This window comes from Apostichopus japonicus, chromosome 12 (assembly GCF_037975245.1).
Source record: "Apostichopus japonicus isolate 1M-3 chromosome 12, ASM3797524v1, whole genome shotgun sequence".
Taxonomy (NCBI): Eukaryota; Metazoa; Echinodermata; class Holothuroidea; order Aspidochirotida; family Stichopodidae; genus Apostichopus; species Apostichopus japonicus.
Genome location: NC_092572.1, coordinates 17,596,859 through 17,718,653, shown reverse-complemented (window position 1 = coordinate 17,718,653; position 121,795 = coordinate 17,596,859). Strand labels below are relative to the sequence as shown.

Sequence of the window (121,795 nt, the reverse complement as noted above, 5' to 3'; positions counted from 1 at the left end):
GCCATTTTGGTTCTTGGCACAACCGTGTGCACATTTGGTGGCTGCCAACAAACAGAAAACCAAACCTTATATCAAATATTACTCATTTTCACTCAAATCAAGTATTCCCTAAAAAATTGAGCAAAATCCAAAAACTATGCACTTTTTTGGCACACGGAAGACGGCCTACTAAAAGGGGCTGGGTTTTCTTTCATACGCCCCAACAATATGACACGATAGACCACGTCCGGTAACTCCACCAACCAACCATGCAGCTAAGATCAATCTGAGTCCCTGCGGTTACCTATGGTTTTGCCAGACTCTGGACATCGGCGGTAGCTGGACCAGCCACTCTAAGGCTGTGCGAAAAACGCCTATCCCAGGTTAAAAGCCTGAAATTAAACTATAACAACTCTGATTTCTGTCGTAGAAAAATCTTTCGTCGGTTTGGATTACTTTTTCATTTACATGAACGTAACTTAACATTGTTCAAATTGCATACTACTTTAAGTTGTTTTACTCTAGCATGTACATGAAAATAACATGAAACGGCTCAAATACGCAGCACATTACTTTTAGTCACTTCACTTTTGTGATTGGAAAACATGACGTAACATTTTTTCAGATTGCATCCTACTTTTCATCATTTTATTATTGGAATTGGTACACTCCTGACCAACAGATATATTGGATATGAATGCAAAAACAATATCCCCAACTTAGTCACACAGGTGCTGTGGCCGAGTGGATAAAAGTGGCGGCATTTGAAGCAATGAGGCTTAGCAATCGGGAGGTTCCGCGTTCGATATCCGGCCGGGTCTTAGTAAAGTGGGTTTTGCATCCAAGAGCAATCATATGGTTTTCCCATCTGAAATGACTTTCTAAAGTGACAAAAAAAAAAAAAAAATCCATAATTTGAGTAAAAATATTGAATTGGAAGCCACACGACCTGTAAAGTTGTAATCCATAAGCCCTTGCGGTATCCCCCCACCTTGTGTCCAGCGTCTCCCATCAGCACAGTGAAGCAGCTCCTCCTATAAATTTGCTTACTTACTTTGATAAATCGACACATGCACTTTCTCGATTTTAACAATAACATTTTTTTGAGTCAGCTTTCTAGCCTGTCTGATAAAAAATGTTGTTGCCCGACGCTCCTTCAAGAGTCTGAACTTCCCCCAGCCATGATAACTACTTTATACATGAGTGTGTCCAGACTCTCTCTTGAAATATCCACTGAAGGTGTAAGAGATTTAACCAATTTAAGTTTCCACCACTATGCATTGCTCCCTGGAATTATGTGACATTACTTAAGACACCATAACTAGAGGTTAATCCGTGGAATCACTCTCCTACAACACACTAATATAAATAGCACAGGGGATTAAACTAGACATCCTGGGTGGCGGGTTTCCTCTGCTGATCTACGAGGATATAATCAAAATCAACATTTGAGAATAATGATGTAATCACGGAAGTTCCTTCTTACCATCAGGTAGTCTATATTGTTTATTTACCTGTTTAACTTCCTAATCAGATTATATATATATATATATATATATATATATATATATATATATATATATATATATATATATATATATATATATATATATATATACACACACATATATATATATTTATATATATGTATATATATAAATATATATATATATATATATATTAATAGACAAACAAGAACAATAAAATAAGGATACAACTCGTCTTTTCAGCTTTTAGTATATATATATATATATATATATATAAGAGATAATTGAAACATGAATTTTTCAGCATGAGAACTTACTTTGTTTGAACAATTGTATCACACATTAAACGGAGAAAGAATTGATCATGAAAGGAGTCAATTATCATTTACTGATAAGTTACACAGCCATTTATGCTTGTTAATTAAATGAGCTTTATTTTATCAATGACACATATTAATGACTGCTGAATATTAGTCTGTTTAATTATAGTAATACACAATAACTGAATTGTATCATTCAGTAATCATTGTTAGCAATCACAATACTCATTTACACTTTTATCATGTTTCGATTTCTGTAAATAGATCTGAAACTAAAAGATCACAGACTGCAGTTTAAGTCTTTAAGTACTCTTTTATCTTATGATCCTTTAATATATATTGAAAGGAATCAGAGAAGTATTCGACTAACCTTTGATAAACTAAGAAGAGTACAACACGGTTACATCAATTGAATGATGTAAGCGTATGAGGATTCATCTGACTTTAATCGTTTCCATTTCAAAGATTTGACGTATTTTGACAACAAATTCAACCAAAACTACCCCCAAAGTGCATCATGAACACTCGCCGGCAATGTTCCCAGTGGATGACAATACTAGAGGTTTGGATTTTCATGGTAACAGGTAAGAATGATTGCAACAATTAAGCCAAATTAATTTAATATTGCTAAATATGGTAGAAACGTTGTAAAAACGATAATTTCAAGTTTAACTTGATGGAAATATGTAGTTTGTCAGTTATTTCATGCTATTTTTTCTCTTTCTCAAACGTCCGAGTCCAATGTCAGGGAGAACCACTACTAGTGGTTCTCGAGGAAGACGTAGAAATTAATTGCTACTTCGAGTCCGCCGATTCTGACTTCCTTATCATTTGGAAAGGAGGAAATCTTGAGCCATTGACTCACCGTTTCGATGAATCGGTGATAAAGAAAGATGACAGGCGAATCTCCACCATAGGAACCAATGGAAGAACTACTCGTTTACAAATCACGAATACTACATTCAAAGATGGGGGAAGCTATACTTGCCATAAGTTGTATCTTGTCTCGGGGGAGCCGGAAACGTGTCAATGGTTAATAAATGTGCAAGGTATGTTCATATATTATCAGATGTGTATTTAAAAATTGTCATCCTCGGAGAAAGGTTTACTTGAATTGATAACTATTCACTAGATTTAAAATATTTTCATTAAAGATGTCCCGCAAATCGTTGATGTCTCAACTGTATGGGAAGACGAGATCGCATCAGCGGAGTGCTGTAGTAAATCGACAGATACAATGCACACTGCATCATTCCTTTGGACAATTGGCAGCAAACTTCTTTGGGAGAAAACAAGAAGTACAAATAACGTGATTTCCGAACAAATATCGTCATCATGTAGCAACGTTTCTTTTGTAGCCAAACGAAGACATCATGATCAAACCCTGAAGTGCCTAGTGAAGAATGAACTTAATGCGTTCGACACCGTACAGATGAAAGTCCTGTGTAAGTCTGTTGTAAGTTTGCACATCGCAAATATAGGCACTAGTGATATATACATTTAACAAAGAACAGCAATGTTTTCGTAGTATCTTGCTTCCTAGTAAACAAACTATTTCTCATAACGCACACTTCGTCTAAATTATCAACATGTCATATTGTGTGTTCATTACTCTTACCCATGTTTCGTCGATCAACGACGATACAAACTTAATAGTCCACTGTAATGTCCAACAGAAGGGCATAAGTTCGCCCGCAATAATAGGTAAACATTTTTTAAATAAATGACACGATAATTTGGTACTTTTTAAGATAGATTTTACCAAATCTCAAAGAACAATGATACATTTAGGTCGGTTCTCCTCTATGTCTACAGATCCAGCTACCGTAAGATGGGTACCACAACACCCATCACTCGATATATTGGTTGCAGACAGTAACGGCAACGTTAACATCACTTGTACATCCGACGGAAACCCTTTCCCTGATGTTCTCATACAACGTCTTAATATTGAAGAAAACAACCAATGGGTAAACTTACCTACGAACGGTACAATACTAAAGGAAGACAATATGATCCAAACCTGCTTGTTTCCGTTTAACCTTGGTAACCAACGAAATGCTACACTGAGATGCTTTGCTTCTAGATGTATACGACCTTGTACCCAGGACGAGAGCTTTCTGATACGATCAGATTGTAAGTAAAATGATATATCATTACTAAAATTCTAATGCCTGAATATTAATATATTCAAAGAACTCTGACTTCTACGTCTTGTTACCGAAGAATTCTTCCTAATCCTTCCAAGCCAAAATTAAGTTAGTTATGCGTAATAGTACCGGAACACACGGCTACAAAGTTCATAGAATTAACGCCAAAGTACCCGTTTTAAGAACATTCTTTACCATACACAAGGTACACATACTTTATAAATTGATAGTGGATGCACAAAATAATGGGCAACACCTTCGATCCCTGAGAAAACATCCCGTCAAGATATTTGTTGTCAAATATTTACCCACATTACCCTTGACACTATGGTTAAAATCCCCAGTGATGTCGATTATGATATAAGAGCTCCTTTCCCTCTCGAGTGATTCTAGTTATTCGATTAACAATTCTGCTGTTTTCTTTCGTATTATTTAAATATATATATATACCTCCAATTATTTTTGTATTTCACTCGAGATCCAGCCTTTCTCTACATGCAGCATAGTCGTTTAACATCTTATTCCGTTATTTTCTATGCACACACACTCAAATATATATATATATATATATATATATATATATATATATATATATATATATATATATATATATATATATATATATTATATATATATATATATATATATTGATATTTAGGTTATATTATATTATATATTTATTTATTTTTTATTTTATTTTCCTATCTTTTTGTTATATTATTATTATTATTATTATTATATATATATATATATATATATATATATATATATATATATATATATATATATATATATATATATATATAACAGAAATCGAAACATGTTTAAATTTAAATGATTATTGTGTTTACTCACGATAGTTAATGAATGGTAAGATTTAGTTATTGTATGTTACAGTCTACAGTATGACAGTCTTCTGTTCATCAGTGATTATTATTATTTTTTTTATATGACTTAACTAGAAGCTCATTTAACAAACAATACATGAAGGGCTGTGTATCAGTGAATGGTAAGTGACTCCTTTCACGATCAATACTTTCTCCGTTTAGTATGACATGATCGTTTTCCTATGTAGCCGATGCATGAGCGATTTGCTATAGACACCTGAAATGAAAATATTTGAAACCTAGTGATTTTTGTTATTAATTCAAATAAACCTTTCTCCGACGATGGCATTTAAGATTTCGTTTTATTTCCAAATGATACGGAAGTTAGAATCTGGACACTCAAAGGAGCAATTAATTTTTGCATCTTCTCTATATAGTGGTTCTCATTGACATTGGATTATCACGTTTGAGAAAGATGAAAACGAGTATGAAGTAACTGACAGACTACATATTTACTTCAAGTTTAACTTGAATTCGTTTTGCAACCATTTCTACCATATTTACTGTAAAAATGCAAGGCTTGGGTTGCCTCTAAAAGTGTTAAGTCTTTATACATTGTCAGATTATCAGTCGATTGTCAGATAGTCAGATAGTTACAGCCCTTCATACGCATTAACATCAGTAGAATCACTGTGTCTGTTTTGGTATGGCTTTAGGCCTGTGACAAGAAGGTCCGGGGATTGATTCCCACCTTCGCCTATAATAGCCTGACATACTTTGGCATGGGATCACATGTATCAGGAAGTAAACATTCGAAAACCACCGACCGGGGTTGCGGTCACCGGATTTTTGGAGCCGGGAGCTCAGAACTCTTATATGGATTTCTTGTAATGTAGAAACAACGTATACAAGGAAGCAACATGATTGCTATGTCAATAAATGCCGCATTTCGTCACCCACCGGTACAAACACACAAAGATACCACAGCAAGTTTACGTACAGTATTTTAAACATGAGTAAGGTACAGAGGTGACAGTGTAAACCCACTTTTTAAACTTTTGAGGCAAAGTTAGTAGCATGTTACCCATCGGTTTGTCGGCTATAGGGATGCACTTCACTGTAGAAAACACATATAGCGCGCTAGCTTATAGAAAGAATAATGAACTACGCTATAGCTTAAGTTGAATACTACGTTATGAAACTGAATATTTCAAACATTTGAGTATTTTTGAATTCCAATTAAGTAAGACAGAGATCACGTAAATTTAAGTGATGTGCATTCGTTGACAGAATGAGTTATGGGAATTGCCAAAAAGAAAAAAAATGCACAACGTTGCTTAGAATGTGATCCCACATGCTACAAAAAGTAACTGTGGTTGTGATCATAATCATATACAAGGTAATCCCTGCGTTGTGCATATAAACGGAGGGGTTACTGTCGTTGTGGCAACATTGAGATAAACGGTTGTAACTGTTTACTTTATTGTTGAAGCTTATATATAGTGTACAAAGCGTCTATCGCATGCTTCCCCTATTTTTTCCGTTTGACAATAAATGGGCAACATCATGTAGGCATATGACTGCACAAAGTCTATCACCGAGTCGTGGCTTTGCATAAAGTGTTAGTTCCTAGTAACACATAAACCAAGACGATACTTAATATGACGATGTAAATTCATTCTTTATTTCCAGAACAAAAACCGTAGAGATAGTTTCAGTCACAGCTGTCACATATGTGAGTATTCAAATACGCACATTTTCCTTTGTTTTCAATTGAAATAATATAACACCGGGTTCTTATCAGCAATGGGGAAACCTATAACAGAAACTCTTTTAGCAGAATTGTTTGATTGTCTTAGATTAGCACTTTATATCAGGTTGAAAAAAAAAAACGTTATGCCAATAAGTTCAAATTGCACGGGGTACATTTGCAAGTAGGGGACTCAGAAAGTGTCCTGTATGTGTTGATGATGTATAGTGCGGATTGGCACATGTGTGATGGAAAGTAACGTTGACATAAAAATAATAAAAGAAATCCGCAAGGGCTTATGGATTACAATTTTACACGTTGGGTGGCTTCCAATGCAACATTTTAACTCTAAGTTTGAATATTTCCAATTTAGTTAGTCATTTCAGATGGGTAAACCGTAGATTGCTCTTGGATGCAAAACAAACTTTACTATGACCCGGTCGGATATCGAACCCGGAACCTCCCGATTGGTAAGCCTCACTGCGTCAAATGCCACCGCCTTTATCCACTCGGCCACAGCACCGGTAAACATGCCACGCTGTAGATCACAAGAGAAAAAATGGCGGACGATGGTTGCACACATCCAGCTCAATCCGTCGGGAAAATGATTGGGATCTAATTGTTGGGTATAAATCCATAGCATGAACAAATAAAGATGAATCTATGATGCCCAGAAAAAAAGTGGGGGCACGCACATTTCGGATTATCAAAAGTCAGGTCCAAAATTTAGCCGTCAAGTTTGCCCAGTTTTGTATGGTGTCTGGGGCTGGGGAAAGTGGCGTATAGTAGTGGTGCAGCAATATCATGGCCCCTAGAGGAAAGTCCATATTAACCCATGACCAGATCAACGCACGGATACGGTAGTCTCAGGCGTTTTCTGTTGAGTACATGATTTCTTTTAAATTCACATTTTGGCCGTGCATCGAAAGACAACTTCGTCTTCATTTAGTATGTCGGCCGCAGTGGATTTTTTATTTTTGGTAGTAGTCACGCCGCTCTCAGGGCCCATTTTCCAGATTTTAGATCAGTAATAGACCTCATATTGACCATTGGTCATTTAGTCGATTGCCAGCTGATTTTGCCGGAATGAGATGTACATTAATTCGGTTAGCTTTGTTGAGACCAACTGCATTGATTAGCCGAGCAACGTTTCAAAATTTGCATCAACGAAATGCAATTTGTTTTATATGTAAAGCTGACATTGTATACACCAACGCGTAACAGGTATAGTTTCCGATTGTGCATTTTAAAATGCATTTGAAAGGGAGCATTGACATTTCTCCAGAATTTAATATGGACTGAGGATTTTAAAGCACAAACATACATTTCTAAGAACATTTCAATTATCATGGAATGTTTTTGGTGGCCCCGTGAGTAAGGGTGTGGTAAGGGTTTGGAGTGAAACCTCCTGAAGCTGTAGTATGTTGAGATATGCTAGATATTTAAGTATCAGTAGTAAAAATATAATGGTTAATTATAACATGTGACGATAATGATGATTTACATTGGCTTTGAAAGACCTAACTTAACATATTATGGACGAAAGGAGAGATGTAAAATTAAAACACACTGCTTTCAGTTCTCTCATTGAACCTTGAAGAAAAAAAACTTTTAAAAAATATCATTACTTTCGTATTTACTATTGCACACTCAATAATAAGTATAAAATGCGGCATTTAAAATGTCTAGGAAAAAATGCCCTTTAACTTTCACAAACAAAAAGAGAGATTTAACTGGGTAAAGGTGGATCTGACAGCCAAATATTCAAGTTGATTTGCCACATTTCCCCACAATACCTATACCTTATGAATCTGTATTTGGTATCATCTGGATTCAGTCCTTTTACATTGATCAGTTATGGTTGGAGTGTACACATGTGTGTTCTAGCCCAAATTTTACACCAAACATAGACCACTTGAAATCCATTGTATTTCATTGAATACTATTTGTAAGCCCAATGGATGGGTGCTCAACATTTAAAACATACCAACCATTGAGACGAGCATCAACTGCACCAATCACACTCTTCTGGAGCACAGCAATATTCTCCAAAATTATCTGTGATGGCGTTAACATATACCTAAAACAACAAGGACGTATGGTTGGTTCCCTTATCCTTTATTTTCCAATGCCTGAATGTAATGTGGCAAGTGTGTTCCAATCTGCAAGTGGGAGAAATGAACATGATACTGTGAGATGCTAAACCAGAAATGCAAATATGCATCAAAATGGTTTCAATGTCATTACATATTTTTGTCTTTTAAGCATAGTTGGCGTAGGTACGGTATACTAGTGTAATATATTCAAATATTTCGTACAGGCAAATCAAGACCCATGTTTTTCAACTGCTATCAGTCCTTTTCATTGATCAGTTATGGTTTGAGTGTACACAACATGTGTGTTCTAGCCCAAATTTTACACTGAACATAGACCACGTTAAAATCCATTGTATTTCATAGAATACTATTTATAAGACCATATACGATCTCACAATTTCACATCCAATATAACATGTTGAGTTTTGCTAAAGTTATACCTTACTTCGCTGTCTTTCTTTTCGTATGCTATAGCCATTGTAGCCCGTAAACCCATGATATTATTTTCTTTCATATGAAACCTGTAATAATAGTGTGTGCTCATTAAAAGAAAGTATATTTGTTATTGATCAACGTATAAATCACTATGAAAAAGATATGCGTGCAAACAATAGAACTTTGAAAACTGAGGAGTGCTAGGCAGTCCGTCTTAAATTTTAATCAACACGTCAAAAAATCAATCTTATCATATTCGAATTTCACCGTTATTGTATACGTGTTTGAGCTTTTCGAACCGGGAAATTGTAAAAGCATAATAAGTTTGGTTTCCGTGGAGACATGCATAACAATATCATTCACATCTTACAATTTGTACTCTTATATATATATATGTAAGGAAATAAATTCGAGGGCAAACCTGTGGACTGCTTACTAGAAAACAAGACTGTAAGATGGATTTTAAACGGAGTTTACAAATGATCTTGCTGAGAATATTTTACGGTTTGTGCTTTTCCTTATTTCAGCGTAATATATATATATATATATATATATATATATATATATATATATATATATACATATATATATATATATATATATATATATATATATATATATATATATATATATATATATATATATATATATATATATATATAATAAGCCAACGGCTGGGTCACATTTATAAAGAAGAAATGCCTTTTTTTGTAGTCAATGTCCTATAATTTTGTTTGTGCTTCAATAAGTAATAGAACAATAGACACTGTGATAATAAATTATTTCAACAAATTATCATACATGTTAATTTCGTACTTAAAAATGATTTCGGTAACAGGAAATATTTTAGTTCTTAATAATTTTATTATTTTACAATCTCCTGTGAAGTCGAGAGCTATGTCGGTTCTCGGAAGCAATAACTTTCCCTGGCCTTACATTGTCTTTATTTCTTAGAAAAGAACACAGTCGGTCGAAAAATGCGGAGAATGTCCTTTTTCTTCAACTCGAAATCACTTTATTTGCTAAAATTTGTACAGATGATTTGTTTGTGATTGGTGATTTGAAGAGCAACATAACGGGTTACAATACACAGTATTAGTTACTCATCTAATGCTATCAATATAACATCTACAAGGACGAGCAATAGCTCATGAGCAAGAATGACAATGGCCTGGGGTACATATAAATAACATAAAATCTTCAATAACAAATAAAGTTACACCATAGTAATATATTATGATATGATTTACCTTCGCAACGCTTCGTTTCACTCAGTTAAAATTATTACTGATTTCTGTATGGTCGGTTAAAGCTGTGAATGCAGGCATATTCGTGAATTGCTTCCTATGAGCCATAAGTACATATGAGTTAAACATACCAAGCTGTACAGAGAGAAACAACTCTACATCTTAAGACGCGAATATAAGACAGCAACGTATTTTCAACTATAACAAGCATATAGTCATCATAGTAGACCAGTATTGACCAATCTGACGCCAGCAAGGACATTGAAATATATGGTAATGGTGTCATATTAATGACACTTAACACATTTTAACTTAATTATTCATGATTTCATTACAAGTCGACTATATTTTTTGCAGTTTTAGTCCAAACATCTCATTCGGTTTTCATACCAATAAGGAGTAATACGGAGATGGAAAGAACATTATAGATATCTGGGATGTTCACCTCTCTTGTAACAAGTTGAATTTATTCAAACGTCATCACGAAAGGGGAAAATCCCACGCATTTTCATTCCTTTCTTCACTTAAATGGAACAGAGGATATAGACGTATTTGTTTAATCCAAACATTTTTCATAGAGTTACTGTGAATTTATGAGCAGGAAGCGTTCAATAGATGAAGACATCGATAGGAAACAGATAGGAGAGTGAATAACTACAGCTAGAGAGCCAAATATCGCTTCTGCTTCATTTATAGTAATCATACACTGCAGTGTATAGCAAGTGTAAGTAAGTAGGTATAAGTCCTTCATAGAAGGCTGTAGCACCATTCATATGTTACAGGACACAAACACTGTTCTCGCACTCATATTGTTAATTCTGCCACTCCACCTCACCCCACCTCACCCCACCTCCCCCACCTCCCCCACCCCACCACACACCAGTATAGTGTATAATGTTTATAATATATCTTTCCATCATAAGAGTTAAGGAAATGCTGTGGGTTTGTGTCTCCTTTAATATTAATGTACTGTAAACTTTTTTGTGTGTAATATTCTGTCCGCCAGCGGGGCTGATGCTCATTAATTTTAGTCTGCAAATTTTAGTCCAACTCCCACACCCTAATCCCAGGAATAAAAGATATATGATTATAAATAATATGATTTTGATAATATTGTCATCTTTTGTGTGTTAAAACAAACAGGAATATATCAAAGATCATGATATAACATTTGACTTTATGTTTCCTACAGTCTATTGTATCCAGTGTGAGGTATCATCAGTTGTAAAGGCAAGGGAAGTGAGAGGTTTCTTTAAATGTACCCAACCTATTAGGACATCAGAAACATCATTACCAACAACGGTTGACAACAGTAAGTGAGAATATTTGGTCAATGTAACCATAGTTAAACTGTATAAAGCTAATAAAATATAATTTATAGAAAACTTTGAAGTGCCAATTCGTTGGTAATGTTAATAAATAAATTGTCGCCGTAATTACGACCATGTGGTACAAGGTACACATGTGAATGTACAATTAAGACAGATGTTTTCCACAGACAATTTAACACTTTGAGAGGCAGCAGATTAATAATTAAGAGTGAAGGATTTAGGTTGGGTTGGGTGGTAATAACCTTATATGGCACTTATACCTATACGGTTTGTGATTAAAAACAGTAAGCAAAGTACAATGGACAGGCGCCCTATTTCGGACAGTAATATTCGTGGCGACTTTTGTTTTTGTTTTGAGACTCAGCAAATGAGGTTAAAGACAAAGCAATGATATGACGGCATTGCGCATTTCTATTTACAGATTGTCCAAGGAATTTCGATACCTTTTTGAACGGTTCCTGCTATATGATAGTAAATGCGACCACACCAGCCAATCGCGGCGATGTTCGTGCTAGTTGTGAAGGAAACTATTCTCACCTTGTCATCATAGACAACCAACAGGAGAATGATTTCCTTCATAATGCCATAAACGGTAGTGACACTAGCTACTGGATAGGTGCATACGGGGTTCCACGTTCAGCGACATGGAGTAATCCTAATTTTGAAGGAGTAGACTTAAACCAGTCGTTGTATTGGGATGATGGTTCCATGATGAAATTCCACTCATTTCATTTTAATATAAAGGATACCTTCAATTCAAAGAGTGGGTGCTATGCTATGAACACAAAAGATGGCGTATTCATATGGAGGGACTTGCCGTGTTTCAAATCTGTTGGATACATCTGTGAATATGAAGGTTAGAATGCTTACAAATTAAGTTTATATAATCTTTTACAGTCAATGTTGGTATACGCCATACTTTCGATTCTTTTTACATTTTGTTATGTGAACATGCTTTGCTTATTTACTTTATAAAACTTTTGCGTCTACATCTATTGGTAAATCATAAAAATATACAGCCAGTACTTCTCCTTCTTCAGCGAGAATCATAATGTCAAGACCCAGATATATAGTATTTTTAATTTTCTAGCGTAAAAAACTACCCTTTATTAAACCTTTATGTAACTGCATTGGGATCGGTTAAGTCGGCACCAATCTTTTTCAAATGAAGCCCTTGAAGCGATCGAAGCCCCCATGACACTAGAAATGATGGATACTTTTGAGTATGGGTGGATTATTTTAGCAAAATAAATGGTTTTTAATGAATCCACCAGAGGAATGTTGTCACATTATTCAAATATCAGGTGCGTATCCAGGGGGGGCGTTGGGGGCGCGCGCCCCCCGGGTAAGGAAAAGAGGAGAAAAAAAGAGAAGAAAAAAGGGAAAAGGAGGGGGAAAAAAGAAAAGGAGGAGAGAAAGGAAGGGAAAAGAAAAAGAAAAAAGAGAGAAAAAGGAGAAAAGGAGGGAGAAGAAGAGAGCCAAGACCTCGGGAAGAGAAAGAGGAACAGTCATAGTTAAAGCGCTGATCCCTATTATATACACAGGGTAGCCAGCGACAGATCAAGGATTACGGAGCGGTGTGCGCCTCACCCTACCCCTTACACCGACAACTCCATTTTTGACGTTTCCATTTTTCCTCTCTCACTAATGTATCTATATAAATACTATATATGGTCTATCATAACGCGTGTGTGTATGGCCGCCTTAAACAATTGTACAATTGTGCTATATGGAACCAACTGTGGCTGGTCTTGAACTCGACCGAGTCGGGGAACATGACGCATTTCGGGAAGGGGGCGACCGCACTCCCCCCCCCGAACAAATTTTCTTTATAACATCGCTAGTAATTTCAAAATAGACAATGCTTAGATGCAACTTACAAGGCCTGGGAAGTGTCATTTCCAGCGATCTGGGAGGCATTTTCGGCCAAAATTTTTCTTGTACGCTTCGCGCCAACTCATGGTGGCGCTTCGCTTAGATTGTTTGCCTATAGGCTTCACCCCTCCCTTGGCAATTACTCGCTACACTCCTGTTCGAATTTGTAAAGCAAAGAGCAGATATAACATCATATCAGTGAGCATTGAAATGCATGGTCCACGATGAACAGCCTAAAAACTGTCTATGTGTGTAGTCAAAGGTAGCAGCCCAATTGGATTTGGGGGCTGTAATGACTCGCCCGAAAAAAAGCCAAAATTTTTTCGCGCGCTTCGCGCGCGTCCAACGTATCGATGCCAATATCACATAAGCGAGCATCGCTCATTACATTGCATGGCATCGTGTACCGCACGGTCCGTGAAAGTTCCACAGTATACCGCCGGATGCTAATGTAGACAACCAAATGTCTTATGTAGATGGAGAAAAACCATACAGATCCATTTATGTCAAAACTCTCTTTTACAAAGGTAATGTCGGCCAAGCTTACAACTTTATTTTAATTACCAAGGAGATCATTTTAAGCTATTCATTGCTATTTATTTTTCTTTCAGTAGGTGCCCGAAAAAATGGGAAAACAATTGGGGGGGGGGGGGCTGAAGCCCCCGCCTCCTACGGGACCTACGCCTATGAGTGAAGTGTTCGGTTTCGATATACATGATATCGGAAATATCTGCTATTTTTCTGTTCCTTCAACCAAGTTTTGTAAAAGCCATTATAAGAGGTTGCAATATTTGGACACCAATAAATTGACTGTGTCGGAATTTTAGAAAATTTCCTCACCAACATTCTTCATCATACTTTCCTTTACTCGTTCAATTTTGACCTGTCTGTTAGGGGTTCAAGGAGGTTCTTCTATATTGGTTGTCTATAGATTGAATTTTTTGCAACACTATGGGTATGTTTTCAAGTGATTTTATTCACGAGAAAAGTGAATTTTCAAATTCTCAACAAGTAATGGGCTTAAAACCTTGAAAAGTGAGGCTTTCGGATATTGTGGGCCGTGACGTAGAATAACCTACAAAAGCAATGATCCATAGGACATGCAATCAGGTCGAACATGATGTGTGACTGGTGACAATCTTCAAAAAGGTTATGGATGGAAACAACTTTTGGGAAATACTTGGTTCTCAGGCAAAAGTGTACATCTGGTTGCTCATTTTCAAGCCCGAGAAGTGCCATTTCCGGTCATCTGGGGGGTATCAAAACCAGAAATTTTCTTGTACGCTCCGCGCCAACCTATGGTGGCGCTCCGCTTAGATAGTAATTCGCGCCCCCCGGGTTAGAAAATCCTGGACACGCGCCTGAATATATAGACTTAATTTTTAGTTTAAATATGACTCAGAATTCACGATTGAATGTCTACACTTCTTTTGTTTACTGTGGGATAAGTCACAAACCCCTCTACATGGGAGTCAGATTCAACGACCATAGGGAGGCACCCATCCTTTATAAGATCCTTCAGTCCCATATTGATATCAGTCAGGGAAATTTTGAATTTAGCCCTCCACTTGTGACAAGATGGTATCTTGAGAGCACACACGACACACTTTCATTCTTGAATTGGCAAGAGTTCCAATACGATTCTAAAGGTGTTGTGGTACCTCGAACATATATGTTAGTATTGAAAATGTTATCACTTTGTTAATAAGTTGATCACCGTTTCAACAACTCTTTTTAAATTTTTTATTTCATCTCGTTTATCGAACGAATGACAAAACATAACAGCATTTGTTTTCATATTCTTCTATGAGTGTTACTTCAGTGGTTAACGTCGGTGCCTTTCAATCATAAGGTTCCTGGTTTGAATCATTCCAAGATTAATGTTTAGTTTAGTTTAGTGAAGAAAGGGATCAGGAGGGACACTCAAGTCCCCATCAAGGACCCTATAGAAGAGGGGGAAAATTGAAGACACAAACACTCAGACCCAAGACGCGATTCCTGCTTGCAAGAGGATCTTAAATACATACATACATACATACATACACCCTTACACACATACATACATATGTGGGTTACGTTTGTTTACGTTAAGTAATGGAACGGGCGAGAGACGAGAAGAGAGAAGGTTAAACGGAGTTAGTAAATCTGGAAACTTAATTTTGTTTATTGATTCAAAACTGTCTGAGTATCTCTTAACAACATTTTGTATTACCTTAGCAAAACAGCTTTTATTTACTGCTGATATACGCCTATGGAATATACCTATTTTGGAGTTCGTCTTCATAACTTTGGTGTAACTCGGGCTCGAATGCAAAGGAACTCCGGACCCGGGTGTGTGCTGCAGACTCTACTAAATCCTGTTATTTTTAGATATTTATTTAGAAACGTGTTTATATGCAGCTATTACTGGCTTATGTAAGTGTCATTTTCTCTGAGACCCACACTCAAATAGAGTTACACAAGGACAATCTGTTGGGCATATTGGGAACCATGAACGGGTAAGGTAAATGCATTTAGGGACACTTCTTAAAACAGTTTTCTTTTCGTGACCTTCTTTAAAGAAGCTTTTAGAATCGTACATACGAGAGGCTGCAGTTGTATTGGTTATTCAGTGCATCTCTGTGGGATAAAAACTGTGAAATATCCGACATATTAGCTACCAAGTGTGGGCCACTAAGTAATCGTGCAAATAATCTCACCCTATGATAAACTACTTCTCTTCTGGACTTCACTCAAAAAACTCAGTTACTTGTATCGCTATAATTAAAAGGACAGCTAAAAGATATAATTATTTCTAACTAATGAAAGGAGAACGTTTACTACAGCAATCTGGTGAAATTTGTATGTAATTCCTACATTGAGCACGGCTTGAAACTTCAAAGTTATGCTTTATAAGATCTATTCCTCGATGATAACGAACGAATACTATTATTCATCATGGTACCATTGCGATCTGCAGGCAGAGATTGGAACTGGTCAAGTAAGCGGAACGCGATGTGACCGACATAATAGCCAGGCTCTGTTTATTTTGGGCATGGGTGGTGAAATCCGTTGTAACAATGACTAGCTAACGTTGAAAAAGTTGAGAAAAATAAGGTCATTTTCTAATTACCTTTCTGTTAGCTATACACTGTTACAGTTAATACGTTTCGATCATATGGGTCATCAGTAAAGAGTGCAATTATTCATGACCAATGTTAAAATTTTTTCGTCATCTTGAATAAAAAGTTCTCCGGCAACAGAGTATGTCCCCTGTTATAGAAGTAAAAAGAAGGAAAGAAAGAAAAGAAGAACATGAAACGGCCAACAATCTAACATAGAACTTGAAATATGCAGGAACACGTTTGGTAAGAACGATTTTGACCAAATGACCTTATTGTTAATAGCACTGATCTCCCTAGCTCTTTCCACGATCCCTAATTAACTGTGAACTACTGGGGTATGTATATATCCAGTCAGACACCACACTGTCCCACGCAATTGTAAACCATGCAATGATCCCTATATAGCGGTGAACTACTGGGGTATATATATATTTTTTTATATTTATACTACAGCTTCAAATCTTTTATATAAATATACATAAATGTATATACACTTAGGAAGGGGGGGGGGGGTGGGGTGGTATGATGGCTAAATTTGCCTGGCCTACTATGCCTGTATGGCATCACCTAACACGTTATAGTTACAGATAAAATACATTTTACTTACCCTTGGAAGGTAAGTAAAGTTAAACAATTTCTCGAAGTGAATGTGATCTGTAAAGCGGGATAAATGGTCAATATTATTTTCAAGTATAGTGTCTAGTTATATTCAATATGTATGAGGACTACTATTCCCAGTATTGAAACTGTTGACCTTATTTCAGGGTCGTGCAACGTTATGGTTTTTAAATGCAAAACCGATTCACACTGATTTTTTTTACCACAGTAAATACTGGATCATGCTGATAAATATGATAAATCCGTAGCATGTGCTATTAGGTTTACAGTAAGAACCGAGGATATGTGTAATCCAAACAAATGCATCAAGCTAGAAGATTTGTTGGGGTTACACGTATCCTCAGTTCTTTCTGTAATCCTAATAGCACATGCAGCTGATTTATAACACGATCCAAATTTTACTCTTGTACAAAACTTAAATATTTACAGTAGTTAATGTGTTTTCTGTTTGTATCGTGTGAATAGCAGAAAAGGAAATTGTGCAGTTTCCTGCCAAGTTTTAACTTATCGTTGGATATATTGCGGCTGAGAACCTCCAAAATGTGTATTATGTAAGTTCAAGATTGGAATATTTTGTATTACATAATTTCATAAGAAATTCCTTCGTTTCTCTGCAGATGTTATCAACATTGCAACAACAAACTTGTTCACAACTTCTTTAAAAGTTACGTGACGTTAATTGGTCAGCGCAATATTTACCTCCTTTCTTGGCAGGGCACCAATCATTTCTCCTGGCCAAATCACATACTGTTCTGTCCACTTTGAAAGGTAGTTCACTGCCTTGCAATGATACCCGGATTGACCATACGTCCTTTGCTGCAAATTTACCCAAAACAGAAAGAGAAAAATATTGCCATATTTGAATGTTAGTAATAATAACTTATCGTATTTCCTGCCCGACTACCTGATACCACTGGTCGGATTAAACAAACTTGCCAATTTAAATAAATGGGAGAAATAATCAACTGATATAAAAATCGGCTAAAATTTGACCAACTACTGAGTCTGTGTTCGAGTAAAACTAATGCACCATGCAGTAAGTAGAATATCTGGAGAGTGTCGACGAATCGTACATCTCCAGTTCATTCTGGATTGTTGTGTATGGAGAGGTGGCGGGCGGGGAGGGAGATCATGATCAATTTCATGTATACTTACGGTACACCATATTGATAACGAGTTTGATGAGACTTCCTACTTTTGGCGGATTTGGTGTAAATGAAAAGTTGAAGTTTTCCATCCAAGGACCTAGGAAAAAGAAAGTATACAAATCAGAAAGTGCGGAGTCAGCCTTGGTTTATCATAAATATAACCTTTCGCCATCCAGACACTGCCCGAATTCTCAACTTGACCGTCGTGCCTTCGTTTGCGGAACGCGGTGAACACCGGTGGACTTACAACTGACCTCGGAACACTGATCGACGTATAAGAGCAATCACAACGACTGTTCCGCTGTTAACGAACGGAGCTCATTTAGGTCACATGTACATTTGTCAAACCACTGATGGGTTATATTTGTTGAAACTGGGCGGCTTTAAGTCCGTCGCAGACTGTACGACTGTACCCGACCCGATCCGACCCGACCCGACCCGACCCGATTTTTCGTGAAAAATGTATAACCGTTGTAACCAATGGCTATATTTGTAAAACGTGTATAGTTTTAGTTGTGAACCCGTACACACGGCACGGCTAGCAGTCTCGACGAAAACGCTATATAGGCTATTCAGTGTTCCAGACCGAAGCCGATACGACATAAAACTGACCAAAGTCATGATCAGTTATAGTCTTAAACACACATGCACAATGCACGACTATATATCCACGATTTTCCTCGTAACTACAGTCGAGTTGTGTTGGGTCGTCTTCAGTCCTGGAGTTTTGCAGCTGGATTTAGTTGGTGAACCGCCGCACACTCCCGGTGTGATGCGAATTTTGACCAAAAAGACAAAGAAATGCCATGGCCTAACAAATGTATAACCATCTACCGGAGAGTTGATAGCAACTTGAAACTTGAGCGTTTTATTTAGATATCGTACGCTATCGAATCAAATATGGTCTATTCGTACTCGCACGCAGAGCCTACTCTATAGTGTAGTTCATACTATACCTCATATGGCTTTTAACTATTTATGGTATAGCTCATAGTACTTATAGTATAGCTCATGTGTATAGCTCATAGTACTCATAGTACATCTCATAGGGCTTGTAACTACTCATCTAATAGTATATCTTATGTTGTCGCTCATAGGGCTTGTTGGTCTACTCATAGTATATCTTATAGTATTCATAATAGAGCTCGTAGTATAGCTCATGTATATCTCAGAGTAGTCATAGTATAGCTCATAATAATCATAGTATAGCTGATAGTATAGCTGATAGTAGAGCTCATATGGCTTGCTAGTCTACTCATAGTACATCTTATAGTTTTCAAAGTATATAGCTCATAGTATAGCTCATATATAGCTCATAGTATAGCTCATATATAGCTCATAGTATAGCTCATATATAGCTCATAGTATAGCTAATAGGGCTTGTTGGTCTACTCGTGGTATATCTTATAGTTTTACAGTAAAGCTCATTGTATAGCCCATGTATAGCTCAAAGTACTCATAATATAACTCACGATACTCATAGTGTAGCTCATCGGGCTTGTAACTATTCATAGTATAGCTCACAGAAATCATAATATAACTCGTAATACTCATAGTATAGCTCATCGGGCTTGTAACTGCTCATCATAATAGCTCATAATACTCATAGTGTAACTCATAGGGCTTGTAAATATTCATTAGTATAGTTCATAGTACTCATAATATAACTCATAATACTCATAGTATAGCTCATAGTACTCATAATATAATTCATAATACTTATAGTATAGCTCATAGTACTCATAATAAAACTCACGATACTCAAAGTACAGCTCAAAGGGCTGGTAACTGCTCATAATGTAGCTCATAGTACTCATAGTGTAGCTTATAGGGCTTGTAACTGCTCATAATGTAGCTCATAGTACTCATAATATAACTCATAATACTCATAGTATAGCTCATAAGGCTGGTAACTGCTCATAATGTAGCTCATAGTACTCATAGTGTAGCTCATATGGCTTGTAACTATTCATAGTATAGCTCTCATAATATAACTCATAATACTCACAGTATAGCTCATAGGGCTGGAAACTGTTCACACATAGCTCATTGTACTCATAGTGTAGCTCATATGGCTTGCAGCTATTCATAGTATAGCTCTTAGTACTCATAATATAACTCATAATACTCAGAGTATAGCTCATCGGGCTGGAAACTGTTCATACATAGCTCATAGTACTCATAGTGTAGCTCATATGGCTTGTAGCTATTCATAGTATAGCTCATAGTACTCATAATATAACTCATAATACAGATAGTATAGCTCATCGGGCTGGAAACTGCTCATAATGTAGCTCATAGTACTCATTGTGTAGCTCATAGGGCTGTAGCTATTCATAGTATACCTCTGTACTTATAATATAACTCATAATACTCATAGTATAGCTCATCGGGCTGGACACTGTTCATACATAGCTCATAGTACTCATAGTGTAGCTCATATGGCTTGTAACTAATCATAGTATAGCTCATAGTACTCATAATATAACTCATCATACTCACAGTGTAGCTCATATGGATTGTAGCTCTTCATAGTATAGCTCACAGAACTCATAATATAACTCATTATACTCATATTATAGATTATAGGGCTGGTAACTGCTCATAATGTAGCTCATATACTCATAGTATAGCTGATAGGGCTTGCAATTATGCATAGTATAGATCTTAGGGCTTTTAGGTCTTCTCATAGTATAGCTTATGATAGTAATTAACAAGATCTTCTATTTTGAAGAAGGTACCATTCTGCACTGATAATTAAAGGAACGACAATGAACGGTGAAGGTGTTTATGATTTTAAAAGTAGAGAGAGGAGGCGGTGTCAATTCAACCACTGATTTGGATAGCGGCATGAACCTTGATGGAAGGGCCATGCAGAAGCAAGTCAATGAATGTATAAAGAAGAACGTTCGGGCCTGATGTCGTTGACGGCGACCCCCATTAGGAAGACTAGGAGGGTGAGCGAGTGGTGGGTGGTAGGGTTTCTGAAATAGCGCGTTCTCGCGAGGCAGATTTGTGCTATAAATTTGATCGTTAATTATAAGTCTAAATCTCCCCCACCTCCCGCCCATTACGTACGTCATTGAGACGAGTTACCTGAAAATCATATTCTGTTTGACCAAAGTTACCGGTACCTCAAACTAAGTCGTAAACGATGCAACTTGGTAAAACTTAAAAAAAGTTGTACACGGGAAAATTAACCTTATTCTATATGCCTAATAATAAGAAGAGAGCGAAATTAGTTTACAACCCTATGCAAAATATAGCGTAAAGCTTATTAAACAGCAATCATTAAAGACTTACCAGAAATTTGGTACTCGCATGGCATTGGCTGATCTTTAATAGTCGAAGATGTCTCGTGACTGTGTACCCCGTAGAGATGACTAATTACCGGTGACGCAGGCAAACCATTTGTCATCGGAAAAGCCATCAGAAACAGCAAGAGAACGGACATCATTGCTACAATTATTACTGGTCGTAGTATCGAAACTTCAGCAACAATTTACTAATGAAGACGACAATTAATATGTTCGACTGGTAATAGCAATTACTCAAGGATGGTTGGTGAAACATGAATAACAATCTCAGGTGCTGACATCGAACACAGTTACTAGCAAAATAGAACTAGGAACTTCCGTATTTTATACAATATCATAATATATGCTGAATAATTGAAAAACCGTGGAATGCATGATTTGAGCTTGAATACTGTAATTGTTAATCCCATGGGTATATATTTAGCTACAGTAAAACGTAAGTTACCCTACAGTAGGCCTCAGTGCAGAACAATATCATCTTTGTTCATGGTGTAACTGCAGTAGGTTTTAACATCTGTGTACGTACTGTCGGCCTTTGTGTATTTGGCTAAAAGTATTCCTATATAGCTCCAAGTCTTTGCCTAGGCTAACCCAGTTTGCATTGAGTTAATTGCACGTTATTGACCTATCAGATTTCCACATTTATTATTACACCGAATCTTTTTGCAAGTAGTTGTACATAATTACCTTAAACATAATCATGATGAAAACCCTTGCTAGCTTGCTAGTATGATACTAGCGGGTAGTTTTTGGTTGGCTCAAGAGGACTTAATGGATAAAGATGACTGAGAAAATTCGTGTATATTTAACTAGTGTTTATTACAACGTGCTACGTAGTTAAGGCTTTAGCGGGAAGGGTGCACACAACAATACGAAAGTGATATGACATGAGAAACACTATACGAATAGAACACATACTTTATGATGTGATAACTAGCTTGGTAATTTTGGAACTATTTAATTATTCGCCAGCCTTATCAGGTGACTGCACGTGATGTTTCTTCACATGTCAATCATCACCGATATCGGGATTTGGAATATGTTAATGAGCTAAATTGATGTCGATTTAAATAGATATATGTCAATTTGAGTTACTAGAAACTGGTATAAGTCTAAGGAAATTGACTTCTACCGATTGGATTCGACATATCACCGATTTAAACTGTTAGATGTTGATTGAAATCGACATATGCCGATTTAATTTACATATTATCGATTTAAACTGGTATATGTCGATTTAAATCGGTAGAAGTCAATTTAAGCTGCTGGAAACTGGTATAAGTCGAAGGAAATTGATATATATCGATTTATATCGGTATAAGTCGATTCCCCACGATTTGAGACTAATAGCCCGCCCATAAGCAACCAGATCCAAATTGGAATGCTCCTAATTTGTCTGTGAATCCAGTAGATTCCCCAGAAGTTGTTGGTGCAGTACAAACGCACTATGAAGTAAGCAAACGGAAGGCTTTTAAACCGCTAAAGGTTATAAAGATCCAATGTCAGGGATAGTCACTTCGGATATCCTTAAGGAAAAACAACAAAGGGATTCTACTTTGGCAAAAGTGCGTGCAAAACTAGATGAAACTATTATTCATAAAACGGGAAGAACCTACTCTTATGTCATGAAGAACAATATAATCTCCTTCTAGATCTTTAACCTTTTCCCCTATTCAATAACGCCACTTGCTCAACGATATAGATTTGGAATCACTACGATAATAAGGTAGGTAGAAAACTACACACAGTCATGAAGTCTGTATGACAACTGCTGACAACCAAATATGGTTTGAGTCCTTTTCAATGAACACCAACAGTTATTCAGTAAAATTGATACCATGCCTCCCACATGTCTTTCCCAAACTTGAAAGCGTGAAAGTTCCTCTTTTATACCCCCCCCCCAAAAAAAACGGGGGCTTTATGTCGTGACAAACGCTCAAGAGAAAGATCATGAGTGATGGTTGGGTGTGTGATTCCTGTAACCTATCTGAATTATAACTTACATAAGTGTAGCGTTATGGGGAAAGACGTGTAAGTCTCGTTAATGTTGAGATATTTACTGAATTAATAATATACTATGTAGAAACACGTTTTCAGATATTGTAGTCTTTTAGTTTCCTAAATCACTTTTCTGTTTATGCATATAACTATAAATTATAACGGTATGATATCTATAATTGTTTCTTTTGAAATTAAAATCGGGCTCGAATCAAATGAAGTTAGTCGGATAGAGCCATGGTATTTACTAAAGTGGCGTGCACGGAAACGGGGGTGGCGGGGGGGGGGGGTGGGGAGAGTCGGCTAGGACATGATGTTGCCAAGCTCTCACCTACAATCATCAGTCGTGGGAGTTTTCTATATTTAGCCTATAGGGAGAATTAGAGTACTGCTACCGGTGTACAACCCCAGTTCTATTTTGCGGACTCACATAAGGTATTTATTAGGACGAAATTGTCTTTAGAATATATAGACCGACCTTGAAGTATAAATATGACTCAGAATGCACCATTGGTTGTTTCTGCACTTCTTTTGTTAACTGTGGGATAAGTCACAAACCCCTCTACGGCTTCAACGACCATAGGGAGGCATCCATCCTTTATAAGATCTTCTAGTCTCATATTTATATCTGTCAGAGGAATTTTGAGTTTGGCCTTCAACTTTCGACAAGTTAAGAGCACACACGACAGACTTTCATTTTTGGATTGTCAAGAGTTCCAATACGATTCTGAAGGTGTTTTGGTAGCTCGAACATATATGTAAGTATTGAAAATGTTATCACTTTGTTAATAAGTTGATCACAGGTTCAACAATTGTTGTTTTTTTTAAAATTTCATCTCGTTAATTGAATGAATGACAAAACATAACAGCATGAACCTCCTATTCTGCTAGGAGTGTTAGCTCAGTGGGTAACGCCGGTGCCTTTCAATCATAAGGTTCTCTGCATGGTTCGAGTCACTCCAAGATTAATGTATGTCGTCCAGTTACAGGAGTTGTTGACAATTGACAATTCATAATCATGGAAGTTAAATATGAATGTAAGAGACTGACTTCGGTCAGCTTGCGGCTTTGATAAGCAAATGAGGCTTCTTCGCGAGTTTCTACTTGCAGGAGGATCTCATATACATACATACATATTTGGGTTACGTTTGTTTACGTTAAGTAATGAAACGGGCGAGAGATGAGAAGAGAGAAGGTTAAACGGAGTTAATAAATCTGGAAACTTACTTTTGTATATTGAATCAAAACTGTCTGAGTATCTCTTAACTACATTGTGTATTACCCTAGCAAAATAGCTTATATTTACTGCTGATATACGCCTACGGGAATATACCTATCTCGGAGTCCGTCTTCATAATTTGGTGTAACTCGGGCTCAAATGCCAAGGAACTCCAGTCCCGGGTGTGCTTGGCCAGACTAAAATCCTTAACATATTTAGATACTTATTTAGAAATGTATTATTATGCAGCTAGTATCGGCTTATGTAAGTGTAATTTCTTTTGAATATCCACACTCTAATAGAGTTAAGTAAGAACAAACTGGTGAAGTATACTGGGTGCCATGAAAGAGTAGGGAAAATGCCTTGAGGGGCACTTCTTATAACACGTGACATTCCTGAATGAAGCTTTTAGAATCGTACATAAAAGAGTTTTCATTTGTATTGGTTTTCCATTGAATCTTTATGGGATAAAAGCTGTGGCTTATCCTACATATTAGCTATAGGAAGGGGGCCGCCATGCAACCGTAAAAATAATATCACAAACTATTGATAAACTACTTCTCGTCTGGACTTCACTCAAAAATATGTCGAACTCAGTTACTTGTCTCGCTATAACTGAAAGGACAGCTCATAGATATAATTATTTTTAACTAATGAAAGAAGAACGTTTACTACAGCATCCTGGTGAAATTTGTATGTAATTCCTACATTGAGCACGGCTTGAAACTTCAAAGTTATGCTTTATATGATCTCTTCCTCAATGATTACGAACGAATACTATTAGTCATCACGGTACCATTGCGATCTGCAGATAGACATTGGAACTGATCAAGCGTGGGTGGTGAAATCCGTTCTAACAATGACAAGTTAACGTTGGAAAAGTCGAGAAAAATAAGGTCATTTTCTAATTACCTTTCTGTTAGCTATAAACTGTTACAGTTAATACGTTTCGACCATATGGGTAATCAGTAAAAAGTGCAATTATTCGTGACCATTGTGATAATTTTTTCGTCATCTTGAATAAAAACTTCTGCGGCAATAGAGTATGTCCCCTGTTATACAAGTAAAAAGAAGGAAAGAAAGAAAAGAAGAACATGAAACGGCCAACAATCTAACATAGAACTTGAAATATGCAGGAACACGTTTGGTAAGAACGATTTTGACCAAATGACCTTATTGTTAATAGCACTGATCTCCCTAGCTCTTTCCACGATCCCCAATTAACTGTGAATTACTGGGGTATGTATATATCCATTAAGACACCACACTGTCCCACGCAACCATATACCATGCAATGATCCCTATATAGCGGTGAACTACTGGGGTTTATATATTTATTTATATTTATACTACAGTTTCAATTCTTTTATATAAATATACATAAATGCATATACCCCTGGGGTTGGGGTTGCGGGGGGGGGGGTGGTATGATGGCTAAATTTGGCCGGCCTAATTTGCCTATATGTCATCACCTAGCACGTTAGTTACAGATAAAATAAATTTTACGTACCCTTGGAAGGTAAGTTAAGTTAAACAATTTCTCGAAGTGAATATGATCTGTAAAGCGGAATAAATGGTCAATATTATTTTCAAGTATACTGTCTAGTTATATTCAATATGTATGAAGACTACTATTCCCAGTATTGAAACTGTTGACCTTATTTCAGGGTCGTGCAACGTTATGGTTTTTAAAAGCAAACAGATTCACACTGAGTTTTGTACCACAGTAAATACTGGATCATGCTGATAAATATGATAAATCCGTAGCATGCGCTATTAGGTTTACAGTAAGAACTGAGGATATGTGTAATCCAAACAAATGCATCAAACTAGAGGATTTGATGGGGTTACACGTATCCCCAGTTCTTTCTGTAATCATATGCAACTGATTTATAACACGATCCAAATTTTACTCTTGTACAAAACTTGAATATTAACAGTAGTTACTGTGTTTTCTGTTTGTATCGTGTGAATAGCAGAAAAGAAAATTGTGCAGTTTCCTGCCAAGTTTTAACTTATCGTTGGATATATTGCGGCTGAGAACCTCCAAAATGTGTATTATGTAAGTTCAAGATTGGAATATTTTCTATTACATAATTTCATAAGAAATTCCTTCGTTTCTCTGCAGATGTTATCAACATTGCAAAAACAAACTTGTTCACAATGTTCTGAACAGTTACGTGAAGTTAATTGGTCAGCGCAATATTTACCTCCTTTCTTAGCAGGGCACCAATCATGTCTCCTGGCCAAATCACATACTGTCCTGTCCAGTTTGAAAGTTAGTTCACTGCCTTGCAATGTAGCATTTGCAGATACCCGAATTGACCATACGTCCTTTGCTGCAAATGTACCCAAAACATTATTTGAATGTTAGTAATAATTACTTATCGTATTACCTGCCCGACTACTACTGGTCGGATTAAACAAACTTGCAAATTTAAATAAATGGGAGAAAGAATCAACTGATACAGATAATGATGAGATAATGATCAATTTTATGTATACTTACGGAGCACCACATTGATAACGATATTGATGAGACTTTCTACTTTTGGTGGATTTGGTGTAAATGATAAGTTGAAGTGGTCCATCCAAGGACCTAGGAAAAAGAGAGTAAACAAATCAGAAAGTGCGGAGTCAGCCTTGGTTTATCATAAATATAACCTTTCGACATCCATACACTGCCCGAATTCTCAACTAGACCGTCGTGCCTTAGTTTGCGGAACGCGGTGAACACCGGTGGACTTACAACTGACCTCGGAACACTGATCGACGTATAAGAGCAATCACAACGACTGTTCCGCTGTTAACGAACGGAGCTCATTTAGGTCACATGTTCATTTGTCAAACCACTAATGGGTTATATTTGTTGAAACTGGGCGGTTTTCAGTCGTCGCAGACTGTACGACTGTACCCGACCCGATCCGACCAGACCCGATTTTTCGTGAAAAATGTATAACCGTTGTAACCAATGGCTACATTTTTAAAACGTGTATAGTTTTAGTTGTGAACCCGTACACACGGCACGGCTACCAGTCTCGACGAAAACGCTATATAGGCTATTCAATGTTCCAGACCGAAGCCGATACGACATAAAACTGACCAAAGTCATGATCAGTTATAGTCTTAAACACACACGCACAATGCACGACTATATATCCACGATTTTCCTCGTAACTACAGTCGAGTTGTGTTGGGTCGTCTTCAGTCCTGTAGTTTTGCAGCTGGATTTAGTTGGTGAACCGCCGCACACTCCCGGCGTGATGCGAATTTCGACCAAAAAGACAAAGAAATGCCATGGCCTATAACAAATGTATAACCATCTACCGGAGAGTTGATAGCAACTTGAACTTGAGCGTTTTCTTTAGACCTCGTACGCTATTGAATCAAATATGGTGTATTCGTACTCGCACGCAGAGCCTACTCTATAGTGTAGTTCATACTATACCTCATATGGCTTGTAACTATTTATGGTATAGCTCATAGTACTCATAGTAAAGTTCATGTATATAGCTCATAGTACTCATAGTACATCTCGTAGGGCTTGTAAATACTCATCTAATAGTATATCTTATATTATCGCTCATAGGGATAGTTGGTCTACTCATAGTATATCTTATAGTATTGATAGTATAGCTCATAGTATAGCTCATATATAGCTCATCGTATAGCTGATAGGGCTTGTTGGTCTACTCTCGGAATATCTTATAGTTTTCATAGTAAAGCTCATTGTATAATTCATGTATAGCTCAAAGTACTCATAGTATAACTCATAATACTCATAGTAGAGCTCTTCGGGCTTGTAACTTCTCATAGTATAGCTCATAATACTCATAGTGTAGCTCATATGGCTTGAAACTGTTCATAGTAAAGCTCATAGGACTCATAATATAACTCATAATACTCATAGTATAGCTCACAGGGCTTGTAACTTCTCAAAGTATAGCTTATAATACTCATATTGTATAGCTCATATGGCTTGTAACAATTCATAGTATAACTCTTAGTACTCATAATATAACTCATAATACTCATAGTATAGCTCACAGGGCTGGTAACTGCTCATAATATAGCTCATAGTACTCATAGTGTAGCTCATAGGGCTTGTAACTATTCATAGTATAGCTCATAGTACTCATAATATAACTCATAATATTCATAGTACAGCTCATCGGGCTTGTAACTTCTCATAGTATAGCTCATAGGGCTAGTAGCTCCTCATAATATAACTCATAGTACTCATAGTGTAGCTCATAGGGCTTGTAGTTATTCATAGTATAGCTCTTAGGGCTTGTAGGTCTTCTCATAGTATAGCTTATGATAGTAATTAACAAGATCTTCTGCATCATTCTGCACTGATAATTAAAGGAACTTCGACAATGAACGGTAAAGGTGTTTATGATTTGAAAAGTAGAGAGAGGAGGCGGTGTCAATTCAACCACTGATTTGGATAGCGGCATGAACCTTTATGGAAGGGCCATGCAGAAGCAAGTCAATGAATGTATAAAGAAGAACGTTTGGGCCTGATGTCGTTGACGGAGACCCCCATTAGGAAGACTAGGAGGGCGAGCGAGGGTGGGTGGTAGGGTTTCTGAAATAGAGCGTTCTCGCAAGGCAGATTAGTGCTACAAATGTGGTCTTTAATTATAACTCTAATCTCTAACACCCCCACCTTCCGCCCCTTGTGTACGTCATTGAGACAAGTTACCTGGAAATCAAATTCTGTTTGACCAAAGTAACTGGTACCTCAAACTAAGTCGTAAACGATGCAACTTGGTTAAACTTACATGTTTGTTTGAATACATACTTTGTTCGTCCATATTAAACCATAGGGTTAAAGTACTGGACAATTAAAAGGAGTTGTGCACGGGAAAATTAACCTGACACTATATGGGCTAATATTATATAGATGGCCTAATAATAAGAAGAGAGTGAAATTAGCTTATAACCCTATGCAAAATATAGTGTTACACAACGTTAATCAATGACTTACTAGATATGTGGTACTCGCATGGCATTGGCTGATCTTTAATAGTCGAAGATGTCTCGTGACTGTGTACCCTGTAGAGATGACTAGTTACCGGTGACGCAGGCAAACCATTTGTTATCGGGAACGCCATCAGAAACAGCAAGAGAATGGACATCATTGCTACAATTATTATTGGTCGCAGTATCGAAACTTCAGCAACAATTTACTATTTATTCAAGGCTCGTTGCTAAAACATGAATAACAACTTTAGGTGCTGACATCGAATACAGGTATAGCAAAGTTGAACAAGGAACTTCCGTATTTTACACAGCAGCGTAAGTGTGAAAACAATGGACGAATGGATGAATGACAATGGGCGAATGCATAATGATGTCATCACGGAGGTTCCTTCTTGCAATCGGGTCGTCAATATTTGTTATTGACATAAAACTTGACAACTTTAAACTTCCTCTTCCCCCCCCCCTCAAAAAAATGGTGCCTTTACTTTGAAAGTTCCTCTTTTTTACCAAAATAACGCGGGCTTTATGGTGTGACAAACGCTGGGTTTTCCTGTCAAACGCTGCACTCTTTCTAGCAAACGCAATTGTTGTGGGAAATTGGTAACTTCCGAACCCGCTCGGCCAAAGTACATTTCTGCCGGTATCGCAACTCTGTCTCTCTTTCTGCTATATATTATTTCTTTCACTCTTCAAATTGCTGAAATTAAATTCAGCTTTTGCAAAACTCATTTCCACTACAGAAATTAAATATTGTAGTAATTAATAAAAGACAAAAACATATAAAAAGATGCACATGTGACTGAATTTATATTAAATCTCTCAGGTGGATAACATTTTACTTAGCTGTTATTGGAAGTTAAGATTCTTGACATTGATTTCTAACGCAAAGATCAAGAATAATGGTTGGGTGTGTTTTTCCTGTAACCTATCTGAATTATAACTTACATAAGTGTAGTATTATGGGGAAGAAGACGTGCAAGTCTCGTTAATGTTGAGATAGTTACTAAATTAATAATATGCTATGTAGAAACACGTTTTCAGATTTTGTTGTCTTTTAGTTTCCTTAATCACTTTTCTGTTTTATAACGGTATGATATCTATAATTGTTTCTTTTTGAAAATAAAATAGAGCTCGAAACGAATGAAAATAGTCGAATAGTGCCATGGTATTGAATTCAGTGGCTTGGACGGAAAGGGGGTTGGACGTAAGGGATGGGGTTGCCATGCTCTCATCTACAATCGTCAATCGTGGGAGATTTCTATTTTTAGACTAGGGAGAATGAGACCACTGCTTCCGGTGTACGACCCCAGGCCTACTTTTCGGACTCACACCAGGTATTAATTAGAACAAAATTGTGTTTATAATATATAGACTTAATTTGTAGTTTAAATATGACTCAGAATTCACGATTGAATGTCTACACTTCTTTTGTTTACTGTGGGATAAGTCACAAACCCCTCTACATGGGAGTCAGATTCAACGACCATAGAGAGGCACCCATCCTTTATAAGATCCTTCAGTCCCATATTTACATCAGTCAGGGGAAATTTTGAATTTAGCCCTCCACTTGTGACAAGATGGTATCTTGAGAGCACACACGACATACTTTCATTCTTGAATTGGCAAGAGTTCCAATACGATTCTAAAGGTGTTGTGGTACCTCGAACATATATGTTAGTATTGAAAATGTTATCACTTTGTTAATAAGTTGATCACCGTTTCAACAACTCTTTTTTAAAATTTTTATTTCATCTCGTTTATCGGACGAATGACAAAACATAACAGCATTTGTTTTCATATTCTTCTATGAGTGTTAGCTCAGTGGTTAACGTCGGTGACTTTCAATCATAAGGTCCCTGGTTTGAATCATTCCAAGATTAATGTTTAGTTTAGTTTAGTGAAGAAAGGGATCAGGAGGGACACTCAAGTCCCCATCAAGGACCCAATAGAAGAGGGGGAAAATTGAAGACACAAACACTCAGACCCAAGACGCGATTCCTGCTTGCAAGAGGATCTTAAATACATACATACATACACCCTTACACACATACATACATATTTGGGTTACGTTTGTTTACGTTAAGTAATGAAACGGGCGAGAGACGAGAAGAGAGAAGGTTAAACGGAGTTAGTAAATCTGGAAACTTAATTTTGTTTATTGATTCAAAACTGTCTGAGTATCTCTTAACAACATTTTGTATTACCTTAGCAAAACAGCTTTTATTTACTGCTGATATACGCCTATGGAATATACTTATTTTGGAGTTCGTCTTCATAACTTTGGTGTAACTCGGGCTCAAATGCAAAGGAACTCCGGACCCGGGTGTGTGCTGCAGACTCTACTAAATCCTGTTATATTTAGATATTTATTTAGAAACGTGTTTATATGCAGCTATTACTGGCTTATGTAAGTGTCATTTTCTCTGAGACCCACACTCAAATAGAGTTACACAAGGACAATCTGGTGGGCAACCATGAACGGGTAAGGAAAATGCATTGCGGGACACTTTTTAAAACATAGTTTTCTTTTCGTGACCTTCCTTAAAGATGCTTTTAGAATCGTACACACGAGAGGCTGCAGTTGTATTGGTTATTCAGTGCATCTCTGTGGGATAAAAACTGTGAAATATCCGACATATTAGCTACCAAGTGTGGGCCACTAAGTAATCGTGCAAAAAAATCACACCCTATGATAAACTACTTCTCTTCTGGACTTCACTCAAAAATATGTCGAACTCAGTTACTTGTCTCGCATTAACTAAAAGGACAGCTAATAGATATAATTATTTCTAACTAATGAAAGGAGAACGTTTACCACAGCAATCTGGTGAAATTTGTATGTAATTCCTACATTGAGCACGGCTTGAAACTTCGAAGTTATGCTTTATAAGATCTATTCCTCGATGATAACGAACGAATACTATGATTCATCATGGTACCATTGCGATCTGCAGGCAGAGATTGGAACTGGTCAAGTAAGCGGAACGCGATGTGACCGACATAATAGCCAGGCTCTGTTTATTTTGGGCATGGGTGGTGAAATCCGTTGTAACAATGACTAGCTAACGTTGAAAAAGTTGAGAAAAATAAGGTCATTTTCTAATTACCTTTCTGTTAGCTATACACTGTTACAGTTAATACGTTTCGATCATATGGGTAATCAGTAAAGAGTGCAATTATTCATGACCAATGTTAAAATTTTTTCGTCATCTTGAATAAAAAGTTCTCCGGCAACAGAGTATGTCCCCTGTTATATAAGTAAAAAGAAGGAAAGAAAGAAAAGAAGAACATGAAACGGCCAACAATCTAACATAGAACTTGAAATGTGCAGGAACACGTTTGGTAGGAACGATTTTGACCAAATGACCTTATTGTTAATAGCACTGATCTCCCTAGCTCTTTCCACGATCCCTAATTAACTGTGAACTACTGGGGTATGTATATATCCAGTCAGACACCACACTGTCCCACGCAATTGTAAACCATGCAATGATCCCTATATAGCGGTGAACTACTGGGGTATATATATATTTATTCATATTTATACTACAGTTTCAAATCTTTTATATAAATATACATAAATGTATATACACTTAGGAAGGGGGGGGGGGGTTGGTGGTATGGTGGCTAAATTTGCCTGGCCTACTATGCCTGTATGGCATCACCTAACACGTTATAGTTACAGATAAAATACATTTTACTTACCCTTGGAAGGTAAGTACAGTTAAACAATTTCTCGATGTGAATGTGATCTGTAAAGCGGAATAAATGGTCAATATTATTTTCAAGTATACTGTCTAGTTATATTCAATATGTATGAAGACTACTATTCCCAGTACTGAAACTGTTGACCTTATTTCAGGGTCGTGCAACGTTATGGTTTTTAAAAGCAAACAGATTCACACTGAGTTTTTTACCACAGTAAATACTGGATCATGCTGATAAATATGATAAATCCGTAGCATGCGCTATTAGGTTTACAGTAAGAACTGAGGATATGTGTAATCCAAACAAATGCATCAAACTAGAGGATTTGATGGGGTTACACGTATCCCCAGTTCTTTCTGTAATCATATGCAACTGATTTATAACACGATCCAAATTTTACTCTTGTACAAAACTTGAATATTTACAGTAGTTACTGTGTTTTCTGTTTGTATCGTGTGAATAGCAGAAAAGAAAATTGTGCACTTTCCTGCCAAGTTTGAACTTATCGTTGGATATATTGCGGCTGAGAACCTCCAAAATGTGTATTATGTAAGTTCAAGATTGGAATATTTTCTATTACATAATTTCATAAGAAATTCCTTCGTTTCTCTGCAGATGTTATCAACATTGCAAAAACAAACTTGTTCACAATGTTCTGAACAGTTACGTGAAGTTAATTGGTCAGCGCAATATTTACCTCCTTTCTTAGCAGGGCACCAATCATGTCTCCTGGCCAAATCACATACTGTCCTGTCCAGTTTGAAAGTTAGTTCACTGCCTTGCAATGTAGCATTTAAAGATACCCGGGTTGACCATACGTCCTTTGCTGCAAATGTACCCAAGACATTATTTGAATGTTAGTAATAATTACTTATCGTATTACCTGCCCGACTACCACTGGTCGGATTAAACAAACTTGCAAATTTAAATAAATGGGAGAAAGAATCAACTGATACAGATAATGATGAGATAATGATCAATTTTATATATACTTACGGAGCACCAAATTGATAACGAGTTTGATGAGACTTTCTACTTTTGGTGGATTTGGTGTAAATGATAAGTTGAAGTGGTCCATCCAAGGACCTAGGGAAAAGAGAGTAAACAAATCAGAAAGTGCGGAGTCAGCCTTGGTTTATCATAAATATAACCTTTCGACATCCATACACTGCCCGAATTCTCAACTAGACCGTCGTGCCTTAGTTTGCGGAACGCGGTGAACACCGGTGGACTTACAACTGACCTCGGAACACTGATCGGAGCTCATTTAGGTCACATGTACATTTGTCAAACCAATGATGGGTTATATTTGTTGAAACTGGGCGGTTTTCAGTCCGTCGCAGACTGTACGACTGTACCCGACCCGATCCGACCAGACCAGATTTTTCGTGAAAAATGTATAACCGTTGTAACCAATGGCTATATTTGTAAAACGTGTATAGTTTTAGTTGTGAACCCGTACACACGGCGCAGCTACCAGTCTCGACGAAAACGCTATATAGGCTATTCAGTGTTCCAGACTGAAGCCGATACGAAATAAAACTGACCAAAGTCATGATCAGTTATAGTCTTAAACACACACGCACAATGCACGACTATATATCCACGATTTTCCTCGTAACTACAGTCGAGTTGTGTTGGGTCGTCTTCAGTCCTGTAGTTTTGCAGCTGGATTTAGTTGGTGAACCAAAGCACACTGCCGTCGTGATGCGAATTACGACCAGAAAGACAAAGAAATGCCATGGCCTAACAAATGTATAACCATCTACCGGAGAGTTGATAGCAACTTGAACTTGAGCGTTTTATTTTAGACCTCGTACGCTATCGAATCAAATATGGTGTATTCCTACTCACACGCAGACCCTACTCTATAGTGTAGTTTATACTATACCTCATATGGCTTGTAACTATTCATGGTATAGCTCATAGTACTCATAGTAAAGTTCATGTATATAGCTCATAGTACTCATAGTACATCTCGTAGGGCTTGTAAATACTCATCTAATAGTATATCTTATATTATCGCTCATAGGGATAGTTGGTCTACTCATAGTATATCTTATAGTATTGATAGTATAGCTCATAGTATAGCTCATAGTATAACTGATAGGGCTTATTGGTCTACTCTCGGAATATCTTATAGTATTCATAGTGAAGCTCCTTGTAGAGCACATGTATAGCTCAAAGTACTAATAATATAACTCACGATACTCATAGTACAGCTCATAGGGCTGGTAACTGCTCCTAATATAGCTCAGAGTACTCAAAGTGTTGCTCATATGTCTTGTAACTAATCATAGTATAGCTCATAGTACTCATAATATAACTCATAATACTCATAGTATAGCTCACAGGGCTTGTAACTGCTCATAATATAGCTCATAGTACTCATAGTGTAGATGATAGGGCTTGTAGCTTTTCATAGTATAGCTCTTAGTACTCATAATATAACCCATAATACACTTAGCGTAGCTCATAGGACTTGTAGCTCTTCATACTATAGCTCAAAGAAATCATAATATAACTCGTAATACTCATAGTACAGCTCATCGGGCTTGTAACTGCTCATAATATAACTCATAGTACTCATAGTGTAGCTCATATGGTTTGCAACTAATCATAGTACAGCTCATAGTACTCATAATATAACTCATAATACTCATAGTGTAGCTTACAGGGCTTGTAACTGCTCATAATATAGCTCATAGTACTCATATTGTAGCTCATAGGGCTTGTAACTATTCATAGTATAGCTCATAGAACTCATAATATAACTCATCATACTCATAGTATAGCTCATCGGGCTTGTAACTTCTCATAGTATAGCTCAAAATACTCATAGTATAGCTCATAGGGCTAGTAGCTCCTCGTAATATAACTCATAGTACTCATAGTGTAGCTCATAGAGCTTGTAGTTATTCATAGTATAGCTCTAAGGGATTGTAGGTCTTCTCGTAGTATAGCTTATGATAGTAATTAACAAGATATTCTATTTCGAAGAAGGTACCATTCTGCACTGATAATTAAAGAAACGACAATGAACGGTGAAGGTGTTTATGATTTTAAAAGTAGAGAGAGGAGGCGGTGTCAATGCAACCACTGATTTGGAAAGCGGCATGAACCTTTATGGAAGGGCCATGCAGAATCAAGTCAATGAATGTAAAGAAGAACGTTAGGGCCTGATGTCGTTGACGGCGACCCCCATTAGGAAGACTAGGAGGGTGAGCGAGGGGTGGGTGGTAGGGTCTCTGAAATAGTGCGTTCTCGCGAGGCATATTAGTGCTACAAATGTGGTCTTTAATTATAAGTCTAATCTCTATCACCCCCACCTTTCGCCCCTTATGTACGTCGTTGAGACGAGTTACCTGAAAATCAAATTCTGTTTGACCAAAGTTACTGGTACCCCAAACTAAGTCGTAAACGATGCAACTTGGTGATACTTACATGTTTGTTTGAATACATACTTTGTTCGTCCATATTAAACCATACGGTTAAGTACTGGACATTTAAAAGGAGTTGTACCCACGGGAAAATTAACCTGATACTAGATGCCTAATAATAAGAAGAGAACGAAATTATTTTACAACCCTATGCAAAATATAGCGTAAAGCTTGTTTAACAGCGTGCATTAAAGACTTACCAGAAATGTGGTACTCGCATGGCATTGGCTGATCTTTAATAGTCGAAGATGTCTCGTGACTGTGTACCCCGTAGACATGACTAATTACCGGTGACGCAGGCAAACCATTTGTTATCGGAAACGCCATCAGAAACAGCAAGAGAATGGACATCATTGCTACAATTGTTATTGGTCGCAGTATCGAAACTTCAGCAACAATTTACTAATGAAGACGACAGTAAATATGTTCGACTGGTAATAGCAATTATTCAAGGCTCGTTGGTAAAACATGAATAACAATCTTAGGTGGTGACATCGAACACAGTTACTAGCAAAATAGAACTAGGAACTTCCGTATTTTACACAATATCATATATGCTGAATAACCGTGGAATGCATGATTTGAGCTTGAATACTGTAATTGTTAATGCCATGGGTATATATATATATATATAGCTGCAGTAAAACACAACCCTACAGTAGACCTCAATGCAGAACAATATAATCTTTGTTCATGGTTTAACTGGAGTACATCTGTGTATACGTACTGTAGGCCTATGTGTATTTGGCTAAAGTATTCATATATAGCTCCAAGTCTTTTGACTAGACAAGCCCAGTTTGCATTGAGTTAATTGCACGTCATTGAAATACCAGTTTTAGCTTTAGTATTAAACCGAATCTTTTTTAAGTAGTTGTCCATAATTACCATTGACGTAATCATGATGAACACCATTGCTAGCTTGGTAAATTTGGAGCTATTTAAATTATTTCACCTCCTTGTCAGGTGATGTATCTTCACATGTCAATCATCACCGAAATTTGGAATATGTTAATGAGCTAAATCGATGAAATGTCGATTTAAATAGGTATATATCAATTTGTGTTGCTTGAAACTGGTGTAAGTCCAAGGAAATTGACTTTTACCGATTTAATTCGACATATCATCGATATAAACTGGTAGATGTTGTATGAAATTGACATATACCGATTTATTTTACATATCATCGATTTAAATTGGTATATGTCCATTTAAAATGACATAGGGCTCTATACAGATTCAATTTGACAAATCATCGATTTAAACTGGTATAAATCGACAAGTCATCACTAAAGTGGACATTGTAAGTGACCACAGAATGGTCAGGGCCAATATACATCTCAACAACAAACCGGCCAGACTTAAGTTCATTAAAAAAGAGAAAAAGGATTAACATCTTACGACTGAGAGAGAAAAGCTGTTGTGTCGGTCCCGGGACAACCTAACAAAACTTATATGAAAACTTCAGTGACAAAACACTATAACGCCATTGATCCGTCTAAACGGTGAACGTAATGTATTGTGAGTTATTAACAGAAACGTTTTCCAAGAAACCTTGGTAGACGTTACATAACACAAATCATACCATTCAAATTAAGGTATGCATAAATTAACATATATCAAACTATATCGTAAACAGATTATTTGGTGGCGGTAAGTAACTATCCAACAAGCCAGGATTTCCAGCTTGAACTCAGAAATCGCTTTGAATCTCTTGATATAGAAAACACTGGGCTAGATGAAAGCTATAAAATCATCTCTAATACAGTGGTGGGAGTTGCAGCAGAAATTGCTCCACATGAAAAGTAGAAGGAAACCACCAAGGAGGACAATGTGATTGAAGATCTGGACAGAAAGAGGAAAGAGTTCAGGGAAATATAGGACAAAACCAAGTTTCAGAAGATTGAATATGCCGAGCTCGTGAAAACAGTGCGAAAGAAGAGGAGACAAAGGAGTAGGAGGAAAAGGAAAGAAAAGATTGAGTCTATTCTTAGAAGTGGAAGAGGAGCACAACATATCAATAAACTGAATCGGAAAAAACCAGAATGTATCAGATGAAACAAAAAGATGGCACAATTACAAATGATAGACAAGAAATTCTAGATGTCTGTTCTGACTTCTATCCGGAACCCTAAAGTTCAAAGAGCACAGACACCAGGCCAAATATATTGTCAACAGACCAGTCAGCCCTACCAAAAATAACAGAGAGATTGGTAGAAGTAGCTGTTAAAGGAATGAAAGACAACAAAGCTCCGGGAACAGATGAAAACACTAGTGACATAAAAAAGACTGGTGGCAATGAAATTTTAATGGAGCTAACCAAACTTTACAATCAAATACTGGACAAAAGAAAGATTCCGGAGTGTTGGAAGGAGGCTAAAATTTAACTCCTATTAAGAAAAAGGTGATAAGTCAGACATAAAAAAACTACAGACCAATCAGCTTGTTTTCCCATATAAACAAGATCTTTACTATGATAATACAAAATAGGATCAAAGGCCTACTTGACGAAAACCAACCAAGAGAGCAGGCTGGCTTCAGAAGAAAGTATTCAACAGTAGATAATCTTCATGCCCTAAATCAAGTCATTGAGAAGGCAAATGAATACAACCTGAAGCTGTACGTGGGATATATTGATTACGAACAGGCGTTTGACTCAGTGGAACACAAAGACCTATTCGCAGCACTGCGCAAAGTTGGAATAAATGAGGGATATGTCCAACTGCTAGAGGATATATACACTTATGCCACAGCTAGGATACAGCTAGGATACATATTGAAAATGATATCTCAAACGTCATCAGGATTGAAAGAGGGGTGCGCCAGGGAGACACCTTATCACCCAAGGTTTTTACCACTGCCATGGAAGAAATCTTCAGGAAATTGAATCTACGGCAAAGAGGCCTCAATGTAGATGGGGAACGGCTAACCGACCTGCGATTTGCAGATGATGTAGCACTCATCACTACATCAGTGAAAGACATGAAAGTTCATCTGAACAACCTCAACATAGAAAGCAAAAAGATTGGTTTAAAGATCCATAAGGTAAACACAAAATACATCACCAACTACCAGTCAGACGAAACCGTAATGGTGGAAAAGGAGAAAATCGATAAGATGGACAGGTATAAATACCTTGATCAAACTATAATGCTAGGGGAACACACCAAAGAAGAAGTTCTGATCAGGATAAAGGCAGGGTAGAGTTGTTTCGGTAGATACAAGGATATTCTGTGCGACCCCAACTTACCAATGTGCATAAAAAGGAGAATTTACAACCAATGTGTCATTCCAACAATGGCCTATGGTGCTGAAACATGGACCACAACCAAGCAGCTTGAGCAGAAACTCTTAGTTCCCCAACGAGCGATGGAGAGTAGAATGCGCAACATAACAATAAGGGACAAAGTCAAGAACTCAAAAATCAGGAAACAAACACAAGTAAAAGACATCATTCTTAAGATTAAGGAAGCAAAACGGAGAAAGACAGGACATCTGATGAGAATTGCGGACTATAGATGGACCAAAAGATTGACAGAATGGCAACCCAGATACGTAAAGAGAGGTAGAGGCAGACAGAAACGTAGGTGGCGGGACGACATAACAACATACATCGGCAAACACATGGAATAGACTTGCTATGGACAGAGAAACTTGGAAAAATCATGAGGAGGGCTACATCCAAGAGTGGATGAACACAGCCTGGTGATAAATCGACATATACCGATTTAAATTGACATATCATCGATTTAAACTGGTATATGTCGATTTAAATTGGTATATTTCGATTTAAATCGATGATATGTCGAATTAAACTGGTATATGTCATTTTAATTCGGTAGAAGTCAATTTAAGCTGCTGGAAAATGGTATAAGTCGAAGGAAATTGGTATTTGTCGATTTAAATCGGTATAAGTCGATTCCACACGATTTGAGATTGATGGCCCGCCATAGGCAACTTGATCCAAATTGAAAAGCTCCTAATTTGTCTGCGAATCCAGTAGATTCCCCAGAAGTCGTTGGTGCAGTACAAACGCACTATGAAGTAAGCAAACGGAAGGCTTTTCAACCACTAAAGGTTATAAAGATCCAATGCCAGGGATAGTCACTTCGGATATCCTTAAGGAAAAACAACAAAGGGATTCTACTTTGGCAAAAGTGCGTGCAAAACTAGATGAAACTATTATTCATAAAACGGGAAGAACCTACTCTTATGTCATGAAGAACAATATAATCTCCTTCTAGATCTTTTAACCTTTTCCCCTATTCAATGACTCCACTTGCTCAACGATATAGCTTTGGAATCACTACGATAATAAGGAAGATAGAAAACTACACACAGTCATGAAGTCTGTATGACAACTGCTGACAACCAAATGTGGTTTGAATCCTTTTCAATGAACACCAAGTGAAAGTTTCTCTTTTATACCCCCCCCCCCCCTCAAAAAAAAACGGGGGCTTTATGTCGTGACAAACGCTCAAGAAAAAGATCATGAGTGATGGTTGGGTGTGTGTTTCCTGTAACTGAATTATAACTTACATAAGTGTAGCATTATGGGGAAAGAGACGTGTAAGTCTCGTTAATGTTGAGATATTTACTGAATTAATAATATACTATTTAGAAACACGTTTTCAGATATTGTAGTCTTTTAGTTCCCTAATCACTTTTCTGTTTTATAACGGTATGATATCTATTATTGTTTCTTTTGAAAATAAAATCGAGCTCGCATCGAATGAAATTAGTCGAAATAGTGCCATGGTATTGAATTCAGTGGCTTGGACGGAAAGGGGGTTGGACGTAAGGGATGGGGTTGCCATGCTCTCATCTACAATCGTCAATCATGGGAGATTTCTATTTTTAGACTAGGGAGAATGAGACCACTGCTTCCGGTGTACAACCCCAGTTCTATTTGTCGGACTCACATGAGGTATTTATTAGGACAACATTGTCTTTAGAATGTAAAGGCCAACCTTGAAGTATATATATGACTCAGAATGCACGATTGGTTGTTTCTACACGTCTTTTGTTTACTGTAGGATGAGTCACAAACCCCTCTACGGCTTCAACGACCGTAGGGGAGCACCCATCTTTTATAAGATCTTCCAGTCTCATATTTATATCAGTCAGGGGAATTTTGAATTTAGCCCCTCCACCTTTAAGTTGAGAGCACCCACGACAGACTTTCATTCTTGGATTGTCAAGAGTTCCAATACGATTCTAAAGATGTTTTGGTACCGCGAACATAGATGTAAGTATTGAAAATGTTATCACTTTGTTAATAAGTTGATCACCGGTTCAACAATTGTTTTTTTTTTATTTTTTATTTCATCTCGTTTATCGAATGAATGACAAAACATAACAGTATGAACCTCCTATTCTTCTAGGAGTGTTAGCGCAGTGGTTAACGCCGGTGCCTTTCAATCATTAAGTCCCCGGTTCGGGACACTCCAAGATTAATGTATGTCGTCCAGTTACAGAGTTGTTGACAATTGACAAATCATAATCATGGAAGTTAAATATGAATGTAAGAGACTGACTTCGGTCAGCTTGCGGCTTTGATAAGCCAATGACGGCTTCTTCGCGAGTTCCTGCTTGCAGGAGGATCTTAAATACATACATACATACACACATGTATACATACATATGTGGGTTACGTTAGTTTACGTTAAGTAATGAAACGGGTGAGAGATGAGAAGAGAGAAGGTTAAACGGAGTTAGTAAATCTGGAAATTTACTTTTGTTTATTAAATCAAACTGTCTGAGTATCTATTAATTACATTCTTTATTACCTTAGCAAAACAGCTTATATTTACTGCTGATATACGCCTATGGAATATACCTATCTCGGAGTTCGTCTTCATAATTTGGTGTAACTCGGGTTCGAATGACAAGGAACTCCTGACCCGGGTGTGCTTGGCCCGACTAAAATCCTTTACATATTTAGATACTTATTTAGAAACGTATTAATATGCAGCTAGTACTGGCTTATGTAAGTGTAATATCTTTTGGATATCCACACTCCAATAGAGTTAAGTAAGAACAAACTGGTGGGTATACTGGGTGCCATGAAGGAGTAGTGAAAATGCTTTGAGGGGCTCTTCTTATAAAACGTGACATTCCTGAATGAAGCTTTTAGAATCGTACATAGAAGAGCTTGCATTTGTATTGGTTATCCATTGAATCTTTATGGGATAAAAGCTGTGGCTTATCCTAGATTTTAGCTATAGGAATATGTGAACTCAGTTACTTGTCTCGCTATAACTAAAAGGACAGCTCATAGATATAATTATTTTTAAGTAATGAAAGAAGAACGTTTACTAGAGCATCCTGGTGAAATTTGTATTTAATTTCTACATTGAGCACGGCTTGAAATTTCAAAGTTATGCTTTATATGATCTCTTCCTCAATGATTACGAACGAATACTATTAGTCATCACGGTACCATTGCGATCTGCAGATAGACATTGGAACTGATCAAGCGTGGGTGGTGAAATCCGTTCTAACAATGACAAGTTAACGTTGGAAAAGTCGAGAAAAATAAGGTCATTTTCTAATTACCTTTCTGTTAGCTATAAACTGTTACAGTTAATACGTTTCGACCATATGGGTAATCAGTAAAAAGTGCAATTATTCGTGACCATTGTGATAATTTTTTCGTCATCTTGAATAAAAAATTCTGCGGCAATAGAGTATGTCCCCTGTTATACAAGTAAAAAGAAGGAAAGAAAGAAAAGAAGAACATGAAACATCCAACAATCTAACATAGAACTTGAAATATGCAGGAACACGTTTTGTAAGAACGATTTTCGACCTAATGACCTTATTGTTAATAGCCCTGATCTCCCCAGCTCTTACCACGATTATCAAATATTACTGTGAATCACTGGGGTATGTAAAATGTCCAGTCAGAGACCAAACAAAACAAACTTCTTGTTTAACCAAGAGAATGTGAAGTTAACAATAATACTAATAACAGCCGTGCATTCATATTGATATGAGTCCCAATTTTGAAGTAGAATAAGTATACTTTGGAGAAACACATAAAACAACCAGTTAGTGTGCTTTTATTACACCAGGGACCGAGGCAGGGAAAGAGAGACTACGTGTAGTGAAACGTTTAATGGTGCAATAGGCATGCAGAAGGTTTGCATAAACCACGTAGTCCAGCGTAATAACTACATATGTCATAACAGTATCATAGAAAAGATAATTGAAACCATCAAGATATAAATAACATACATATATATATATATATATATATATATATATATATATATATAAATAACATATATATATCTATATATATATTTATATATACATATTTATAAATATATATGTGTGTATATATATATATACATATATTTATTTACGATTTTCATATATATATATATATATATATATATATATATATATATATATATATATGAAAATCGTAAATACACACACACACACACATATATATATATATATATATATATAAATATTTATTTATATTTATACTACAGTTTCAATTCTACTATATTAATATACGTATATGTATATACAATTAGGAAAGGGGGGGGTGGCCTAATTTGCCTATATGGCATCACCTAGCACGTTAGTTACAGATAAAATACATTTTACTTACCCTTGGAAGGTAAGTACAGTTAAACAATTTCTCGAAGTGAATGTGATCTGTAAAGCGGAATAAATGGTCAATATTATTTTCAAGTATACTGTCTAGTTATATTCAATATGTATGAAGACTACTATTCCCAGTACTGAAACTGTTGACCTTATTTCAGGGTCGTGCAACGTTATGGTTTTTAAAAGCAAACAGATTCACACTGAGTTTTGTACCACAGTAAATACTGGATCATGCTGATAAATATGATAAATCCGTAGCATGCGCTATTAGGTTTACAGTAAGAACTGAGGATATGTGTAATCCAAACAAATGCATCAAACTAGAGGATTTGATGGGGTTACACGTATCCCCAGTTCTTTCTGTAATCATATGCAACTGATTAATAACACGATCCAAATTTTACTCTTGTACAAAACTTGAATATTTACAGTAGTTACTGTGTTTTCTGTTTGTATCGTGTGAATAGCAGAAAAGAAAATTGTGCACTTTCCTGCCAAGTTTGAACTTATCGTTGGATATATTGCGGCTGAGAACCTCCAAAATGTGTATTATGTAAGTTCAAGATTGGAATATTTTCTATTACATAATTTCATAAGAAATTCCTTCGTTTCTCTGCAGATGTTATCAATGATTGCAAAAACAAACTTGTTCACAATGTTCTGAACATTTACGTGAAGTTAATTGGTCAGCGCAATATTTACCTCCTTTCTTAGCAGGGCACCAATCATGTCTCCTGGCCAAATCACATACTGTCCTGTCCAGTTTGAAAGTTAGTTCACTGCCTTGCAATGTAGCATTTAAAGATACCCGGGTTGACCATACGTCCTTTGCTGCAAATGTACCCAAAACATTATTTGAATGTTTGTAATACTTACTTATCGTATTACCTACCCGACTACCACTGGTCGGATTAAACAAACTTGCAAATTTAAATAAATGGGAGAAAGAATCAACTGATACAGATAATGATGAGATAATGATCAATTTTATGTATACTTACGGAGCACCACATTGATAACGACTTTGATGAGACTTTCTACTTTTGGTGGATTTGGTGTAAATGATAAGTTGAAGTGGTCCATCCAAGGACCTAGGAAAAAGAGAGTAAACAAATCAGAATGTGCGGAGTCAGCCTTGGTTTATCATAAATATAACCTTTCGTTTCGACATCCATACACTGCCCGAATTCTCAACTAGACCGTCGTGCCTTAGTTTGCGGAACGCGGTGAACACCGGTGGACTTACAACTGACCTCGGAACACTGATCGACGTATAAGAGCAATCACAACGACTGTTCCGCTGTTAACGACCGGAGCTCATTTAGGTCACATGTACATTTGTCAAACCACTGATGGGTTATATTTGTTGAAACTGGGCGGTTTTCAGTCCGTCGCAGACTGTACGACTGTACCCGACCCAATCCGACCAGACCCGATTTTTCGTGAAAAATGTATAACCGTTGTAACCAATGGCTACATTTTTAAAACGTGTATAGTTTTAGTTGTGAACCCGTACACACGGCACGGCTACCAGTCTCGACAAAAACGCTATATAGGCTATTCAGTGTTCCAGACTGAAGCCGATACGAAATAAAACTGACCAAAGTCATGATCAGTTATAGTCTTAAACACACACGCACAATGCACGACTATATATCTACGATTTTCCTCGTAACTACAGTCGAGTTGTGTCGTGTCGTGTTCAGTCGTGTAGTTTTGCGGCTTGATTTAGTTGATGAACCAAAGCACACTGCCGTCGTGATGCGAATTTCGACCAAAAAGACAAAGAAATGCCATGGCCTAACAAATGTATAACCATCTACCGGAGAGTTGATAGCAACTTGAACTTGAGCGTTTTATTTAGACCTCGTACGCTATCGCATCAAATATGGTGTATTCGTACTCACACGCAGACCCTACTCTATAGTGTAGTTTATACTATACCTCATATGGCTTGTAACTATTTATGGTATAGCTCATAGTACTCATAGTAAATTTCATGTATATAGCTCATAGTACTCATAGTACATCTCGTAGGGCTTGTAACTACTCATCTCATAGTATATCTTATAGTATCGCTCATAGTGCTTGTTGGTCTACTCATAGTATATCTTATAGTATTGATAGTATAGCTCATAGTATAGCTCATATATAGCTCATCGTATAGCTGATAGGGCTTTTGGTCTACTCTCGGAATATCTTATAGTTTTCATAGTTAAGCTCATTGTATAATTCATGTATAGCTCAAAGTACTCATAGTATAACTCATAATACTCATAGTAGAGCTCTTCGGGCTTGTAACTTCTCATAGTATAGCTCATAATACTCATAGTGTAGCTCATATGGCTTGAAACTGTTCATAGTAAAGCTCATAGTACTCATAATATAACTCATAATACTCATAGTATAGCTCACAGGGCTTGTAACTTCTCATAGTATAGCTTATAATACTCATATTGTATAGCTCATATGGCTTGTAACAATTCATAGTATAACTCTTAGTACTCATAATATAACACATAATACTCATAGTATAGCTCACAGGGCTGGTAACTGCTCATAATATAGCTCATAGTACTCATAGTGTAGCTCATAGGGCTTGTAACTATTCATAGTATAGCTCATAGTACTCATAATATAACTCATAATATTCATAGTACAGCTCATCGGGCTTGTAACTTCTCATAGTATAGCTCATAGGGCTAGTAGCTCCTCATAATATAACTCATAGTACTCATAGTGTAGCTCATAGAGCTTGTAGTTATTCATAGTATAGCTCTAAGGGATTGTAGGTCTTCTCATAGTATAGCTTATGATAGTAATTAACAAGATCTTCTATTTTGAAGAAGGTACCATTCTGCACTGATAATTAAAGGAACGACAATGAACGGTAAAGGTGTTTATGATTTGAAAAGTAGAGAGAAGAGGCGGTGTCAATTCAACCACTGACTTGGATAGCGGCATGAACCTTTATGGAAGGGCCAAGGGCAAGTCAATGAATGTATAAAGAAGAACGTTCGGGCCTGATGTCGTTGACGGAGACCCCCATTAGGAAGACTAGGAGGGCGAGCGAGGGTGGGTGGTAGGGTCTCTGAAATAGAGCGTTCTCGCAATTCAGATTAGTGCTACAAATGTGGTCTTTAATTATAAGTCTAACCTCTAACACCCCCACCTTCCGCCCCTTATGTACGTCGTTGAGACAAGTTACCTGGAAATCAAATTCTGTTTGACCAAAGTAACTGGTACCCCAAACTAAGTCGTAAACGATGCAACTTGGTTAAACTTACATGTTTGTTTAAATACATACTTTGTTCGTCCATATTAAACCATACGGTTAAGTACTGGACATTTAAAAGGAGTTGTACACGGGAAAATTAACCTGATACTCTGTGCCTAATAATAAGAAGAGAGCAAAGTTGAACAAGGAACTTCCGTATTTTACACAGCAGCGTAAGTGTGAAAACAATGGACGAATGGATGAATAACAATGGACGAATGGATAATGATGTCATCACGGAGGTTCCTTCTTGCAATCGGGTCGTCTATATTCGTTATTGACATAAAACTTGACAACTTTAAAGTTCCTCTTCCCCCCCCCCCCTCCAAAAAAAAATGGTGCCTTTACTTTGAAAGTTCCTTTTTTTAACCAAAATTACGCGGGCTTTATGGTGTGACAAACGCTGGGTTTTCCTGTCAAACGCTGCACTCTTTCTAGCAAAGGCAATTGTTGTGGGAAATTGGTAACTTCCGAACCCGCTCGGCCAAAGTACATTTCTGCCCGTATCGCAACTCTGTCTCTCTTTCTGCTATATATTATTTCTTTCACTCTTCAAATTGCTGAAATTAAATTCAGCTTTTGCAAAACTCATTTCCACTACAGAAATTAAATATTGTAGTAATTAATAAAAGACAAAAACATATAAAAAGATGCACATGTGACTGAATTTATATTAAATCTCTCAGGTGGATAACATTTTACTTAGCTGTTATTGGAAGTTAAGATTCTTGACATTGATTTCTAACGCAAAGATCAAGAATAATGGTTGGGTGTGTTTTTCCTGTAACCTATCTGAATTATAACTTAAATAAGTGTAGTATTATGGGGAAGAAGACGTGCAAGTCTCGTTAATGTTGAGATAGTTCCTAAATTAATAATATGCTATGTAGAAACACGTTTTCAGATTTTGTTGTCTTTTAGTTTCCTTAATCACTTTTCTGTTTTATAACGGTATGATATCTATAATTGTTTCTTTTTGAATATAAAATAGAGCTCGAATCGAATGAAATTAGTCGAATAGTGCCATGGTATTAAATTCAGTGTCTTGCAAGGAAAGGGGGTTGGAGGTAAGGGATGGGGTTGCCATGCTCTCATCTACAATCGTCAATCGTGGGAGATTTCTATTTTTAGACTAGGGAGAATGAGACCACTGCTTCCGGTGTACGACCCCAGGCCTACTTTTCGGACTCACACCAGGTATTAATTAGAACAACATTGTGTTTATAATATATAGACTTAATTTGTAGTTTAAATATGACTCAGAATTCACGATTGGATGTCTACACTTCTTTTGTTTACTGTGGGATAAGTCACAAACCCCTCTACATGGGAGTCAGATTCAACGACCATAGAGAGGCACCCATCCTTTATAAGATCCTTCAGTCCCATATTGATATCAGTCAGGGGAAATTTTGAATTTAGCCCTCCACTTGTGACAAGATGGTATCTTGAGAGCACACGCGAGAGACTTTCATTCTTGAATTGGCAAGAGTTCCAATACGATTCTAAAGGTGTTGTGGTACCTCGAACATATATGCAAGTATTGAAAATGTTATCACTTTGTTAATAAGTTGATCACCGGTTCAACAATTCCTTTTAAATTTTTTATTTCATCTCGTTTATCGAACGAATGACAAAAACATAACAGCATTTGTCTTCATATTCTTCTAGGAGTGTTAGCTCAGTGGTTATCGCCGGTGCCTTCCAATCATAAAGGTCCTGGTTCGAGTCACTCCAAGATTAATGTTTAGTTTGGTTTAGTTTAGTTGGAAAAGGGATCATGAGGGACACTCAAGTCCCCATCAAGGACCCTATAGGAGAGAGAAAAAAACTGAAGACACAAACACTCAGACCCGATTACAATGCTGAAAGTGCTTCTCCAAAGCATTCTTAAACCCATTGACACTACTTGCAAGTACAGCTTTCTCATGCAAACCGTTCCACTCATTCACAAACCTATTAGAAAAAGTAATGCCGAATAATAATCCTACTTTGTGACTTTTGGAGTTTAAGACAGTGACCTCTGGTACAACTACTGTTAGCAAACATAAAAAAATCGGTAAAGGATAAATTGTCAAAACCATACAGAATCTTGAAAACCTGAATCAAGTCCCCAGGTAACCTCCTAAGCTCCAGTGTGGTGAGATTCAACAGTTGTAACCGCCTATAATAAGGAACACTGTTTAAGGAACTAATGTATGTCGTCCAGTTACAGAGTTGTTGACAATTGAGAATTCATCAGTCATAATCATGGACGTTAAATATGAATGTAAGAGACTGGCTTCGCTCAGCTTGCGGCTTCGATAAGCCAATGAGCAAGGGCGGCGGAAGCACTTTTAAACTAAGGGGGGGGGGGCACCGACATCAAAGGGCACTTTGCAGAAATTCGATTGGACTGATGCAGCCTTTTATTTAGTACCCTTTATAACTCTTATTGTATTATCTTATATGCGTATACACATCACTCCAACAACGCCCCACCCCCCCCCCCCCCCCTCAAGGAAAATATGCATACTAGCACTGCAATATTCAATGTGCAAATTGGGAAACAAGGAACAACTTTTCTTTTGAGACAAAATGAAGTGAAATCATGCTAGTTGCTAATGTAGGAATCTTCCGAATTAGAGTTTATTTCTTGTCAATATCTTACAAATTTTTTCCATTCGAAATAGCTTTGAGTTTGACCCACAGAAATTCATTAAAAGTCAGGGGCGTAGCCAGGATTTGCAAAGTTGTATGCACGACTATTTGAGCGGAGCGCAACCATCGGTTCGCGCGGAGCGTACAAGAAAATTTTTGGTTTTACAAACCCCTCAGATGGCTGGAAACGGCCCTTCCCGAGTGTTCATTCTGGTTCCCCGGCCTCTTGCTAACTTGAGACACCTCAATTTTTATGTAGAAAAAGGGCACATTTTTAACCTGAGAAAAAGTGGGGGGCATGTGCCCCCTGTGCCACCACAACGTTTCTATGTTATGTCATTTTCCAGTTAATTTTAGATATTCGTCAATATGCTAGAACTAAATTTTGAAGTTCATGTCACCAAGTGCGGCACTTTTATTCTGCGGGGGGGGGGGGGCGGCTCCAACGTCGAAGGCACTTTGCAGAAATTCGATTATGATATTTCGTAGAAAATGAGGTGAAACCATTATAAAGTGCAAGTACCTGTACACGTACGCGATCGATACATGCATGAAAGCAAATGAAATATGTGAAAATACGAAATAATGGGGTAGGTTATGGGATATTAAAACTACACTCATTATTGATAGTAGGCTATAAATGGCTTGTGCTTATTAGAAAGTCACAATGTAATATAGCAATGCATTTTTAGAAATGCATTATGATTTTGTTGGCATCAGAATTTTAGAAGCCTTGTGGTAGTAAACAAAGGCGTAGGAGGCGGGGGGGGGGGGGGGCTGCAGCCCCAACCGATTTTTTTTGTGAAAATTCGGGCAATCTGCTGAGAATTTTTCAGGCAACTACTGAAAGAAAAATAATTTGCTATGTGTTTTTCAATGGTTAAACTGATATTATTATGATAATTATTGATTGTAACGACTTCCCGAATAATTCTAACCAAAATGGAAGGGTAATAAGACGGCAAATGATTGTATATATGTTATTGGCATGCGATGTAATAACCGACGCATGCCCATACGATATGCACATTTAAGATGTTGAAGCGCGCGGAGCGCGAGAAAATTTTTGGTGATATTTTTCGGGCAAGTCATTACAGCCCCCCAAATCAAATTGGGCTCCTACGCCTATGGTAGTAAACATTTAAAACCTCCCGAAATATTTCATTCGACGTGGGTTTCGCTTTGTAAACTCTTTTTCTATTTAGAATTTTTTATGTAGAAAAAGGGCACATTTTTAACCTGAGGAAAAGTGGGGGGGGGACGTGCCCCCGGTGCCCCTCCGGTTCCGCCGCCCTTGCATTGGGCTTCTTCGCGAGTTCCTGCTTGCAGGAGGATCTTATATTCATACATACATACATACACGCATACTTACATACACGCACGCATACATACATACACACACACGCATACATACATACATATGTGGGTTACGTTTGTTTACGTTAAGTCATAAAACGGGCGAGAGATGAGAAGAGAGAAGGTTAAACGGAGTTAGTAAATCTGGAAACTTACTTTTGTTTATTGAATGAAAACTGTCTGAGTATCTCTTAATTACATTGTTTATAACCTTAGCAAAACAGCTTATATTTACTGCAGATATACGCCTACGGGAATATACCTATCTCGGAGTTCGTCTTCATAATTTGGTGTAACTCGGGTTCGAATGGCAAGGAACTCCAGACCCGGGTGTGCTTGGCCCGACTAAAATCCTTAACATATTTAGATACTTATTTGGAAACGTATTAATATGCAGCTAGTACTGGCTTATGTAGGTGTAATTTCTTTTGGATATCAACACTCCAATAGAGTTAAATAAGAACAAACTGGTGGGTATACTGGGTGCCATGAAAGAGTAAGGAAAATGCTTTGAGGGGCACTTCTTATAACATGTGACATTCCTGAATGAAGCTTTTAGAATCGTACATAGAAGAGTTTGCATTTGTATTGGTTATTCATTGCATCTTTGTGGGATAAAAGCTGTGGCTTATCCTACATATTAGCTATAGGAAGGGACCGCCATGCAACCGTAAAAATGATCACACGCTTTTGATAAACTACTTCCCTTCTGGACTTCACTCAACAATATGTCGAACTCAGTTACTTGTCTCGCAATAATTAAATGGACAGCTCATAGATATAATTATTTTAACTAATGAAAGAAGAACGTTAACTACAGCATCCTGGTGAAATTTGTATGTAATACATTGAGCACGGCTTGAAACTTCGAAGTTATGCTTGATAAGATTTCTTCCTCGATAATAACGAACGAATACTATTATTCATCACGGTACCATTGCGATCTGCATTCAGAGATTGGAACTGGTCAAGTAAGCGGAACGCGATGTGACCGACATAATAGCCAGGCTCTGTTTATTTTGGGCATGGGTGGTGAAATCCGTTGTAACAATGACTAGCTAACGTTGGAAAAGTTGAGAAAAATAAGGTCATTTTCTAATTACCTTTCTGTTAGCTATACACTGTTACAGTTAATACGTTTCGATCATATGGGTCATCAGTAAAGAGTGCAATTATTCATGACCAATGTTAAAATTTTTTCGTCATCTTGAATAAACATCTCTACGGCGACAGAGTATGTCCCCTGTTATACAAGAAAAAAGAAGGAAAGAAAGAAAAGAAGAACATGAAACGGCCAACAATCTAACATAGAACTTGAAATGTGCAGGAACACGTTTGGTAGGAACGATTTTGACCAAATGACCTTATTGTTAATAGCACTGATCTCCCTAGCTCTTTCCACGATCCCTAATTAACTGTGAACTACTGGGGTATGTATATATCCAGTCAGACACCACACTGTCCCACGCAATTGTAAACCATGCAATGATCCCTATATAGCGGTGAACTACTGGGGTATATATATATTTATTCATATTTATACTACAGTTTCAAATCTTTTATATAAATATACATCAATGTATATACACTTAGGAAGGGGGGGGGGGTGGGGTGGTATGATGGCTCAATTTGCCTGGCCTACTATGCCTGTATGGCATCACCTAACACGTTATAGTTACAGATAAAATACATTTTACTTACCCTTGGAAGGTAAGTACAGTTAAACAATTTCTCGAAGTGAATGTGATCTGTAAAGCGGAATAAATGGTCAATATTATTTTCAAGTATACTGTCTAGTTATATTCAATATGTATGAAGACTACTATTCCCAGTACTGAAACTGTTGACCTTATTTCAGGGTCGTGCAACGTTATGGTTTTTAAAAGCAAACAGATTCACACTGAGTTTTGTACCACAGTAAATACTGGATCATGCTGATAAATATGATAAATCCGTAGCATGCGCTATTAGGTTTACAGTAAGAACTGAGGATATGTGTAATCCAAACAAATGCATCAAACTAGAGGATTTGATGGGGTTACACGTATCCCCAGTTCTTTCTGTAATCATATGCAACTGATTTATAACACGATCCAAATTTTACTCTGGACAAAACTTGAATATTTACAGTAGTTACTGTGTTTTCTGTTTGTATCGTGTGAATAGCAGAAAAGAAAATTGTGCAGTTTCCTGCCAAGTTTTAACTTATCGTTGGTTATATTGCGGCTGAGAACCTCCAAAATGTGTATTATGTAAGTTCAAGTTTGGAATATTTTCTATTACATAATTTCATAAGAAATTCCTTCGTTTCTCTGCAGATGTTATCAACATTGCAAAAACAAACTTGTTCACAATGTTCTGAACAGTTACGTGAAGTTAATTGGTCAGCGCAATATTTACCTCCTTTCTTAGCAGGGCACCAATCATATCTCATGGCCAAATCACATACTGTCCTGTCCAGTTTGAAAGTTAGTTCACTGCCTTGCAATGTAGCATTTAAAGATACCCGGGTTGACCATACGTCCTTTGCTGCAAATGTACCCAAAACATTATTTGAATGTGAGTAATAATTACTTATCGTATTACCTGCCCGACTACCACTGGTCGGATTAAACAAACTTGCAAATTTAATTAAATGGGAGAAAGAATCAACTGATACAGATAATGATGAGATAATGATCAATTTTATGTATACTTACGGAGCACCACATTGATAACGACTTTGATGAGACTTTCTACTTTTGGTGGATTTGGTGTAAATGATAAGTTGAAGTGGTCCATCCAAGGACCTAGGAAAAAGAGAGTAAACAAATCAGAAAGTGCGGAGTCAGCCTTGGTTTATCATAAATATAACCTTTCGACATCCATACACTGCCCGAATTCTCAACTTGACCGTCGTGCCTTAGTTTGCGGAACGCGGTGAACACCGGTGGACTTACAACTGACCTCGGAACACTGATCGACGTATAAGAGCAATCACAACGACTGTTCCGCTGTTAACGAACGGAGCTCATTTAGGTCACATGTTCATTTGTTAAACCACTGATGGGTTATATTTGTTGAAACTGGGCGGTTTTCAGTCCGTCGCAGACTGTACGACTGTACCCGACCCGATCCGACCAGACCAGATTTTTCGTGAAAAATGTATAACCATTGTAACCAATGGCTATATTTGTAAAACGTGTATAGTTTTAGTTGTGAACCCGTACACACGGCACGGCTACCAGTCTCGACGAAAACGCTATATAGGCTATTCAGTGTTCCAGACTGAAGCCGATACGAAATAAAACTGACCAAAGTCATGATCAGTTATAGTCTTAAACACACACGCACAATGCACGACTATATATCCACGATTTTCCTCGTAACTACAGTCGAGTTGTGTCGTGTCGTCTTCAGTCCTGTAGTTTTGCAGCTGGATTTAGTTGGTGAACCGCCGCACACCGCCGTCGTGATGCGAATTACGACCAGAAAGACAAAGAAATGCCATGGCCTAACAAATGTATAACCATCTACCGGAGAGTTGATAGCAACTTGAACTTGAGCGTTTTATTTTAGACCTCGTACGCTATCGCATCAAATATGGTGTATTCCTACTCACACGCAGACCCTAATCTATAGTGTAGTTTATACTATACCTCATATGGCTTGTAACTATTCATAGTATAGCTCATAGTACTCATAGTAAAGTTCATGTATATAGCTCATGGTACTCATAGTACATCTCGTAGAGCTTGTAAATACTCATCTAATAGTATATCTTATATTATCGCTCATAGGGATAGTTGGTCTACTCATAGTATATCTTATAGTATTGATAGTATAGTTCATAGTATAGCTCATATATAGCTCATAGTATAACTGATAGGGCTTTTGGTCTACTCTCGGAATATCTTATAGTATTCATAGTGAAGCTCCTTGTAGAGCACATGTATAGCTCAAAGTACCAATAATATAACTCACGATACTCATAGTACAGCTCATAGGGCTGGTAACTGCTCCTAATATAGCTCAGAGTACTCAAAGTGTTGCTCATATGGCATAGTACTCATAATATAACTCATAATACTCATAGTATAGCTCACAGGGCTTGTAACTGCTCATAATATAGTTCATAGTACTCATAGTGTAGCTCATAGGACTTGTAGCTCTTCATACTATAGCTCAAAGAAATCATAATATAACTCGTAATACTCATAGTAGAGCTCATCGGGCTTGTAACTGCTCATAATATAACTCATAGTACTCATAGTGTAGCTCATATGGTTTGCAACTAATCATAGTACAGCTAATAGTACTCATAATATAACTCATAATACTCATAGTGTAGCTTACAGGGCTTGTAACTGCTCATAATATAGCTCATAATACTCATAGTGTAGCTCATAGGAATTGTAGCTATTCATAGTATAGCTCATAGTACTCATAATATAACTCATAATACTCATAGTATAGCTCATCGGGCTTGTAACCTCTCATAGTATAGCTCATAGTACTCATATTGTAGCTCATAGGGCTTGTAACTATTCATAGTATAGCTCATAGAACTCATAATATAACTCATCATACTCATAGTATAGCTCATCGGGCTTGTAACTTCTCATAGTATAGCTCAAAATACTCATAGTATAGCTCATAGGGCTAGTAGCTCCTCGTAATATAACTCATAGTACTCATAGTGTAGCTCATAGAGCTTGTAGTTATTCATAGTATAGCTCTAAGGGATTGTAGGTCTTCTCGTAGTATAGCTTATGATAGTAATTAACAAGATCTTCTATTTCGAAGAAGGTACCATTCTGCACTGATAATTAAAGGAACGACAATGAACGGTGAAGGTGTTTATGATTTTAAAAGTAGAGAGAGGAGGCGGTGTCAATGCAACCACTGATTTGGAAAGCGGCATGAACCTTAATGGAAGGGCCATGCAGAAGCAAGTCAATGAATGTATAAAGAAGAACGTTCGGGCCTGATGTCGTTGACGGCGACCCCCATTAGGAAGACTAGGAGGGTGAGCGAGGGGTGGGTGGTAGGGTCTCTGAATTAGCGCGTTCTCGCGAGGCATATTAGTGCTACAAATGTGGTCTTTAATTATAAGTCTAATCTCTATCACCCCCACCTTTCGCCCCTTATGTACGTCATTGAGACGAGTTACCTGAAAATCAAATTCTGTTTGACCAAAGTTACCGGTACCCCAAACTAAGTCGTAAACGATGCAACTTGGTGATACTTTCATGTTTGTTTGAAAACATACTTTGTTCGTCCATATTAAACTATACGGTTAAGTACTGGACATTTAAAAGGAGTTGTACACACGGGAAAATTAACCTGATACTAGATGCCTAATAATAAGAAGAGAACGAAATTATTTTACAACCCTATGCAAAATATAGCGTAAAGCTTGTTTAACAGCGTGCATTAAAGACTTACCAGAAATGTGGTACTCGCATGGCATTGGCTGATCTTTAATAGTCGAAGATGTCTCGTGACTGTGTACCCCGTAGACATGACTAATTACCGGTGACGCAGGCAAACCATTGGTTATCGGAAACGCCATCAGAAACAGCAAGAGAATGGACATCATTGCTACAATTGTTATAGGTCGCAGTATTGAAACTTCAGCAACAATTTACTAATGAAGACGACAGTAAATATGTTCGATTGCTAATAGCAGTTGTTCAAGGCTCGTTGGTAAAACATGAATAACAACTTTAGGTGCTGACATCGTATACAGTTACTAGCAAAATAGAACTAGGAACTTCCGTATTTTACACAATATCATATATGCTGAATAACCGTGGAATGCATGATTTGAGCTTGAATACTGTAATTGTTAATGCCATGTGTACATATATATATAGCTGCAGTAAAACACAACCCTACAGTAGGCCTCAATGCAGAACAATATAATCTTTGTTCATGGTTTAACTGGAGTACATCTGTGTATACGTACTGTAGGCCTATGTGTATTTGGCTAAAGTATTCATATATAGCTCCAAGTCTTTTGACTAGACAAGCCCAGTTTGCATTGAGTTAATTGCACGTCACTGACATATCAGTTTTTCAGCTTTAGTATTACACCGAATCTTTTTTAAGTAGTTGTCCATAATTACCATTGACGTAATCATGATGAACACCATTGCTAGCTTGGTAAATTTGGAACTATTTAAATTATTCCACCGCCTTGTCAGGTGATGTATCTTCACATGTCAATCATCACCGAAATTTGGAATATGTTAATGAGCTAAATCGATGAAATGTCGATTTAAATAGGTATATGTCAATTTGTGTTGCTAGGAACTGGTGTAAGTCCAAGGAAATTGACTTTTAGCGATTTAATTCGACATATCATCGATATAAACTGGTAGATGTTGTATGAAATTGAAATATACCGATTTATTTTACATGTCATCGATTTAAATTGGTATATGTCCATTTAAAATGACATAGGGCTCTATACAGATTCAGTTTGACAAATCATCGATTTAAACTGGTATAAATCGACAAGTTATCACAAAAGTGGACATTGTAAGTGACCACAGAATGGTCAGGGCCAATATACATCTCAACAACAAACTGGCCAGACCTAAGTTCATTAAAAAAGAGAAAAAGAGTCGGATTAACATCTTACGACTGAGAGAGAAAAGCTGTTTTGTCGGTCCCGGGACAACCTAACAAAACTTATATGAAAACTTCAGTGACAAAACACTATGACGCCATTGATCCGTCTAAACGGTTAACGTAATGTATTGTGAGTTATTAACAAGAACGTTTTCCAAGAAACCTTGGTAGACGTTACATAACACAAACCATACCATTCAAATTAAGGTATGCATAAATTAACATATATCAAACTATATCGTAAACAGATTATTTGGTGGCGGTAAGTAACTATCCAACAAGCCAGGATTTCCAGCTTGAACTCAGAAATCGCTTTGAATCTCTTGATATAGAAAACACTGGGCTAGATGAAAGCTATAAAATCATCTCTAATACAGTGATGGGAGTTGCAGCAGAAATTGCTCCACAGGAAAAGTAGAAGGAAACCACCAAGGAGGACAATGTGATTGAAGATCTGGACAGAAAGAGGAAAGAGTTCAGGGAAATATAGGACAAAACCAAGTTTCAGAAGATTGAATATGCCGAGCTCGTGAAAACAGTGCGAAAGAAGAGGAGACAAAGGAGTAGGAGGAAAAGGAAAGAAAAGATTGAGTCTATTCTTAGAAGTGGAAGAGGAGCACAACATATCAATAAACTGAATCGGAAGAAAACCAGAATGCATCAGATGAAACAAAAAGATGGCACAATTACAAATGATAGACAAGAAATTCTAGATGTCTGTTCTGACTTCTATCCGGAACCCTAAAGTTCAAAGAGCACAGACACCAGGCCAAATATATTGTCAACAGACCAGTCAGCCCTACCAAAAATAACAGAGAGATTGGTAGAAGTAGCTGTTAAAGGAATGAAAGACAACAAAGCTCCGGGAACAGATGACATCACTAGTGACATAATAAAGATTGGTGGCAATGAAATTTTAAGGGAGCTAACTAAACTTTACAATTAATACTGGACAAAAGAAAGATTCCAGAGTGTTGGAAGGAGGCTAAAATTGAACTCCTATTAAAAAAAGGTGATAATTCAGACAAAAAAAACTACAGACCAATCAGCTTGTTATCCCATGTATACAAGATATTTACTATAAAAATACAAATTAGGATCAAAGGCCTACTTGACGAAAGCCAACCAAGAGAGCAGGTTGGCTTCAGAAGAAAGCATTCAACAGTAGAAAAATCTTCATGCCCTAAATCAAGTCATCGAAAAGCCAAATGAATACAACTTGAAGTTGTGCGTGTGATATATTGATTACGAAAAGACGTTTGACTCAGTGAAACATATAGACCTATTCGCAGAACTGCGCAAAGTTGGAATAAATGAGGGATATGTCCATATGCTAAAGGATAAATACACTAATGCCACAGCTAGGATACATATTGAAAATGATATCTCGAACATCATCAGGATTGAAAGAGGAGTGCGCCAGGGAGACAACTTATCACCCAAAGTTTTTACCACTGCCATGGAAGAAATCTTCAGGAAATTGAATCTACAGGAAAGAGGCCTCAATGTAGATGGGGAACGGCTAACCGACCTGCGATTTGCAGATGATGTAGCACTCATCACTACATCAGTGAAAGACATGAAAGTTCATCTGAACAACCTCAACATAGAAAGCAAAAAGATTGGTTTAAAGATCCATAAGGTAAACACAAAATACATCACCAACTACCAGTCAGACGAAACCGTAATGGTGGAAAAGGAGAAAATCGATAAGATGGACAGGTATAAATACCTTGATCAAACTATAATGCTAGGGGAACACACCAAAGAAGAAGTTCTGATCAGGATAAAGGCAGGGTAGAGTTGTTTCGGTAGATACAAGGATATTCTGTGCGACCCCAACTTACCAATGTGCATAAAAAGGAGAATTTACAACCAATGTGTCATTCCAACAATGGCCTATGGTGCTGAAACATGGACCACAACCAAGCAGCTTGAGCAGAAACTCTTAGTTGCCCAACGAGCGATGGAGAGTAGAATGCTCAACATAACAATAAGGGACAAAGTCAAGAACTCAAAAATCAGGAAACAAACACAAGTAAAAGACATCATTCTTAAGATTAAGGAAGCAAAACGGAGAAAGGCAGGACATCTGATGAGAATTGCGGACTATAGATGGACCAAAAGATTGACAGAATGGCAACCCAGATACGTAAAGAGAGGTAGAGGCAGACAGAAACGTAGGTGGCGGGACGACATAACAACATACATCGGCAAACACATGGAATAGACTTGCAATGGACAGAGAAACTTGGAAAAATCATGAGGAGGGCTACATCCAACAGTGGATAAAATAGCCTGGTAATAAATCGACATATATCGATTTAAATTGACATATCATCGATTTAAACTGGTATATGTCGATTTAAATTGGTATATTTCGATTTAAATCGATGATATGTCGAATTAAACTGGTATATGTCATTTTAATTCGGTAGAAGTCAATTTAAGCTGCTGGAAAATGGTATAAGTCGAAGGAAATTGGTATATGTCGATTTAAATCGGTGTAAGTCGATTCCCCACGATTTGAGACCGATGGCCCGCCATAGGCAACTTGATCCAAAATGAAAAGCGTCTAATTTGTCTGTGAATCCAGTAGATTCCCCAGAAGTTGTTGGTGCAGTACAAACGCAATATCAAGTAAGCGAACGAAATGCTTTTAAACCATTAAAGGTTATAAAGATCCAATGCCAGGGATAGTCACTTCGGATATCCTTAAGGAAAAACAACAAAGGGATTCTACTTTGGCGAAAGTGCGTGCAAAACTAGATGAAACTATTATTCATAGAACGGGAAGAACCTACTCTTATGTCATAAATAACGATATAATCTCCTTCTAGATCTTTTAACCTTTTCCCCTATTCGATGACGCCACTTGCTCAACGAAATAGCTTTGGAATCACTACGATAATAAGGTAGATAGAAAACTACACACAGTCATGAAGTCTGTATCACAACTGCTGTCAACCAAATGTGGTTTGAGACCTTTTCAATGAACACCAACAGTTATTCACTAAAATTGATACAATGCCTCCCACATGTCTTTCCCAAACTTGAGAGCGTGAACGTTCCTCTTTTATACCCCAAAACGGGGGCTTTATATTGTGACAAACGCTCAAGAGAAAGGTCATGAATGATGGTTGGGTGTGTGTTTCCTGTAACCTATCTGAATTATAACTAACATAAGTGTAGCATTATGGGGAAAGAGACGTGTAAGTCTCGTTAATGATGAGATATTTACTGAATTAATAATATACTATTTATGTAGAAACACGTTTTCAGATATTGTAGTCTTTTAGTTTCCTAAATCACTTTTCTGTTTATGCATATAACTATAAATTATAACGGTATGATATCTATAATTGTTTCTTTTGAAATTAAAATCGGGCTCGAATCAAATGAAGTTAGTCGGATAGAGCCATGGTATTTACTAAAGTGGCGTGCACGGAAACGGGGGTGGCGGGGGGGGGGGGGGGGCGGGTGAGGAGAGTGGGCTAGGAGATGATGTTGCCAAGCTCTCACCTACAATCATCAGTCGTGGGAGTTGTCTATAATTAGTCTATAGGGAGAATTAGACTACTGCTACCGGTGTACAACCCCAGTTCTATTTTGCGGACTCACATAAGGTATTTATTAGGACAAAATTGTCTTTAGAATATATAGACCAACCTTGAAGTATAAATATGACTCAAAATGCACCATTGGTTGTTTCTGCACTTCTTTTGTTAACTGTGGGATAAGTCACAGACCCCTCTACGGCTTCAACGACCATAGGGAGGCATCCATCCTTTATAAGATCTTCCAGTCTCATATTTATATCTGTCAGAGGAATTTTGAATTTGGCCTTCAAATTTCGACAAGTTAAGAGCACACACGACACACTTTCATTTTTGGATTGTCAAGAGTTCCAATACGATTCTGAAAGTGTTTTGGTACCTCGAACATATATGTAAGTATTGAAAATGTTATCACTTTGTTAATAAGTTGATCACAGGTTCAACAATTGTTGCTTTTTTTAAAATTTCATCTCGTTTATCGAATGAATGACAAAACATAACAGCATGAACCTCCTATTCTGCTAGGAGTGTTAGCTCAGTGGTTAACACCGGTGCCTTTCAATCATAAGGTTCTCTGCATGGTTCGAGTCACTCCAAGATTAATGTATGTCGTCCAGTTACAGGAGTTGTTGACAATTGACAATTCATAATCATGGAAGTTAAATATGAATGTAAGAGACTGACTTCGGTCAGCTTGCGGCTTTGGTAAGCCAATGAGGCTTTTTCGCGAGTTTCTACTTGCAGGAAGATATCATATACATACATACATATGTGGGTTACGTTTGTTTACGTTAAGTAATGAAACGGGTGAGAGATGAGAAGAGAGAAGGTTAAACGGAGTTTGTAAATCTGGAAACTTACTTTTGTATATTGAATCAAAGCTGTCTGAGTATCTCTTAACTACATTGTGTATTACCTTAGCAAAATAGCTTATATTTACTGCTGATATACGCCTACGGGAATATACCTATCTCGGAGTCCGTCTTCATAATTTGGTGTAACTCGGGCTCGAATGGCAAGGAACTCCGGACCCAGATGTGCTTGGCCCGACTAAAATCCTTTACATATTTAGATACTTATTTAGAAACGTATTAATATGCAGCTAGTACTGGCTTATGTAGGTGTAATTTCTTTTGGATATCCACACTCCAATAGAGTTAAATAAGAACAAACTGGTGGGTATACTGGGTGCCATGAAAGAGTAGGGAAAATGCTTTTAGGGGCACTTCTTATAACACGTGACATTCCTGAATGAAGCTTTTAGAATCGTACATAGAAGAGTTTTGCATTTGTATTGGTTATCCATTGAATCTTTATGGGATAAAAGCTGTGACTTATCCTACATATTAGCTATAGGAAGGGGGCCGCCATGCAACCGTAAAAATAATCACAGACTATTTATAAACTACTTCCCGTCTGGACTTCACTCAAAAATATGTCGAACTCAGTTACTTGTCTCGCAATAATTAAAAGGACAGCTCATAGATATAATTATTTTTAACTAACGAAAGAAGAACGTTTACTACAGCATCCTGGTGAAATGTAATTCATACATTGAGCACGGCTTAAAACTTCGAAGTTATGCTTTATAAGATTTCTTCCTCGATAATTACGAACGAATACTATTATTCATCACGGTACCATTGCGATCTGCAGTCATATGGGTCACCAGTCAAGAGTGCAATTATTACTGACCAATGTTAAAATTTTTTCGTCATCTTGAATAAACATCTCTACGGCGACAGAGTATGTCCCCTGTTATACAAGTAAAAAGAAGGAAAGAAAGAAAAGAAGAACATGAAACAGCCAACAATCTAACATAGAACTTGAAATATGCAGGAACACGTTTGGTAAGAACGATTTTGACCAAATGACCTTATTGTTAATAGCACTGATCTCCCCAGCTCTTACCACGACCCTCAAATATAAATGTGAATTACTGTCTATGTATAATTTCTAGTCAGAGACCAAACAAAAAAAAACTTCTTGTTTAACCAAGAGAATGTGAAGTTAACAATGATACTAATAACAGCCGTGCATTCATATTGATATGAATCTAAATTTTGAAGTAGAATAATTATACTTTGGAGAAACACATAAAACAACCAGTTAGTGTGCTTTTATAACACCAGGGACCGAGGCAGGGAAAGAGAGAATACGTGTAGTGAAACGTTTAATGGTGCAATAGGCATGCAGAAGGTTTGCATAAACCACGTAGTCCAGCGTAATAACTACATATGTCATAACTGTAGAAAAGATAGTTGAAACCGTCAAAATATAAATAACATACATATATATATATATATATATATATATAAAGATAAATAAATACATATATACATATTTATATCTGTATATATATATTTATATATATATATATATATATATAAATATTTTTTATATTTATACTACAGTTTCAATTCTACTATATTAATATACGTATATGTATATACAATTAGGAAGGGGGGGGGGGGCTAGGATGGCTCAATTTGCCTGGCCTAATTTGCCTGTATGGCATCACCTAACACGTTAGTTACAGATAAAATAAATATCACTTACCTTTGGTAGGTAAGTTAAGTTGTACAATTTCTCGAAGTGAATATGATCTGTAAAGCGGGATAAATGGTCAATATTATTTTCAAGTATAGTGTCTAGTTATATTCAATATGTACGAAGACTACTATTCCCAGTATTGAAACTGTTGACCTTATTTCAGGGTCGTGCAACGTTATGGTTTCCAAAAGCACAACTGATTCACATTGAGTTTATAGTAACTACTATAAATCTTAAAGTTTTGTACCACAGTAAATACTGGATCATGCTGATAAATATGATATATCCGTAGCATGCGCTATTAGGTTTACAGTAAAAACCGAGGATATGTGTAATCCAAACAAATGCAGCATGGTAGAGGATTTGTTGGGGTTACATGTATCCTCAGTTCTTACTGTAATCCTAAAAGCATATGCTACTGATTTATAACACGATCTTAATTTTACTCAGGTACAAGACTTCAATATTTACAGTAGTTACTGTGTTTTCTGTGTATCGGGTGCAAAGAAAATTGTGCAGTTTCCTGCCAAGTTTGAACTTATCGTTGGTTATATTGCGGCTGGGAACCTCCAAAATGTGTATTCTGACATATACTTATATCCAAAGTGACGCAAGAGATATTGGTGATATCAAGCCAAACAATAAGCCGAATATATGTTGGTAAAAAGAAATATACAATTTATTCACTAGAGCCTGTTTCAGATGAACACACCAGTAGTACAAGATGTGAAGCCGTTGTTGCGGTCATCTCAACTTCAAGTTTGGAATAACTTCTATTACATTATTTCATAAGAAATTCCCTTCGTTTCTCTGCAAATGTTATCAATATTGCAGAAATTAAAATTGTTCACAACCTTCTTAATAGTTACGTGACGTTAATTGGTCAGTGCAATACTTACCTCCTTTCTTAGCAGGGCACCAATCGTGTCTACGTTCAAAATCACATACTGTCTTGTCCACTTTGAAAGTTAGTTCACTGCCTTGCATTGTAGCATTTAAAGATACCCGGATTGACAATACGTCCTTTCCTGCAAATGTACCCAAAACAGAAAGAGTAAAATTTTGTCTTATTTGATTGTTATTAATAATTACTTATCGTATTGCCCGTGCGACTATCTGATACCACTGGTCGGATTAAATAAACTTGAAAATTTAAATAAATGGGAGAAAGAATCAACTGATATAAAAATCGGCTTAATTTTGACCAAACTACTGAGTCTGTGTTCGAGTAGAACTAATGCACCATGCAGTAAAGTAGAATATCTGGAAAGTGTCGACGAATCGCACATCTCCAGTTCATTCTGGATTGTTGTGTATGGAGAGGTGGCGGGCGGGGAGGGGGTCATGATCAATTTTATGTATACTTACGGTACACTATATTGAAAACGAGTTTGATGAGACCTCCTAATTTTGGTGGATTTGGTGTCAATGAAATGTTGAAGTGGTCCATCCAAGGACCTAGGAAAAAGAGAGTTAACAAATCAGAAAGTGCGGAGTCAGCCTTGGTTTATCATAAATATAACCTTTTGCCATCAATACACTGCCCAACTCCCGACCTGAATTCCCGACCCGAATTCCTGACCCGAATTCCCGACCCGAATCCACAATCCGGTCCGACCCAACCGTTTATTCGTGCAAAATCTCTAACCGTGATAACTAACGGCTATATTTGTAAATGTTTATAGTTTTAGTTGTGAACCCGTACACACGGCACGGCTACCAGTCTCGACAAAAACGCTATATAGGCTATTCAGTGTTCCAGACTGAAGCCGATACGAAATAAAACTGACCAAAGTCATGATCAGTTATAGTCACACGCACAATGCCGGACTATATCAGTTGTGTTGGGTCGTGTTCAGTCGTGTGGTTTTGTGGCTGGATTTAGTTGGTGAACCAAAGCACACTGCCGGCTGCTATTCCGGAAAACGCCTCATATGGTCGGTTTTCTCAGCCGTCGACTCGAAGCCGACAATGTACGGGCTGCGAATCACGACAATGAACGGGAACGATGTTTATGACGTTAACAGGAGAGAGAGTTGGCGGTGGACAAATTGTTAATTTCAACCACTGATTTAGGTAGCGGCACGAAACTTTATGGAAGGGCCATGCAGAAGCAAGTCAATTCATGTATAAAGAAGAACGTGTGGGCCTGATATCGTTGACGAAGACCCCCATTAGGAAGACTAGGAGGGTGAGCATGGGGTGGGTGGTAGGATTTCTGAAATAGCGCGGTCTCGCGAGGCAGATAAGTGCTATAAATGTGGTCGTTAATTATAAGTCTAATCTCTAACACCCCCATTTTCCGCCCCTTACGTACGTCATTGAGACAAGTTACCTGAAAATCAAATTCTGTTTGACCAAAGTTACCGGTACCTCAAATTCAATCATAAACGATGCAACGTGGTTAAACTTACATGTTTGTTTGAATACATACTGTGTTCGTCCATATTAAACCATACGGTTAAGTACTGGACAATTGAAAGGTGCTGTACACGGGAAAATTAACCTGATACTAGATGGGCTACTATTATATAGATTAATAAGAAGAGAGCGAAATAAGCTTACAACCCTATGCAAAATATAGCGTAAAGCTTATTAAACAGCGTTCATTAAAGACTTACCAGAAATTTGGTACTCGCATAACATTGGCTGATCTTTGATAGTCGAAGATGTCTCGTGACTGTCTACCCTGTAGAGATGACTAGTTACCGGTGACGCAGGCAAACCATTGGTTATCGGAAACGCCATCAGAAACAGCAAGAGAATGGGCATCATTGCTACAATTATTATTGGTCGCAGTATCGAAATTTCAGCAACAATTTGCTAATGAAGACGACAATAAATATGCTCGACTGGTAATAGCAGTTGTTCAAGGCTCGTTGGTAAAACATGAATAACAACTTTAAGTGCTGACATCGAATACAGTTACTAGCAAAATAGAACTAGGAACTTCCGTATTTTACACAGCAGCGTAAGTGTGAAGACAATGGACGAATGACAATGGTAGAATGCATAATGATGTCATCACGGAGGTTCCTTCTTGCAATCGGGTCGTCAATATTCGTTATTGACATAAAACTTGACAACTTTAAACTTCCTCTTCCCCCCCCCCAAAATGGTGCCTTTATTTTGATAGTTCCCCTTTTTTACCAAACAACGCGGGCTTTATGGTGTGATAAACGCTGGGTTTTCCTGTCAAACTCTTTCTAGCAAACGCAATTGTTGTGGGAAATTGGTAACTTCCGAACCCGCTCGGCCAAAGTACATTTCTGCCCGTATCGCAACTCTCTCTTTCTCTGCTACATATTATTTCTTTCACTCTTCAAATTGCTGACAATAAATTCAGCTTTTGCAAAACTCATTTCCACTAAAAAGGGCAGATGTGACTGAATTTATGTTAAATATCTCAGGTGCATAACATTTGTCTCAGCTGCTATTGGAAGTTTAATTTATAACGCAAAGATCAAGAATGATGGTCGGGTGTGTGTTTCCTGTAACCTATCTGAATTATAAGTTACATAAGTGAATCATTATGGGGAAGAAGACGTGTAAGTCTCGTTAATGTTGAGATAGTCACTATATTAATAATATGCTATGTAGAAACACGTTTTCAGATTTTGTAGTCTTTCAGTTTCCTTAATCACTTTTCTGTTTTATAACGGTATGATATCTATAATTGTTTCTTTTTGAATATAAAATCGAGCTCGAATCGAATGAAATTAGTCGAATAGTGCCATGGTATTAAATTCAGTGGCTTACAAGGAAAGGGGGTTGGAGGTAAGGGATGGGGTTGCCATGCTCTCATCTACAATCGTCAATCGTGGGAGATTTCTATTTTTAGACTAGGGAGAATGAGACCACTGCTTCCGGTGTACAACCCCAGGCCTACTTTTCGGACTCACACCAGGTATTAATAAGAACAACATTGTGTTTATAATATAAAGACTTAATTTGTAGTTTAAATATGACTCAGAATTCACGATTGGATGTCTACACTTCTTTTGTTTACTGTGGGATAAGTCACAAACTCCTCTTCATGGGAGTCAGATTCAACGACCATAGGGAGGCACCCATCCTTTATAAGATCCTTCAGTCCCATATTGATATCAGTCAGGGGAAATTTTGAATTTAGCCCTCCACTTGTGACAAGATGGTATCTTGAGAGCACACACGACAGACTTTCATTCTTGAATTGGCAAGAGTTCCAATACGATTCTAAAGGTGTTGTGGTACCTCGAACATATATGTAAGTATTGAAAATGTTATCACTTTGTTAATAAGTTGATCACCGGTTCAACAATTCTTTTTAAATTTTTTATTTCATCTCGTTTATCGAACGAATGACAAAACATAACAGCATGTGTCTTCATATTCTTCTAGGAGTGTTAGCTCAGTGGTTAACGCCGGTGCCTTCCAATCAAAAGGTCCCTGGTTCGAGTCACTCCAAGATTAATGTTTAGTTTCGTTTAGTTTAGTTTAGTAGAAAAAGAGATCATGAGGGACACTCAAGTCCCCATCAAGGACCCTATAGGAGAGAGAAAAAAACTGAAGACACAAACACTCAGACCCGATTACAATGCTGAAAGTGCTTCTCCAAAGCATTCTTAAACCCATTGACACTACTTGCAAGTACAGCTTTCTCATGCAAACAGTTCCACTCATTCAAAAACCTATTACAAAAAAGTAATGCCGAATAATAATCCTACTTTGTGACTTTTGGAGTTTTAAGACAGTGACCTCTGGTACAACTACTGTTAGCAAACATAAAAAGTCGGTAAAGGATAAATTGTCAAAACCATACACAATCTTGAAAACCTGAATCAAGTCCCCAGGTAACCTCCTAAGCTCCAGTGTGGTGAGATTCAACAGTTGTAACCGCCTATAATAAGGAAAACTCTTTAAGGAACTAATGTATGTCGTCCAGTTACAGAGTTGTTGACAATTGAGGATTCATCAGTCATAATCATGGACGTTAAATATGAATGTAAGAGACTGACTTTGGTCAGCTTGCGGCTTTGATAAGCCAATGAGGCTTCTTCGCGAGTATCTGCTTGCAGGAGGATCATACACACATACACACACACGCATACATACATATGTGGGTCACGTTTGTTTACGTTAAGTAATGAAACGGGTGAGAGATGAGAAGAGAGAAGGTTAAACGGAGTTAGTAAATCTGGAAACTTACTTTTGTTTATTGAATCAAACTGTCTGAGTATCAATTAATTACATTGGTATTACCTTAGCAAAACAGCATATATTTACTGCTGATATACGCCTATGGAATATACCTATCTCGGAGTCCGTCTTCATAATTTGGTGTTACTCGGGCTCGAATTGCCAGGAAATCCAGTCCCGGGTGTGCTTGGCCAGACTAAAATCCTTAACATATTTAGATACTTATTTAGAAATGTATTATTATGCAGCTAGTATCGGCTTATGTAAGTGTAATATCTTTTGAATATCCACACTCCAATAGAGTTAAGTAAGAACAAACTGGTGAAGTATACTGGGTGCCATGAAAGAGTAGGGAAAATGCCTTGAGGGGCACTTCTTATAACACGTGACATTCCTGAATGAAGCTTTTAGAATCGTACATAAAAGAGTTTTCATTTGTATTGGTTATCCATTGAATCTTTATGGGATAAAAGCTGTGGCTTATCCTACATATTAGCTATAGGAAGGGGGCCGCCATGCAACCGTAAAAATAATATCACAAACTATTGATAAACTACTTCTCGTCTGGACTTCACTCAAAAATATGTCGAACTCAGTTACTTGTCTCGCTATAACTGAAAGGACAGCTCATAGATATAATTATTTTTAACTAATGAAAGAAGAACGTTTACTACAGCATCCTGGTGAAATTTGTATGTAATTCCTACATTGAGCACGGCTTGAAACTTCAAAGTTATGCTTTATATGATCTCTTCCTCAATGATTACGAACGAATACTATTAGTCATCACGGTACCATTGCGATCTGCAGATAGACATTGGAACTGATCAAGCGTGGGTGGTGAAATCCGTTCTAACAATGACAAGTTAACGTTGGAAAAGTCGAGAAAAATAAGGTCATTTTCTAATTACCTTTCTGTTAGCTATAAACTGTTACAGTTAATACGTTTCGACCATATGGGTAATCAGTAAAAAGTGCAATTATTCGTGACCATTGTGATAATTTTTTCGTCATCTTGAATAAAAAATTCTGCGGCAATAGAGTATGTCCCCTGTTATAGAAGTAAAAAGAAGGAAAGAAAGAAAAGAAGAACATGAAACGGCCAACAATCTAACATAGAACTTGAAATATGCAGGAACACGTTTTGTAAGAACGATTTTCGACCTAATGACCTTATTGTTAATAGCACTGATCTCCCCAGCTCTTACCACGATTATCAAATATTACTGTGAATCACTGGGGTATGTAAAATGTCCAGTCAGAGACCAAACAAAACAAACTTCTTGTTTAACCAAGAGAATGTGAAGTTAACAATGATACTAATAACAGCCGTGCATTCATATTGATATGAGTCCCAATTTTGAAGTAGAATAATTATACTTTGGAGAAACACATAAAACAACCAGTTAGTGTGCTTTTATTACACCAGGGACCGAGGCAGGGAAAGAGAGACTACGTGTAGTGAAACGTTTAATGGTGCAATAGGCATGCAGAAGGTTTGCATAAAACACGTAGTCCAGCGTAATAACTATATATGACATAACTGTATCATAGAAAAGATGGTTGAAACCTTCAAGATATAAATAACATACATATACATATATATATATATTTATATATATAAATATAAATAAATACATATATACATATTTATATCTGTATATATATATTTATATATATATATATATAAATATTTTTTATATTTATACTACAGTTTCAATTCTACTATATTAATATACGTATATGTATATACAATTAGGAAGGCGGGGGCGGGGGGGCTAGGATGGTTAAATTTGCCTGGCCTAATTTGCCTGTATGGCATCACCTAACACGTTAGTTACAGATAAAATAAATATCACTTACCTTTGGTAGGTAAGTTAAGTTGTACAATTTCTCGAAGTGAATATGATCTGTAAAGCGGGATAAATGGTCAATATTATTTTCAAGTATAGTGTCTAGTTATATTCAATATGTATGAAGACTACTATTCCCAGTATTGAAACTGTTGACCTTAATTCAGGGTCGTGCAACGTTATGGTTTCCAAAAGCACAACTGATTCACATTGAGTTTATAGTAACTACTATAAATCTTAAAGTTTTGTACCACAGTAAATACTGGATCATGCTGATAAATATGATATATCCGTAGCATGCGCTATTAGGTTTACAGCAAAAACCGAGGATATGTGTAATCCAAACAAATGCAGCATGGTAGAGGATTTGTTGGGGTTACATGTATCCTCAGTTCTTACTGTAATCCTAAAAGTATATGTAACTGATTTATAACACGATCTTAATTTTACTCAGGTACAAAACTTTAATATTTACAGTAGTTACTGTGTTTTCTGTGTATCGGGTGCAAAGAAAATTGTGCAGTTTCCTGCCAAGTTTGAACTTATCGTTGGTTATATTGCGGCTGGGAACCTCCAAAATGTGTATTCTGACAAATACTTATATCCAAAGTGACGCAAGAGATATTGGTGATATCAAGCCAAACAATAAGCCGAATATATGTTGGTAAAAATAAATATACAATTTATTCACTAGAGCCTGTTTCAGATGAACACACCAGTAGTACAAGATGTGAAGCCGTTGTTGCGGTCATCTCAACTTCAAGTTTGGAATAACTTCTATTACATTATTTCATAAGAAATTCCCTTCGTTTCTCTGCAGATGTTATCAATATTGCAGAAATAAACTTGTTCACAACGTTCTTAATAGTTACGTGACGTTAATTGGTCAGTGCAATACATACCTCCTTTCTTAGCAGGGCACCAATCGTGTCTACGTTCAAAATCACATACTGTCTTGTCCACTTTGAAAGTTAGTTCACTGCCTTGCAATGTAGCATTTAAAGATAACCGGATTGACAATACGTCCTTTGCTGCAGATGTACCCAAAACAGAAAGAGAAAATTCTTGTCTTACTTAAATGGTAGTAATAATTACTTATCGTATTGCCCGTGCGACTATCTGATACCACTGGTCGGATTAAACAAACTCGCAAATTTAAATAAATGGGAGAAAGAATCAACATATAAAAATCAGCTTAATTTTGACCAAACTACTGAGTCTGTGTTCGAGTAGAACTAATGCACAATGCAGTAAAGTAGAATATCTGGAAAGTGTCGACGAATCGTACATCTCCAGTTCATTCTGGATTGTTGGGTATGGAGAGGTGGCGGGCGGGGAGGGGGGTCATGATCAATTTTATGTATACTTACGGTACACTGTATTGAAGACGAGTTTGATGAGACTTCCTAATTTTGGTGGATTTGGTGTAAATGATAAGTTAGAATTTTCCATCCAAGGACCTAGGAAAAAGAGAGTAAACAAATCAGAAAGTGCCGAGTCAGCCTTTGTTTATCATAAATATAACCTTTCGCCATCAATACAATGCCCAAACTCCCAACCTGAATTCCCGACCCGAATTCCTGACCCGAACTCCCGACCCGAATTCCCGACCCGAATTCCCGACCCGAATTCCTGACCCGAATTCCCAATCCGATCCGACCCGACCCGACCGTTTATTCGTGCAAATTCTCTAACCGTGGTAACTAATGGCTATATTTGTAAATATTTATAGTTTCAGTTGTAAACCCGTAAACACGGCACGGCTACCAGTCTCGAAGAAAACGCTATATAGGCTATTAAGTGTTCCAGACTGAAGCCGATACGAAATAAAACTGACCAATGTCATGATCAGTTATAGTCTTAAACAAACACGCACAATGCCGGACTCATATCTACGATTCTCCACGTAACTATACAGTCGAGTTGTGTTGGGTCGTGTTCAGTCGTGTAGTTTTGTGGCTGGATTTAGTTGGTGAACCAAAGCACACTGCCGGCTGCCAATCCAAAAAATGCCTCATATGTTCGGTTTTCTCAGCCGTCGACTCGAAGCCGACAATGTACGGGCTGCGAATCACGACAATGAACGGGAACGGTGTTTATGATGTTAAACGGAGAGAGAGAGAGTTGGCGTTGGACAAATTGTTAATTTCAACCACTGATTTGGATAGCGGCATGAAACTTTATGGAAGGGCCATGCAGAAGCAAGTCAATTAATGTATAAAGAAGAGCGCGTCGCCGTGGGCCTGATATCGATGATGGCGACCCCCATTAGGAAGACTAGGAGGGTGAGCATGGGGTGGGTGGTAGGATTTCGGAAATAGCGCGGTCTCGCGAGGCAGATAAGTGCTATAAATGTGGTCGTTAATTATAAGTCTAATCTCTAACACCCCCACTTTCGCCTCTAGTCTTACGTACGTCATTGAGACGAGTTACCTGAAAATCAAATTCTGTTTGACCAAAGTTACTGGTACCTCAAATTAAATCGTAAACGATGCAACGTGGTTAAACTTACATGTTTGTTTGAAAACATACTTTGTTAGTCCATATTAAACCACACGGTTAAGTACTGGACAATTGAAAGGAGTTGTACACGGGAAAATTAACCTGATACTAGATGGGCTACTATTATATAGATTAATAAGAAGAGAGCGAAATTAGCTTATAACCCTATGCAAAATATAGCGTAAAGCTTATTAAACAGCGTTCATTAATGACTTACTAGAAATTTGGTACTCGCATAACATTGGCTGATCTTTGATAGTCGAAGATGTCTCGTGACTGTCTACCCTGTAGAGATGACTAGTTACCGGTGACGCAGGCAAACCATTGGTTATCGGAAACGCCATCAGAAACAGCAAGAGAATGGACATCATTGCTACAATTGTTATAGGTCGCAGTATTGAAACTTCAGCAACAATTTACTAATGAAGACGACAGTAAATATGTTCGATTGCTAATAGCAGTTGTTCAAGGCTCGTTGGTAAAACATGAATAACAACTTTAGGTGCTGACATCGAATACAGTTACTAGCAAAATAGAACAAGGAACTCCGCATTTTACACAGCAGCGTAAGTGTGAAACAATGGACGAATGACAATGGTAGAATGCATAATGATGTCATCACGGAGGTTCCTTCTTGCAATCGGGTCGTCAATATTCGTTATTAACATAAAACTTGACAACTTTAAACTTCCTCTTCCCCCCCCCCCAAAAAAAAATGGTGCCTCTATTTTGATAATTCCCCTTTTTTACCAAACAACGCTTGCTTTATGGTGTGACAAACGCTGGGTTTTTCTGTCAAACGCTGCACTCTTTCTAGCAAACGCAATTGTTATGGGAAATTGGTAACTTCCGAACCCCCTCGGCCAAAGTACATTTCTGCCCGTATCGCAACTCTGTCTCTCTCTCTGCTATATATTATTTCTTTCACTCTTCAAATTGCTGAAATTAAATTCAGCTTTTGCAAAACTCATTTCCACTACAGAAATTAAATATTGTAGTAATCAATAAAAGACAAAACATATAAAAAGAAGCACATGTGACTGAATTTATATTAAATATCTCAGGTGGATAACATTTGTCTCAGCTGCTATTGGAAGTTAAAAACTTGACATTAATTTCTAACGCAAAGATCAAGAATGATGGTCGGGTGTGTGTTTCCTGTAACCTATCTGAATTATTACTTACATAAGTGAATCATTATGGGGAAGAAGACGTGTAAGTCTCGTTAATGTTGAGATAGTTACTAAATTAATAATATGCTATGTAGAAACACGTTTTTAGATTTTGTAGTCTTTTAGTTTCCTTAATCACTTTTCTGTTTTATAACGGTATGATATTTATAATTGTTTCTTTTGAAAATAAAATCGAGCTCGAATCGAATCGAAAGAAATTAGTCGAATAGTGTCATGGTATTGAATTCAGTGGCTTACAAGGAAAGGGGGTTGGAGGTAAGGGATGGGGTTGCCATGCTCTCATCTACAATCGTCAATCGTGGGAGATTTCTATTTTTAGACTAGGGAGAATGAGACCACTGCTTCCGGTGTACAACCCCAGGCCTACTTTTCGGACTCACACCAGGTATTAATTAGAACAACATTGTGTTTATAATATAAAGACTTAATTTGTAGTTTAAATATGACTCAGAATTTACGATTGGATGTCTACACTTCTTTTGTTTACTGTGGGATAAGTCACAAACCCCTTCACATGGGAGTCAGATTCAACGACCATAGGGAGGCACCCATCCTTTATAAGATCCTTCAGTCCCATATTGATAAGGAGTGTTAGCTCAGTGGTTAACGCCGGTGCCTTTCAATCATAATGTCCCCGGTTCGAGTCACTCCCAGATTAATGTATGTCGTCCAGTTACAGAGTTGTTGACAATTAACAATTCATAATCATGGACGTTAAATATGAATGTAAGAGACTGACTTCGGTCAGCTTGCGGCTTTGATAAGCCAATGCGGCTTCTTCGCGAGTTCCTGCTTGCAGGAGGATCTAATATACATACATACATACATACATACACACATACATACATACATACATACATACATACATACATACATACATACATACATACATACATACATACATACATACATACATACATACATACATACATACATACATACATACATACATACATACATACATACATACATACATACATACATACATACATACATACATACATACATACATACATACATACATACATACATACATACATACATACATACATACATACATACATACATACATACATACATACATACATACATACATACATACATACATACATACATACATACATACATACATACATATCAGTCAGGGGAAATTTTGAATTTAGCCCTCCACTTCTGACAAGATGGTATCTTGAGAGCACACGCGAGAGACTTTCATTCTTGAATTGGCAAGAGTTCCAATACGATTCTAAAGGTGTTGTGGTACCTCGAACATATATGTAAGTATTGAAAATGTTATCACTTTGTAAATAAGTTGATCACCGGTTCAACAATTCTTTTTAAATTTTTTATTTCATCTCGTTTATCGAACGAATGACAAAAACATAACAGCATTTGTCTTCATATTTCTAGGAGTGTTAGCTCAGTGGTTATCGCCGGTGCCTTCCAATCATAAAGGTCCTGGTTCGAGTCACTCCAAGATTAATGTTTAGGTTGGTTTAGTTTAGTTGGAAAAGGGATCATGAGGGACACTCATGTCCCCATCAAGGACCCTATAGGAGAGGGAAAAAACTGAAGACACAAACACTCAGACCCGATTACAATGCTTAAAGTGCTTCTCCAAAGCATTCTTAAACCCATTGACATTACTTGCAAGTACAGCTTTCTCATGCAAACCGTTCCACTCATTCACAAACCTATTAGAAAAAAAGTAATGCCGAATAATAATCCTACTTTGTGACTTTTGGAGTTTAAGACAGTGACCTCTGGTACAACTACTGTTAGCAAACATAAAAAGTCGGTAAAGAATAAATTGTCAAAACCATACAGAATCTTGAAAACCTGAATCAAGTCCCCAGGTAACCTCCTAAGCTCCAGTGCGGTGAGATTCAACAGTTGTAACCGAATATAATAAGGAACACTGTTTAAGGAACGATTGTATGTCGTCCAGTGACAGAGTTGTTGACAATTGAGAATTCATCAGTCATAATCATGGACGTTAAATATGAATGTAAGAGACTGACTTCGGTCAGCTTGCGGCTTCGATACGCTAATGAGGCTTCTTCGAGAGTTCCTGCTTGCAGGAGGATCCTATATATACATACACACATACACACACATACATACATACATATGTGGGTTACGTTTGTTTTACGTTAAGTCATAAAACGGGCGAGAGATGAGAAGAGAGAAGGTTAAACGGAGTTAGTAAATCTGGAAACTTACTTTTGTTTATTGAATGAAAACTGTCTGAGTATCTCTTAAATACATTGTTTATAACCTTAGCAAAACAGCTTATATTTATTGCTGATATACGCCTACGGGAATATACCTATCTCGGAGTCCGTCTTCATAGATTGGTGTAACTCGGGTTCGATTGGCAAGGAACTCCAGACCCGGGTGTGCTTGGCCCGACTAAAATCCTTAACATATTTAGATACTTATTTGGAAACGTATTAATATGCAGCTAGTACTGGCTTATGTAGGAATATTTTCTTTTGGATATCAACACTCCAAAAGAGTTAAATAAGAACAAACTGGTGGGTATACTGGGTGCCATGAAAGAGTAGGGAAAATGCTTTGAGGGGCACTTCTTATAACATGTGACATTCCTGAATGAAGCTTTTAGAATCGTACATAGAAGAGTTTGCATTTGTATTGGTTATCCATTGCATCTTTATGGGATAAAAGCTGTGGCTTATCCTACATATTAGCTATAGGAAGGGGCCGCCATGCAACTTAAAAAATGATCACACGCTATTGATAAACTACTTTCCTTCTGGACTTCACTCAACAATATGTCGAACTCAGTTACTTGTCTCGCAATAATTAAATGGACAGCTCATAGATATAATTATTTTAACTAATGAAAGAAGAACGTTTACTACAGCATCCTGGTGAAATTTGTATGTAATTCCTAAATTGAGCACGGCTTAAAACTTCGAAGTTATGCTTGATAAGATTTCTTCCTCGATAATAACGAACGAATACTATTATTCATCACGGTACCATTGCGATCTGCAGTCAGAGATTGGAACTGGTCAAGTAAGCGGAACGCGATGTGACCGACATAATAGCCAGGCTCTGTTTATTTTGGGCATGGGTGGTGAAATCCGTTCTAACAATGACAAGCTAACGTTGGAAAGACTTAAAGTTGAATAAAATAAGGTCATTTTCTAATTATTTTTTTAGCTATACACTGTTACAGTAAGTACGTATCAAACATATGGGTAATCAGTTTAAAGTGCAATTATTCACAACCAATGTTAGAATTTTTTCGTCATCTTGAATAAACATCTCTGCGGCAATAGAGTATGTCCCCTGTTATAAAAGGAAAAAGAAGGGGAAAAAAGAAGGCAAGAACATGAAACGGCCAACAATCTAACACAGAACTTGTAATATGCAGGAACACGTTTGGTAGGAACGATATTCGACCTAATGACCTTATTGTTAATAGCCCTGATCTCCCCAGCTCTTACCACGATCCTCAAATATAACTGTGAATTACTGGGTTACGTATAATGTCAAGTCAGAGACCACACTACCCTATCTTATTATAAACCGTGAAATGATCCCTATATAGCTGTGAACTACTGGGGTATGTATATATCCAGTCAGAGCCCACACTGCCCCATGCAATTCAATACTGTGCAATGATCCATATGTTGCTGTGAACTATTGGGGTATGTTTATATCCAGTCAGAGCCCACACTGCCCCATACAATTACATATTGTGCAATGATCCTTATATAGCTGTGGAACTACTGGGGTAAGTTTAAATCCAGTCAGAGACCACATGCCTCATGCAATGGTATTTATTGCAACAATCAGGAATCACACCTAGAAATTATCCGATAAATGGAGTTGCATCGATGCTTTGCTCTCTTCTTAATTTCTTTTCTCATTAAAAAAAAAACCCAAAACAAATAATCCTAGTGAGTGTTCAATTTTTTTTTACCTCTAGCCTATATAGTATCAACTATAAAGTGTCAACGGGTAGCAGGAATATATATATATATATATATATATATATATATATATATATATATATATATTGCGGGTCATACTTTGCCTATATGGCATCACCTAACACGTTAGTAACAAATTAAATTATTTTTACTTACCTTTGGAAAGTAGTCAAATTTATAAGTTTTCTCGAAGTGAATATGTTCTGTAAAGCGGGATAAATGGTCAATATTATTTTCTATTAGTTTCTCGTTATATTCAATATGTATGAAACTAAGTAATGAAACCGTTGGCAGTAGTGTTTGGACGTGCAACTTTATGGTTTCTAATAGCAGAAACAAAATTGTGCAATTTCCTTGACAAGTTTGAACTAATCGTTGGCTATATTGCGGCTGAGAATCTCCAATTCTCCAATATGTGTATTCTGACATATACTATCCAAAAATGACGCAAGATATAGTTGGTGATATTAGCACAGTTTATAAAGAAAATGCTAAAGTAAAAAAAAAAAAAATAAGGAATCACTAAAGCCTGTTTTACATTAACACACCAGCATCACAAGAGCGAAGCCGTTGGTTTACCCCAGGCGAACTTGCATTTTGAATATGTGGAGATTACAACTCGGTAATCTCAAGTGATTGGGAATCTTTTCTATTACATTACTTCATTACAAATTCTATTCGTTTCTCTCCAGATTTTTTCAACATTGCAAAAAACAAACTTGTTCACAACATTCTTAAAAGTTACGTGACTTTAATTGGTCAGTGCAATATTTACCTCCTTTCTTAGCAGGGCACCAATAGTATGTGCTGCTAAAATCACAGAATGTTTTGTCATATCTGAAAGTCACTTCACTGCCATGCAATGTACCATTTCCACTTGCCCGGATTAACCATATGTCCTTTACTGCAAATGTACCCAAAACAGAAAGAGAAAAATCTTTTCTTTTTTGAATATTAGTAATGATTACTTATCGTATTGCCTTGCGCGACTTCGTGATACCAATGGTCGGATTATACAAACTTACAAATTTGAATAATTTAGATAAAACATTAATTGGTATATAAATTGGCCAAAGTTTTACAAAACTAGTGAGACTTTGTTGAGTAAAACTATAATCCACGATGCAGTATAGTCAAATATCTAAAAATTGTGGACGGATCGCACATCTCCATTTTATTCTGGATTTGTTTATGTGGAGGGAGGGGGGGGGCAGGGGGTGGTATAAATAAAAAAGTTCATGTATACATACAGGGCACCACATTGGCCACAAGTTTGACGAAACCACCTAATATTGGTGGATTTGGTGTAAATGAAAAGTTGAAGTGGCCCATCCAAGGACCTAGGAAAAAGAGAGTAAACAAATCAGAAAGTGCGGAGTCAGCCTTGGTTTATCATAATATAACCTTTCGCCATCAATACACTGCCCAAATTCCCGACCCGACCCGAACCGACCGTTTTTTCGTGAAAAATCTCTAACCGTGTTAACTAATGGCTACATAAAGTTTATAGTTTCAGTTGTAAACCCGTAAACACGGCACAGCTACCGGTCTCGAAGAAAACGCTATATATTCATTGTTCCAGACTGAAGCCGATACGACATAAAACTGACCAAAGTCATGATCAGTTATAGTCTTAAACACACACGCACAATGCCGGACTCATATCTACGATTCTCCACGTAACTATACAGTCCAGTTGTGTTGGGTCGTGTTCAATCGTGTAGTTTTGCTGCTGGATTTAGTTGGTGAACCACCGCACACTGCCGGCTGCCAATTCGGAAAACGCCACATGCTCGGTTTTCCGAGCCGTCGGACTCGTAGTCGGCAATGCACGGGCTGCGAATCACGACCAAAAAGACAAAGAAATGCCTGGGCGTAACAAATGTATAACAATCTACCGGAAAGTTAATCAAAACTTGAAATTCAGCGTTTTGTATAGATCACGTACGGTTATCGATCAAAAAATGGTGTACTCATACTCACACGCAGAGCCTACTCAGTAGTACTCAGTAATACTCATAGTGTATCTCGTAGTATAGATCATATGGCTTGTAACTACTAATAGTACTTATAGTATGGCTCATAGTATTCATAGTATAGCTCACATATACTTCGTTATTCTCATAGTGTAGCTCAGAGTACACTCATAGTATATTGTCTTGTAGGGCCTATACAAAAATTATAATACATACTATAAGGGGGGGGAAGTCTACTTTCAATCACGTTACTCGTCCTATTGTACTCCTACTACAATTCTAAGCACGCCATGTTCTTATCGCAAAATGGTCATCACGAAATTAACAAGATCTTCTATTTTGAAGAAGGTACCATACTGCACTGATAATTAAAGGAACGACAATAAACGGTAAAGGTGTTTATGATTTTAAAAGTAGAGAGATGAGGCGGTGTCAATTCAACCACTGATTTAGGTAGCAGCATGGACCTTTATGGAAGGGCCAGAAGCAAATTAATAAATGTATAAAGAAGAGATTGTGGGCCTGATTTCGTCAAAGTCGACCCCATTAGGAAGACTAGTTGGGTAGGCGTGGGGTGGGTGGTAGGATTTCTGAAATGGCGCATTCCAAGGCAGATTTGTGCTATAAAGTTGGTCTTTAATTCAAAGTCTAATCTCCCCCAAAGTTACCGTTAACGATGCAACTTGGTAAAACATATACATGTTTGTTTTAATACATAATTTGTTATTCCATTTTAAATCATACGGTTAAGTACTGGACAAATAAAAAAGGGTTGTATCCACGGGAAAATTAACCTAATACTAGATGGGCTAATATTATATGGCCTACTAATCAGAAGAGAGCGAAAATATAGCGTAAAGCTTGTTAACAGCGTGCATTAATGACTTACTAGAAATTATGAACTCGCATGTCATTGGCTGATCTTTGTTAGTCGAAGATGCATCTTGACTGTCTACCCTGTAGATATGAGTGATTCCCGGTGACGCAGGCAAACCATTGGTTATCGGAAACGCCATCAGAAACAGCAAAAGAATGGACATCATTGCTACAATTGTTATAGGTCGCAGTATTGAAACTTCAGCAACAATTTACTGTTGAAGACGCCAATAAATATGTTCGATTGCTAATAGCAGTTGTTCAAGGCTCGTTGGTAAAACATGAATAACAACTTTAGGTGCTGACATCGAATACAGTTACTAGCGAAATAGAACACGGAACTTCCTCTTTTACACAGCAGCGTAAGTGTGAAAACACTTGACCAAGCTATATGACACGATCAAGTTATGTGTGACAATGGTATAGAATACATAATAAAGTTCCTTCTTGCCATCATGTCGTCTTTATTGATTATTTACTTAAAACTTGACAATGGCAATTTGATATGGTAGAATGCATAATTGTCACAAGTACTTTTATGATTACTAATATGTTAAGCCTTCTTCGAAAACTGGGGTGTTTCACACAACCACAAAAGACACACATACGATTTACAGCTTTGCGATATATATATAGAAATGAAGTATGAACAAAGGTACATAGTAAGTGAATGCCTACTGAAAGTTGAACTTTTAACTTAGCTAACTTTCACTTTCACTTTTGATACTGTTGATACTATATTGTTTCTTAAACAGGTCGGTAGATTTTCTCAAAAAGTCTAATCAACGAGTAAAGGGCGCCCTCTATTTGGTTTTCTGTTAATTGTTCCCCCAGTCAGCATTGGACAAATGTCAAATTTGGTGGGCTTTTTGTTCTCCAGAAGACCCTCCATAGGGATTGTTTTATATTACTCTACTCCTCCACCCTGGCTATTAAAAAAAAACTTTCAGATTCATCATAGCCATATATGGGCAGCTAGCTGCCATTTTGGTTCTTGGCACAGCCGTGTGCACATTTGGTCGCTGCCAACAAACAGAAAACCAAACCTTATATCAAATTGTACTCATTTTCACTCAAATCAAGTATTCCCTAAAAAATTGAGCAAAATCCAAAAACTAAGCACTTTTTTGGCACACGGAAGACGGCCTACTAAAAGGGGCTGGGTTTTCTTTCATACGCCCCAACAATATGACACGATAGACCACGTCCGGTACCTCCACCAACCAACCATGCAGCTAAGATCCAGCTGAGTCCAAGCGGTTACCTATGGTTTTGCCAGACTCTGGACATCGGCGGTAGCTGGACCAGCCACTCTAAGGCTGTGCGACAAACGCCTATCCCAGGTTAAAAGCCTGAAATTAAACTATAACAACTCTGATTTCTGTCGTAGAAAAATCTTTCGTCGGTTTGGATTACTTTTTCATTTACATGAACGTAACTTAACATCGTTCAAATTGCATACTACTTTAAGTTGTTTTACTTTAGCGTATACATAAAAATAACATGAAACGGCTCAAATACGCAGCACATTACTTTTAGTCACTTCACTTTTGTGATTGGAAAACATGACGTAACATTTTTCAGATTGCATCCTACTTTTCATCATTTTATTATTGGAATTTGTACACTCCTGACCAACAGATATAATGGATATGAATGCAAAAACAATATCCCCAACTTAGTCACACAGGTGCTGTGGCCGAGTGGATAAACGTGGCGGCATTTGAAGCAATGAGGCTTAGCAATCGGGAGGTTCCGCGTTCGATATCCGGCCGGGTCGCGATTTTTTTTTTCCCAAACAGGTTCTCAATTGTGTATAAATAGTCGCTTATGATTGGTCGGAAAAGTTACGTCATAACAATAAAACCCTTCATTTCGAGGTTATCAAAATGTCTGCATCCATTCGTTGCAACGAAGATATACCCGTTCAAAATTACCCTCAGCTTTTCGTAAATATATGTAGATGTGTTTGGAATTGGTTTAGACATAATGAGCACACTAGTATTGTATGATCTACTTTGATCGAAGATTTCTGTGAAGGCATTTATCGATAACATCGCACAGTGAAAGCTTCGTACAGGGTTACATAACACATGCGATATAGGCCTATATGTATTATAACTGTGTACACAGTGCAGTGACGGAAATATATCATACTGTAGCATGGTGGGCTCATAATTGACGCACTTAAGGATTTGATCAACGATTTCTATCAAGGAAAAATCAAAATCACTCAACTGTATGTGTTTTTCATATGTGTAGTTCCTCAGAAATGTGATGATCTCAAAATATTTATTGTTCTGTGCATATGCAACGTACAATTGAGCAGAACTTGACCGCAAAATGTCTGCCGTGTCAAGTTTTTTCATACCCCTAAATTGACACATTCGTCGATAAGCTAACTGTAGTGAAGGCTTTAGAATACATCCATTGACTTTAGATGCTGTTTGCTATACTTTGAGCCTCTAAGCTTAGACAGATCAGGTCCCAGAGAGTAGTGTTGTCCATGATATTGAGGAAATGTTGGTTATCTTTAGGGTGCAAGATTCCCAAATGCCCAAAAACTGAACGTACAAAACCGGGGAGAAGGGTGTTAAAAGCTTAAAAATTCCACAATTTGGTCATCAAATAGCTGAAATGGATTCAAACTCATGAAATATGTAATTCTGCTTGACTGCAAAAAGTTTAAGTGGCCTGCTCTATCGTTGCTAGTAATAATTGAAGGTGCGTCAATTACGGGGGTGCGTCAATTATGAAGCCTTGACTATACACTAAACTGTTTTGCGTATATTCATTCAAGGCTGAACTCGCGTCGTGAAGTTGATTTTGGTGTAGGCCTACCCATTCCACGAAACGAATTCCGATTTCAATAGAACGGCTGACGAATCTTGGATGGCATAAACACGAAACCGATAGAATGTAGCGTATGTATCATAAGTAAGGTCAACATGTTATCCAAGCATTAAAAGTAAAAGTTAGGGCGTTTGCAGGGAAACCGCGTAACACATTATTAAGTGTCAGTGTGTAACTCAGTGTATGTCTTCGAACTATCAAGCGTTTGATGCTGACGTCACGAGCAATCTGATTGGCTGAAAACTCCGTAATTGAGAACCTGTTTGGGAAAAAAAAAATCGCGGCCGGGTCTTAGTAAAGTGGGTTTTGCATTCAAGAGCAATCATATGGTTTTCCCATTTGAAATGACTTTCTAAACTGATAAAAAAAAAAAAAAAAATCCAAATTTGAGTAAAAATATTGAATTGGAAGCCACACGACGTGTAAAGTTGTAATCCATAAGCCCTTGCGGTATCCCCCCCCCCCCACCCACCTTGTGTCCAGCGTCTCCCATCAGCACAGTGAAGCAGCTCCTCCTATAAATTTGCTTACTTACTTTGATAAATCGACACATGCACTTTCTCGATTTTAACAATAACATTTTTTTTTGAGGCAGCCTTCTAGCCTGTCTTATTAAAAATGTTGTTGCCCGACGCTCCTTCAAGAGACTGAACTTCCCCCAGCCATGATAACTACTTTATACATGAGTGTGTCCAAGACTCTCTCTGGAAATTTCTACTGAAGGTGTAAGAGATTTAACCAATTTAAGTTTCCACCACTATGCATTGCTCCCTGGAATTATGTGACATTACTTAAGACACCATAACTAGAGGTTAATCCGTGGAAACACTCTCCTACAACACACTAATACAAATAGCACAGGGGATTAAAGTAGACATCCTGGGTGGAGGGTTTCCTCTGCTGATCTACGAGGATATAATCAATATCAACTTTTGAGAATTATGATGTAATCATGGAAGTTCCTTCTTACCATCAGGTAGTCTATATTGTTTATTTACCTATTTAACTTCCTAATCAGGTTATATATATATAGCCTATATATATATATTTATAAATATGTATATATATATATATAGCCTATATATAGCCTATATATATATATATATATATATATATATATATATATATATGTATATATATATATTTATACATATATATATATTTATACATATATATATTAATAGACAAACAAGAACAATAAAATAAGGATACAACTCGTCTTTTCAGCTTTTAGCATATATATATATATATATATATATATATATATATATATATATATATATATATATATATATATATATAGATATATATATATAAGAGATAATTGAAACATGAATTTTTCAGCATGAGAACTTACTTTGTTTGAACAATTGTATCACACACTATAAACGGAGAAAGAATTGATCATGAAAGGAGTCAATTATCATTTACTGATAAGTTACACAGCCATTTATGCTTGTTAATTAAATGAGCTTTAGTTTATCAATGACACAAATATAATGACTGCTGAATATTAGTCTGTTTAATTATAGTAATACACAATAACTGAATTGTATCATTCAGTAATCATTGTTAGCAATCACAATACTCATTTACACTTTTATCATGTTTCGATTTCTGTAAATAGATCTGAAACTAAAAGATCACAGACTGCAGTTTAAGTCTTTAAGTACTCTTTTATCTTATGATCCTTTAATATATATTGAAAGGAATCAGAGAAGTATTCGACTAACCTTTGATAAACTAAGAAGAGCACAACACGGTTACATCAAGTGAAGGATGTAAGCGTAGAAAGATTCATCTGACTTTAATCGTTTCCATTTCAAAGATTTGACGTATCAGTTGACAACAAATTCAACCAAAAACTACCCTAAAGTGCATTATGAACACTCGCCGGCAATGTTCCCAGTGGATGACAATACTAGAGATTTGGATTTTATTGGTTACAGGTAAGAATTATTGCAACAGTTAAACTAAATAAATTTAATATTGCTAAACATGGTAGAAACGTTGTAAAAACGATAATTTCAAGTTTAAATTGATGAAAATCTGCAGTCTATTATTTATTCATACTATTTTCCCTCTTTCTCAAACGTCTTAGTTCAATGTCAGGGAGAAACAGAACTAGTGGTGCTCGGGGATACTGCAGAAATCAATTGCTCCTTCGAGTCCGCCAATTCTGACTTCTTTATCCTTTGGAAAGAAGGCCCATTGACTCACCGTTTCGATGAAGCCGTGACAAAGAGAGTTGACAGGCGAATCTTCACCATAGGAACAAATGGAAGGAGTACTAGTCTACAAATTACTAATACTACATTCAAGGACGCGGGAAACTATACTTGCTACCAATATACTCTTCAACTGTCTACTTTGGAAAAGTGTGAATGGTTAATAATAGTACAAGGTATGTAGAAATATTGTCAGATGCATATTTTAAAATATCGTCTTCGGAGAAAGTTCATTTGAATTGATAACTATTCACTAGATTTAAAATATTTTCATTTAAGGTGTCCCGCAAATCGTTCATGTCTCAACTGCATGGAGAAACGAGATCGCATCAGCAGAGTGCTGTAGTCAATCGACAGATACAACCCACACTGCATCATTCCTTTGGACAATTGGCAGCAAACTTCTTTCGGAGAAAACAAGAAGTACAAATAACGTGATTTCCGAACAAATATCGTCATCATGTAGCAACGTTTCTTTTGTAGCCAAACGAAGACATCATGATCAAACCCTGAAGTGCCTAGTGAAGAATGAACTGAATGGTTCTCCACCGTACAGATGAAAGTCCTGTGTAAGTCTGTTGAAAGTTTGCACATCGCCAATATAGGCACTAGTGATAGCCTATATACATTTAACAAAGAACAGCAATGTTTTCGTAGTATCTTGCTTCCTAGTAAACAAACTATTTCTCATAACGCGCACTTCGTCTACATTATCAACATGTCATATTGTGTGTTCATTACTCTTACCCATGTTTCGTCGATCAACGACGATACAAACTTAATAGTCCACTGTAATGTCCAACAGAAGGGCATAAGTTCGCCCGCAATAATAGGTAAACATTTTTTAAATAAATGACACGATAATTTGGTACTTTTTAAGATAGATTTTACCAAATCTCAAAGAACAATGATACATTTAGGTCGGTTCTTCTCTATGTCTATAGATCCAGCTACCGTAAGATGGGTACCACAACACCCATCACTCGATATATTGGTTGCAGACAGTAATGGCAACGTTAACATCACTTGTACATCCGACGGAAACCCTTTCCCTGATGTTCTCATACAACGTCTTAATGTTGAAGAAAACAACCAATGGGTAAACTTACCTACGAACGGTACAATACTAAACGAAGGCAATATGATCCAAACCTGCTTGTTTCCTTTTAACCTTGGTAACCAACGAAATGCTACACTGAGATGCTTTGCTTCTAGATGTATACGACCTTGTGCCCAGGACGAGAGCTTTCTGGTACGATCAGATTGTAAGTAAAATGATATATCATTACTAATATTCTAATGCCTGAATATTCATATATTTAAAAAACTCTGACTTCTACGTTTTGTTACCGAAGAACCCTGCCTAATCCTTCCAAGCCAAAATTGAGTAAGTTATGCGTAATAGTACCGGAACACACGGCTACAAAGTTCATAGAATTAACGCCAAAGTACCCGTCTTAAGAACATTCTTTACCATACACAAGGTACACATACTTTGTAAATTGATAGTGCATGGATGCACAAAAAAATGGTCAACACCTTCGATCCCTGAGAAAACATCCCGTCAAGATATTTGTTGTCAAATATTTACCCACATTACCCTTGACACTATGGTTAAAATCCCCAGTGTCGATTATGATATAAGAGCCCCTTTCCCTCTCGTGTGATTCTAGTTATTCGAATAACAATTCTGCTGTTTTCTTTCGTATTATTGAAATATATATATATACCTCCAATCATTTTTGTATTTCACTCGAGATCCAGCCTTTCTCTAAATGCAGCATAGTCGTTTAACATCTTATTCCGTTATTTCCTATGCACACAAACTCAAATATATATATATAATAAATATATATATATAATATAAAAAAAAAATATATATATATATATATATGTATATATATATAACCTAATTATCAATATATATATATATATATATATATATATATATATATATATATATATTACAGAAATCGAAACATGATTAAGTGTAAATGATTATTGTGTTTACTCACGATCATTACTGAATGTTAAGATTTAGTTATTGTATGTTACAGTCTACAGTATGACAGTCTTCTGTTCATCAGTTATTATTATTTTTTTTATATGACTTAACTAGAAGCTCATTTATCAAACAATACATGAAGGGCTGTGTATCAGTGAATGGTAAGTGACTCTTTTCACGATCAATACTTTCTCCGTTTCTCCGTTTAGTATGACATGATCGTTTTCCTATGTAGCCGATGCATGAGCGATTTGCTAGACACCTGAAATGAAAATATTTGAAACCTATAGTGATTTTTGTTATTAATTCAAATAAACCTTTCTCCGACGATGGCATTTAAGACTTCGTTTTATTTCCAAATGATACGGAAGTTAGAATCTGGACACTCAAAGGAGCAATTAATTTTTGCATCTTCTCTATATAGTGGTTCTCATTGACATTGGATTATCACGTTTGAGAAAGATGAAAACGAGTATGAAGTAACTGACAGACTATATATTTACTTCAAGTTTAACTTGAATTCGTTTTGCAACCATTTCTACCATATTTACTGTAAAAATGCAAGGCTTGGGTTGCCTCTAAAAGTGTTAACTCTTTATACATTGTCAGAATATCAGTCGATTGTCAGATAGTCAGATAGTTACAGCCCTTCATACGCATTAACATCAGTAGAATCACTGTGTCTGTTTTGGTATGGGTTTAGGCATGTGACAAGAAGGTCCGGGGATTGATTCCCACCTTCGCCTATAATAGCCTGACATACTTTGGCATGGGATCACATGTATTAGGAAGTAAACATTCGAAAACCACCGGCCATGGGTTGCGGTCACCGGATCTTTGGAGACCGGGGAGCTCAGAACTCTTAACGGATTTCTTGTATGGTAGAAACAACGTATATAAGAAAGCAACATGGTTGCTATGTCAATAAATGCCGCATTTCGTCATCCACCGGTACAAACTCTTAAAAGATACCACAGTAAGTTTACGTACAGTATTTTAAACATGGGTAAGGAACAGAGGTGGCAGTGCAAACCCCCTTTTTTCAAACTTTTGAGGAAAAGTTAGTAGCATGTTACCCATCGGTTTGTCGGCTAGGGATGCACTTCACTGTAGAAAACACATATAGAAAGAATATTAAGTATGCTAGCTAAAGTTGAATATTACGTTATAAACTGAATATTCAAACATTTGAGTTTTTTTTGAATTCCAATTAAGTAAGACAGAGGTCACGTAAATTTAAGGGATGTGCATTCGTTGACAGAATGAGTTATGGGAATTGCCAAAAAGAAGAAAACAGCACAACGTTGCTGAAAATGTGATCCAATATGCTGCAAAAAGTAACATGTAATCCCTGCATTGTGCGTATGAGCGGATGGGTTACTGTCGTTGTGATTACAGTGAGATAAACGGTTGTAAACTGTTTACTCTATTGTTGAAGCTATAGTGTACAAAGCGTCTATCGCATAGTTCCCCTATTTTCCCGTTTGACAATAAATGGGCAACATCATGTAGGCATATGACTGCACAAAGTCTATCACCGAGTCGTGTAACTAGAACTTCACATTGAATAAACTGTTAGTTCTTAGTAACACATCAACAAAGACGATACTTAATATGACGATGTAAATTCATTCTTTATTTCCAGAACAAAAACCGTAGAGATAGTTTCAGTCACAGCTGTCACATATGTGAGTATTCAAATACACACATTTTCCTTTGTTTTCAATTGAAATAATATAACACCGGGCTCTTATCAGCAATGGGGAAGTCTAGAGAAACTCTTTGAGCAGAATTGTTTGATTGTCTTAGATTAGCACTTTATATCAGGTTGGAAAAAAAATGTTATGCCAATAAGTTCAAATTGCACGGGGTACATTTGCAAGTAGTAGACTCAGAAAGTGTCCATATGTGTTGATGATGTTGTGCGGATTGGCACATGTGTGAGGGAAAGGGACGTTGACATAAAAATAATAAAAGAAATCCGCAAGGGCTTATGGATTACAATTTACACGTTGGGTGGCTTCCAATGCAACATTTAAACTCTAAGTTTGAATATTTCCAATTTAGAAAGTCATTTTCAGATGGGTAAACCGTCGATTGCTCTTGGATGCAAAACACACCTTACTATGACCCGGTCGGATATCGAACCCGGAACCTCCCGATTAGTAAGCCACATTGCTTCAAATGCCACCACCTTTACCCACTCGACCACAGCACCTGTAAACATGCCACGCTGTAGATCACAAGAGAAGAAATGGCCGACGATGGTTGCACACATCCAGCTCAATCCGTCAGGAAAATGATTGGGATCTAATTGTTGGGTATAAATCCATAGCATGAACAAATAAAGATGAATCTATGATGCCCAGAAAAAAGTGGGGGCACGCACATTTCGGATTATCAAAAGCCAGGTCCAAAATTAACCGGATAGCCGTCAAATTTGCCCAGTTTTGTATGGTGTCTGGGGCTGGGGACAGTGGTGTATAGTAGTGGTGCAGCAATATTATGGCCCCTAGAGGAAAGTCCATATTAACCCATGACCAGGTCAACGCACGGATACGGCAGTCTCAGGCGTTTTCTGTTGAGTACATGATTTCTTTTAAATTCACATTTTGGCCGTGCATCGGGAGACAACTTCGTCTTCATTTAGTATGTTGGCCGTAGTGGATATTTTATTTTCGGTAGTTGTCACGCCGCTCTCAGGGCCCATTTCCAGATTTAAGATCAGTAATAGACCTCATATTGACCATTGGTCATTTAGTCGATTGCCAGCTGATTTTGCCGGAATGAGATGTACATTAGTTCGATAAGCTTTGTTGAGACCAACTGCATTGATTAGCCGAGCAACGTTTCAAAAATTGCATCAACAAAATGCAATTTGTTTTATATGTAAAGCTGACATTGTATACACCAACGCGTAGCAAGTATAGTTTCCGATTGTGCATTTAAAAATGCATTTGAAAGGGAGCATTGACATTTCTCCAGAATTTAATATGGACTGAGGATTTTAAAGCACAAAAATACATTTCTAAGGACATTTCAATTATCATGGAATTTTTTGGTGGCCCCGTGAGTAAGGGTGTGGTAAGAGTTAGGGTTGAAACCTCCTGAAGTTCTAGTATGTTGAGATAACTTTCTTTTTAATAATTTAAATTCCCCCGGGGTGCACATTGATAGCTGTTGTCGATATATAGTACTAGAGATTTAGCTACGTAACAGCTATAGTTGGTATATATTTAAGTATCAGTAGTAAAAATATAATGAGTAATTATAACATGTGACGATAATGATGATTTACATTGGCTTTGAAAGACCTAAGTTAACATATTATGGACGAAAGGAGAGATGTAAAAATAAAACACACTGCTTTCAGTTCTCTCATTGAACCTTGAAGAAAAAAAACTTTTAAAAAATATCATTACTTTCGTATTTACTATTACACACTCAATAATAAGTATAAAATGCGGCATTTAAAATGTCTAGGAAAAAATGCCCTTTAACTTTCACAAACAAAAAGAGAGATTTAACTGGGTAAAGGTGGATCTGACAGCCAAATATTCAAGTTCATTTGCCACATTTCCCCACAATACCTATACCTTATGAATCTGTATTTGGTATCATCTGGATTCAGTCCTTTTACATTAATCAGTTATGGTTGGAGTGTACACATGTGTGTTCTAATTTACACCAAACATAGACCACTTGAAATCCATTGTATTTCATTGAATACTATTTGTAAGCCCAATGGGTGGGTGCTCAACATTTAAAACATACCAACCATTGAGACGAGCATCAACTGCACCAATCACACTCTTCTGGAGCACAGCAATATTCTCCAAAATTATCTGTGATGGCGTTAACATATACCTAAAACAACAAGGACGTATGGTTGGTTCCCTTATCCTTTATTTTCCAATGCCTGAATGTAACGTGGCAAGTTTGTTCCAATCTGCAAGTTGAAGAAAGAAACATGATACTGTGAGATGCTAAACCAGAAATGCAAATATGCATCAAAATGGTTTCAATGTCATTACATATTTTTGTCTTTTAAGCATAGTTGGCATAGGTACGGTACTAGTGTAATATATTCAAATATTTCGTACAGGCAAATCAAGACCCATGTTTTTCAACTGCTATCAGTCCTTTTCATTGATCCAGGGGCGTATCCAGGATTTTCCAATAGGGGGGGCGCCAGGCATGAATGATCGCCGTCCTGGGGGATGGGTCTAAGGGGAGGAGTGTACAATTTTTGCTTTCAAAGAAGGGCTGAAATGCAAAAATGGTGTCATATGCATGGGCGGCGATCCGTACTTCCGAGTGGGGGGGGGGGGGGGATATGACCTTGTTGACTATCTAAGCGTAGCGCCACCATGAGTTGGCGCGAAGCGTACAAGAAAATTTTGGGATTAACAAACCCTCTAGATGGCCGGAAACGGCACTTCCCGAGGTTTCCAAGCGGCATATACCCAACTTTAAAATAGGGATGTCATGTCCGAAATATCTCATAATCAGGATCCAAAATACTTTTTTTTAAATTTCGGGTGTTATTTTGGGAAAATTGCCCCTGTCAATCTTGTTTCAGGCGCAACGTTAGAATGTTCGAGAGCTCTGTTATATTATTCGATGAAGAAAATGGCCTCATGCAGGCTATTATAGGCCTATACACATGCAATACACAATTACACATAGTTACATTCCTAGGTACCGATTTCTAGGGCATCCAGGTGAAACGTGTATTAAGCATTACCCTGGTTACATGAGATTCTCAGCTGTTCGAGGGAACATGTACGTGTGTAGGCCTACTATAGGGCCTATATGAATACTATGAGGGTGCATATATGTACTATATCAATACCGTGGGCGCAATAATACATTTTGTTGCTATAGGGCTAATGAAGCCTACAGTCAACTATTTTTGCTTTATAAAGACGCTTTATTTGAAAAGATCGCACTGCGTTTATGGTAGGCGAGAAATGAAGCTAAAAAAGAGCCGTACATTAACGAAGATGCATAAATGTAGGCATGAAAATATTCTTATCCCTGGCATTTGGTGGGGGGGGGGGGATATGGTGCATTACATCCCCTCCACCCATTTTCATGGGGGGATATATCCCCCCCTCCACCCAGGATCGCCGCCCATGGCCATATGTGATCCATTTTTCGACCTTAATAATAAGCAACATTTCCAGTAAATATGGACACAAAATGCACAATTTAGTATGGCTGGCATGTCATTTAGTGTTTTATAGTGACAATACAAACACAATTACCATCTATTTTTCTAAAACTATTATGCCGCCGAACTTCGCCAGAACCTTTTTTTGGCAAACAAAAAATAAAGCATTTTTTTTTTTTTTTTTTTTTGCTAAACTTTTTTTTTTTTGGGTGACGGCCAATAGGGGGGGGGGCGCGCGCCTGTTGCGCCCCCCTGGATACGCCCCTGTTGATCAGTTATGGTTTCAGTGTATACCCATGTGTGTTCTAGCCCAAATGTTACACTGAACATAGACCACGTTAAAATCCATTGTATTTCATAGAATACTATTTATAAGACCATATACGATCTCACAATTTCACATCCAATATAACATGTTGAGTTTTGCTAAAGTTATACCTTACTTCGCTGTCTTTCTTTTCATACGCTATAGCCATTGTAGCCCGTAAACCCATGGTATTATTTGTCTTCATATGAAACCTGTATTAATAGTGTGGCTCATTAAAAGAAAGTACATTTGTTATTGATCCAAGTATAAATCACTATGAAAAAGATATGCGTGCAAACAATAGAACTTTGAAAAATGAGGAGGGCTAGGTAGTCCGTCTAAAATTTTAATCAACATGTCAAAAAATCAATCTTATCATATTCGAATTTCACCGTTATTGTATACGTGTTTGAGCTTTTCGAACCGGGAAATTGTAAAAGCATAATAAGTTTGGTTTCCGTGGAGACATCCATAACAATATCATTCACATCTTACAACTTGTACTCTTATATATATATATATGTAAGGAAATAAATTCGAGGGCAAACCTGTGGACTGCTTACTAGAAAACAAGACTGTAAGATGGATTTTAAACGGAGTTTACAAATGATCTTGCTGAGAATATTTTACGGTTTGTGCTTTTCCTTATTTCAGCGTAACATATATATATATATATATATATATATATATATATATATATATATATATATATATATATATATATATATATATAATAAGCCAACGGCTGGGTCACATTTATAAAGAAGAAATGCCTTTTTTGTAGTCAATGTCCTATAATTTTGTTTGTGCTTCAATAAGTAATAGAACAATAGACACTGTGATAATCAATTATTTCAACAAATTATCATACATGTTAATTTCGTACTTAAAAATGATTTCGGTAACAGGAAATATTTTAGTTCTTAATAATTTTATTATTTTACAATCTCCTGTGAAGTCGAGAGCTATGTCGGTTCTCGGAAGCAATAACTTTCCCTGGCCTTACATTGTCTTTATTTCTTAGAAAAGAACACAGTCGGTCGAAAAATGCGGAGAATGTCCTTTTTCTTCAACTCGAAATCACTTTATTTGCTAAAATTTGTACAGATGATTTGTTTGTGATTGGTGATTTGAAGAGCAACATAACGGGTTACAATACACAGTATTAGTTACTCATCTAATGCTATCAATATAACATCTACAAGGACGAGCAATAGCTCATGAGCAAGAATGACAATGGCCTGGGGTACATATAAATAACATAAAATCTTCAATAACAAATAAAGTTACACCATAGTAATATATTATGATATGATTTACCTTCGCAACGCTTCGTTTCACTCAGTTAAAATTATTACTGATTTCTGTATGGTCGGTTAAAGCTGTGAATGCAGGCATATTCGTGAATTGCTTCCTATGAGCCATAAGTACATATGAGTTAAACATACCAAGCTGCACAGAGAGAAACAACTCTACATCTTAAGACGCGAATATAAGACAGCAACGTATTTTCAACTATAACAAGCATATAGTCATCATAGTAGACCAGTATTGACCAATCTGACGCCAGCAAGGACATTGAAATATATGGTAATGGTGTCATATTAATGACACTTAACACATTTTAACTTAATTATTCATGATTTCATTACAAGTCGACTATATTTTTTGCAGTTTTAGTCCAAACATCTCATTCGGTTTTCATACCAATAAGGAGTAATACGGAGATGGAAAGAACATTATAGATATCTGGGATGTTCACCTCTCTTGTAACAAGTTGAATTTATTCAAACGTCATCACGAAAGGGGAAAATCCCACGCATTTTCATTCCTTTCTTCACTTAAATGGAACAGAGGATATAGACGTATTTGTTTAATCCAAACATTTTTCATAGAGTTACTGTGAATTTATGAGCAGGAAGCGTTCAATAGATGAAGACATCGATAGGAAACAGATAGGAGAGTGAATAACTACAGCTAGAGAGCCAAATATCGCTTCTGCTTCATTTATAGTAATCATACACTGCAGTGTATAGCAAGTGTAAGTAAGTAGGTATAAGTCCTTCATAGAAGGCTGTAGCACCATTCATATGTTACAGGACACAAACACTGTTCTCGCACTCATATTGTTAATTCTGCCACTCCACCTCACCCCACCTCACCCCACCTCCCCCACCTCCCCCACCCCACCACACACCAGTATAGTGTATAATGTTTATAATATATCTTTCCATCATAAGAGTTAAGGAAATGCTCTGGGTTTGTGTCTCCTTTAATATTAATGTACTGTAAACTTTTTTGTGTGTAATATTCTGTCCGCCAGCGGGGCTGATGCTCATTAATTTTAGTCTGCAAATTTTAGTCCAACTCCCACACCCTAATCCCAGGAATAAAAGATATATGATTATAAATAATATGATTTTGATAATATTGTCATCTTTTGTGTGTTAAAACAAACAGGAATATATCAAAGATCATGATATAACATTTGACTTTATGTTTCCTACAGTCTATTGTATCCAGTGTGAGGTATCATCAGTTGTAAAGGCAAGGGAAGTGAGAGGTTTCTTTAAATGTACCCAACCTATTAGGACATCAGAAACATCATTACCAACAACGGTTGACAACAGTAAGTGAGAATATTTGGTCAATGTAACCATAGTTAAACTGTATAAAGCTAATAAAATATAATTTATAGAAAACTTTGAAGTGCCAATTCGTTGGTAATGTTAATAAATAAATTGTCGCCGTAATTACGACCATGTGGTACAAGGTACACATGTGAATGTACAATTAAGACAGATGTTTTCCACAGACAATTTAACACTTTGAGAGGCAGCAGATTAATAATTAAGAGTGAAGGATTTAGGTTGGGTTGGGTGGTAATAACCTTATATGGCACTTATACCTATACGGTTTGTGATTAAAAACAGTAAGCAAAGTACAATGGACAGGCGCCCTATTTCGGACAGTAATATTCGTGGCGGCTTTTGTTTTTGTTTTGAGACTCAGCAAATGAGGTTGAAGACAAAGCAATGATATGACGGCATTGCGCATTTCTATTTACAGATTGTCCAAGGAATTTCGATACCTTTTTGAACGGTTCCTGCTATATGATAGTAAATGCGACCACACCAGCCAATCGCGGCGATGCTCGTGCTAGTTGTGAAGGAAACTATTCTCACCTTGTCATCATAGACAACCAACAGGAGAATGATTTCCTTCATAATGCCATAGACGGTAGTGACGCTAGCTACTGGATAGGTGCATACGGGATTCCACGTTCAGCGACATGGAGTAATCTTACTTTTGAAGGAGTAGACTTAAACCAGTCGTTGCATTGGGATGATGGTTCCATGATGAAATTCCACTCATTTCATTTTAATATAAAGGATACCTTCAATTCAAAGAGTGGGTGCTATGCTATGAACACAAAAGATGGCGTATTCATATGGAGGGACTTGCCGTGTTTCAAATCTGTTGGATACATCTGTGAATATGAAGGTTAGAATGCTTACAAATTCAGTTTATATAATCTTTTACAGTCAATGTTGGTATACGCCATACTTTCGATTCTTTTTACATTTTGTTATGTGAACATGCTTTGCTTATTTACTTTAGAAAGCTTTTGCGTCTACATCTATTGGTAAATCATAAAAATATACGGCCAGTACTTCTCCTTCTTCAGCGAGAATCATAATGTCAAGACCCAGATATATAGTATTTTTAATTTTCTAGCGTAAAAACTACCCTTTATTAAACCTTTATGTAACTGCATTGGGATCGGTTAAGTCGGCACCAATCTTTTTCAATTGAAGCCCTTGAAGCGATCGAAGCCCCCATAACACTAGAAATGATGGATACTTTTGAGTATGGGTGGATTATTTTAGCAAAAAACAATTTGGTTTTTAATGAATCCACCAGAGGAATGTTGTCACATTATTCAAATACCGACAAACTTCTTATTCGGTCCAGTTGTGTATATCTAATCAAGTACGTCCCTTACTGAATTGCGTCCCCACTTCTAAATTCTTTCAAAAAAGACTTGGCTACTGTAGCAAATTTGCCAGCCGTATACATTTGTACTTTTCTTTATAACACATATTTATTTCCAAAAGGAGACCTCAGTAGAGGCTATGTCACCAAAAAGTCTGACTGAGCAATTTGCTCAAATTCCCAAAGTGTCGAGCACTTCTGTACAGTGCAAACGTTCAATCTTACATCTCAGTCGATGGAATTAGATAGGCTACTCAGCTGAGACTTGTTGAGACAAAATATGTCACAGTATGACATGAGAGAAGAGGTGTCCACTAGAGGTGAGACAGATAGGAGGTGCGTGAAAGGAGATTGAAAGCGTGCGTAGTTTATAGCCGGGACTCGGACTTGGATTTAGACTGGGAGTGGTGTGGACTCAGGGTTATTTTGCATTTGGAATGCTTCTGCTTGGAACATATCACGAACTCGGACTTTTTGGACCCGGGCTAGATCTCCGATCTACTGGACTCGACGAGTCGTGATATGAACTACATTCTGCTCCTTCATATAATTTTTCAAATTTGTGTCGCTTTATAGATCAGATGAAAGTTAAACCTTGCCCTGCGGACGTGCATGTGATGAAACTTGATAATGGAACTTGGATACCTCCTCTGCGGTCCTCGGAAAACTCGGTAATGAATATTTTCCCCCCTCTCAGTTCCTAGCAGGAATGAGGAACTACAAATGTTACACAACAGCTGAGATATTATCAACTTTGCCCATGGGAATAGAGGTTCCCGAGAATGTTTAACGAAGACATTCGGAGACTAGAAAGACTCCTCTCTTAAATAAATGAACGCAAACCTAATAAAGGAGTACAAGAAATTTGCAATCCATAGGGTGCAGTAAAATCAGGCACGTTATGACCTAACCAAGACTCGAACCTGTAATCTTTAGATCACACGTTAATGCCGTAATCACTTCACGACATCGATTATGACGCTGAAATAGTAATTACTACCGTGCCACTTAATAATCGATGAATCCATACTATCAATTTTTGTGGAGACGTTGCAAGAAAGATAGAAAATTCATACTTACACAGCAGTTGTCACACATCTATTGTATTTAATTCATTATCTACAATAAATTAATTGGTGAAACTAAGTTGACATAAAAAAAACTGCATAGTCAGGAGTTACTTTATAATTTCAGAACGGCAATTAAATATTCCGATCGTGCTAAAGAATCGTTGAGTTTTAAAATATCTCTGACGTCGATTGTCAAACATTGGTTGATAACTCTCTTTTTTGGTGATCCTTTTCTTATAATTTTTGAAGACTCTGCTGGCCAATGTTACAAATATACAGATGAATGGAAGACCTTTCACCGATGAAGTACAGACATATTATTTTGGCTCATTGAACCATTTTGTTTATCGATGGGCCGATGGAAGTTGGTGTTCTCTGCAAACTCTGAGAGGTATTATATTATACGTGTTTTCGTTTATATAAAGTGATATCTAAGGTAACCAAAATGATATTGAAAAGCTTGGAATATTATTGCAAAAAGATATATAGAAGATATGTAATATGATATTTGGTATGCATTCATGTGACTCCATATTTAGCACGGATTTGCATGGTTTCTAAAGCAGTATATGGAAAATAAAAACAAGATGCACATCATGCATATAAGTGATATTTCTTAACAGTTATTTGGAATACATTCGACGGAGGACAATTGGTGCCATCAACGATGAGATATACGTGTCAAAGGCGATTTCTGAACCACCATGAAGCGAGCGAAGCTTGCCGATTTCTTGGAGGCAAACTGGTCTCAGCAAGTGCCGTTAGTAGCTCGACTAACTTCGATTGCAATCATCATGATCAATCGCATCGACTTGTTTGGGTCAGCTCGCAGTTGAATGAGACCACAGGTGAGGATGAATATCCATCTCGGCATGGCATATTTTGTGTTAATGTTGTGTAGTTCAAAACATTGTTATAGCAAGGGTTAGTCAAATGAAACTTTACGAATGTTAGAAAGACCTTCACTTAAAATAAAGTGTTGTTGGTTATATTTCTTTCAGTGAAATTGGCAATCATTCAGCTTATGCATAGTAATACATTCAGCCTTATGATAGTAATACACACCCAGTAGAGTAACATTTTTTTATTAGTTCTGAAGATATTTGTTCTGTTCACAGATATGTGGTATGATGGCGATAGTCCTGCAGATAGCCCGAGTCTCCTTGATACATATATGGGAGAGAAATGTGCTGTAGTGGACTTAACCAGCAGCATCGTGTTTGCCGAAAATTGCCAGAATAATAATTGGTACGCTTGTCAGAGAAACCTGTTGTAGGATGTGAATGGTACATATTCTCAGTATGGTTGCTTGAATAGAATCATTTTGTGAAAAGGAACTTTTCAAATGAGTTGAACATTGTTCATATAAATATTATATATCGGTATTTGTTTTAAATGTTCACTGTTTAATATTAAGTGAGACATGTCCACTCTGTCGACTATATATATATATAATGTTCTGTTCGTGTGACGTTTAAGTATACACTAAACATCTTACTGACAATAGACGGTCATGTGTAAAATAGTGCTCAAAATCATCGGACATAGAGATAACTTTTATATCGTCAAGAGAAGAGAAAGAGTTCTAACTCTAAACTGAACCGAATGCTAAGATGTGTTATTTGTCATGAAATAAAAACTTACCCATACACTTTTCAGAAAATAGTTTCGTAAAAATCACTCGACTTATGTATAGGGTAGGATTTGATTTTTAATAACTTTTAGTCCGTGACGTTTAGGATTCTGCTGGGCGGATCTCGTAAAAAGCATTCTACTTATTTGATAACCAGAATGGTAACTTCTATATAAAAAAAAAACAGCGAACAACAAAATTATTACATCATTTATGACGGGCGAGTAAAGGGGGGGGGGGAGGGGAATGGGGGCAGAGAGTGCTAAATGTGATCAACAACAATTATCATCGATTACATAATAAGCAAACAAACCTTAGGTTCCTGCTTGCCTAAACATTGCTTGTCTTTGGCTTGTAACAGCTTCCTTACCATACCAATACCTATCCAAAAGAAAGATGAATATCTGGAGAAATCACTCGTGATGGCGTTGCTCATCTGTTATACATTCTAAAACGTCCAGGTTCCGTAATTCTTTCTTACCTGAGGCAATACACTTATTTAACTCGCGTGCAAAGCGATTTGGCCACAGTGTGTGATCTGTCACTTGCAGCCCTCTGTGCTGCCTCTGATACTGTTCTGCTTATTTAGTTTTATTCTCATAGCTGTTCACGTATAGTTTGTTTATTGTGTGATTGTGTTTGTATTCACTTCTGTTTTATGTTTACTGTCGACGGGAAATAATTTCCGTTTTCTGTTTCTGAAATGGACAATAAAGTTTCTATCTATCTATTAAAGAAAATGCACGACGACAGCATAACATCAGAGTTTAGTTTTCACCTGTTGTTGCAGAAAATATACAGCATCTATCTCAAAGACAACTTCATTGTGACTAATCATATAAACATCGTTCATTAACCTATAGTCTTTAAGTTTTGCAGTCTTCTGTTTAGTTGTTATATGCATATTTTGAAGGAAAAAAAAACTTAATCTCAAATTCAAAGTGGTCCTTCTAAGATGCTGTTTCCGGTGGAAAGAGGCCTGTGTATCTGCAAAGTTCATGTTACTCATTTATTGGGAATAAAGTGATTAATACGTGATAAATATATTTGCTAATTACTTGGACATCAACACCGTGGCGTGCACATGATTTCAAAGGTGGGAAAGGAGGTATTCAAAATTGTCCCCATCTGATTTAGGTATAGTAAAGCTTCCAGATGTCAATTACTTCATTCTGAGGTTTTAGGTCCTTTAAAGTAGCTAAGACGCAATGTTATTCTAATAAATACTTTGACGTGAGGAGGCTGTACACCGGCAGTTGTGATCCAATTCTTTCCCAGCTGAATACACAAACTCCCCGACTGAAGCCTTCCCTTCAGACTAACGATGGGAGATCGGACACCCCACCCTCACCCCTCTGTAGACACACTGTGTAACGTTACGTTTAGCAATATCATTCGCAAAATGATGAACTAAAAGTTGTTGCACAACCAACTGGAATTTTTCCTATTGTTTCAAATTGTATGTAATCTTTTGTTGAGAGTCAATTACTCAGGCTGTATAGTTGACAGCTGATTAGTATTGCTGCGAGAAAAATATCCACTATTAAATATAATAAGAGGAAATCCCGCCTTTATTAAAACTTGATTTCATGTAGATTTATTGATAATTGTATACAGCTATCTTCATTTTAATGTGTTAGTATATACCTAGTGAAATGTACAAATTTTTGGAAAATAAATTCGATAGTTTTATATACTCCAAACCTTTTGGAGATAAACACTTCAATTATACTATACCGTTTAGATATCTTCCCTCTCAAATATAAGAAGGTCAATTGAGATCTATACACAAGGGCGTAGGAACCGGGGGGCAGTGAAAAATATGGGGGGGCGGAAGTATCATTCCGCCCCCCCACTTCGCAAGTCAGAAAACCCCTTTTTCATTTCCAAATGAGATAAAAATCTCATTTGGAGCACCAAATTGCATCTAAGGCCAGGTGAAAATGCAAAATTATTTACAAAATGGAGTGGGTGTTGAAATGTGCTATATTGCACCAAATTGCATATGAGGCCACCTGGAAATGCAAAAAAAATCCAAAAGGGAGTGGACACCCCCTCCCCTTAAACCCCTCCCTCAGGCCGGCCATCAGTTTTCAGCCCCCCCCCCCCACTCAAAAGTACCTTCCTAAGCCACTGTCTATACATCCACGGCTCAAGTCAACAAAGGACGCTGTCAAATCGTTTTACAGTTCGTTACATGTTTAAAAATTCAGCCAAAAGCCAAGAAAGAACCTATTTGATTCTGTAATAGCTTGTGCACCACTCATTAGCGTGATTACTGAAGCTGAGAAATACATCGAATTCTCGAAATTAAATACGGTACTACATTTAAAGTATAATTCCAATCTACAAAATACAAGTACTTGAAATATTTCATAATTAAAGCATTTGTCATTCATTGTATAGGCCTATTATAGAAATAAAACAGAATGTTGTAAAAAATTAATTTGATTTTTATGTTTGTTTTTTTTGTCTATGATTGTAATGATTGTTTCATTTATCAGTGATATTAACCATAAGTGAAGTTTAATGTTGCTTTATCTAGATGTCATATCTCTGCCCTTAATTTTCACCTTTTCGGTTTTTGCCTGAACTTTTGGGGAACAACATGAAAGAAAAGTGTTACATTCTTAATTCAGTGTTAAAAGGGTTGTCATGCTAATCGCAATTCCAACTCGTTTTCCTACCCCCTTGCCACCGACAGAGAGATAGTTGCCCTATTTGATGGTCATGTACTATTATTATATACTGTATCATGGTCGGTTTGGGGCTGTTGTCATCATATAACTCACCGATGGTGGTTGGTCTTTGTGTTCTCCTTTAACCAAGGCTCTCTCTTAGGAAGGACGTGTAATATACATTTTAGAGAATGATAATGAATGTTTTAAGTACTGATTGACCTTTGGTAGCGTGGACATGTGGAGCGTGGTGGCCAATTATAAGGCGTCGGACTCGTTATCCAAGGATTGCTGGTTCGATTCCTGCCTAGCGCATTACGTTGTGTCCTTGGGCAAGATGCTTTATCTCACTTGCCTCTCTCCACCGGCGATGAAGGTCAAGTGGGCGAACCCTCGGTGGCTTAGCGGTTTCAGTGTTTGCAAAACTTACAGCATGCTTCTAATCACCATCGTTTTATAGCTAATTACCGTAAGTAACGGTTTCGTATAGGGCCTACCGTACTATAACTTATATGTGATTATATAGTAGCCTATATATGAATAACTGGGGAACAACCGCACTCCTGATTGAAGGCGAAGTACGTGGCTGACCCCGGTGGCACACTCGGATGATTCCTCATTTTGTGTGATCTTTCAGTCTTTTATGTCAAGTTTTGAGGTTTTTTCATTCGAGTCAAATTAAGTCACACCGCCTCCACTTTCAGTTTATGCCACTCCCCTTACATTTGCCCAGGCGCGTAGCCAGGAATTTGCCAAGGGAGGGGCGAAACTGTAGATTCGGCACTGCAAACTATCAGAGCCGTCTATATACGGCTCTGCAAACTATCTAAGCGTAGCGCCACCATGCTTGGCGCGAAGCGTACAAGAAAATTTTGGCTGGAAATGGCACTTCCCAGGCCTTGTAAGTTGCATCTTAGCATTTTCTCTTTTGAAACTACTAGCGATATCATAAAAACATTAAAAAAAGAATATGCTCGGGGGGGGGGGGGGGCCGGCTTCCCCCTTCGCCCCCTTCCCCTTGGCTACTCGCCTGCATTTGCCGCCTATGAGTATGACTGACTGGGAAATTTATAAAATTATTTCCATTTGCCAGTACTGTAAGCGTTTTTAAACGTGGGTTTGAAAAATACGCGTACTGTAACTAGAAGGTAACACTAGCCTACAATTATCACTATAAGAACTACTACGACTCGATTTGAAAGACTTGATGTTTACCAGACTGGACTGCCCTGGGACAGAACGCGATTTGGGATTCGACAATAGGGGATAAAAGTAATCGATTGCCTTGCATGGATATTTTTGCTGTATGCTGATCCCTATGATATCCCTAATGAAAGTAAAATGAAAATATAATTGCCCGTGCATAGAATAGTCTACTTTTAAACATTTTCTATAAGTCTAAAAGTCATGTTCAAATTGATCCATACGTTTATATAAACCTCTTAATTATTTTGGAATGTTCCAAATGGTTTGCTTTAAGCCGTGTGGCGCGAAACGTCCTAGCGGGAAAACGGAATTGCCTAATGTAAATGTACACAAGCGATGTGTCAGTGTTGTAACACGATTACTATAACTGTCTAGTTTGTATACATTCAATGTGCGTAGAAGACCTTCGATGTACACCGTGCGTTCGAACAATTCATGGTCAATTTTTAAACAAATCTACAATTTAAGAGCGTATTCTTCGATACGAAAATGGCAGTAAGTGAACTCGTAACAAGTTTTATCGTTTCCCAACTCATGTTGCCAAAAAGATACGTCATCGAGACTAATTGTCATCAAGGTTTCTTTCAGATATATATGAATATTGGCGTCTCTTCTAGGCCTACTACTTGAACAAGTTCTAGGCATAGGCTAGGCCTAGACCTTTAAATTTTAAATGTCCACATGCACGTGTACTGTAGCTAGGCAGTATACAGCCTATAGCCATATAATTCTTGTCTTTTGTATAGTTGAACTTGTACAGTTATGCCTAAGTTTTTTTTATTGAGTACATCGTTGTCGGTAGAATAAGTTAGGGCCTATAGATCGCTTATTTATTCTTCTTAGGGCTAGGCCCTAAGCCTAAATCATTTAAACTTAAATTTATGAATCATGCTACTTAATTGTCAACTTAGTCCTACTTGTAACTTCAGTTAAGTCAGCCAAAGTTAGACCTAGGCTAACCTAACTAGGCTAATCCTAAGTCAGGTAGAACTAGTAGTATAAGTTACAGAATATTCATTCAGCGACAATAACCTGCCAGAATGATGTAACCCTATAGCCTAGGCCTAGGCTAACCCATCCGTAGTTGAATTATTTTTCTTAGGACCACTAGCCTAGTCGATCCAAGGCAAATCCTGATTAGAAGTAGCTAGCCTAGACCTAGGCTATAGCCTATGGGTTTTCTTGTTTTGGTTCGATTTTGCCCAATTTTGCCTCCTTTTGCCTTTATCTCCAGACAGTTTGTGATGGAAAGCTGTAGGCCTAGGCTAATATATTTAATATGTTTGTTGTTGCTGTGTATGACAGGTTTGCAAGACTGTGTTTGTACCGTAGCCTAACATTCCTGTACAGAAAATATAGAGTAATATGGATAAGAATAAGATACAATGAAGTGTAAACCTTTCCAAAGAATAGAGCTGTGATGCTATTTATTGGCATATCATACACACTGTAGGCTTTAGCTATGTAATTACTAATGAGGTTGAATATGTATACCAACCTCAGTAGCTGAATCATACATAGTGCCAACTACATTAGTTTAAAATAGTCCAAAAAAGGTCCAAACAAATTAATGTTCTGAGATTTGTTACCAAATTATTCCCCTTGTTCTCTCTCCTATTATCAGGCTGAACTGTTTAAGAATTCTGCTATCTTCAAAGATATTCTTAAAGAATGTTCTTATGAAGAGAGACGACAAAAGAACATTCAGGAGAATAAAGCTGTGGTGAGTAAAGTGTAATCCTTTCTGCCCATTTGTGTCATTTTTGAGGCCTATAATGTATCTTGAATTCTGAATTAATTAATTCTGCTTGCACAATCTCTCCTAAGGGAACTGCCTCATGTCTTATACTGTTTCAACCCACAGCTTCAAAAGTTGCTAGCAGATATACAACACTTACCAAGTGTCCCTCTGTTCAATGCAGGCAAAAAGGTAAGCATTTCTGTCTTTCATAATATATATATGTCTGTTTATCAATCATTCACAAATTCTAAATCCATTCTTTGAAAAATGAAAAACAAGAGTCCAATCCACTGCTTGGCTGTGGACCTCACAGCTAGCCTTGGTGCATGGTTGGGGGGGGGGGGAAGAGGGTTTATTAATACATATTTCAAAATAGTCACATCTTTTTAACTTTCTCAAGGAGATGTAGCTGCCTTCATATTCCATTCATCAGTAAAGGTTGAAGTCAGCATTGATCCGGCTTTGATCATTTTCCTCAAACGTATATCACCACATTATTCGTGTGCCTCGTTGCATCAGACGGAGCAAGCAAAATGAAAGCTTGCAATTATTTCGTTTCCCCATTTCTAGTTGCAAATTAATTTTGTTGTATAATCTGTCTATATTTAGTTTTCTCTCTTGAATAATTTTGTTTGCCAACTTATAGTTTGTTTTTTTCTGACGATACTCTAATCAATGTTCCCCAAATTGTGAGAAATATCTGGTGTTTCCAAATTTCGGTCTCAATGCAGTAAGCTAAACTTAAATTAATGTCTATCGATATTTCAACCTTTTCCCTCCAATGCATCTGAAACAGAAAGAACAGAGATCACCCAAAGCTAAGAAATCCATTGACAGCGCTTACACCCCCAGGAAGAACCCTTCTAGGAGAGCTCGACCAGGCCAGCTACCGGACTCTGCCGTCAGAAGGTCCAGACGTTTGACAATCAAGAAGCGAAGAGAGTTGGATCAAGATGTTTTCCCACTGAGGGGTGGAGAGGTATGATCTGTTTCACTACTAAAAGATTTTTTTTACATTTAAAGGCATTGGAGACTCGCCCCAAACCGCGTGCCGTGCTCTGAAAGAGTTAACTTTCCGTTGCTTGCAAGTGAAGTTTTCTGCTTGTCACTACAAAATGCAGACAGTAATGAAACGTGATACCTTGTTATCTTTAGCTGGACCTGAGATGTCCATTGCTGTATCATTTGTACACTGTGCTGTTGGTATTGACCGCAGCTCTATATGTACTGACTGTATACTAGTGTGTAGGTAGCAAGCTGTGTGCATTGTTTCTGGGATCAATGGTGGTGTCCAACACATCTGTTACACCTCATTCGGAACTAGGTCAGATGACCGGCATTAGATCTTTCTTTTTGCGCGAGTCTTCACACCCTTTAAGTTTCACTTGCCATAGTGCAACTTGCGTAGGTCTTCTGGTTATATACTAATTTTATCTTTGAAGAGTCTCATTATGAAAGTGGCAGAACCACCTACTCTAGCATCGACATCATTGATGGTCAGGTCCTCCAAGAGGTCAAAAAATACTTCCTCAATATTTTATAAGTGTTTAGCAAAATATTTCCAAAGCATAACATTTCTTTCTTTTTACATTTTCATTTGTTTTGAAACAGAAGCTGGTGATAAAATTTGGCCCTTCACGGAAGCGAAAGCTGTCGGCCTCAGACGGTGATAGTGATACAGACAGCCTGGATTATGAGGAACTGGAAGTATTTGAGGTATTTATCATAAAAATTGTCTCAAATTTAGTATCTTTTTTCAGGTTTATGTGATCCTTTTTTGAAACTGGAAAACCAAATGTGTGATGGAGTAAAGTTGAATATGTCCTTCCATTGCAACAGTTTTCACCTTCCAACAAGCATTTAGTATAGCTGAGTTGCCTTGAAGTTGGTAGTTTGGGAGCTTCTCCAAAAATGTGTCATCGACATCAGTTTACTTTAGGCAGGTTGGGGGTTAACTACTGAAGCCCTTGCATATATCACTCCAAATTACTAAATGCTGGACTCTGTAAAAGATTGCTGTAGGCTTTTCCAACTGTGTAGCAGTCAGAAATAAGACAGGGATGAAATACCTTTGGTCACTGAAGGCCTTTTAGCTCTTATTACTGCGACAGTTTGGGATCTATTAGTTGTGTGCAGTCATAGGCGTAGGAGGCAGGGGGGGGGCTGGGGGGACTGCAGCCCCCCAACCAAAATTTTTTGTGAAAATTGGGGCAATATGCTGAGAATTTTTCGGGCACCTACTGAAAGAAAAATAATTTTCAATGTGTTTTTCAATGGTTAAACTGATATTATTATGATCATGATTATTGTAACGACTTCCCCAAAAATTATAATTAATATGGAAGTGTAATAACACAGCAAATGATTGCCTGTTATTGCAAAAAATTTTGGCTATATTTTTCGAGCAAGTCGTTAGGGCCCCCCCAAATCAAATTGGGCTTCTACGCCTATGTGTGCAGTAAACCAGATAGAAATAATTTGAAGAGAACTTTATATTAAAATGTCCATAGAAGGCTCGAGCACTCTATCTCCTGTCAAAAACACAGACTCTAGAACAAAGCAGCTATTCATTAGTTGACAATATTTCAAGCAGTGATATGTATAAAAGTAGAGCCTGTATTAGAAAACAGTTTTATTCTCACATTGTCAGGATGAAGTTGAGCCCGACGATCTTGACGACTTGCAATCTTCGGAGAGCGAGGATAATTCTGAATTTGCTCCTACACCTACCAAGAAGAGAAGAAAATTTCACGCTCCACAAATCTACCAGCATCGGCCGCCAGAGGACATTACCCAAGTGGAACTGGACATGGTAGCAGAAGGAGTCCGGGACAAAACTTATAACCAGGAATTGGTAAGTTTTCATTTTTTTTTTTTTTTTTTGCTGTTTGAGAAATGTTTGAAAATTTAATATCTCTTAAAGCCATTTTGCAAAAACGTAAGCCAAAGGAATTTTTTTATCAGTTAGATCAACATTCAAACCGAAAGTCTCATGATTAACAAGTTGAGTGCATGCTAGAAATTAAGATCAATATTGACTATGTGTTCATTGTGTTGGCTCAAAGGTGTGTCTCATTGAATACAAATTTCATGTAGGCAGTAAACTCACTAGTTCAAATCCTGTTGTCAATCAAGTACCTTGTTGTCTTTTTATTAGTTTACTTTCTTATTCAGTTTTCTGTACCTTTGCTCTAACTCACATTTGTTTGCTTTTTCCTAAAGTCTTGGAAATCAAAATTTTGTAAGCATTAGTAAGATGTCGCACCAGTGCAGAAGCTTAAAGTGTTTTGTGCACATTTACACACTTGACATAACCCAGCAAAACGTAGTGTAACTTAAAAACACAAAACGTTTCACTTCCAAATGCCACCTTTGGTATTAAGGTGCTAGTTTTTGAGTAACGTTTCATACCCAACGTATGAGAACAAATAGTTTAGTTGATGTTACTCGCAAATTTCCATACCACGACCATTGAGACATGAAGCTAGAAGCTCGAATATGAAGCTAGAATTGGAGGACAGATCGATGGCTGCTTTATGAATTCTGGAGTGGCAATCCCTTCTTTTATCGACAAAATTTGGAGAAAAAAAGTACTGTACGTGCTCACCCTTCAAACCTGCTCTAGAGTCAAGGCCTTCTAGCACGACTTAACCAAAGTTCAAGGGCGTAGGAACTGGGGGGGGCCCCAGCCCCCCCAGTGAAAAATATGGGAGTGGGAAGTATCATTCCGCCCCCCCACTCCGCAAGTCAGAAAACCCCTTTAACATTTCCAAATGAGAAAAAAATCTCATTTGGAGCACCAGATTGCATTTAAGGCCAGGTGAAAATGCAAAATTCTTTACAAAATGGAGTGGGAGTTGAAGTGTGCTATATTGCACCAACTTGCATCTGAGGCCACCTGGAAATGCAAAAAAAAGGGGTCTAAGGGGAGGGGGACACCCCCTCCCCTTAGACCCCTCCCCTAGGCCGGCCATCAGTCTTCAGCCCCCCCACTCAAAAGTACCTTCCTACGCCACTGCCAAAGTTATTAACCCTTAGTCACTGGTAACTTGTCACACCCACCCACACTGAAAGTGTTAGTTATGGGTTCAAAGGAAAGACGACACAATACGTTAATGAAATGGTTGGCTAACAGCCGCCATGCTATATTTAAACAGTTCTGATCTCTGTAACATGGAATGCCAATAGTGTAACAATATCCTGGTATTATGGGATGCCATTAAGGCAATAAGTTGAATACATTACAGTGTTATAGTGTTTAGTCTCTCCTGAGAAACTACAGTGTGCCACATCTACATGTCACCGGGGGTACATCTTATAGGGTGCAGCTGTGCAGGCTACCTTTACGTATGTTTACAAGTTACCAATGAGGTATCCATGTATATACCTGGCTGGAGAGCACACATGGAGATTAATGCCATTGTCTTGACTTTAAGACACTTCTAAGGTATCGGTCCAGCCTGGACTGACAAGTCCATTGCCCTGACCAATTTACTGCAACACTCGCTGTTGTATCTTCTTCATATAAGATATTAACGAGGCAATAATACCGTTGGTAAACACATCGTTAGAGAACTATAATCAGGTTAACTAGATGTGTTTATTGAAGTGTTTTTGAGCAGATCATTTAAGCATCTGACATATTGTGATATGGTGACATAGAAAAAAGAACCATATGATTATAGGTATTCAGTGGCTAATCAGTAGTCATATCTAGACAATGGTACTGCATTATTGTCAACTTTAATATCATACAATGGAAGCCAATTAGATGTTTAATTCTGATTTCATAAGTTGTCTTTAACCTTCTGTCTCGTGTTGGTTTTGAGGTAACGACATACCTGACTGTAATATACATCATAATACAACAGGTACTATATGCTATTGACCTTAGAACGAACTGCAAGTAACTGCTTAAAGTAGCATGCGATACTTTGCTAATGTACTACATTTCCTCCCGACTAAATTTATAGCTTTTCCAGTGTGGATTTATACCCACAAGGCAAGTTAACTTCAAAGTCTTTTAAATGACTTGGCAGTATTATTTGCTGTTTTGTACGTGACTATACAATGGGAATGTCACTCGTTGTAAAGCTTTGAGGAGGTTGAACACTCACATTATTTTGTGGAGATTCAACAACCCTTTGCGGTTTTTCTTCTTAAGCAGGAAGTTGTGGTATGTGAGGTACATTGACAACTGGTAAACTTTCGTTGACCCAAACTCTGGAATCAGTTTGATAACCTTGGGTTTGATTAGGTAAACCAGATCAACATAAAGTTGACATATCATTCCATTTACAATTAACAATGTAAGTTAAAGAACCAAGCCGCTGCGTAACTACGCCAGCCAGCCATTTATCAGGACCGAGAAAATTCTTAAGCATTTGTCTCCTGGCTCATAACCTCTAACTTCTCTCCCTTTATCATGATTGTCTGTCCTAGGGTACCAACTCTCCCTTCTCCATAGGTTCTGAATCCGTGATCCTTTCCCCTCCACAATGATATCATTTGTCTGATGCATTCTGGCCAGGCTTCTTTCCGGTTTGCGGTTTTGCTACTTTGTGTGCCAGGACTGTAGTTGCTCCTTTAATTTCTATTACATTTTGTTCAGCCATCTCTGTTGCCAGAGCAATAACCAGTGCCAATATATACTACACTCACTGTAAATAATGTACTTTAATGGTGGTGTGTTTAATACCCTATCATCAACAGGGAACGTCCTGCCACCAATGCAGACAGAAAACATTGGATATGAAGACCATCTGTAGGTCTTCAACCTGTCGTGGCGTCAGAGGTCAATTCTGTGGTCCATGTCTCAGGAACAGATATGGTGAAGATGCTAAACATGCTCTACTGGATCCGGTGAGTTGTCAGTTTAATTAAGGAAGCACTTTGTAACAGACGAACCTGAGGCAAGACAAATTGTGCTGCAATTCTATGTGAACGGTTGAATTGTTTTGTGAAAAGATTAGCGAAAGTGTCCTTTGAAAGACATGGCTAAATTTGAAAAAAAAAATAATTGTTGAGTACCTTCCAATATTCCCAAAGCTGCAAGTTTGTCATTAAGTACAACGATGTATTATCAGAAGCTATAACCGAGTGGTGTATGACTGAAGCCTTTTTAATGTAAATTATGTCCTAGTCGAGTAATGATTCGATAATCAAGTGGTGTGGAAAACTCTCCAGATTGAACTCAAAATCATGAATTTATTTAAAGCTAATTTGTTTTCAACATTGTTCAAGATTACACATTTTATCATGCAACTTTTAATGTTATTTATTGTTTTGTTATTCTCTTTCCAAATGTGTTGTTTTAGAATAATCCAAATCACCCAAGGTTGACAGTTTGAAATGTGTGATCAAAAGCTGTTCTTTAGAACACACAGTCTTATGTTGTTATGTTGATCATCGTGCTACTCATTAGCTGTTAGCTTAAATCATCTCTCTGGTAAACTGGGTAGTCCAGCCACTTAATATAAGGAGCCCACAGTGCTTGAAAGTTATTTCTAAGTTAGAGACTAAAATGATATTTATTTATTAATTTGTTTTATCGCCAATTGTCTACAATGGGAAAGGAGGTTTCCTATAAAGTCTTAAAAAAGACTTAACAAGGTAGGAGACTCCCTGGGAGAAAATGTACAAATATATATTATACAGTATATACTTAAGGATTAAACATACAGTAATAATATCCTAATGATGCTGAGATGGATACGTGAATAGATTATATAATACAAGTACGAGTTAATAAATTCCTTTTTCAAATGTCTGGTGAATGTGGGTTTTGAAGTTATAGACTTCTAATTTTTTGATAGATCATTCCAAACTTGTATTGCTCTATCACGAAGACCGAATTTCCCTATGTTACTATGGTAAAAATTGCAAGGAGCGTTTTCAGCTCGTTTTTTGTGATGGTTATGTAAGATATTCAAACACAACTTGCACTTACATTCTCCTACATTGATGGTTCTCCTACATGGATGGTTTTTAGTTTTGCCATTACTGAAGGTCTTTTTCAATATCATGTGGAAAGGAGTTCATAAAGAGTCAATGATAACAGACACAAACATATGATCCTATATGGTAATATTTCATAATTATCATTACCACTTTAACACGTTAAACCCTATTTAGGATTTATTTAGTAGATGGGGCCTGGTGAGGAAGGAAACTAGAAATATCAGGAGTTTCTGTGAGTACGAAAGACTTAAAAGGGCGCTGCAGGGTTGGGTAGAGTATAGATACTGGGATAGTGGGGGGCATGGCTGATGGTATTTACATGAAAAGTGTTAGTTAAACAAACAAAAAACAACAAACAATTGGAAGGAACCACAAAATAATATCTACTGGGAAATAGAAGTTTAGTATAATATCATTTTAATTTTACCAAGTTTTAAGTTACTCCCCATCTTATTCCTGAACATTTTGATGTTATTCTTGCTTTAATAAGATAAATTCCCGATTTAGATCGTTTCATGGCACCTATTTTTTTATTTTATTTTGATTTTTGATGTGACTGTTTGAAATCTTTCTTCCTAAATGCTTTATTCTGTTTTCTTTTTTGTAGGACTGGACATGTCCTCCCTGCCGTGGTATCTGTAATTGTAGCTTCTGTCGTAAAAAGGCTGGTCGTCACGCAACCGGTATCCTGATACATTTGGCTAAGGAGAGAGGATACCATAGTGTTAGGGAGTACCTTGATAGGTATGTTCAGCAGTACTGTGCAATGAATAGCAAAAATTAACAGAAATCGTTGCTCCTTAACAGCACTGGGCTCCTTGCACTTTTTGCACTTAAACAAGTGCGTATGACTGGCGTAAAAAAATCTGTAAGACTATTATGTAAGTACCACCTTGGAGCACGTCACATGACCCTCCGTGGTTGGTACATTTTGTACTGTAGAGTGATCCCCCCAGGTCATCTTAATTTCGATGGTAAGGAAATATGCAGGGTTTTACAAATTTCCGTTCAATAAACCATATCTTGAGTTTGGGGCAAGATATTGAGATGGGGTTTCCAACTGACATTTTGGAATACATTTCTTTTCGAAGCAGGTATCTCATTGTTTTGCATATCCCTTGTTAAAGTAGACTACGAGAGCGTGGTGGCCAATTAGCTAAGGCGTCGGACTCTTTAGTGATCCAAGGATTCCTGGTTCGATACCTGCCTAGTGCATTACGTTGTGTCCTTGGGCAAGATGCTTTATCTCAATTGCCTCCCTCCACCCAGGGTTAAATGGGTACCTGTGAGGTAACTTGTCATTGGGCGCAGTATATAACTGCTGCCGACTGGAGGGATTGTCTCTGGGACAGGTTATCATTGACCAGGGGTAATATAACGTCTGTAAAGCGCTTTGAGACCTATCGCTGGTATAAAGCGCTACATAAAAAGCAAATATTATTATTATTACTTCCACTATCCATGTGACTTGATTTGATAGAATCCCCCTCCCCCAAATTTCTTATAAGGTAAATGTTAACTTTATTTGATTGCTACAGGTCTGATTGATGTCTTCAACATGTCCCTTATATACTAACTTCATCTGTCTGATTGATGCCTTCAGTCTGCAAATTAACATGTCCCATATATACTAACTTTATTTAACTGCTGTCTGACTGATGCCTTCAGTCTTCAAATTAACATATCCCTTATATACTAACTTTATTTAACTAATGTCTGATTGATGCCTTCAGTCTTCAAATTAACATGTCCCTTATATACTAACTTTATTTAACTAATGTCTGACCGATGCCTTCTGTCTTCAAATTAACATGTCTCTTATTTACTCTCTGTACATTCTTCTTTCCACAGCTTGGCAAAGTAGCTGAAACCTTGGCCGACATCTCCTGACCAGCTTTGAAAAAGCGCGAAAAAAAGATTGAAATAACGGAAGGACTATCTCATCAACAGTATGAATAAATGTATTCTCCAACGTCATTACATGATTTGATTCTATGCATATGCAAATTACCTAAAATGTTTCACCAAGCGTCTTTAAATGATTTTATTCTATGCAAATGCAATTTACTTCAAATGTTTCACCAGCATCATTGATTCTATGCATATGCAAATTACCTGAAAGGTTTCACCAGGGTCATTACATGATTTGATTCTATGCATATGCAAATTACCTAGAAAGGTTCATCATAATTAAGCATTATAACTGACATTTTATAATTAACTTTACAAGCAAATCATTACAATTCATATTTTTTAATGTAGCTGTCTTAATCACTTATGTGTAGTGTTTAAACCAGATTGGTCAGGTTATTATTCAGTTCACTATTATTAAATGAACAGTGTAACTGACAAAGTTTTTAAAGGCATTGAAGACTCGCCCCAAACCATCTCAAAAAGTTAACTTTCTTGTAAGTGACGTTTTGTTTGTGTCGCTACAAAATGCAGACAGTAATGAAACGTGATACCTTGTTATCTTTAGCTGGACCTGAGATGTCCATCGCTGTATCGTTAGTACACTGTGCTGTGGGTATTGACCGTAGCTGTATGTCCTGACAGTACACTAGTGTATAATTACCGACGGTAGCAAGCTGTGTGTGTGTATTTTCTGGGATCGATGGTGGTGTCTAACACTTCTGTTACACCTCATTTCGAAACTAGGTCAGATTACCGGCATTAGACTTTTCTTTTTGCGCGAGTCTTCACACCCTTTAAGTGTAACTCTGGTGGGGATGGGCAGTACTTATGACACAGTTACTGTATGCAGCTATTTGATGAGAACTTAGGGAACATTGTTTAAATCAGCTTTCTTTTGTACTAATTTTGGCACAGTTGTAATGTCATTTCTGTGCCACAATTTGTTAATTTGTTCTATTTCTGCATTCATTACGCTAAATTTGTCAGGAATTCTTTACCTCGACTGATTACTCTTTCAAACTATCAGTTAATCAATTTTTTTGAGATTTTCTGTTTGTACTTATTTGTATGTGGTTAACATTGAAATGTAAAGATTTTGAGAAACAAAAATGTATTGAACTAAATATAATTCATCAATAATTCATCAATAGCAAAAGAAAAGAAAAGAAAAGAAAAAAAGGATGCCTTAATCTTAAGGATCAAATAACAAGTTTTATGTTTAGTTGTTTACTAAAAGTTGCTAACATTGATGACAATATGCAAAAAGCTGCTTAAATGCTGCAATGACACAGATGTATAGCAGCCATTTTAATCGGGTTTAAGCATTTGAGACAAGTTAAAATGCTTATAACACTCTATACCAACGTTGTATCAAGTCACTTTTGTGTGGAGTTGAGTCGTAGTCAGTTATTTTATCCTGACTCGTGTGGGGTAATTTTGTCTAGTCACTGTATTATCTTTATAGGGAAATATTTCATGTATGCTCTGTTGAGCCGCTTCAATTTTCAGTTTAAGTGACTGGAGTCACGACTCCATTCAACAATAATTTATACCGTCCTTCTATATATCATGCGTTGAATACCACTTGTCCGGTCACAGTAAGAACATTTCCAAACCTTTATATCATACAAAAAAGATATATCCGATACCCACCGCTAATACTGTCAGTACAAGTGCTTTGAAGCAGTAAAATGTATAAAATGTGTCTCAGAGTGCGGGGTGAGTTGTATTACTATGAATATTATTTGGGTGTTTGTGCCCAGGGTCAAATGACTATAAATGAATGAAATCAGGTAATCCAATACCATACATTTCTCAGAGCAACATGTTTACTGCCACTTAAAGAAGTACTTAAATGCATATAAATGTGTCATTTGCTTTGGATTCTATTATGATTTTTCTTATTTTGTTTTGCTAATTAATTTGACTGCATTCATTTCAAGGGAGTTTTAGCTTTTTTAGGAGTGTTAGCTCAGTGCATGGTTAACGCCGGTGCCTTTCAATCATAAGTTCCAGAGTTCGAGTCACGCCAAGGTTAATGTATGTCGTCCAGTTATGATGTTTTAAAAGCACTTGAAATCTGGTTTATTAGTATCTGATAGTTTTAAATGAATTTAGAAATGAGAAAGAAGTTTTTTGAAGACTCATCAATGTTGGAATTGTTTCTCAAAGGAGCTATTACTTTTTTTGCCTTTTTACACAGAAAATCAATACAGTTGTATTATCTTTTAAACTTATTTTGGTTATTCCTTTTCTTCCCCTGTAAGTTATTCAGTTGTTCCACAGAAAGGAGATATGTCACATTACTAAACCTTTTGAAAGAATAAGGGACATTAAATTGACTTTGTTACTTGCAATGATGCTGGGGTATTTTAGCTTTAGAAATTTCTCAAGCATTACCATTTTTATAAAACAAGCAAATACTTGCTGCACTTTCTGCTGTTTCCAAGAAATTGACTGGTGATAGCAATTATGGATGGCACTGTTGGTGGGGCACAACCTCACATGTGTATACACCCAACACTCAAAAGTATGCAACCAGCCACCTCTTCCCCCCTCGGACTGGGACAATGGCTCAACCACATAAAAAAGTATTTATTGACAACTTGCATTACAACCTATAGTTGTAGACCTAGAGTTTACTCCAAATATGCCTGAGAATGCACCATCTGAGCCATGTAAGCAAGTCCAGCTAGGCATTCACTGTCCCTACATTGTATCATATAGTCGGCTTCAACGAACACACACTCTGCTATATGGAATCCTGGATTCGCCTCTGGCCATTCCATAAATGTTCACGTACCCTCCCCCTATTAAAGTCAGCGTGTGTGTGTGTGGGGGGAATACCTTCTCAAACCCCCTTCACTACAGTTTATAGTTTATTGAATGCTACTTTGATAAGCTTCTTTTACAAGCTATTTTCACTTCTACCTCATTTGCCACATAGGGCAACTTATAGGTGGCACACTTTAATTAGAGCCTAGGAACAGTGCCAAAAAGCAGTAAAATCTTTTCTGTTATATGTTATTCAATCAGGATCAGCTTTTTATTGGGGGGGGGGGGGTAGGGCATGTTAAAGAGCATGACTGCAAGTACATGTGGTGCAACAATTGAGGCAATTGTAGTGCCCTTTAGGCCTCCCGTTGTTTACAAGTGACAAAAAGTTCCGGTTCTCATAGCAAAAACATCTGCACGGTGACAGTGGCGTCCCCAAAGGGTGGCTTGGGGGGGGGGGGGCACGTGCCCTCCCAAAAAATCGTTCACTCCCCAATGCGATTGTAGTGTTAATAAAAATAGTCAAACAAAAACTGGATCTGCCCCAAATAAAAACATAAATATCGGACAAACTAAGCCCGAAAATTCTTGAACATAAAGTTAATTCAAGTTGCAAATTATAGCACCAGATTGCATCTAAGGACACTTAATTAATGTCCCCCCCCCCCAAAGATTGAAAATTCTGGTCGCGCCACTGCACGGTTATGGTACGTAATTTCGATGGTGCCACCAATGGCCAACTTGTCAGCTATCCAGTGATGGGTAGCGTTTAGATAGTACTTTTGTGATTTAGTGTGTAAGTCAACAGGGCTTTTAAGAAGCGTATGCTACCTTATAATTATATGCCCGTTCTTTCATCGAAACACGTCCAAAACAACTCGGGACACACTGACTTTAGGCTGGTAACATCAATCCATTCGGTATGACGGTAGATAAGCCAAATAAGCATGGTAATACATAATTCGACCTTTCCCGTGTAATAACATTGGCGTATCAATTAATACTTTTACGATGTGTGGTAATGTTTACATAAAATTTCGCGCAACTGGTGTTAAGGTACAGTAGTCCAACATGATGGAATGCAATGTTTAAAAGTGCATCAACATTACATTTACAGTAGCCTAGCTAATACTGTACTACTGTAATAATACCAAATAGTATGTTGCATGCTGTGTGTATTGCAAAGGAGAAGTCCCTTTGGGTTTATAGAGACATACCTTGCCTAAGATATGTTAAGATCTGCAGTGCCTGCCGGTTAAGTCAAAATTGTACAAAAACCTGCAGAACATGAAGGCAAAATCATAGCTACAAAGCAGCAAAACGTTGACCGGGTTGGCATACACCAATTGTGATTGTCAATGCCACAGTAACCTGTGAGAATGAGAAGTGTGAATGAGTCAGAATATCTTTAATGTTGTAATACCTATGGATATTGGTTGTTTCAGACAGCGAAAAATCTATAAAGATTTACCCTTTACTTCTCTGCCGAATTGATGGCTTCAATTACAATAGGCCTGGAACTAAATATATATATATATCAGGTGCGTATCCAGGGGGGGGGCGTTGGGGGCGCGCGCCCCCCGGGTAAGGAAAAGAGGAGAGAAAAAAAGAGAAGAAAAAAGGGAAAAGGAGGGGAAAAAAGAAAAGGAGGAGAGGAAGGAAGGGAAAAGAAAAAGAAAAAAGAGAGAAAAAGAAGAAAAGGAGGGAGTAGAAGAGAGCCAAGACCTCGGGAAGAGAAAGAGGAACAGTCATAGTTAAAGCGCTGATCCCTATTATATACACAGGGTAGCCAGTGACAGATCAAGGATTACGGAGGGGGTGTGCGCCTCACCCTACCCCTTACAACGACAACTCCATTTTTGACGTTTCCATTTTTCCTTTCTCACTAATGTATCTATATAAATACTATATATGGTCTATCATAACGCGTGTGTGTGTATGGACGCCTTAAACAATTGTACAAATTGTAGTACAATTGTGCTATATGGAACCAACTGTGGCTGTTCTTGAACTCGACCGAGTCGTCGGGGAACATGACGCATTTCGGGAAGGGGGCGACCGCCCCCCCCCCCGAGCAAATTTTCTTTATGACATCGCTAGTAATTTCAAAATAGACAATGCTTAGATGCAACTTACAAGGCCTGGGAAGTGTCATTTCCAGCGATCTGGGAGGCATTTTCGGCCAAAATTTTTCTTGTACGCTTCGCGCCAACCCATGGTGGCGCTTCGCTTAGATAGTTTGCCTACAGGCTTCGCCCTTCCCTTGGCAATTACTCGCTACACGCCTGTTCGAATTTGTAAAGCATATCAGTGAGCATTGAAATGCATGTTCCACGATGAACAGCCTCAAAAAACTGTCTATGTGTGTAGTCAAAGGCGTAGGAGCCCAATTGGATTTGGGGCTGTAACGACTTGCCCGAAAAAAGCCGAAATTTTTCGCGCGCGAAGCGTGCGTTCAACATATCGATGCCAATATCATATAAGTAAGCATCGGTCATTACATTGCATGGCATCGTGTATCTTACGGTCCGTGAAAGTTGCACAGTATACCGCCGGATGCTAATGTAAACAACAAAATGTCTTATGTAGATGGAGAAAAAGCATACAGATCCATTTATGTCAAAACTCTCTTTTACAGTAGTTATGTCGGCCAAGCTTAGAACTTAGAACTAATTTTTAAGCTATTCATTGCTATTTATTTTTCTTTCAGTAGGTGCCCGAAAAAAATGGGAACAAATTGGTTGCGGGGGGGGGGGGGGGGCTGCAGCCCCGCCTCCTACGGGACCTACGCCTATGTGTGTAGTGTTCGGTTTCGATATACCTGATATCGGAAATATCTGCTATTTTTCATTTCCTTCAACCAAGTTTTAAGTACACCAATAAATTAACTGTGTCTGAATTTTCGAAAATTTCCCGACCAACATTCTTCATCATACTTTCTTCTACTCGTGCAATTTTGACCTGTCTATTAGGGGATGAAGGAGGTTTTTCTATATTGGTTGTCCATAGATTGAATTTTGTGCAACATTTTGTGTATGTTTTGAAGTG

The 121,795-nt window shown here is 37.3% G+C and overlaps 10 protein-coding genes across 22 annotated transcripts; 3 read left to right on the top strand and 7 right to left on the bottom strand.

Moving 5' to 3' along the window:
* Positions 1–2,165: 2,165 nt before the first annotated feature.
* Positions 2,166–14,016, top strand: LOC139977896 (uncharacterized). 7 transcript variants are annotated; one of them, XM_071987605.1, is made up of 9 exons: positions 2,166–2,370; positions 2,524–2,835; positions 2,941–3,231; positions 3,602–3,922; positions 6,456–6,498; positions 6,887–6,983; positions 9,445–9,548; positions 11,484–11,603; positions 12,044–14,016. In XM_071987605.1, coding segments are annotated over exons 1-5 (993 nt in total). In that variant the 5' UTR covers positions 2,166–2,303; the 3' UTR covers positions 6,458–6,498; positions 6,887–6,983; positions 9,445–9,548; positions 11,484–11,603; positions 12,044–14,016. The 7 variants fall into 7 exon arrangements, with proteins under 7 accessions (XP_071843706.1, XP_071843707.1, XP_071843709.1 ...); XM_071987606.1 differs by adding an exon at positions 10,870–11,015 and having other exon boundaries at positions 6,887–9,548; XM_071987608.1 differs by adding an exon at positions 10,870–11,019 and having other exon boundaries at positions 6,887–9,548.
* A 1,613-nt stretch (positions 14,017–15,629) lies between these two features.
* LOC139977897 (uncharacterized) lies at positions 15,630–22,070 on the bottom strand. 2 transcript variants are annotated; one of them, XM_071987611.1, is made up of 5 exons: positions 21,671–22,032; positions 18,375–18,464; positions 17,919–18,035; positions 17,209–17,255; positions 15,635–16,749 (listed from the first exon to the last, which is right to left on the bottom strand). In XM_071987611.1, exons 1-5 carry the CDS (start codon positions 21,822–21,824, stop codon positions 16,663–16,665), a joined length of 495 nt encoding a protein of 164 aa, XP_071843712.1. In that variant the 5' UTR covers positions 21,825–22,032; the 3' UTR covers positions 15,635–16,662. The 2 variants fall into 2 exon arrangements, with proteins under 2 accessions (XP_071843714.1, XP_071843712.1); XM_071987613.1 differs by lacking the exon at positions 17,209–17,255 and having other exon boundaries at positions 15,630–16,749; positions 21,671–22,070.
* A 1,994-nt stretch (positions 22,071–24,064) lies between these two features.
* Positions 24,065–30,242, bottom strand: LOC139977892 (uncharacterized). The gene is made up of 5 exons (XM_071987599.1): positions 29,895–30,242; positions 27,411–27,500; positions 27,112–27,240; positions 26,412–26,458; positions 24,065–25,953 (listed from the first exon to the last, which is right to left on the bottom strand). Exons 1-5 carry the CDS (start codon positions 30,046–30,048, stop codon positions 25,867–25,869), a joined length of 507 nt encoding a protein of 168 aa, XP_071843700.1. The 5' UTR covers positions 30,049–30,242; the 3' UTR covers positions 24,065–25,866.
* Positions 30,243–30,375: 133 nt separating this feature from the next.
* On the bottom strand, positions 30,376–67,605 carry LOC139977890 (uncharacterized). 3 transcript variants are annotated; one of them, XM_071987598.1, is made up of 5 exons: positions 67,284–67,605; positions 66,031–66,120; positions 65,562–65,690; positions 64,669–64,715; positions 30,376–33,137 (listed from the first exon to the last, which is right to left on the bottom strand). In XM_071987598.1, the coding sequence occupies exons 1-5, from the start codon at positions 67,435–67,437 to the stop codon at positions 33,051–33,053; spliced, it is 507 nt and encodes a 168-aa protein (XP_071843699.1). In that variant the 5' UTR covers positions 67,438–67,605; the 3' UTR covers positions 30,376–33,050. The 3 variants fall into 3 exon arrangements, with proteins under 3 accessions (XP_071843699.1, XP_071843698.1, XP_071843697.1); XM_071987597.1 differs by lacking the exons at positions 64,669–64,715; positions 65,562–65,690; positions 66,031–66,120; positions 67,284–67,605 and adding exons at positions 33,596–33,642; positions 34,296–34,424; positions 34,595–34,684; positions 37,239–37,649 and having other exon boundaries at positions 30,600–33,137; XM_071987596.1 differs by lacking the exon at positions 30,376–33,137 and adding an exon at positions 62,927–63,864 and having other exon boundaries at positions 67,284–67,602.
* Positions 42,727–46,135, bottom strand: LOC139977895 (uncharacterized). Its single transcript, XM_071987603.1, has 4 exons — positions 45,663–46,135; positions 45,364–45,492; positions 44,663–44,709; positions 42,727–43,733 (listed from the first exon to the last, which is right to left on the bottom strand). The coding sequence occupies exons 1-4, from the start codon at positions 45,742–45,744 to the stop codon at positions 43,647–43,649; spliced, it is 345 nt and encodes a 114-aa protein (XP_071843704.1). The 5' UTR covers positions 45,745–46,135; the 3' UTR covers positions 42,727–43,646.
* LOC139977893 (uncharacterized) lies at positions 52,065–57,811 on the bottom strand. The gene is made up of 5 exons (XM_071987600.1): positions 57,362–57,811; positions 54,634–54,723; positions 54,335–54,463; positions 53,636–53,682; positions 52,065–53,177 (listed from the first exon to the last, which is right to left on the bottom strand). The coding sequence occupies exons 1-5, from the start codon at positions 57,513–57,515 to the stop codon at positions 53,091–53,093; spliced, it is 507 nt and encodes a 168-aa protein (XP_071843701.1). The 5' UTR covers positions 57,516–57,811; the 3' UTR covers positions 52,065–53,090.
* Positions 67,606–69,819: 2,214 nt separating the features above from the next.
* LOC139977894 (uncharacterized) lies at positions 69,820–74,881 on the bottom strand. Its single transcript, XM_071987601.1, has 5 exons — positions 74,413–74,881; positions 73,064–73,153; positions 72,596–72,724; positions 71,704–71,750; positions 69,820–70,891 (listed from the first exon to the last, which is right to left on the bottom strand). Exons 1-5 carry the CDS (start codon positions 74,564–74,566, stop codon positions 70,805–70,807), a joined length of 507 nt encoding a protein of 168 aa, XP_071843702.1. The 5' UTR covers positions 74,567–74,881; the 3' UTR covers positions 69,820–70,804.
* Positions 74,882–77,585: 2,704 nt separating this feature from the next.
* LOC139977889 (uncharacterized) lies at positions 77,586–82,785 on the bottom strand. 2 transcript variants are annotated; one of them, XM_071987594.1, is made up of 5 exons: positions 82,219–82,764; positions 80,604–80,693; positions 80,129–80,257; positions 79,510–79,556; positions 77,586–78,706 (listed from the first exon to the last, which is right to left on the bottom strand). In XM_071987594.1, the coding sequence occupies exons 1-5, from the start codon at positions 82,370–82,372 to the stop codon at positions 78,620–78,622; spliced, it is 507 nt and encodes a 168-aa protein (XP_071843695.1). In that variant the 5' UTR covers positions 82,373–82,764; the 3' UTR covers positions 77,586–78,619. The 2 variants fall into 2 exon arrangements, with proteins under 2 accessions (XP_071843695.1, XP_071843696.1); XM_071987595.1 differs by lacking the exon at positions 80,604–80,693 and having other exon boundaries at positions 82,219–82,785.
* A 4,013-nt stretch (positions 82,786–86,798) lies between these two features.
* Positions 86,799–103,919, top strand: LOC139977888 (uncharacterized). Of its 3 annotated transcripts, XM_071987591.1 has the most exons (10): positions 86,799–87,007; positions 87,160–87,462; positions 87,566–87,855; positions 88,231–88,551; positions 97,284–97,403; positions 97,844–98,278; positions 99,347–99,441; positions 100,090–100,231; positions 100,464–100,688; positions 100,959–103,919. In XM_071987591.1, exons 3-10 carry the CDS (start codon positions 87,843–87,845, stop codon positions 101,114–101,116), a joined length of 1,509 nt encoding a protein of 502 aa, XP_071843692.1. In that variant the 5' UTR covers positions 86,799–87,007; positions 87,160–87,462; positions 87,566–87,842; the 3' UTR covers positions 101,117–103,919. The 3 variants fall into 3 exon arrangements, with proteins under 3 accessions (XP_071843692.1, XP_071843693.1, XP_071843694.1); XM_071987592.1 differs by lacking the exons at positions 86,799–87,007; positions 87,160–87,462; positions 87,566–87,855 and adding exons at positions 90,937–90,979; positions 91,359–91,456 and having other exon boundaries at positions 88,412–88,551; XM_071987593.1 differs by lacking the exons at positions 86,799–87,007; positions 87,160–87,462; positions 87,566–87,855; positions 88,231–88,551 and adding an exon at positions 94,741–95,405.
* A 1,759-nt stretch (positions 103,920–105,678) lies between these two features.
* LOC139977319 (cell division cycle-associated 7-like protein) lies at positions 105,679–118,205 on the top strand. The gene is made up of 9 exons (XM_071986606.1): positions 105,679–105,852; positions 106,982–107,080; positions 107,222–107,287; positions 107,895–108,077; positions 108,710–108,814; positions 109,749–109,952; positions 112,811–112,960; positions 114,666–114,802; positions 115,910–118,205. The coding sequence occupies exons 1-9, from the start codon at positions 105,847–105,849 to the stop codon at positions 115,920–115,922; spliced, it is 963 nt and encodes a 320-aa protein (XP_071842707.1). The 5' UTR covers positions 105,679–105,846; the 3' UTR covers positions 115,923–118,205.
* Positions 118,206–121,795: the final 3,590 nt, after the last annotated feature.

Bases quoted from the DNA above. Each gene is read 5' to 3' on its own strand.
- LOC139977896 (XM_071987610.1), top strand. From the start codon at position 2,304: ATGAACACTCGCCGGCAATGTTCCCAGTGGATGACAATACTAGAGGTT. The intron at 2,371-2,523 runs GTAAGAATGATT...CAAACGTCCGAG, and splicing joins TTGGATTTTCATGGTAACAG to TCCAATGTCAGGGAGAACCA. The intron at 2,836-2,940 runs GTATGTTCATAT...TTTTCATTAAAG, and splicing joins ATGGTTAATAAATGTGCAAG to ATGTCCCGCAAATCGTTGAT.
- LOC139977897 (XM_071987611.1), bottom strand. From the start codon at position 21,824: ATGATGTCCGTTCTCTTGCTGTTTCTGATGGCTTTTCCGATGACAAAT. The intron at 18,465-21,670 runs GTAAGTCTTTAA...TCTTTTTCCTAG, and splicing joins ATGCGAGTACCAAATTTCTG to GTCCTTGGATGGAAAACTTC. The intron at 16,750-17,208 runs GTAAGTAAAATG...CTTCTATAACAG, and splicing joins ACTTTACTTACCTTCCAAGG to GGGACATACTCTGTTGCCGG.
- LOC139977892 (XM_071987599.1), bottom strand. From the start codon at position 30,048: ATGATGTCCATTCTCTTGCTGTTTCTGATGGCGTTCCCGATAACAAAT. The intron at 27,501-29,894 runs GTAAGTCATTGA...TCTTTTTCCTAG, and splicing joins ATGCGAGTACCACATATCTA to GTCCTTGGATGGACCACTTC. The intron at 27,241-27,410 runs GTAAGTATACAT...GTACATTTGCAG, and splicing joins CGTTATCAATGTGGTGCTCC to CAAAGGACGTATGGTCAATT.
- LOC139977895 (XM_071987603.1), bottom strand. From the start codon at position 45,744: ATGGACCACTTCAACTTATCATTTACACCAAATCCACCAAAAGTAGAA. The intron at 44,710-45,363 runs GTAAATATTGCG...TCCGCTTTACAG, and splicing joins GTGCCCTGCTAAGAAAGGAG to ATCACATTCACTTCGAGAAA. The intron at 43,734-44,662 runs GTAAGTAAAATG...CTTGTATAACAG, and splicing joins ACTGTACTTACCTTCCAAGG to GGGACATACTCTATTGCCGC.
- LOC139977893 (XM_071987600.1), bottom strand. From the start codon at position 57,515: ATGATGTCCATTCTCTTGCTGTTTCTGATGGCGTTTCCGATAACCAAT. The intron at 54,464-54,633 runs GTAAGTATACAT...GTACATTTGCAG, and splicing joins CGTTATCAATGTGGTGCTCC to CAAAGGACGTATGGTCAACC. The intron at 53,178-53,635 runs GTAAGTAAAATG...CTTGTATAACAG, and splicing joins ACTGTACTTACCTTCCAAGG to GGGACATACTCTGTCGCCGT.
- LOC139977890 (XM_071987596.1), bottom strand. From the start codon at position 67,437: ATGATGCCCATTCTCTTGCTGTTTCTGATGGCGTTTCCGATAACCAAT. The intron at 64,716-65,561 runs GTAAGTATTGCA...CCCGCTTTACAG, and splicing joins GTGCCCTGCTAAGAAAGGAG to ATCATATTCACTTCGAGAAA. The intron at 63,865-64,668 runs GTAAGTGATATT...CTTGTATAACAG, and splicing joins ACTTAACTTACCTACCAAAG to GGGACATACTCTGTCGCCGT.
- LOC139977894 (XM_071987601.1), bottom strand. From the start codon at position 74,566: ATGATGTCCATTCTCTTGCTGTTTCTGATGGCGTTTCCGATAACCAAT. The intron at 71,751-72,595 runs GTATGTATTGCA...CCCGCTTTACAG, and splicing joins GTGCCCTGCTAAGAAAGGAG to ATCATATTCACTTCGAGAAA. The intron at 70,892-71,703 runs GTAAGTGATATT...CTTCTATAACAG, and splicing joins ACTTAACTTACCTACCAAAG to GGGACATACTCTATTGCCGC.
- LOC139977889 (XM_071987594.1), bottom strand. From the start codon at position 82,372: ATGATGTCCATTCTTTTGCTGTTTCTGATGGCGTTTCCGATAACCAAT. The intron at 80,258-80,603 runs GTATGTATACAT...GTACATTTGCAG, and splicing joins TGTGGCCAATGTGGTGCCCT to TAAAGGACATATGGTTAATC. The intron at 78,707-79,509 runs GTAAGTAAAAAT...CTTTTATAACAG, and splicing joins AATTTGACTACTTTCCAAAG to GGGACATACTCTATTGCCGC.
- LOC139977888 (XM_071987591.1), top strand. The intron at 100,232-100,463 runs GTATTATATTAT...ATTTCTTAACAG, and splicing joins TTCTCTGCAAACTCTGAGAG to TTATTTGGAATACATTCGAC. The intron at 100,689-100,958 runs GTGAGGATGAAT...TTCTGTTCACAG, and splicing joins GCAGTTGAATGAGACCACAG to ATATGTGGTATGATGGCGAT.
- LOC139977319 (XM_071986606.1), top strand. The intron at 108,815-109,748 runs GTATTTATCATA...TCACATTGTCAG, and splicing joins AGGAACTGGAAGTATTTGAG to GATGAAGTTGAGCCCGACGA. The intron at 112,961-114,665 runs GTGAGTTGTCAG...TCTTTTTTGTAG, and splicing joins AACATGCTCTACTGGATCCG to GACTGGACATGTCCTCCCTG.